Source organism: Carica papaya, chromosome 7 (genome assembly GCF_054855325.1).
Source record: "Carica papaya isolate Zhongbai chromosome 7, ASM5485532v1, whole genome shotgun sequence".
NCBI classification, from domain to species: Eukaryota; Viridiplantae; Streptophyta; class Magnoliopsida; order Brassicales; family Caricaceae; genus Carica; species Carica papaya.
Genome location: NC_142315.1, coordinates 22,440,178 through 22,556,909, shown reverse-complemented (window position 1 = coordinate 22,556,909; position 116,732 = coordinate 22,440,178). Strand labels below are relative to the sequence as shown.

Here is a 116,732-nt window from a genome sequence, read left to right as displayed (position 1 = left end):
GTTCCTAAATATAATATATTCGTATAATATTTTTTTAGATTATATAATATAAATTTATTTATATCATAGAATTTACTTTTTATAATATTATATATTCTCTTCTTTTATTATTTTTTTATAATTTTAGGATCAAATATTACTTTCATTAAACACACAACTTTAATTTTTTTTTTAAATTACAATATTTATATCAAAAACTAAATTATTTTTGAATATTTTTAACTAATAATTACTTTTAATGTAACAGTTCCGGAAATTCAAAAGAAAATACATATAATAATTTAAGTGCGAAATTAAAATAAAAGATTAAAATTAACATCTCTTACACAATAACTTAAAAGTAGTAAACAATATTATAGAACAAATTCTTTGAAAGAAATACGAGAAATGAGAAAAATAAAGGAAACTATAAAATATTTAGCATCTACTCGCAGTTTTCTTGTGGATCGGACTCGGGAACCAGGTCCTTCTGATCTGAATTGATTAAATAAGGAATGAGTTATAATAGCCCACTAAGGATATCACACTATATCATCGTCACAGAGGTAAAGGCTTGTAGAAAATCAAAACAACAAATAGAGCAGTAGATTTAAACCAATACATTTATTTGAAATAAAACTATTTACCATTTTTCTTACCATTTGAGAACCTGTGAAAACAACCTATAAAGACAATAACATCATACATATTACAATTTCATGCATAATCAGTAACATAAAACATATCATGAATCCGTATTCATTAACAATAACTTATTATCACCGTTTCTCGTTTTCACCAGCCTGCTAGTATCCATAGAGATCCATATGGGTGTCCCCGCTACACGTGAACTATTCCCCTTAACAATCTTAATTACAGGGCCGTCCATATACCCCGTTCGGTATGAGCACCAAAACATTAAACCTCAATACCTCGTTCGGTATGTAGGGTGAAACGGGCCGTCCCCATATCTCGTCCGGTATGAGCACCAAATGACCAAGTCTCCATACCCCGTCCGGTATGAGACAACATTCACGTTAAGCTGTCACCTTATCTGTTTTCTCTTAATCTCCGTTACCAAGTTAAATATAATCACATAAACAATAAATATGCACCCAATAATACAATCATATTTTAAATTCTAAAATTATATAGTGGACAAGTAAGACAGTAATACATACATTTAAACTATATAATATATAAACAAGATATCATTATACTTTTAGACTGTATAATAAATCAACAGTAATTTACAGAAAACAATGTCCGATTTGGGCTATATTAGCAATTTGTAATAAATCAAGTACATCCATTTTATTTGTATAAAGGACTGTATTTTTATTTATTTGAACTTTAATTCGATGACAGAAAATAGAGTGAGGGGTCTTTACTTGATTCGACGCCAAAAATTAGATTGTTACTGCGCTTACGGGGCGATCTCTATGTTCCCTAAATTTTTATTCGGGGATTGAAACGCGCTTACGGTACCTACACATATCCCAAATAACCTAAAAATCACACCCAGGGCCTACTCAGCCAATTTCAAGATTCCGGCATGGTGGCTCTGCTGTGCTCCGACGACGGCGCCGTCGCTCGCAGCGATGATCTGCCTCGGGTTGGCTGTTTTTGGCCGAATTCAGCCAAACTTGCATCGATTCCTGTGAGAAAACACACTTAGTGCCCTCGATAGGCCGAAAAAACACAGAAAATCGAAACTCACCGGTGGTGGGGTTCTCCGGTGTGGCGGCTCCTCCGGCTCATGTTGCGGTTGGACGTTTTGCTCCGGTCAACTTGTAAAGGAGGAAACGATGATCACAACGGTAGAAAAATTACATCGAACGGGAATCGTGAAGGGCCTCATCGGAGGTGAAAACTAAAACACCTCGCGACGGCGCCGCTAAGCTTCGGCGGCGTTTTTCAATCAATTGGCCAGTTCTTTCACTCCAATTTGCCCATGGGTGCGTTTGAAATCAAATTCTGAGCAAATTGTAGAATTTTTACCTCGTTTGGTGGTCAAAAATTGCTCCGGTGCAGCAGCGGATGGCGGCGGTCGGCTCCCCAGCGGCTGGGCTGTCTTCTCCGGCGATGGGCTCTGGCGGCTAAGTTTTGGGTTTGGGTGCGGATGGGGTTATTTATACCCATCCGCTTTTGATCTGGGTCGTCTATCACTTTTAATCTGGATCATCCGATCGCAATTAAATAGAGAGTGAATTTGGACCGTTCATCGCAATGCAATCTGGACCGTCCGTGCGTGCGGGAACGGATCTCAGCCGTTCGATCGCGCGCACACAGATCGCCCACGTGACTCTCCTCGCATGGCCTCCCGCATCAGTGTCTCTGCCACCTAGCATGTCCTAGTTGGTCGGGACTACTGACCGGATAGCTAATGTGGTGTAACTTTTTTAAATTACGTTTTGACCATCTGTTTTTTTATTTTTCTTTTAAAAATACTTTTAGAACCCAAATTTTCATCAATTTTTCTATAAAATTGTTTTCAATTAAATCCTCAATTATTTTTTCACCTTTATTATTATTACTATTATTTTTATTTAATCAAATTAAAATAAAATAAATTAAATTCAATTCAATTAATACATATTTATATTTATATAAAAAAAATAAAAATAAAATAAAATAAAAATAATTGGGTGTTACATTTAAAGATCCTATAGCAATATTTTTAAAAGTTATTAGCTCCCAAGTCTTTTAGAGCTTATCATAAAATCGCAATACATGCTACTTGTATTTTTTTCTATTAATTATTTGACTGATTGGTTCTAGACTAGACTACTACTACTCTTCAATTAATAATTAATAATTTAAAATTTATCAAATTATTGTTACTAAATTAAATTAAATAAGTAAAAATTAACATAAGATAAATTTATTAGAATTTATCATTTTATTCTTAATTTATATCAATTTGTCTAAAAAATATATAGGTTACTAAATTTATGAGAATTTTTTATTTTTTTTGGTATTTATTAGAAATAATAAAACTTTCTTCTTTTAAATTTTTTTTTTGTTATTTGATATATTTGTCAAACTCGTAAACTATGTTTTTACCAAATATAAAAGAATAAATTAATACATCTTATTAACTCAGTATTCTCAAATACTTAAACAACTTTTATTTATAAAAAATAATTATTATTATATCTACTCATGCCTAGTTAAAAAAACTCATAAACTCTTGGCAAGATAAAAGCAAAGTCAAACATTCTTGAAGAGAATATCATATTTAAGAATGTTAGATTAAAATATTAGGTTGAATATTTAATTAAAATTAATTTCAAATTCATAGCAAACTCAACCTATGTAATAACTTAGTATATTTATATTTTCATATTCATTTTTAAATATAAATAGAGAAATTTATAAAATATCGTTTTACTTAAGCATAACTATTAAAAAAAAAAATTCTTATTTTGATTTGTTTTAGGAATATTTTGCTATATCAGAATTCCCTTAATCTTATATCATAAAATTAAGGATAAACCATTATATCAACTTAATTATTAACATTAGACTCATATTCATTTAAAAAATATATATTATTCAAGATGAAATAGTTTAATTACCACTGAATTGCTAATCACCTGTTTATAATTTATTGTTTATGAGATGATAAAAGAGAACAAGTTATAGTAAGATGTAGAAAAATGATGAAGAAGTAAAGAGTTAATACACTAAAATATGAATAATTATACCAAGTATAAAATAGAGGATTTGTTTTCATTTCACGACCATAATATTATGGCAGAAATCTATCTAATGACTCGTATCTTTTAAAGACAAGATCTCTGTAAATCTAGTAATGGCATAATCAGGCAAGCAAATGCATACCACAATTGTTCCACTAGGATCAGTATCTCCTTGTGGCAAAAATACACAAACTTGTGGGGTAGGAGTTATATCCACAGGACCAGCATAAATTGGTCTTCCCCATCCAAAATCAGCAGATTCATAGATTGAGAACCTTGTCCATTGAGTTATTGTCAATTTCCCACCAAATTCAAGCCTTCTAGGCCTGTTTCTCTCAACATAATCCACTGTAGATCTTAAGTACTCTTCCGATATGCTTAGCCTAGCTTCGCGAACTAATCGAGTGATATCTGCGAGGCCAGCAGCATTTATAAGATTATGAACAGTGGTCATTGCACATGCCACACACACCACATTGCCGTAGAATCCTTGTTCAAGAGCTGGATTCTTGAGCTTTGGCCTGGCATTGACAGAAAATGTAAGTCTAAGTTGATAGTTTGGTGGTTGGACATCAAGTGCCTTAACCCATGATCTCCATACATGAGCTGCCATGGCATCAAAAGTAGTGCATATAAATGAATTGTCTGATTGAGCAAGTGTTTTTAATTTAATTTGAAACTCACGACTGATTTGGTAACATTTTTGTACGGGCTTGGCTTCCCATAAAGACATTGTCAAGTTTGAACCTTCATCAATTGGCATAAATTCAACATGAGGATATTTCACAACTGGCGGCTTACGAGGCTTAAAGAATTCTCTATCCCAACATGGCTTCGGGTTTGTTATTAGTGTCCCTGTTTTTGCTGTGGCAGCCCATGCTCCAACAAATTGCATTGCACCAAATCCGTCACATATGCAATGGCAAAGCCTTAAGCCAAGGCTAAAGCCACCGCATCTAAAAAGAGTGACTTGTGCTATAAGTAATGGCATGTCAAGAATCTTGTATGACTCTTCATTAGGAAATCGGTAGATCAATGGTAACCATGCTGGATTTGGCACGGCCAGATCACCTAACTCATCTAAAGCCATTTTAGTGCGTGCTTGAACTATGAGTGCACCTTGGTTTGGCCCAAAAAACACTTCTAGCTTTCCATTCTCGACCTCCCTTAACCGACCAGAGAAAGGATAGTAAGGAACTAACACTTTGGCAAGTGCATCTCGCAATATTTTAACAACAAGGTCTTGATTAGAATTCAAATCTTTTGTTTGATAAAAATATACAGTTGGGGTGAACACTCGAGCTCCAATTATGTCATCAAGGTTTGAGAGATAAAGGGTGTTGCTGGGAATAGGTTTGGAAGGAGCAACTGGAAGTATTCGATCAACGGTTATAGGGATATGAAGGTTGGGTAAATGAAGCTCTTTTACCCATGAAGCCATGAGAGGAAATGTAGGGGGGAGGTCATGTCAAGAAGTGACATTTGTAGAAGATTGTTTTTTTTTTTTTTTTTTCTCTTCATTAACATGCAAAGGTGCCCGGCATTTTTATCAATATATAACAATTGGTGGAAGATTTATAGGTGTAGAGCAGTTAATGATGATATATTTCATGCTCTAAACAACAATTGAGTTTTTGTATATCCATCACGCAGAGGCTTCCTCATTGTAACTTGTTAATCCTATTCTTTCAATAACCCAAATGGAAGTTAAGTTGCATAAAAAACGCATGATAAGGGGGTTTTAAAATATAAAAAAATACAACTCTGATCCACCTATCTCCATGGGTCTTAGTTGTGTATACTCCACAGCGGAGCTCCAGCAAACCCATCCTGGGATAGGATTTGGCAAACTCCATAACCAAACACTCAATGTAATTTCAAGACAGGCTACCTTAAAAGACAGCCAGAAAATATAGGGTCAATCAACAAAATGGCACTGTCTCACCACTGTGATAGGGAAACTGGAGGCTGTTTTCTGACCACTAAAACCAAATTTGGTACTCCACAAAAATACCCCTTCCAAATTAAACTAAGAGCGCTACCTTACTGTGTTGCCTCACATATCAGACATTTCATAATGACCTAATAACTTTATAACAACACCATGTTAGGTGCTTAATACGAAATATTAGAAAATTACACATTGAATTTCCCTATACAGATAATAACACACATGATACTAAAATTGAACAGGATCTAATCGAAGTTTAAAACACGAAGATAGACAAACTTCCCATTAAGACTTAAGAAAAGACACATGAGATAGTAATGCTCTGCCTCCAATCCTAACATTTAGCTTACGAGAGTTCTGTATCTACAAGCAACTACAGCTCTTTATTCTTGAATTTAAAGAGATCACAGACAGAAGCTAGTCCTACTCTTTCATACCTCTTCACAAAGGCAAAGGTCCATTCCAAACATACTGATTCCACCATTAAGTCGCAGGCAGGGATGTTTACATATGTGATCAAATGCTCACTGTCCTCATACTTAATATACTAGTTACTAAGAGCAAGTCAGATTGATGCAACAAAACATGCAGCATATCAGCACACATATTACAAAAATTATAACCATGTAAGATCTATGTAGCAGTTATGCATCACAACACAATAATATCCAGATGGAGGCTAAGGAACTGATTATATCTCTAAGAACAAGAGCTATCCCAACAAAAATCCTTTTCACAAAATCAAAAGATTGATGTTTATTTTGGATTGACAAAACTAATAAAAAGAAAGTACAAGCTCTTATATAATAAAGGAGAAAAGAACAAAAACCTAGAGCCATAAACCTGCTGGCTTACCGCACTGGCTGCTGATTGTAGTGATTCTTCTCCTTTTTCTTGGCAGCAGCAAGCCTTGCACTCCTTGCAGCAGCCTCATTAGCAGCAGCTCGAGCAGCTGCATCCATATCTTTAGCAGATTTTTTCTTCTTCATAGAAGTCATTTTCTTCAACCTCTCCTTCACATCAATAGTAGAAGCATTATCCGTCTTCTCAGCACCAGCAGCTTCCTCTCCCTCATTCCTAACATCAGACCCATCAGGTTGCTCCTGCAATGATTCCTTTGCCTCCTTTGAGGATTTATCCTTCTTTTTCTTCTTTTTTGCACTTTTGCTCTCTCCAGGGGCACTCTCCTTTTTCTCTTCAGCATTATCCTCTGTTTTCTTATCTTTTTCAACACCTGTCAGCAAGCAAAGTAAGTTTGTGAATTAAAACCAGAAAGCTTCTTATCAAGCAACCGCATGTGATGTCCAAGGACACATAATTTGAGTAAATTCTTCTTTTATGCCTACCAGTCGAGTCGACCTGAATACTGGCTTCTTTTGTGGTATTTCCTATTCCTAACTCAGCAAGAACAGCATCAAGTTCTTCAAGCTCCTTCTTCTTTAATTCCTTCTTTGAGAGTTGCCTATCTGTTTCTTTTTGCACTGAAGAAGCCTCAGCAGGTTTCTTAACAACTAGCTCAATCTCTGCAGGAGGCTCAGGTTCAGTCTCATGATCTTCATCAACATCATCATCACCGTCAAAAAGACCTTCATCCTCACTTTCACTTTCCTGAATGCCATAATGGATTTGACATAAAATCCATAATGTAAGTCATGCCATTTCATTAAATTTACAGCATTCATAAACTCTTCTCTTAGGTGTGAATGTGTATTCATCTCAAGCAGAGGAACACTAAAACCTAATTAAAAAGAGCTACATCAACAACTTAAACACATAGAAGAGCAAACAAGTGACAATCAACCACTCCCCTCAATAAGAAAAGAAATGGAGAAAGGACACCCTTTACAAATGAAGGTTCTTGTCCTAAAATGAAAATAATAAAATTTCTTAACTATTTCATAGCTGCATAGGCTGTTTTTCCTCCTGGATAGTTCTATATGTTCCAGAAGTTACTAGCAACATCCTCGTTGCAAAATAACAAAAATAATTACTAAAAACTGAGATAAAAATAGTTCAAGATGTTGCTTTTCTTTCCATTCCTAGCTAAGTACAACTTCCCAAAACATGACAGTTTCTTGGAGCTAGGTAGATAACCAATCAGTCTTTTGCATGGCCCAGTATTAAGAGACCGTTTCCATAGTTACTTGAGAGTGTACTAAGAGGAATTTCTAGTAACAGATCATTTATTTAAAGCTAAAATGACATATGAGTAATCTTCGCAACATGGTCAAAGCTTCAAAAATCATCAATTAAAAGTAACATTAATTTTAAGAAACAAAGATGAAGTTAACCTCTCAGGAACGGGAAGAATAAATGACTAAATGACACAATCTTCTCCAATACGCTTCACCATTAATAGGGGCAAATCATGCATGATCTAGTGAACTTAACAAGCTAGACGACAATAAAACATGAAGATCCTCTAAATCAGTCAACATAACAGCAGGTTACTTGTTTGGTGCTTAAAGTCCAAGGTGAATACAGTTATTTTAACCAGACTTAGCAGCATTTCACAGAGAAGGATTACATGCAAACCAGTCATAGTAACCCATACCAAAATGCAGGACACATATACATGCAACCTTCGTCGATTTAAGATAATAATAACCTATAACTGAATGATCAAATGAAATAATAAAGCAGACTAACAGACAGTCTTAGATTTCAAACAACAAACATACAACTAGCCAAAGCAGATATTATCACTGCCACTTTATTATACTCATTAAAATCTTTTTTTTTTTTTTTACGAGAACCCACTAAACTCTTTATTTGCAGGAAGAATGAAACAATCAAAATTTTATCTTTCTTTGTAACAGAAAATATGATACTATAAGCGTGTAGAACTAATAACATATTCAATAGCAGAAGAGAATTTTCAGCTTATAACCATACCATTAAATCTCGATGAAGAAAATGCTACGAATAGCCCATTATAAATTGAAGCAAAAACAATAAGCTAGTCTCGTATTTTTCATAAAAGCCATCCTCTTAGCCAAAGTACCATTAATGAACATGTACAACACTCATCTTACGCCAACATTCATCTATTCCCAAATTTAGTGCCCTAAATTTCACTAAACAGGAAAACAAAAATTACAAAGCAGCATCTAGGACCTCACCAGAATCACCATATCCCACCGTGGCTCGCATAAACCGTATCACAAAAATATTTACACTAACAACAATAAGATAAGCAGTGAATAAACAATAAGTTAACAGACTGTATTACCTCCACTGCGGTCTCAGTCTCTTTCGGGGACTTAGAATCCGCGGGGCCCCATGCGGACGAAGGAGGTGCAGTAGTGGCATAGAAGTCGTCGTCATCATCGTCTACGTCGGCCCAGGACTCGACTTTAAGTGGCGCAGGGGTCCAGTAGACCTCCTTCTCGGGCTCCTTCACGGTCTTTTTGACGCTGGAGCTTTTGCTCTTGGAGGACCCTTGCTCTTTGTTCTTCTTCTTCTTCAAACTCCCAAGCGCCGCAAACACATTAGTGCTGTTTATCACCAGCGACTCGTCTCTCCGGCTTCCTCCTCCCACCATATCTTCTCACCGCCCAGTATACTCTCTTCCTGTTAACCAAACACCAGCCTCAAAGCAGCAAAAAACTAACGAAATAAAAAAAGGAACCAGAAAAAATAAACAAACAATCTCTTCAGTATGGATATAATAGGATTTTATTTGTCTTCGACAAAAGAAAATCCGATTAACGAAAATCTGATATAATTTGATTAACCAGACAAAACTCGGAAGCGAGATGAGCGAAAATGATATTTTATCCGAAAAGAAAAATTAGAAAATCCGATCGAGAGATTAGGGTTTGAAGGTATAGAAAGATCGGATTTGTACATACAAGAAAAATGAGACGATAAATAGGGTTTTAATAATGCTCAGAGCAAAATCTGAATCGGAGGGATAGGAGATGGGGTTTGCGACGAGGCAAAACGAAGTCGTTTTGTTTCAGGATTGAAGAGCAGAGAAAAGCAACTGAGCTTACGGGAGGTTTCAGTGCGGTAGCTTTTGCATAAGGGATTGACAAAACTCATTTATGTTTGTGTCTGCTTTCTTTCAATGGCCGTTTTCTTTTTTGTTTGTTGCGTTTTGATGTGTGTTCTGCGTGGCTTCTGGGGTGGAGTTAGACCGGGCGTTTAGGGATGTCAGAGTGCCAACCAAATGGTAACTGGTAACTTACTGAGGTGCTCCACCCGGTAATTTCTGGAAGAGGTAATGACCCGATTATGTTAAATTATTCAAATATATAAAATTTTTAACATATTTTTGGACCGACCTATAAAAATAAATATTTTTTTAGTCAAGTCAACGATACTGGACTTTGTTTTTTAATCTATTTAATATGGTAAAGATACAAATAAATTATTTTAAAAATAAATCGAAAATATTTTTAAATTGGATAGATCATATATAAATATAACATGATTGATTATATATATAAATCCATTCATAATCTCATTTTATCATATTTAAAAATCAATTATTCACAAACTGATTTAATTTTATACTCTATATTAACTTTTTGTGAATTTATGGAGAAACTTCTCACTTTTTGGTGATATAAATAGTAAAAATTTAATAAACATAACAATTAAATAGAATAATTCAGTAATTATACTAATAATATTTTGATCATTTAATGAAGAAATTTTAAAAATATATAAAATTACAATAAACTATTTTAAAATGCCAATAGATTATTAGCAAAACAAAATTTTGGTCTATAATGAATAGCTTATATTCATATAATAAACTTCGTATTTCTACTATATGCAACAAATTCTACCTTATAAAAATATCTTTAATTATATTTATTAATAAGTATAAATATGTTTTTAAAATTTTATCGTATTAAATTTTAATTATAAATTATTTTAATTATAATTCACACTTTTATGTTCTAATAAAAAATATAAGTTGCAGTGACTTAAAATAATATGATAGTTTTTTCTGTTATATAATAAGTTATATTAATTATGAAAGCATTTTAGTCATTTACTATTTATTACTGTTTTATTTTAATTTTTAATATAGTCAAATTAAACGTGACAATAAAATTATATGAGTTATAGTGACAGTAAATTAGAATAATTATTTTATTAAAATTTATTTTGTTATTTATTATTAAATAATTATTTTTTTACAAGCTTACAACTTTCTTATATTTTTATTGATTGATTATTTTATTTATTTTATATTTTATTCTATTCAGTAAACAAAAAATAATAAATTATAAAAAAAAATGTGAGAACTAAATCAAATATTATAGTTCTTGTGGATTTAGCCTATGCAAGTCCTTGATAATGACAATACAATCATTATCTAATTCTCGTAGGTACATGGACCTAAACCCATTATATCCAACCATAGGTTAGTGAAATGCTAAGTGGTTAAAAAGTAGATGAAATATTTGTTGGGTCGAAAGAATTGAAGTTGCAAACTTAGTTCTTATCATGTTATAGCTGGAGAAACAAGGGATTTGAGACTCCTCCCATTCAATTTCAATCTCTCATTTGGAAAAATAAATTCTCAAGGAAACTCAAGATACGATCTCAGTAATTTTGTTCGAAGAAAAAGCATTGTACATATCCACAATTGTGAAAAAGATAATCTAGCTTATTGATGAGTTTGTAAGTTTGGGATTGCAATTAGTCAAATGAAAAAGTAAACAAAGTCAAAGAACCGAGAAACAAAAGCACAGAAGCGGTGAGATGGGTTTTTGATGAGCTTGTGATTCTAGATATAGTAACTGTAATTAGGTAGATTCGGAGGCAAATAGGGACAAAGGACAAAGAAACGAGAGCAAGAAACATTTGGAACCCGAAATGGAGTCTTAGACGAGTTGATAGAATGATTAACAAAGATAAGAAAGTAAAGAGAGCAGTAATCAGTCCAAGTAGGTTTAACTATAGGTGAAAAAGTGAAAGAAGTAAATTATGACTCGTATAGAATGATAACAAAGAAAGATTGTTAATGGAGATATTGGTATGAGGAGATTCACTTTGAACCAATTTGAGCCGATTTCTCATTGTAAACAAATTAATTTTTTTTCTTTTAGTTTTAAACCAATTTGATCCGTTCTTCTACATATATTTTTCTAAAATATCACATAAGATATCATATAAATTAATCAAAAGACAATAAATGTGGTTGAATTTAACATATGATACCAATTCAATGACAATAGGAAATGACTAAATAAATTTTTTTTTTCATAAGTATAGAAACTAATTTAATAAAAGGAATGAACATACTTGAATAAAAATTAATAGCATAGATACTAAATTATTTTCGAGATTTTTTAAAAAATACAATTATTAATTTAATGAAAGATGTTGACAAACTTGAATAAAAGTTAATAGTACAGAGACTATATTATTATTATTTTTTTTTGCATTTATTATTCAAAAAAGAATTGTCATTTTCTAATTAAACTAAAAGTAATTCAAAGTAAAATTGACAGAAATTTCGTATCTATTCCAAACATGACCATTCTTTGACATAAAACATAAATTTCAAACCCTTTATCCTTGAATATTTTAATCCAAAGGGATCACAGAGAAAATCCAATCTTCCAGCTCCTTATGAGTAGAAAGAAAACTCCATCTCAAACATATTGACTCCCCTATCATGCAGCAGGCACAGCTCTCTGCATGTGCATTCCTCAAGAGAGATTCTAAAATGGATCTTGAAGCATTATGTTCATCAAGTAATTTTTGATATTTTATAATAATTTCATAATTTTGTGTGGTAAGCAATTATGAGTGTAATTATTTGACTATTCCGCAATATTAAACAAATATTGAAACATAATCCAAAACATTCTAAAAACACAGTAATACACCCACCATATGAACGCAATCTCCTCTGAATGAATAGTAATAATAATAACAGACTCGAAAAATTAAGCCAGATTGATGCAACAGCAGAAAGTAGCATAGCAATAAACAGATGACAAGAGATTATAACTAAGTAAGATCTCTATTGCCCTTTCCAGAAAAAAAAAAAAAAAAAAAAGAAGGTAAGAAGATCTATATTGCATTCTGCATCCACAACACAATATCGTCCCCACTGGAAGAAAGAAACAAAAACCTAAGGAAGCAATATCATCTCTAAGAACCAGAACTGTCGCACCAAACAAAATCCTCTCCACAAAACCAAATGACTGATGTTTATTTCACATAAACAGAATGAACAAAGAGAAAGTACATGCTCTTATATCATAATTGGAAAAAAGAAGAAAAAACTAGAGCACCAAGGAACTTGCCAGCTTACCGCACTGGCTGCTGATTGTAGTGATTCTTCTCCTTCTTCTTTGCAGCAGCAAGCCTTGCACTCCTTGCAGCAGCCTCATTAGCAGCAGCTCGAGCAGCTGCATCCATATCTTTGGTTGATTTTTTCTTCTTCGTAGAAGTCATTTTCTTCAATCTCTCCTTGACATCAATAGTAGAAGTATCGTCTACCTTCTCAGCAGCAGCAACTTCATCTCCCTCATTCTTAACATCAGATCCATCAGGTTGCTCCTGCAATGATTCTTTTGCCTCCTTTGAAGATTTATCCTTCTTTTTCTTCTTTTTTGCATTTTTGCTCTCTCCAGGGGCACCCTCCTTTTTCGCTTCAACATTATTCTCTGCTTTCTTCTCTTGTGCGACTCCTGCCAGGAAGTGAAAAGAGTTGTGAATGAAATCTACAGAGTCCAATCAAGTACCATGCAAGTTGTGCTCAACAATAAATATTGATTGATGCTTACCACAGGAGTCATCTTGACCACTCGTTTCCCTTCCAGACTGTCCTATTCCTAACTCAGCAAGAACAGCATCAAGTTCCTCAAGCTCCTTCTTCTTCAACTCCTTCTTTGAGAGCTGTCTATCTGTTTCTTTTTGCGCTAGAATATCAGCAGGCTTCTTAACAACAGGCTCAACCTCTACAGGGGGCTCAGGTTCAATCTCGTGCTCTTCATCAACATCATCGTCACCATCAAAAAGACCTTCATCCTCACTTTCACTTTCCTGGAATGCCATAATGGATTGATATAAAATCCATTGGGTAATTTATGAAGGAGAGTAGGGTATTCATAAACTTAATTCTTCCTGACATATTCCAGAGTCAACCAGTTTACTGTTAATCTTAAGCAGCGAAACAGTAGAACCGAGTGATAACGAGTTACAACACAATGCCTTAAACACCTAAAAGAGCAAACATGTGAACTCAACCATCCCAACCCCTAAAATGAACAAAAATAGAGAAACAAGTCATTTTTGAAATAAAGATTCTTTTCCTAAAGTGTTAATCATAAAATATGTGACTATCTATAGGCTATAGCCGCAGAATTAATTAGGCTATTTATCTGCCTTGATAATTTATAGGTTCCAAAAGTTACTTTGCATTATCCTCTTTGCACTATGAAGGCAAGTTCTTTAAACCTAGATCCAAATTGTTAAAGTTGTTGTTTTATCACTAGCTAAGACCAAAAGTACACCAAACCCTGTCCAGCCACTGTCAGTAAGGACGTGACTTTTTTTGAACTACGTGAATTACAAAGTTAGATTCTTGCACGCCCCAGTATACAGATATCATATTGTCATAACTTTGTCTGTTTCCTAGGAATTTTTGCCAACTGATCATTAATTTAAATCTTAAATAAAACGTAGTTTATCATATTGCACGTTTGCATCACAGTTAAAACTTCAAAGATCATCAATCGTGAGGAACAGATTTAAGTAACAAAGGTGAAATGACCATCTCATGGAAAATGACATGAAGAACTATGATTCAAAGATCTCCAATGAGCTTCACCATTAACACGTGTTAATAGGTGCAACTTATGAATAATTTAATGAAACCGAGAAGCTAAACAACAACAAAGTCAAGAGATCCATTAAATCAATTGAAAGAAAGTCCATTAACTTTTTGATTCTAAAAAGCTCAAGGTCATGAAAGTAATTTTAACTAGAGATACCGACATTAGCAGCATAGATCACGGGTGTGTATAAACCAGGTAGAATATGCAGCAGACTAAATGTCGTATAACATAGATATTCTAACTTAACAGAATCAACCTTTTTGCCCGACAAACTAATGATTAAATAAAAAGGCAAAGAAGACAAACAAGAAATCTCAAGTTTCAACAAAAAGTGTTCAAACATCTAGCCACAGCATAACACTATGATAATCATTTTTTGAAAGATATACACTATAATGATCATGTAACGATTATACTCATTAAACTTTTACTTAATAAGAGCAAGTGATCAATCAAAATATTTTTCTTTGATCACAGAAAATATCTATACTTATAGCACGTAGAACTATTATATCAATTAACAGCACAAATATTTCAACTTATAATAATGCTATTCAATCTCCATAAAGTAAAGAACAATAGAAGGTCAATTATTCCCGAACTGGAAACATGTATCAGATAGCTTGCTGCATTTCATAAAAGCCATTTTCCACACCAAGATATTATCAATCAACTATGACATATTGAAAACACATATTAGCATACATTCATCTGTTTCCAAGTTCACTGCCCTAACCTTCAAATAAACAGGAAAAAGAATTACCAAGTAGCATCTAAGACCTCAACAGAATCGCCAAACCCACCACGATATAGATAAACAGTGGAATAATAAGATAAGCAACGAATTAAATATTACGATACAAGCTGTATACCTCCACTGCAGCCTCATTCTCCTTCGGGGACTTGGAATCCCCAGGGGGCCCCCATGCGGATGAGGGAGGCGCGGTAGTGGCGTAGAAGTCGTCATCATCATCATCGTCCACGTCGGCCCAAGACTCCACCCTGAGCGGCGCGGGAGCCCAGAAAACCTCCTTCTCGGGTTCCTTCGCTGCCTTTTTCGCGGTGGACCCCTTGCTCTTCGAGGTGCCTTGTTCTTTGTTCTTCTTCTTCTTCAAGCTCCCAAGCGCCGCAAACACATTTGTGCTGTTTATCGCCAGCGACTCGTCTCTCCTGCTTCCACCTCCCACCATATCTTCTATGCGCCCAGTATATCCTCTTCCTGTTAACCAAACACCAGCTTCAAAGCAGCAAAAGTGTTACCAAACGAAAAAATGAAAAAGAAAACAACAATGATCTCTTCTGTATGGATAATAGGATCCGATTTCTTTAGACGAGGACGATTCCCTAAACAAAAATTGAATCTAATTTGACAAAGCAGACAATTTGGAAAAGAGACGATAGAAGGATTTTTTTTTCCCAAAACTCGATTGGGATATTCTGGTCTCAAGTTATCTAGGATCGGATTTGTACAAGAAACACAAAATGCGATGAGAAATAGGCTTCTAATGACCGGAGAAGAGAAGCATAGAAATCTGAATCGGAGAACGATGGGTAAGTAGTCTAGTAGATAGGGTTTGCTGTGGCCAAAACGGCTTCGTTTTGGTTTTGATTAGCTAAGAGAGAAATGCAGCTCAGCCAGAGACACCTCTCAGTGCGGTGGTTTTTATATCAAGCAACGCGACGAGTAACCCTCTCCCCCCTGTTACTTTCTATATGTGCGTTTTCTTTCTTCGTCGCTGCGTGTTGTGTTTTCTGCTTGGACTGGGACGGAATTAAACGCAGCGAAATAATGTCGTATTGGCTCCGAGCCTTCTTCCGTTTTTTACCGTGCTGTGGCCTAATGGGCGAGGTAAAAAACTAAAATTGATGCCAAATTATTTACAAATTTAAACTGACATCAGATTAATTATAAGAATTTAAGTTATAGGGTTGATTTTAATTAATTTTATTTTCAGCTTCTACTATAATATCAATCTTTTTATTTTATTACAAATACCATACTCATCAACCGTGGTAATTATTTATTCCGATAAAAACAATTGGGCCCCATAAACAAATGTTGACCAAATTAAAGAGAACGACAACAGTACCTTAATAAACAAAATTATTAATTAATGAATTAATTTATAAATTAAAAAGAAAAAAAACAATCTCTAATCTAAATTAGCTAACAAAAAAATAAGTTATAATTGTATAGAATTTATAAAATTTATAAAAGAAAAGAAAATATATGTTTTACTTGCTTTTAAAAAATTAAAAATTTTACTTACGATCAAAAACTAAAAAGTAAAATCAAACCAAACTACTTACGTTAAAAGTTTTTTTTTTAAAAAAAAAAGAAAAAAAGAAATAATTTCTACTTACGTTTCTACTGCAGTAAAAGGGGTGATAATAATAATAATAATAATGATAATGAATTTTATTTTAATTTGAAGATTGTTATTATCGATGTAACGGATAAGTTGTAAAATTTTGGATTCGTGTGTGGATTACTAAATATGAGCCGTTCGATGTTATTACAGTATCAAAGATTTGGTCGGAGAGTCTTTTAGCGCGTCATGTGGGTCCCACGCGGGAAGCCATTTTTACACGCTGTTATTGGGAGTTTTATTAGAGGCATGTAAAATGTGAGCGAGAGGAATCGGAGGCGTCTCTCCCTGTGAGCGAGAACATTTGGTTCCACAAGGGACACGCTAATTTTTAAAATATTTTTTTACCAATAATTTTATGATATAAATATATATTTTAATAACACTAAAGATATAAATTAATATATATATATATATACTGAGATAAAATAATGTTTAATCTCCTGTAAAAAAAAAATTAAAAATTTGAGTTAAAAAAAATAATAAAGATGACTATTTCAATCATTTTAAAAGAAAATGTGAAAAATAACATACCAGATTTTTTTCAACTCTGAGTATCTTTTAGCATATATAGATGCTGAGTGAAATTAATTTAATTTAATTTTTTTTAAAAAAATAAATATAATATTTAAACTAATTTTATTTATTATATTTTCATAAATTTACTGACTGACCTAATTTTTTACATTTAACTCCTCAGCTACTTAGGTTTTGATTATTTCTTATCATTTTTATAAACATTCGTCGAAGCAAACTGTTAAAGATATTCTACTCACAAAAAAGTTACAGTGAGTTTATCTAATACAAAATAATCATAACCTGTGCAATATATTTCTGTGTCTCTAACGCAAGAAACAACTATATATATAGTTGACTATATATTTGCCGTATTGAAATGTTGATTCGAATCTCAGTTGCATTAATTGTAAAAAAAGAAAAGATAATGCATACAAGGGTTGAATAGAATTGATGCTGTACGTATAGATATATAAGCCAATTAGTGGCAGTGCCACCCAAAAAGCTCCTGGTAAGAAAAGAAAACCAATGAATTCATTCTGGCACTGGAAAAGGTAATGTCATTTCTGTAATGACATCAACACGCATGCATTCTTAAATCACATTAAAGCCTTTTCTTCTTTACAAGATAATCACCCTTAAAGGGTTTATTATCAACACTTCAATTCCAATAGCAACAAAGAGGAAAGTAACTTCAGCACCAAGAAGCTAATTATCTTCCACCATATATTACTATCAATACTTCAATTCCAATAGATAATAAAGGGATTATTATCAACACTTCAATTCCAATAGCAACAAAGAGGAAAGTAACTTCAGCACCAAGAAGTTAATTATCTTCCACCATATATTACTATCAATACTTCAATTCCAATAGATTCACCCATCTTCTGAAAAGCAGCAAAGAGGAGTAACTTACAGCACCAAGATGGTAACTTTCTTCCACCCAAAAAAATAAAAAAAAGACTGACTTACAGGAATCAAGATGAAGCAAGTGTTGCAGAATTATCAAAAGTGGTACCCACATGGTGAATAACAAAGCCAAAAATCTTCTTCTTTAATGACTCAATCTTTTCTGTCAATGGTTCATCTCTGCTGCTTGCAACTCCTACACGGTCCAACCACTCATTGACCCTTTTCAGCTGTGACAAAACTGCTGCAACAGAGCCACAGTCCATAGGCAACACTGTTTTATCTCCATTAGTACTACGTTCCCCTAGTGCCCGGAAACCTGCATCTAAGGATTCCTCCACAAACTTTACAAACCACATCTGCATATCAGACTTCAATATTTTTCCAAGCTCAGCGGTCTCCTTCATGCCATGACCCTTTGTCCATGTCCCTAATACGGGATCTACGGATGATACTGATACTGAATTTGCCTTGATTTGGGTTTTAGAATTTGCATTAATGGACTGTCGTTTTGAGAAGCTTTTCTGCAATGTTGTTGGAGGCTCATTTTTCTGGGTTGTCAGAAGAGATACTATACCAAGATCTGTGGCCAGTGCAGCTTCAACCCAAAGAGAAGCTGAGTTTGATTGCTCTAGGGGGATATTATCACGAGAATGAGAACAATGGCTAGTTGCAATAGACTCAGAGACTGTAGTATATGTCACAACATCATCATAGATTGATAAAAACTGGTTGATGGTGGGTAATGGGTTCTGAGCCTTGGACATGGAAGAAAGCTCTGAGAATTTGCTGAAATAGATAATGAATCTCAAAGTTATACTCTTATTTTGGCCATTAGGATGCATATTATATTTCAAAATGCATGTCATATTACATACGAAGTTTTAAATTATGCTTCATTTGTCTGTCATGTGACGGTAGCTTGATAAACAGAATAACCACAACATATAATTTGATAGACTCCTTAAACTCCTTATGATACCTTAAACTCCTTATGATAGATTCAGTTGCATTTGCCTCTTCTAATGCTTCAGCTGCAGCCCTCGAAGCCAGAACTCTCCTTTGCGTAGCCTCCTGAATTCAATCCAACGTTAGCATCGGTAACCATAAGTCAGCCTTTTGGTATAAAAATTTAATCGATTTTTCTTAAGATGCGGGAGTTGGTTAATTCAGTCGTAGGAAGTCACCTACTCGTTAGGGGTAGTTTCATCCTAGTATCTTTGCCTAGAATGCACTTATTTATAGCCAGTTCTGGAAAAAATAAAATAAAATGGTAGGCATAATTTTAATAAAAATCTTACTCTTTTACTCAACAAAATCGTTGAATTCTCTCTTAAGAAGCACAAACTTTTCTGAGCAAAATAGATCATAAATGGAGAAAGTTGCGGAAGCATTCTGCAACTTCCTTTTTTTTTTTAAAAAAAAATTCTGTTTCAAGTCCTATAACCAATCCAGGGCTAGGAACACATCAACCACCCATGAATAGAAGCACGTACAACTCAGTCTTACTAACTGATATCTACTGTATCATTTCGCTTAACTGTCTTAAGGTGATTCTAAGAGAATTACTCCAGTTTCGAGGGATTTGATCTATTTTCAGTTCATCTAAGGCCAGAAAATTTTGAAGGCAACTGCCTTCGATGCATGTTAGAAGTGCCCAACTTTCAAAAGCCATTGACCAACTACATATATAGTCTTTTGAAGAAGGAAAGTTCAACGCTTTCATATCATATTATAAATACCAACTTTCCTTCATACCTTCCCAAGCCTTGCAAGGTCAGGAGAGATAGTCTGCCATGGCACACTGCCGTCAGTCCATTTCTTTTCATGAACTGTTATTCCTAGAGCTTCAAAGGCGGGAGTCTCTTGAACAGAATGACTTTCTGGTGAACTGGGTTTTGTTTTGTCTCCGGCTGAAGAATCGTCAGAGTGATTTTTACGGCTGCCCGCATCACTTAGACGCCTTGAAATGGCAGCCTATAAAACACAAAGCATTAGTCCTGAAACTAAACAGAGCATAGGTTCAAATTGTTCTCTGCAACAGGAGGCTATTGTTTCTATTGAATAATTAAACAAAACCGATAAAAACAATACATCAGCGTATATCGGAAAGAAAATACGTTATAAACAAAACCGTTAGAAGAAAAGCGTTAATTACTTTTTTGGCTGTGGGTTAAAGCCTGCAATACCCTGTGCAGATTTAAGTTTCATAGAAATGCAGCAGCCAATCGAACAATAGATCTTTGTCTAATATGCCGTGAAATAACAGAATTGACATGATGTTAACAAAGTTTCAGATATATGAAAGCTTCAGATATGTTATTTTTACTCTAATGTGGTACAATCCGGATAAAATCCAAACCAATAGATTATACGTATTTAAATTTTCAGAGTTTTGGTTTCAACAAATTACAAATTTAAGTGTTAATCACATTACATGATTGAAGAAGATTAATGAATTGATTAGTTCTTAACAAGGAAGGCGCACTACTTTGTGTTCTGACAATTTCGGTTTAAAACTTCAACAGAACCATAGTCAAGTGTATTTCATATATGAAATAAAATTAAGAAACAAAAAGAAGCAACATCGTATAAAATGTTGAAAATTCTAAGAAGTGCATTACCTGAGTCCGCAAAATTGCTTGCAGATCTGGTTTGTTCTTACTAACAATCTTCTCCCTCTGCTCCTCAGGAGCCGGCATAGCCGGTGGCTCATCCCAACTCTTCCTGTTACTCTTTGCGGATCCGACGAGCGCCTCCGAGACCTTGGAAATGCCGGCGGCTATGGTGGCCATCTTCTTCTTAGTTGCAGAATCACCCACAACGGGAGACACTTTAACACCCCCAGATAATCTCCTCCCAGGAGAAAGCGAAGCCCTTCTCGCAATAGGCGAGGCCTGTTTCCTAGCGTTGGGTGAAGGCTGTCTATACCTCGACGGAACGATGATAGCTGGCTCCTTCGAAACCCTCCTGTTCTCTTCTTTTGCAGCAACCAGACTTGGTACCACACATTTTGACGGAACAGGGGATGCTGATCTCTTCCCCTTCGTGGCGGGAGACGGATCCCTCTCCACCACAGCGGCTGCAATCTTCCTACCGGTCGAAACAGGCCTCTTGGAGGTAGCCGGAGACGAAAACCTCTGCGGGAGTTTGTCCTTACCCAAAACTTTGACATCGTCATTCGAATTCGAATCGGCAACCATCAAGTTATCTCTAGGGGCAAGAGCCTGCCTAGTCTTCGGCTTGTCAATTTTAGTATCCTTGTTATCGCTTCGAGGAAGAATGTTGTCAGGAGCTTTGTTGTTGGACAAGTAAACGGCTATTGGATCGACAGAGTACTCAGAGTCAGAGACGGGTTGAATAACGAAGTCCCTGGAAGAGGCCGAGATGCGGGCAATGAGAGGATCTGGGGAGCCGACAAAAGAGTGACGGCCGGCGATGGGGCGAATGCCGGAAACGCGGGGTACCGGGGAGTCAAGTTCGAAACGGTCGACGTAGACAAACTGACCGAGCTGCAGCCTATTGGTGAGGATGAGATCGATGTCACGTTCGGAGAGGGAGACGTAGGTGGAGTTGAGGGAATCGGAAAGCTGGACATAGAACCCATGATTCGGCCAGAGATCGGAGCCGGCCAGTGCCGGGACTATGCCAATAACTTGCAGGAGGGCAGAGCGGTGTTCTCCGGTGACGCGGGTGCTGGAGTTCATGGATTGCAACAGCTTGAGCAAGATTCCCGGATTGAGCGAGGCCATTGTCTCTGCGTGCGCGAGTGTGACTGAGTGAGTGAGAGAGAGAGAGAGGGAGAGAGAGGAGAGTGCGTTGGGTGTTGTGGTGCGTAGGAGTAAAGAAAAAAGGAGGAGAAGGGGGATTCGGCCGTTACTCAGATTCAAATTCAAAATTTCCACTAATTATTATTATACGGAATTTTTCTTTTCTCTGGTAGGGACAGCTTTGGAACCTTGTGCAAGTGTTAACCGTCTGGTGAAACCATTTTAACAATATGATTATTTTAAATATTTTATTGTATTTTTCTTTTGAAATAAATAAAAGTTTATAAGGTAAGTTTATTTTCTGTAATGTTAGTGTTGTTTTTTAGATACTAACAATGTGATAAATTTAGTTAAAAAATATCTAAAATTATTTTAAAATGCTATATATATATATATTTTCTTTACAAATAGCAAAAGATCTTTCTATTTATTTAGGGACAAAAATGATTTAAAAGCTACATATAATTTTTATTAAACTTAAATAAGATTCTAAATTTAAAAAAAAAAAAAAACAATTTAAGAATAAATCCTGCATACATCTAATTTTTGTTTATTACTATAATCTATATAATTAAGCAAACGTAATTGTTTTATTAAGTTTGTTAATATAATCCTAAAATCTAAAATATAAATGAGTCAGACAGAAGGAGTTTTTATAATTTTTTTTTTTTAAAAGTAAAAAATCTAAAATGTAATTGAAATATAACGCTATTATAACTAACCCAGTCCAAATGATAGTTTATATACATGCACATACAGTGAGGTTCAATAGATTTCCATTTTCTATTAAAAAAACTTTTGAAATGTGGAATGAGACTCCTGATCCAATATTATTTCCAATTACTTTTCACAGGACCACCTAAACATATATCTGAAGTGGTTGATTGTATGAGTCAAACACAAAAAGAAAATGTAATATTTTTTTAAAGAAACATTAACTTTTTATTTTTACCTTTTGAAATCGGATTCAAATTCAGAAAACTCCTTGAATTCAAAACATTCTAATTTTCACACACAAGTAATATTAAAACCCCATGAACTTTTTGAGATTAAACATCCCAATAATCACATATGCTTCAAAAATTTTGATATAAAACAAGAGAGAATTTCCATAAATGAAAGATATTTTTATTATACATCAAAGTCAAAAATTTTTCATAACACTTTCCATTGGATTTTCATATGAATACACAATACATACCGTCCCTACAATTTTGTCCCAAGAAGAGCACCTCTAAATTTTATACTCGTAGTAAAGAATAAACTTGTTGTAGAAACCAAATAAAGAGGACAAAATGCTTCCCTTTTGTTTTCTTCTCTATTCCTCTCTATTTTGTTTACATTGTTATTATGCCACAAAAAATAAGAAAATCATGAGAAATACAATCAGAACCAAGAATATCTTAATCATCAACCATCTGTTGGATGAAATGCTGTTAAGGTATCTCACCAGTTGGGTCTGTGCACCCTCAACATTTGCGAGTGACTCATCCATGTTCTCATCAATCCTGTCAACAAAAGCAAATATTTGTTTCGCTGAGTTTTGAAGCGTAGATCAAATAAATCTCTATCATTATCATGAAAATTTACTTGTAATCCATTTGGCTAACTTCCCATCCAATTCTGAGCCATACCTACACTTTCTGTATCAGTTATATTTATCATTACAACATAATTTTACATGTTTTGAGATTCCCATGCTCACCTTAAATTCTGGGGAGTGAAAATTCAATTCCTACTTCTAAGTTAACTGGCAATGAAATAGATAAAGATCATTACTATCTCTATATCCAGTTGCACCTACAGTCGTGCAGTCCAGCCGCACCTGTCTCCTGTCGTGCGTCTGCCCCCAGCCTATTGCAAGTCACACAGACTGACCATCTCCACTACAAGCCCACCTTCATACCCACCCCTAACCACCAGAATCTCACGGCCAGAAGCAACCAGAAGGAACTGCTCAACCGCTAAGCTGCCAGAACCGCACACCTGTACTTGCGTAGCCCTTATATGGCTACCCTGCCACAGCCTTGCCCTAGCTTCTTCTGCTGCACGCCAGCCTCCTTGGTCGCACACCGCTACCCACATGCAAGACCGAGCCATGGCCCATTCTGCCTTATGCATTTCTATCCAAGTTCTATTCTACTCAGCCGCTCCAAGTGGTGATTCTGCCTAGGATACACAATGGCATTATCTAGTAGTAACATCCTTCCTGTGACCTTTTATTTGGTCTTAATTGCCCCACGACTCTTAAAATATGCCGGAGGTTACATCCAGAAGTACATTAACAAATTCCCACATGGAAAACCCTAACCAAAACAATATCAAACTGTAGCCAATCTAGCCTACTTATCGCTTGACCAGCAACAATCACTTCAGCTGGTCGCAGTAAAATTAGGATCACTTTCAAGGGAAAATGAAAGCTTAACCACCTCTCAGGCACTGGACCAAAACCAGGGGACTCCACTTTTGACACATGGGATGAGGAAGACTCAATAATCATGGTGTGACTCTGGAACTCTATGTCACCAGAAATAAGTAAAATAGTTATGTTCTGTACACAGCCAAAGAAGTGTGAGAAGCAATCAGAGAAATCTATTCTAAAGTCAAAGATGTAATTCAAATTTATGACTTGAAAGTCAAGAAATGGTCTACGAAACAAGAAGACAGGTCAGTCATTGAATATTTTAACATGTTGAAAGGTTGTTGACTGGAATTGGATCAGTACTGGAGTTTTACAATGGGCTGCAGCAAGGATGCAACCCGCTTCAAACAGTTTGTAAAATAAAACTCAGGGCAATCAGTTTCTAGCGGGACTCAACCAGGATTTTGGTCAAGTAAGAGTCAAAATCTTACGCAAAAACGAAATATCATCACTGATGAAGTGGTTGATATTGTATCAGCAGAAGAGAGCAAGAGAAGGATCATGTTTGAATCTCGATCCAGTGATAGCTCAACACTAATTTCCAAATGCCCTAATCCAAGCCAATAGGGAAAAGAACTAAGTCAAGTAAGAAATTTCATGTCTAATTGCTGAAAACATGGACAATCTTTGATGTACTTTTTACAAGAAGCTTAGACACACCAAAGATAAATATTGGAAACTCTATAGTAAGCCCAATACCTCAAGCAAGAATTGGAGTTACAAGAAGACTCCACAAAAGTCCCACAGACAGGCCCGTGCGGTCCAGCAGGAGGAGGAAGAGAAAACTACTGATCTAAATGAATTTACAGCTGAAATATAACAATTTGAAAGCATATTAGAAAACTTGGAGAAACCCACATATACAACTCTGATGAAAAATTAGGTATGCTTTCTTTCTCAAACAATTTTCATGCATTGGATAGACTATTTGAAAATTCATGGATAATGGACTCAAGGATTACCGATCATATGATCAATATTTATAAGTATTTTCACAATTATGTGTCATGCCCCAGTAGTAGGAAAATTATCATGGCAGATGGTTCTTTAAACACTATTGTTAGGATGGGCAAGATCAAGCTGAGTTCTACTCTGATTCTTGAAAATGGGTTGCATGTTTCTAAACTATGTATACACCTGATGTCACCAAATTATCACAAAATTTATACTGCAAATTTCCACTGTTTTATTTTCATTGAGATTTTCAGGATTAGAACTTAGGGAAGATGATTGTGCGTATCAAGGATAGAAATGAATTATACTACTTGGACACTTCTAGTGGATCTCTCTCCGTTATTTCCATCAATCCTAACCACAAGATTTGGTGCTACCACAAGAGACTTGGTCATCTATCCTTTTCCACTTTAAAGGTTATGCTTCCTCTATCATTTAAAACTTTTGATAACGGGAATTTATATCGCGATATATGCTTGTTAAGCAAACATTGCGTGTAAAATCTTCTATTAGCGATAAACGAAAGATGTTTCTATTCTCTTTAATCCATAGTAATGTTTAGCGGCCATTCCACATTTTTAACATTTATGCTGCTCGATAATTTGTGTTTTTTATTGATGATTGCATTATCCTTACATGACTTTTCTTAATCAAATCCAAATAAGATATTAGCCACATAATAACTTAGTTTTGCAAAATGATAAAAACCCAATTTAGAACCCACATAAAATGATTACGCACTAATAACGCAAAAGACTTTTTTAACTACACAATCTACTCATTTTTCCACCAAGAAGGGATTATTCATTAATCATCATGCATCCACACTCCACCATAAAACGGAGTGGTGGAACATAAGAATGGTAACCTTCTTACGACCACTAGAGCCTTTCTATTCTAGAACTACACCCAAAAACAAGATTGTGGTGAAACCATCCTTGCTGCCATGTTAGTATTAAACACTTACCCTCGAATGCACTAGTACTCAAAAAAAGTCCTCTATAAACCATTTCCAAATTCTATTTAGAAATAATAGTCACAAACAGTTTGGTCCTATGAATATTTAGGCGTGTTACCTATATTCATGTTCATTCACATCAACAAAGGAAACTTAATCATAGAGCTTTAAAATGTGTATTTGTAGGAAATTTTTTTTTTTAAAAATAGGTATATATGTTACTATCCACTTATCCAAAATTCTAAGTGGATGTCACCTTTATTAAACAAAAGTCATATTTTTCTCAACCTTATCTTAAATGAGAATATATGTTGGAAAATAAGGATACTGAGTTCTTTATGCTACCATCGTCGCCACATACCCAACCACCACCATAAGAACACCCATAGAAATCATCAAAGAACCCACCCACTTAAAAAACTATAATTGATCTCACATTCACAGATGTATACAAGGAGAAAGAATCTGAGTTGTGAACCCAAGCAGAGTCAAGACATGAATTTTGAGGTTGAGATAAACCTTGAAGACCTTATAAAGTCTGATAATGATAATACCCAATGTAGTACATAAAAGAACCAGGGCATGCATTTAACATCCATTTTATTCTATTTACAGCTTATATCATCTAATAAGTTTTCATAGTTCCTTAAATATTTCCTCACAAGTTTAAATATCGAGTTTATCATTAACATTGTCTCTGAGACACTGTCTTGTGAGAAATAAAAAAATGTCGTAAATATTGAAATACATGCACTAAAGAAAAACCAAACATGACAATTGATGGATTTTCCTAAATAGAAGAAGTCTGTGGATTAACAAGTGAATATTCACAATAAAATACAAAGCATATAAAACAATCATAAAACTGGTGGCAAAAAGAAATATCTAGATTTATGAGATACATTATCAAGAGACATTTGCACCAATAATTAAGATAAATACGACGCGAATTTTTTATCCTTAACTACTCATTTTGATTGCCAAGTGCAACAATTCAAGATGAAGGATCTAGTCCTACATGGACATCTGCAAAAAGAAATCTATATGGAGATTCCATCAGCATTTAACGGAGGGACAGGACCACACAAAGTTTGGTAAATTGGATGCACTCTATGGACTAAAGTAATCACCTACAGCATGATTTGATAGATCTGCAAGTGTGATGACAAGCTTGGGATGTAAGTAAGCTTAAAGACATCACACACTGCTTATTAAGCATTATGAGACAAGAAGAGTTACTACTATCCTAGTTTATGTGACATTATTGTAATAGAGGATGATGAAACGAAAAATTAATACTCAAGCAATATTTAGCTAGAGAATTTGAAATAAAAGGAGCTAAATTGAAGTACTTTCTAGGAATAGAAGTTGTTGGCCCAAAATCAAGGATTTTCATCTCTCACCAGAACTGTATTTATGGCTGTTAATAGATATGGACAAACTAGCATGTAAGTCAGCTAGTGCTTCTATCTATCTCAATCATAGACTAAGACTGGCAGAAGAGGATACACAAGTAGATAGACGTATCAAAAATTAGTTGAGAAACTGATACACCTGTCACATACAAGACCTAACATTATTTATGCAACAAGTGTTATAAGTTAATTCATGCATAACTTTAAAAAAGTATACTTATAGGTAGCATACAGAGTGTTGTATTACCTAAAAGGGTTATCTGGAAAAGAAATCATGTTTAGAAAGAATGACAAGTTGCTTTATAAAACTATACAAATGTAGACTATGCAGAGCTATGGTGGACATATGAGTGGTTATTATACATTCCTAGGGGATAACTTGATTACTTAGAGGAGTAAGAAACAAAATGTAGTTATAAGATTGAGTGCAGAATTGAATTTCGGACAATGGTACAAACAGCATATGAATTGCTATGGCTAAATAGAATTTTAGATTATCTAAAAATCACGTGGGACAGTCCCATGTGACTATATTGTGACAGTAAATCAATCAGAAACACTACCTATAATTTACTTCAACATGACAGAACCAAAATATATTGAAATTGATAGGTGTTTCATAAAAAAAAAAAAGCTAGATAGTGGCTCGATATGTATCCTATACGTGCCAACCAGCTCTCAGCTTGTAAGTATGTTGACTAAAGGCCTCAGTAATCCAACATTCTAGACTAACATAGGCAAGTTGATGATAGACAATATCTAACCCGACTTAGGGGAGAGTGTTAAAGAATATGCAATTAAGCTAAAGGGCATTAGGATAAAATACACTATATGTAATTAATGGTCTCTTTCCTTATCTATTCTAGAAAATTTGTATATTTACAGCTGTAATATTAAATAAAACACACATTCAACCATTCTTCACATTATCATTTCAGCAAAATAAAGCAAAAGCTTTTGCTATATTGTCTTATTCATTCTTCAAAATGGTGTGGCATCTTCATATATGAATACCCTTCGCCACGAGAAAGGAGCAAAAGTTATACCTCTAACATAAGCAAAATTTTGAATAAATTTTTATCCATAGTGTTTGATCTAATATTTAATTCGACTCAGAAAATGACATGCAAAATGTCAGGCCAAGAAGAACTGCCTCAATAGGAATTGAAGTTCAATTAGGAAACATTTTTAAAAAGGATTACGTTGATAAGATCTAGAAAAAGATCTATTCAATGAGATGAAGTACAATTATTGAAATGATAACAATTGACGAACCTGATTGCAATTTCTCCTTGCTGTGAAACCATAGTTGCGAGTTGTGTGAAGATGTTGCCTAACTCATGAATGGTTGATTCTACATTATGAAGGGCTTCAGCTCGACTCTGCATGTAACTGTCTTGTAGCGGCACCATCTGTTGCTGCTGTTGTCGCTGCTGCTGCAACAGTGGTTGAGCTTCAGTATCTCCTTGTTTGCTATCAAGCAAAAGGAGGAAAAGTTTATCAGGGACAAGGGGCTAATTGGAAAATCTCCTACCAGCCTCAACACCAGGCCAAATTCCACCAAAAGAAAAAGAAAATGGTACCTCATTCATTTTATTCATAACTCAATATCCAGAAATTTTTCACCATAAAAAATTAGGAACTGAATTCATTAAATTATCATATGTCAGAAAGAGGGATGTCTAAAACTTAACAGAGAAAGAAGATTCACACCAAATGAATTTGAAAACTGTGACATTTCCTAGTGGTAACTGAATCTGACAATCAGACAAACTGAAGTTTTACCTTGGAATTAACTGGGATGATGATGCAGAACCATTAGCCCATGGAGGAGGTGAAGGTGTAGATACACTAGCAGCTGATCTGGCTGCAAGAGGACGCTGACGAACAAAAGGATTTGAAGATTCCTTTGAAGCAGTGGAAGAAAATATCTGCCTTCTATTCTCATGAACTTTCAAATTCTGCATCACCCCAGATACAAAGCATTTAATTATTACTGAAATGACAATAACAAAGCTTGCGAAAGGTTTAAGGCCTTCCAAGCTGCAATCAAGGAACAAAAACACAAAGATACCTCTGTCCGCATGGTGAGGACTTCTTTGAACTCCTTTGTAGCACTCATTAAGCGATTCTTTAGGTTATCTACAACAGTTGTTGAATGGGATGTGGTGTCACTTGAGATACTCCCGCTGTCATTTTGAGTATTGCAAAGAAGTTGAAGATCTACTACAGCTGAATTAAGTGCAGTGATATCTTGCTTTATCACTGCTGTCAGCTCTTGAATCTCTTGAGTGGGATCATCAAACACTGATGTCCTCTTTGCCACTGATACCACAGCAGAAAAATAATGATTTTTCTATATTTTTTGCTTCAAATAGCAGATTTTTGAATTTCTATGGACATCACAAGTATATTTCATCCCTGTTATGATAATTATTACAGAACCATTCTTTTAAGGCACTGGTCGCTCATGTCTAGTGATTTTAGTTGTGTTCTAAATACTCCAACAGAGCAGTAGATTGCTAAAAGATAAAAGACAGATATTCCAAGACCAGAAAAAGAAAGCATCTCAATGTGAATCAAATAGAAAAAGGGACTCTATATAAAGCATTATCAACAACAATGAGAATTAATGAAACAACATTTTTTTCATTAGATGTTTATCTTCTCAAATTTTAGAAGTACAATTTTTTTATAAGAAAGAGATGTCTAGATGTAACAATTATTCAACCCAAAAGGCTTACCTTAAACCATGCAAGCAGAAGATTAAAATAGAAAAGATGACATAAAGCAACCAAGGCAACCTGGCAGTAAATCCAGTCATTTACCTTAAAAAATGAGTTATATCAGGAGATACTACATGCAAAGAGTTTAACTTACAATCAATATGATAGCCTACACAGTTTCGAAATCATTTCAAGGCAACCAGCATAATGAATGTTAATATTAGTACAAGTATTACATTAACGTGATATCTTCAGATATGTTTCTATTAGTTTCTGCAGACAAAATAAGAGAAAAAAAAGATAGTATACTTCAACAATTTTTGAGCATCACTTTATAAATGAAGTTTGCATGCATTTCACAAAACAACAGTGAAGACTCAAATTGATCCCAAGCAATGAGCTCCCACTCTTGCAATGCCAGCAAAAAACCTGATATTTGTTAGTCTTTCAAGGCGATTTTGTTATTTAAAATTTAAATAAATATAGCATCAAGACAACTGAAAAACAGTATTGGATTTAGCTCATTTAAATCCATAAGACCCAATCAAGACTACAAGGTTGCAACAAAATGAAATCCCCTAGATAAAATTTGTCTAACATAATTATACTTTACTATTCAGTAATTTAATTGTCTTGCACTAAGGACCAAAATCCTATAATCTTCATTTTTCTTTCAACCTCTAAATGTTTACAAAGGCAGAAAAGATATATGTGGTCACAGCGAATTGCAGGAAGCATTCTACCAAACATCTAAAGCTAATGCCAATTTAGTAGAAACTATTGCCATCTCATCAACTACATAAAACTGACTACCACCACAGCCCCCTCACAGTTGGTGCAGACATACTATCAACCTAATTATACCAGGAGGAATTCCAGAAAAAAAAGGAAGTCCAGTACCGACACATCAAGACCGTGCCATAAAGACAGTGCTCCGAATTTTTATGTCATCAACTAGTGAACTCTGAACTCCAGCAAAAATGGACATCATCACACACCTTGACTTTATAATATATGAACTGATCCAGCTAGTTCTCCTCTGAGGATTCCGAAACTAAATCCACCATCGATTATCACAAGATATTAGTGAATTCTATTGCATCCTCATCAATACAGGCAACAAATTCAAATAATTAACCCAAAATCGCCCAATTAACGTAACAAAACTTGACATACACCAAACGGGTCGGAATTGCAAAGACAAAATTCAAACCACTTACATTTCGCTAGCTTTGCCAGTTTCTGCGACGTCTGATGGATTCCATACCCGATCTTCGATGCCCTCTTGTTGAACTCTGATTGAATCGCCAAGGCAGATCGCCGATCCTCAGGTTTGGCGGGGCTAGTACTAATTCTACTCGATGCCGCATTGTCGGCCGATGAGAAGGACTTCTTTAGCCTCTCCGCTATGCTAAAAAATTCTTGCGTGCGATCGCGATACGACGATTGCCCCGGTTTCACTGGCATTTTCTTCCTCCCTCGCTCTTCGTAAAACAATATAGCAAACGAATTCTTGCAATTAACTCGATATGAACTTCTTTCTTTCTACGAGGAATAATTCGACGACGCTACAATTCAAAACTCGGGTTCATGGACAAATCTTAATCTGGAATCGGGAGGAAGAAGGAGAAGGGAGGGTTTGGGTGATGAAACGCAGGCGTTTTACGGGACAGGAAGGTGAAATAGCAAAAAGAATAATAAAGTACTGTGAAGCTTAGCGCTAGAGGAACAAGCTTTGGTAGATCTACGTTGAACTATGGTGAGAATGTGTCACCGCATTCTGGTTCAGGTTAAAAAAATGTTTTTGTGACGTGAAAATAATATTAATATTGGCACCCCAAAATTTACTGCATTTATATCAAATATTTAATCCAATCTTCAGAATAAATTAAAAAAATTATTGTTTATTATCGTAAAATTTATTAAAAAAAAATAATATTTCATTTAATTATAAGAATAGAAACTCTATACTAAATTAGCAAAAAATAATTATGAATTTGAAATAATTCAATATAAATTTAATCAAAATTATTATTTTAAATAATTTTTTTAATTAACAAAATTTAATCAATTTTTTTTTTTTTTTTTTTAGAAAAAAAGTTTAATAACAAACAAATCATTTATTTCTTGAAAGGGTAATACTTCTACTAACATTTTAAGAGTATGGATTGAAAATACTGAGTTGTAAAAGAAATTCAAAGAGGAGAATTTTTTTCTTTTTGTTCTTTGCTGCAAAATTATAGATTTTATTACATAAATTGATTGAAAATGTAACAACAAAGATTGAAAGAAAAATAAGAATACTGCAACATACACATATGATCTCCATGAATTCTCAGTGTTTTCTGTTTGTATTAAGTTTCAACGATCTATTAATCATAATATAAGCAAGAAAACCATCAATCCCTCAATTACTCTCAGTAGAACAATTAAGAATCCTCTCAGCAGCAGAGTTGACGAACCAAAAGCTATCATGATCGGAAACAAGCACTTCTCATCTGAAGGATCATCATCTGTGATCATAGCCAAACCAGAGAAATCACAATCCCAACTCTTTTGGTTATTCACTTGATAATACATGTTGAAAGCGTAGGAAGCATTCCCTTGCATACTTAAATGATTACAAGATGACCCATAACCCAGAGCTGTACAATCTGAAAGGGTGCACGCATAGTCAATACTCTTTGGCAACTCATCAAGCTCGTCGTCTACATGTGGATTCAATACACACCATCGTCTCGTCATGTAGTTTACCCCTTCCACTGGAACAAGAAACTTCCCTTGCTGCAAACCAGCCAAGTCTAATTCATATTTTGGCTTCCCGTCATAATCAAAGATCCCCCAATGCCTTTCAAAGCTCCCTGGTGCTACACTTTTTGCGATCTCATCAATGAGACTGAAGATATAGACATCAATGGTGCCTTTTCTTGCTGGGGTGCCAACTCCACTTAGAACATGTCTAAGTAATCCTTGGTTGAATCTTTGTGCATTTTGGATATTAGCATGTTTGTCACCATCAGTTGGCCATCCAACTTCTCCGACTACGATCTTCATGTCAGGGTATCCAGCCTTGTCTAGGGCCCAAACAAGAGTGTCAAGATTTGCATCAAACACATTGGTGTAGAGCAAATCACCATCTCTAACAGGCTTGCTTGTGCCATCGAAGAAGGCAAAATTGATGGGGAAATTATCATTGCTGTAAAGACTAAGGAATGGATAGATGTTTACGGTAAAAGGTGCATCATTAGAGTATAGGTATTGGATTATTTGGATTGAGAGTTCTCTGATTTCTGGGCGGAAATCTCCAGCAGAAGGGACTGGGTTTGAGGCTGGGGAGTTGTAGATGTCTGCATTGAAGGGAACTGTGGCCTTGACCTTGGAACCAAGGCCTGCATCAATAAGGGCTTGCTGAATGTTTTTGAGAGCAGGTAGTGTGAGGTGGATGAAACTGCCATTATAGGCTTGGAGGAAAGGTTCATTTCCTACAGCAACATACCTGCAAAATCAGTATTGAAAGTAACTGAATTGACAAGGAGAGAAGACACGATGACGAGAACAAGTTAACGATATAACTTTTGGAATCTGAGCAACAGAGTTATCTACCAATTAAGCAGAGCAAACAAGTAGTGAAAGGATAGATGTTTCTTCCTAGCTTATTCAAAGATTAAAGCTTAATTAAAAGCAGTTGCACGAAGTGCTTTAACTTGACAAAAAGGTGTCTTTTAATGATTAGGAAAAAGAATTAGCAGGGGATAACTAAACATATCATAATAACATCTACTTACAATACTACTTTCATGCAGTCCCTAAACCACAATTTTTATATTCCTTCAATTGTTTTACTAATATTTACCTATTTCATTTCCTTTCCTCTCCTCTCTATTCCTTATTTACACAAACACATTGTGAGATTCAAGTGCCCGGGCTCAAGGGCACACCAGGATTGATATTTTTGATAGTTGATATATTTTTTTAAAGAAAAGTTTTTTAAAAAACCATGACTTATTATTATTATTATTTTTTTTTTTGTCTTTTATTCACCAAATAAAGAACAATGTAACATTGCTTTTTATACTGTTATATTATTACATTGTAGCTTTTGTCAAGTGCTGGCTACAATGTAAAGAAATATTATCTAATAATATAAAGTTAATACTAAGAATGACTTAAATTGAATGAGGAAACTAAGTGTAATCATTAATGAGAAAACGTATCTAACTAAAGATGCAGAAAATAATATTCACATTTCTGAAATCAAATCTCAACAGTTAATAATACTCATCTGATCGTCACTTTGATTTAAAATCAAGTCAAATCACCATAACTTTTTTTCTGAACAAAGAAAAATGCAATAAAATCCATGACAGGGAAAATCACACTCAAATTCATGACAGAAATTAGGAAAGAACAAATTAACTCAATCAACATGGACAAAAATTTTGCCAGAAAGCAAACAGAATATCAGCAGAAAACACATTAAGAGATTACCCAACTTGATATTAACACCTCCGGGATAACAGTAACTGGTGACATTAGCATCCACCCAAGAAATAGCAGCTCGTGGATCATGACTGAACTGCTTCAACATTAAATTCGGTATCGCCACCATCACCTCAATACTAGTCCCAATAAGAGCCTCCATGATCCTCTCGTCCGCTTCGAAAAGTTTTAACTTACCAATCCCGTTCTCTACCAGCATATTGACCACCTTATCTGGTGGCAGCTGGTGCGATGCCATGGTGCCCCAGTTCACTCCGACACTACTTCCTTGCGAGAGTGCAGCCATGGATGCAAGACACAGAATCATTTTACAGAACTCTAGTACTCCATTTCCCGTTATCATTTGGTTTCGTTTCTGTTTCTAATTTAATGGATACTTAAACGGATGGACTCCTTTGAGTATGATCTTTCTGGAGATTGAGAAAGAATTGAGAGTGGCGATGGAAAAAAACAACGATAACAATCAGAATGACGATAGATAGAAAGAGGGAATATTTTCGGTTGCTTGTTTCAATATTTATGAAGTGAGTGTGAAGACTGAGAGTGAAGCTTTTGAATGTTGGCAGTTGGGATTCTTCTTCACGTAGAAGGTGTGAATATTTTCTCTTCTATTTTTCCTTTTTTTAATAAAATATTTTTTTTTTGCCTCTTTTAAAAAATTAATTCGGATGACTGGTTGTACAATATTATATTTTTGTACGATATTGCAATATATTGTCCTTCCTCTATATATATATATATATACATGTCCTCCCCTTCTCTATATGGTTTTTATGCATATATAATATGCATGCATGTATGTTCATATATATGTAATGAAATAGAGTCTAAATTTTAATAAAATATGAAATCTTAAATTTTTATAGTAAAAAACTTATGTATATAAAAATGTTATATGTAATGAAATACAGTCTCAATTTTAATAAAATATTGAAAAGAAAATAATAGAAAAACTTATTTGTAAAAATTGTATGTTAGACGTGTGCAAGTATAAAACAAAAATAAAAAAGATATTTGTGGAAAAATATTAAAGAAACACCAAAAAAATAAGAATTTATTTTTATATTCAACCTAAATATTTATACATTCTGACATAATTTTTCCTCATAAATACAAAAATAATAGAATAGTTATATAATAAATGAATAAAAATATATCTATAATTTACATAATCAGTTAAAAGGAAAAACAAATAAAGTAAAATAAGCTTAGAAAAATATAAAAAGGTAATGTAGAATAATTAGTATTATAAATTAAAATTTTGTATTTATAAGTATAATTTTATATAATACTATAAATTTTGTATGTAGAGTATATATAAATATATGAATATAAATAATGTGAACCCCACCCACACCCAGCCCATATTTTTTGACAAATTTTTTTCGCCCCTAACTGGCAACCAACTAGCAAATTGGGAATATAAAATGTAAAAGCTCAAAATTTAATTGAAATAGAAACATTAAATTAATGAAATAATAGCGAAAATAATTAAGAGTTTAAAAAATTTATATTACTTACATAGTAAATTAGAATGTTTAATAGAATTATAAGAATGTCTATTTAAAAAAATTTAAATAATAGAAATAGAAATATAATTAAAATCTTATAGGGTCAATCTACGCTGGACAACTCTGATGGAATGCGGGAGACAAGTCGCTAACTTTCCTGTTGTTCAGGATCCGGATCTTAGTTTTCATGATCTAAAATAGTTAAATAAAGGGATGAGTTACATTAATTCAGTAAAAATGTCAATATTTAACACCGATACAGAAAACCAAATATTGGAAAAAAAATCATAAAACAACTAATAAAACTATTTTTCTTTTTAAGTAAATTCATTTAATTAAAAAAATATAAATTTCATATTCACATTTTAAGTTCTCAAATTCGATTTGTTAAGACAGTAATCAAGATAATAATTCACAATTATATTCTAAGAAATAATAATAGTCAATTTTATCTTTTAACCTACCTACCGGTACCTCTAGCGGTCTATAGAGGTTTTCCCTACACGTGAACCTAACATCCAATTTATTAATTAACTGTTGTTCTCATACCCGGTCTGGTAATGGACGCTAAACATACCACCGCCTCAATACCCCGTCCGGTATGACGGTAAACAATACTTCCACACCCCTTCCAAAATGAGACTTCTTAGTCCCGTTCGAGTGAGGTAATGTCCACGGTAGGGTTTACCCTATGTATAGGATCCGTACACCATTTCCCATGATACCTGGTAAACCATTTATACATATGTTCACATTATCAAACAGCCACTATTTACACACAAATATCTTATTTCATATTTACAGATCAATAGAACAATGTTTTAACAGACAATAAATGTAACACCCATAAAATAATAATAATAATAAAATAAAATAAATAAAAATTTGTGTATAATTAAATAATTAATAAATATAATTTTTTATTAATTTATTTTATTTTGTTATATTTTATTTTATTTTATTTGGGATAAAAATGAAGTAAAAATTAAATGAGGATGAAATTGGAAACAATTTTGGAGAAAATGGGTAAAAATTTAGGTTTTGAAGGTATTTTTAAAAGAAAATTCGAAAACCATGGGTCAAAGTGTAATTTGGAGAAATTCTGCCATGCGAGACGTCCGGTCAGTTGTCCCGATGAACTAGGACACTCCACGTGGCAACAGGAGCTGACGCGATACCACGCGGGAAGCCATGCGGGTCCTGTTAAAGAGGAATCGAATTATGCTAGAGAGGGACCGAGTGGCCCTGTGGCGTTACTTGGTTGTATGGTGGGGGCATTAGATCATACTGTAGCAGTGTCGAATGATACGGTGGAGGAACAGGGTTGTACCAATATGGCATTAAGTCTTCTCGTTATAGGGATGGCTCATAATATGGCAGTAATAGAGGGTCAGAAAGCTCTCTCATCTCTTCCTTACCCTGCTAGGTAAAGATAAGTCTCTTTAGCATCTCGAAGAGCCAATTGACATCCTCCCAAAGAGACCCATCCCAGACTGCTCTATTTAGTGGGGGTCTTCATCTCCTCATATATTTGTACTTGCATTTTACAACGAAAGGTTGAGTGTCGGATTGTATTGAATGATTCTAACATTTGTGTAAAGAATGATTCCGAGTAACGCGACTCTGATATCAACTGTAAAGCTCAAAATTTAATTAAAATGGAAACGATGAATTAATGAAATTATAGCAGACGTAATTGAGAGCTTAGGGTTTACATTCCTTACACAGTAAATTAAAATGCCCAATAGAGATACAAGAATGTCCGTTTAAGAAAATTTAAATAACAAAAATAGAAATGTAACTAAAATCCTATAGGGTCAACCTCTATTGGGCAACTCTGATGGGATGCAGGAGACAACCTTTAGTCGCTAACTTTCCTACTGTTCAGGATCTAGATCTTGGTCTTTCTGATCTGAAATGGTTAAATAAGAAAAATGAGTTACACTAACCTAGTAGGAATGTCAATACTTAACACCAATACAAAAAAAATCAAAGGTTGGTAAAAAAATCATAAAACAACCAATAAAACCATTTTTTTAAGTAAATTCATTTAATTAAAAAAAATGTAAGTTTTATACTCACTTTTTAAGTTTTAAAATTCTACTTGTGAAGATAATAATCAAGATAACAATTTACAATACATTCTAAGGAATAATAATAACCAACTTTACCTTTTTACTTACCTATCGGTACCTCTGGGGCTCTATAAGGGTTTTCTTTACACATGGACCTAATATATAATTTATTAATTTACTGGTCGTCCTCATAGGGCGTCTGGTACTGGGCGTCAAACGTACCACCGCCTCAATACCCTATCCGGTATGAGGGTGAACAATACTTCCCAACCTTTTCTGGTATGGGACTTCTCAGCTCCGATCGACTAAAGTAATGTCCACGATAGAGTTTGCCTATGTATTGAGTCCGTACACTCTTTCCCATGATACTTGGTAAGCCTTTTATACATATGTTCACATCATCAACCAGCCACCATTTATACACAAACATCTAATTTCATATTCACATATCAATGGACAACATTTTAATAGACAATAAAAATCGATACTTTAACAAATAAGAAAAACGCGATTAATGCATTTATTTCAAATCAAACACAGATAGGGATAAACGATTATGTAAATCAATAAACGAGAAGGCAAATAAATCAGTGAATTAAAGTGTATGTGATAAACAAACAAATACAGTATAGCAATAGATAAACAATATAGATAAAATAAGCAGCTTCGTACAGACAAGTTACTGGCTCCACTGGTGACATATATTTAGCTAATTAGGGGTTTCTAACATTCAAAAATTACAATGTTCTTATTTACTAGACTTCAATTAACCGTATCGAGAGAAAAAATTGAGGGATTCTTACCTCAGGGGTCGGTGTTTGAAATATCACCTTTTTCACTATACATCCTAGCGATTCCTGAATTTTTTAGATTTTTTCTGCGAAAATAAAAAATACTTGATATGTATTCTGAAATACCCAAAAAGGCCCAAAATAAGGGTTTTAAATTTTTTTTGACTATTTTAGGGTTCTGGCCTAGCGGTTGCGTCGTGCTCCAGTGCCGGCTCCGCCACCTACGGTGGCATCTCCTCTTGGTCTGGCCAATTTTGATTGGTTTCGGCTGGTTTCATGCGAAAACTTATAAAAATCGAGGTTATGTGGCTTCATAGGCTAGAAAAGGAAAAAAAATAAAAGCATTACCGGTAGGGGAGAAGGGGTTTCCGATGCAATGACTTTACTGTTCCTCTCTTGCGGCTGAGGATTTTCTTTGATTGACTTGCACCATAAAGGATTAGAGACACAACGGTCAAAATATTGGAGGGAACGAGATATAGGATCGAGCTCATCAAAGTGATTTTTGGGTCGCAGCCACGGCGGCTCTGCCGAGCTCTGCTCTCAGTTTTCGGCTTCCCTTTTAGCTTTTTGGTTCTGATATGAGTGTGGGGAGGCTTACAATCAAATTTCGAAATGAAAGGGGAAAAAACTTACCTCCCCGGTGTCAGCGGCGGCCCCGGTACGGTAGCAACGTCGATCGGCTTTCCTTACAGCCACCCTTCTTGTTTTTCTCCAGCGGGTCAGGTGCGACTAGGGTTAAGGTTTCTGGGAAGAGATGCTTAAATATCCTCTCCGTATCGATCTAGATCATCCGTGCAGGGACACGTGACTCACTCCCAGCTATTAGATCGTTCTTATTTGGAGAATTAATCTTGGCCGTATGATCGAATTAAATCTAATCGTTCGATCGCGCCTGAATAGAAAATGGATTTGGGTCGTCTGTGAGTGTGGGAGGAAATTTGAGTTGTTTGATATGCTAGCACGCAAATCGCCTGCATGGCTTTCCGCGTGAACGTGTGTCTGCCACACGGCGCACGACGACCAACCATGCTGCTGACGTGGTCCTCGTGGCCAACTTTTAGTTATTTTCACTTTTACACCAGTTTTTTATATATTTTTTTTCAAATAGATCATTCTTTATTTGTAATTCGATCTTGATTTTTGAAAATATTTTTAAATATATACAAAACACAATTTTTTTTTTCAAAAATTCAATTAAAATTTAAAATTAAATTTTTTTAATTTATATCATTATTATGATTTAATTATTCCGAATTTAAATTCTGGGAGTGGGTGTTACGTAAAAACCATAAGTGCAAAATGTCAAACTTAGAAATTAGCATGAAGAGAGGAAGTAGGAAACATCTTCGGCATGAACAGAATCGTCCATACCAATATGATTTTCATTAGGTAACTTTTTATTTACTTTTGTTCGATTTAATTCATAATTTAATTCTATAAAAAATTAATCTTTATATTTTAAAAAAATATTTAAATTAATCCCTTCTTCTAATTAATCTTTAATACTATTAATATATGATAATACATATAATTAATTGTAATATGTAAATTTTTTTGGTTAATTACTAATTCATATAATATACGTCACATGACATATAACATTAAAAAAATGTATATAAATAAACATAAATTGTCATTGATTTTAACAGTATTTAGAGGTTAATAACAAAGAGAGATTAGTTCAAACATTTTTAATAGTTATATAGACGAATTTGATATAAAATCAAAATAGATATTAAATCTAACAAACATAAGTAGTACAGAAATTAAATTGATATTTTAGTCTTTTAATAACTATGGCTGCGAAGTAAATATGACAAAAATAGAATTGCAAGTGATTGGTAAATCATTCCGTACATGCCTCACTCTCATAAAATCATAAATTAGAATTTAGAATATTTCATTACAATTTTCAATTGTGAAGGAACAAAAAAAAGAAAAAAAAGGAACAAAGATTTACCACATGTAAATTTCTCAAAATGAATATATAGGTCAGTCCAAAAACACCTCTAATCTCCCGTTTGTTGAGTGTTAGAATATTAGCAAAATGGCATTGAGAGGAATTGAAAGGGCCCCCATCAAAATCTGGGTTCATAACTACACTGCAGAATGAGAGGAAGCATCGTCTTTCCGGAAGCATGCTTCTGGCAACCTAAAGCTTAAGCAAAACATTGCCTGAACCATAGCCATGGTTAATAAGAAATTATATTACTAAGAAAAAGATGAGTTTAATTAATGTGGTGAAAAAACCTAAAATAGTAAGAGTGCAAGTAAAGCATAGCACGTATAGAGGAACTCGGTTATTTGTCAAATGCTTTGTGATAGTAAAATGAATAAAAAATTATATTATTACTCTGAAAATAATATACCCAGTTGTAAGTGTACACAAGTACCAAATACCCATCTATAGTTAAACAAAAAACAAAGGAAAATAGCTGCTCCAAATATAATAGAAACATCAGGAAGTCGTGCTGCTTAAAACTGTAAAAAATACAATATCACTTCCATTAATATGATGGTGTGGAATATTTACTTTTCATTCTTTGGCATATTTTGGTCAGCAGGAACCATCTACTATTTTTGTAGACAAAGAAGAAAGATAGATCTCCAAAGAAGTTTTTTAAGTTAGTTCGTTCATACCTTGTTCGGAGCAACATCCCTGACCCTATGAAATATTGGGTTTTCTACCCGGGCATTTAGCCTTGATTCTGCCTCCTAGAGGATTTAGAATAGCAAGTTAGATTAGACCAAAGAAAACAGGAAAATTGAGGGTAACTTTTCTTTTGCGGAGCAAGACCTACCAATATTATATATTCTTCGGATTCATTAGCCCGGATAAAGCAGTAGCAATGAATCCAAGGAAGAGGGCCCTTCCAATATTTCCTCTGAGCAAGGCCACTGAATGCATCTGATGAAAATTTTCAAAATTAATACTTCCTCGACTAAATTTTCTCAGCGAGAAACAGAAGTCGAACAAAAGAGGCTACTCCACGTAAACAAAATTTAGAGGGTCATCATTGCATAACAGAATTACACTGCTACCAAGAAAGGGCATCAATCTTGAAGCAGAAAGGTGCAAATATCCCCAGATGAATAAATAAGACCAATGAGGCCAGCTTCTCTAATGAAAGAAGCACCTAAAAGAACATTTACAAGAGAGAATGACATTAAAACAGAACTAACATGATGGAGGAAAAATTATTTGCGGAGACACATCAAACTGGTGTTTTGTTTATATCATATTTAACAAATCTTCAGCATCATTCTAGAGGAGTTGATACAAAATTGAGAAACTCTCGCAATATTCGATTGAATAACTAAATGATAATATCAAAGAGGTTGCAAAGGTACTTTAGACTGCTAAGTAAACCTAGACTAAAAAATATTAAGACTAATAAGATCACAAATAGTACTTTCAATGGGGTCAAAAATTCTAATACTAACAAAATTGGAAATAACACTACTAGTACAAATAGAAAAACTAAATACTAACAAAAATAAAACCCAAAGTTATTAAAACTATAATAGTAGCCTCCTAAATAATACAATAGTTTTATATAATAGAATTATGATTTCTAGTCTATTTAGGAAATTTATAGCTAATCCATCCTGCATCATAACAAATTGCAGCAAATCAATGAATTTTAAATCATATCCAAAAAGAGTGTGGAAATGATACAACCAACTTTACAAGTTAGTGAAAACTTATATTTAGTACTTTGAAGGAGATAGCAATCAGTAAAGTTCTCCAATCTCCATGAAGAAAATCCGCTGAAATAAGAAAGCGATAGAAAATGTGTATGGTCATCTAAGAACGATAAATTCCAAAACAATGCAAACATGCATATGATTGGTAATCATCAGCAAGCAGAAATTCGGGACAGAGATACAGAACATTTCATCTAGCAACCATACCAAGAAATTGCAGAGCAGAAGCAGGGAGGTTCATTATAACATGATCAACATGCTCCCAGGGCTTAGCTTTTGACAACTCAGAGGCTCTCATCCTCTTGGTAGTGCTTCCCCTCCTCTTAATACCAGTTTTAGCATTTCCATTTTCTTCAAGGAAAAGTCAAAGAAGAATTAACTCCAGCAGTGAAATAATGATCCTCTTCATTTAAGAAGACAGACTGAAATATACCTTCCAGACAACTATGTGATGGCCTTTTCATTGCAGCAGATGCATCTGTCTCACTACAGGAATTCTGCAAGCACTCCGCATCATTTGCAGCTTCACCATCTATTATCTTTTCCTTAACTGAATGAACATAGAAATTAAAGAAAGAACAATACAGCACAAAAATGAAAAACAAATATTATCTGAGTTAAGACAAGTCAGTTACCACTGACTCTCGTGTTCTCTCCCCTTGTTTCACCATTTATTAACATACTGCAATCTTCAGAAGCTTTGACCATGGAAATATCTGCCTCTGAATTAATTTCACAAATTGGCACTGCCAGCAACTGAGAAATGAATTTCCTAGCATCCATATTATATGAACAAACAAGATCATCGACCTTATTTATTTTTGCATTGATCTTCAAATAATGGATGCTGTCTGGATTTAGATCATTTGCATAAACTAAGCATCCTTTCTGTGCTGCTGGAATAGCAAAAGGCCCAATACCAGCAAACAAATCACAAATAGTTTCCCCTGGATGGAACTGAGATATAAGCCGTATGTGTTCATGCTCCAATCTTGAATTCCAGTAAACCAAGCTGTAGTCAAGCTTAAATGTTGCCCCATATTGCTTCACTTCTGTAACCATGTTATTTTCTCCAGCTAAAACTTCAAACTTTGGCACTCGAAACTCATTTGTAATTGTCCCAACTTTATTGACGACAGTTCTGATTCTAGGATAATTTTTCTGCCAACATATAGCATAGAAAATATTTAAATAATTTCCATGGCATAAATAAGATAGCAAACATTGCAGCAGTAGTAGGATTCTAGATTCAAAAAGATGGCAAACACAATTTTGGGTCCAGAATAAATATCAATTGAGAACAAACAGAAAAGAGTCACCCAAATACAAAGAGATCTCATTATTTGGTCCTGAAAGCATTCACCAAAGTGGGGAAAGAAAATAATATGGAACAGAATAAAAGATAATCAAGAAAGAGTTATGCATTATTCTACCACAAGTCAGCAATGTTAATGCTAACTACCATTTCAATCCAACAACTTCACCATTATTCCATGTTTTCAATCCGACAATTTTTCTTAGCTATTTTACCTTAGGAGGGAGGAAGCAAGAACCATGTTTTCAGAGAAGTGGAGGTCTGAATCTTATCTGAACTGTGGAAATAACTGACTAAGCCATGCCATAAGGGTTGTTCTCCAAACAGGACAGGGCCAAGCCTGACGGTTGTTTAATTAGGTTGGTGACAGATTGGCCATAGGAACACTCCAGGACATAAACCAAGACAACAAATGTCGAGCCAACTTTTGGTTATTTCAGCATCAGAAAAACTTTTTTTGTTCACACTGGAAAGCTATGAATAATATTTATATCATAAAAAAGTACCAAAAAGAACGGGGCCATCATAGTATTTTTCTCAACTCCTCCAAGAAAGAAGGTTGGTAATTGGATCATTTATTGATCTAGGCCTAATAGACACTATTTTCTCTATCGTCAATGAAAGGTAAGAACGTGAATTCAATTATAGAACCGTATATAATGCACAAGAAATGCCTGTACGGTTATTCAATCCTTTCTCTCTTTTCTTTTTTTTTCTCATTGTTTGTTACCTTGCCTCCTCGCTAATTGGGTGAGATAGGAGAACCATACTATCATCAGGGTAATGATCCATCAAACCGTTAGTTCTTTTTAGGTAGCACAAGTTGGGAGCAAACTTGAAAGATGAAATGATTTTTTTCATAAAAAAGAAGTATCATTAGTGACGAATAGACAGATATAACAGAGGACAACTACATGTCCTCCCAAAAAAGGCAAAAAAAAAAGGACAGAAAAGCAAACAAGCCAGGACAAGAAAGAGTCATATAATTGAGAGCTAACTTCTCAAAGGTCTCTTGTAAGAAATAACCATTTAACCAGTAGGCATAGGTTTTGAACACGAGGTTCATAATGCCTATAGCCCTGTCCTTAGGATGACAATACAATTCCCATGTCACCAAGTGATCTTTTAGAGAGGAAAATACTCATCACTCTTCAATATTCTTTTGCCCACACCACTAAGAAACGTAAATTAGAGAGGTCCAATGAAAAATTTATGGTACAATCAATAGTCATACATCATTCTACATTAGATAATATCCTGTGTATTAACATAGCAACAGGTTAGAAAGAATGAATTTGTGCACAAGCAATCAAAACTTACATCATAAATAACCTTTGCAATAACATCCTTGAAGGGAAGTAGTTCATCATGTATATTTAGATGGGCAACACGACCTGTAAATATAAAGATACAATCATTGGTCTATATTCTCATAAGGATGGTTCTCATGTTGATACTACAAATTATCAAAAAGAATAACTGAAGAACTGCAGAGTATCTTGACCATAAAACTGACCGAAATAAAGCAACTAATCCTAGCCAACTTAACAGAATAATATATATAATTCAAAGAATGAATAAGATAAAAACTGGAAGTTATTAAACAAGAGAACATAAATTTAATACTCAACTATCGTTTCAAAGGATGAAGGTATCTCCACTCCAAAAGGCAGAATTTGCTTCAATATGTGATCTGCAGTCAAGAATAGCAATCAGAATGTCAGCCAGCAGCACAAACATGATAAATAACTGAAAGCATCATAAATATCATTATTGAGAATGTCTGCCACATACTTTTAAAACCTAGCATAAAAAGTTTGTGCCTTATGTCCAATTATTCTATGGATACAACTGAGGATACTTTCTGACACACAAGCAGTTGCCAAACACCAATAGCACATTACAACGTGTCTGACTTTTGTCAAACATTGTTCATGTAGACATGAAAGTTTACTATCTTTATTGTTAAATAAATCCAGTTACGCTTCAGTAAGGAAGAAAGAAACAACACAAAGACATCTAAATATCGTTCATAGAGAAACCACATGAAGTTATTGACCTCATCTCAAATCATCTATTTGCTCTAACAAAGCCGGGTTAATATTCATTCGGGAAACAAAATTCCAAGTTTCTTGACAATCTTGAAGTTCTCTGTTCTTCCAAGAAAAGCCAGGTTAAATGATAGAAGATTTTTGCAATACACATAAGAGGAGCGATGCAACTAACCTGCAGTCCAGTAGGAATATCCGAGTGTCAAGGAGTAAGGAACCACTTCAATCTTGCATAACTTCCTCAGCTCATCAAGTTTCTGTTCTGGAATTTCTGATAAATCTGTTCTATATCGAGAAAAATATATTGAGATGAAAAGGAATAATCACAAATGGGATACATAGCTTATGCCAGCACAAGCAAACTGCATCCATGCTCGCCATATGTTTCACATTGTGCTCATCCAAATTATCTCAACACAAACAGTAAACATGTAACTTAAAGCCGTAAGATGTTATCCTTCTTCTTTCTAATATAGAAAATAAAAGTATTATCCTTCATTCAAAACAATTTGTAATCTTTTTCCTCTATGTATTTGTATCATAAATAGAAACAACATGATGTTTCTTACCAGGATCTCCAACCCTTTCAGATAATATCATGTAACGATTTTTTTCACATGTTGGATCTTCAGTAATAGGTTTAACACGGGGCTTATCAAGCAAGTATCTGAAAAGGACAAAAGAGTAAACAACAAGAGTAACAACACACATCCATAAATAAGACAAAGGAAAGAAAGAGTCAATGCTGGAATATTTCAGTAAAATCTACTAGCATAGTTCCAGTAAAGTTCCTTCCTCTGTACTATCACTACTATGTAACTAAAGCAACAAATTTAAGAATATTACAACTATCCATGACTATAGCTAGCTGATGACAATTTCAGAAATGTCTCAAACAGATTTGAAACTTAACAATCTAAGAAGCCATCGAGAATTAAAAAAACTAAAACCTTCAAAAAGTTTGGCTGTTTCATTAGTTCAAATGTTGGTTTCTTTTCCCTGAAACATATCAGGGTTGACTGAATCTTAAGTTATGTTTGGAAGAGATCTTTTTTTTTTAAAAAAAAAAATTCATTTGGAAATCTGCACGCACTTAATGGATAAAATTTTATTATAAGATGATAAAAAAATGCCCATAGAAAATTTCAAGTGAAATTAAAAGGAAATATTCAATTTCATAATCATTGATGAAATATAGATTGCAATATTCTAATTTCAAAAACTCCCTATAACCTCAACTTTAATCATTTAAAATGGTATCTTCACTACTACAAATTAATGATATACAAAAATTCTTGGTTTGTTCCAAACATAACTTACACTTCATCGAATTTTGGGAGACAGAAGGAAAAGAAATGAAATGAGGGAAATGTTCACCATTCTTTAACTTGTTTAGATAAAAGATAATAACAAAGGAAATGGAGGGATAATTAACACTCTTATTGTAAAGCTAACCACTCAAGTTCAAGCGCTATCTCCTTCCTCTCATCTCAAAAAAAAAAAAGAAAAAAGAAAAGTTTTCTATTTTGTTGTTACTACCTAACTTATCACTATATTGACAAATATATAATTTACTATTTTCTTATAACCAATCTTTTATTTTTCCTTTATGAAGCTAAATTAAGCAACATATTATGACAATACCTTTTTTCTTTTTTACTTCTTCAATTTTTATTTATCCAGGGAAACAATGTTTTCCCTTAAAAACCAGTCTTTTCATTTTCTTTCCTCTCCTCTGTACTCTTTTAAATATTTTACTCAAACATGATGTTAATGAATTCAGTAAACACCAGTTGGACTATCACCGTTGTGCAGCAGGCCTGATCGAAACACGTGCATATTGCAAAGAAAAAGAATCCCAAAAAATTCAACTCGCTTCCACATTGAGTGAACTAAACAAACACTTGGAGTGCATTCTCCATTGCAAGCAATATATTGTAAGACAAGAAGAAACCAAAGATTATATAACTAAGATCGTACCCGTTGAGTATACGAGTGACGAGCTTGCATAGTTCACGCGGGATTCTAAGTGCCAACAACTTGAGATGAACATCAAACTTACTTTCGTCCAACATTGGAAACTTTTTTTCCAGAGAATCAAATCCTCTATCCTGTAATGGTTTCAATTAACTTCCATAAATAAGTTCCAGACAAGAAATTGCAATTGCACTAACGTTAATAAGTAAGTGATAAGCAGTTTGAAACTACAACTTCGACATGTAATATGAAGAAAATATAACTGGCTCAAGTGCTATGAGGAAACAGAACCTAGAGTCAAAGAGATATACCTCGATAAACTCTTTAGCAGTAACTGATGAAGCAAATGAAATATGAACAGCGACCTAAGAGAATTAAGCACTGGAAGTAGGGTTTCGAGAACAGTTTTTTTTTTTTTTCTCAGTAATCGAACTACAGGAACTCGGAACTCCTGAATTCTACTCAGTACGGCGTCGTTTGAGATGCAGCAGACATAAATGGAGAGCGCTCGTTCCCTTCATACAGTGAACTTAACCAAAATGAAGGGTGCAATATATTCCAAATGCTGCACCCATTTCAGTTGACCCGAACCAACGTAGTTCGGGTTTCGGGTCGTGTGTTTGGGCCTGCATAAGTAATGGGCCTCGTAAAGTGGAGTTTCTGTGGATGCAAAAGTTGGAAAATGTAGGTTATTATAAAATTAGTTTAGAATGTAAAAACTATTTATTCTGGTTAATATTTAATATTTGTTTGTTTCAGAAAAATTTGTGAATTTAAGTTAAGTTGTTAAAAATTATGATAATTGAAAAAAAAAATTATAGATAATTAATAAGTGGGATATAATTTAGAAAACAAAAAGTATGATAAATTAGTGTTATACGTGGTAATAAAGTATTATTAAATACTAAATGCTGAATACGGTGCGTATAACATCAAAATATACAATGGCGTTCAATTTGGAATTAGGAAAATCCTTACAGTGACGATATATATATATATATATATATATATCTTTAAAATATAAATTTATTAAAAATAACTTTTTAAAAGTTGATTTGTCGCTGTAATGGGTGGAAAAATGTCAATCTCAATTAGCCAAAAAAAAAAAAAAAAAAAAAAAGTAAGATATGACAAAATATTAACTTGGGAAGAAATCAAATTCTATTGTTATTCCTCTTTTATGGATAGGGATGATGACCATTAACGATTCCATCATTTTTTTCATTGTCACTGACCCAATTTGATACACACACACACAGAAATAAATAGATGGCTGATCGAAGGCTGTATAAGATAACTCATCTCCTGTCTGACTAATTTCTTCTGGGGAAAATTTTGTTTCTTGAGTTCACATTATTACATTACTCAACAACATGATGAAGAAAGCAGAATAACCAACCAGACCGAAGGCTTTTTCTTTTTCTTTTTCTTTTCTATTTACAGATACAAAATTTCCCACTTCCATTTCCATTTCCAACCCCAAAATCCCCTTGCTAATTTCTATAGTCTATGTACATAGCCCCCCGGTAGTAGCAAAACTCTTCCAAATCACGATCTGGAGATAGCCAAAACGCACCGGATTGCCGATTGCCGATTATTGATTTTTAACGACGACGAAAAACGCTGCCGTTCCAGCGCCTCCGGTTGAGGTACTCCACGTGGACCAATCAGCCTGCTTCTTTGGTGAGAATCGAAAGTCAGTCGGGAATACTGTGGTCGTGCCAGCAAAGGAGCATAGAGATGCAGCGGCCGAGGATGTAGAATCGGGTTTTCTGCTGTTTGACCATGAGCAAACAGCGTTTCCGGAAACCGGTTTTCCGGGCGATTTTGGGTTGCTGAGAGGAGAGGAAGTAAGGGAGAGTGGTTGCAGCCATGTATATTTATGGGCCGGGTATTTTCTTCCCGAAGATTAAATGAAACAGAAGGGGGGTTATTTATACCGAATAAGTTGAGCTTCCCGAGGAAGATGACATTGGTTTTGGTTGGTCCCACGCTTTAGTTTTGACTAGTTTCCTCGAAACTACCACCCCTTTTTATGTTTTTACGATTTTGCCCCTGCACCTGCACTTTCTCTGTTTTTGAACTTTTTCAATATTCTAAAGAGGAAATGCCAAAATTTTTCACACACAATTTTTAATTGACGCTAAAAGATACGCGCGCGTGTGTGTGTAGAGGGGATAACTGGCAATTGCAGAAGAGCAGTAATGCGGTCAAAGCCTACGTGGGGACTATGTTGACCAACTTGCTTCTGTCCGACATCAACAGTCACACGTGGCAATTTTGTCTGTATTCACCCACGTTTTTCTTTTTCCAAGTTTCTAGATAGAGATGGTTTGGCGGGCGGCCCAAGTTCAATTAATGTCGTCAATACTCATCTCGGGAGAATATCAAAACAAATGGCGCCCAAGGACGTGGCCATACTGCCGTGCATGTGCCAGCCAAAGCTTTAAATAAAATATCATATCGTGATATACTGGAAAACAGAATTTTATCGCCGACTTTTATACATTCGGTTTTATATGTTCTTGAAAATTTGGAGTATTTATTCTACGGTTGGCTGCCGCTGCCACTGCCACTGCCACTGCCACTGCCACGTCAGACACACATCTAAATCATTATTCCGGGGGGCCCACGTTATCCTCCAATAGCGTAGAGAAGACAACAAACAGGCTTTACTTTTCTTTTTTGTGTAAATTATATTAATTACATAAAATCTCCTGAATTTTAAGCCTGACTGCAATAGAAGACACCAATAATAATTTACTTTTGAAAACCTAATAAATTACTCTATTAATATCTTCCTAGAGGCACGAAGTAATATTTACAATATATTGTTAACATTAGAAAAACAACGTATTGTTTTAATTAACTTCTTTAATTACTCTATTAGTACCTTTTTAAAAAATTAAAAATAATAGTTATGATAAATATATATTTTTTATTCCTTACTAAAATACCTCATTTATTTTTTACATTAGTACTTTTATCTAAATTCCTAATATCTTATTTTTTTTAATATATATTTTATTTGGTTTAAATGGTTTAAAATATTCTAATGTCTTAAAGACATCTTTCAGCAATAACTTCCAAAGGATATTTTTCCTTAAAAAGGTAGTTTTGTTTATGCTACGAGTCAAAATTTTTGGGCTGCTTGGATAACTTTTCCACGCCAAGCCATATAAATTTAGACAAACATCTGAATCACGGCAGTAAGACCCATCACAATATTTCAACAAATGACTCGTGCAAACAAAAGAAATTGAGGCTTTTTTCAAGGATGAATTACTCACGTCTTTTTATCCATTACAGTTACTTTGATCCAACCATTAATAATTTTTTATTAAAAATATCATAATTTATTAATATAAAACATTATTTAATCACCATAATATTACAAACACAGTAATAAAAAATAAATTTTAAATTATACTAAATTAAACATAAAGAACTAACTACCGGGTGGGACGTATATTACACTTACAAAATAATAAATTTCAATTTTTACTAAAATTTACACTCTTAACATATACAGCTGTTAGTGTAAGAAATTAAGGCTTTCCATTGCCTGTACACGCTCAATACATTGGTATTTGATTGTTGAAATAAATATTGAGTATTTTTTTTCAGAATAAATCAAGAATATTTACAAGATTCATCTCAAAATTTAACTTAAATATGCTTGTGTTATTATTTAAAAACTTATACCTGGTTTAATAAAAAAATTATTTAATGAAATAGAAATAAATTAATAATTTTTCAAGTGAGATTAAAACAACGTATTTCAAATTCCATCTAAAACTAATAAAATGTAAAACACATTTTTCAGTCACCCTTGAAATTCTTTATTAACTCAATATTTTCTAATAAACTTTCATCCAACAAAAGTAAATTATACATGAATTTTTTTTTTAAAAAAATAATGCATCCAAAAAATTTCTATTTTATTCCAAACTTAGCCATAAAGCACTGACAACAAAAACTAATAAATTTTAAAAGGAAAAGAGCTTCTAGACTTGTGCACATGTTTATAACACAATGTGCTTATAGAACTATTTAAAGGTATCAGCTCCACATCTTTGAAAAAGCACACGGACATTTCCACATCATGCAAAGGAATGTTCTTTACGGCACATCTCTGCAGCCTTATTTAAACTAACTTAAATTACATTGAAAATGCAACATACTCTTTTCATTGTTTTCTTACCGCAATGAGTATGATGATGCTTATGATTTTTATGTTTTCTTGTGATAATATTTGTCAAGTAGCTTCTCAGAGTACTCTCCGAATGTCAGAACACCATTAGACAGTATCATCTGAAGAGCAACAGAAAACAGACAAATCAAATTTCAATTAGCCGACGACCATAGCATGCATACATGCTGAATTAGCTACCAAAGCCTAAAGCAAGAATAAGAGGGCATGACAAGGCAAAAAGAGTGACATATAACTGTAGTATGAAAAGTGAATGCTGAGGGTGAATTCTTAACACTTTCCTTCTCTGAACTATGTTAGATAAGGGTGTCTATAATTTGATCAATTTGAAGTGGAAAACAGAGTGCCTTGAAACAAAAAAATAATTACGCCAAACCAAACAAAATCTGTATCACTCTTGCTCCCAAATTGAGAACAAAAGTGAATGCTGGTTCCATTCAAAGGATTTCCTTGTTTACAAAAAATGCCTATTCATAATCTCTATTTCCTTCTCTTTTATAGCAATGTTTTCTCCAATCTCATAATCAATGTAACAGAAAATATAACTAATCTCCAACTAACTTCCACTAATTAAACAAACCAACTAATTATTTCTAACAAATCCTAACCAATATTAAATTCAGATCCCGCCATGATCTTATTTCCATGTTCTAGCAAAATTTTACCATTTCTCTTCCTTCTTGACCAAAAAAATCCAATCAATAACAAGCCAAGCAGTGACCTCTAATTACCGATTCACTTTGCACACCATTACCAACTCATTAATCCCCCAGAACCTTTTAGACTATAAATTTCCCAAGTAACTTATTGTCAATCAATGTTTATGTACAGAATAAATCATGACCTTGTAAAATATTTTATGAAATTCAATGCATTTTTCGTAATGCTTTTATAGTTTTGTCGCATTTTGGTAGTCTTTTTTGTGTATATCGAGGTTTATTTTTATGGGTCACTTCTGTTTTCAGTAAAGGCAATTTATTTCCAAATTACATTAATTTAATTTGAGATAGTGTATTATTTCACTTCTACTTTTGATGCCTTTATGTTCAGAATAACTCTAATCATAAAAGCTAAGATTTACAAATGAATGCCATTAGAGTTTCTTCTTTGAGAACCAGTGTAACGCTTCAGACACATACCTCTTTATGAATATGCACATCATTTGGAAAATTAAGCTTCTCATTCCTACGAAAAAAAAGAAGGGCCTTAGTTAGCAATGACCTTTTTGGTTGGCTTTTTTCTTTTGGTGGGGGGAGACATTTAAGCAGGATCCCCACTGAGCAGATATTTATCAACATCCTCAAAAAACAGAAAGATATTTGTCAACATGGCTCCAGTAGCAATATTGATATTTTCTACCATCAGAAAAATTATCCAGGGACAAAATGATCAATGAGAAAAGTTTACAAGTACCAGTCAGGTTGCATAAAGAGTGCAAAAGTCGATCGCTCAATACCACGAGCTCCTTCTCCTTTCGGTGCCTAACAAAAATCAGTGAATCAACATAGATGATATCTTGTACTATTAGAGTAGCAATAGAAGAAAAGAAGAGCAAAAAGAAAAATAAAGGCAATTACATCCAATGGGAATGAATGGCTTAGATTAAATAAGCAGCCATGTTGTCCCCATTTTCCTAGAGGGGTGCTGTAACTAAATTGCACTCTTCAAGACAATTTTGATATCTCAACTCCAAATCAAAAACATAACCAAATCCTCATTTGAAATTGACCAGGAATGTAGTTGGAAAAGAAATCCTTAATGCCACCCGACCAAAACCTCAAAGGGAATTTTGTCAATGGACGTAGAAGGTATTAGCAAAACCAAATGCCAAACAGCAGCCATCTGACATACAAAGACTAAAAGCCCCTTCAATTCCACAAATCACTTGTTGGAAACCTATCCTTATGAAATTATTCTAGCTTACATTTCTGCTAACAAAGTAGCCCAGAATTAGCCATAAAAAGAGCTTTTAGTTCATGATACCACCCCCTTATCATATAAGAGCATTTGGCATCATTACTTATTTATTTATGTGCTACATATTTTATTATCTACATACCGGGATCAGAATCATCAAAATAGAAAAATGAATTATGTACTCGAGACATGATTAATGCATTAAACATCAAAGGACTTGAATTCATGGTGCTCTTATTATGATAAAGATATACAATATTTACTGGAAATATTCAAAGTTATTAGAAGAGTGTAATAACCAGGCCCAAGGGAGAGGAGAAAATCCAGGCCCAGGCCAGAAGAGAAAAAAAAAAGAAGCCCTAGAAGAAAGAGGGACAGGGCTGGGGAAGCAAAGGAGAGAGGAAGATTCGGCTGACAGCAGCAGCAGCAGAAGAAGAAGAAGAAGAAGAAGAAGAAGAAGAAGAAGGAGAAGGAGAAGGAGAACGAGGGAAGTGTGGTGCGCGGCGTTCCAGATCCACTAGAGATCCGTGCAAAGCCGAAAATCAGGGGACCGGAGAGAGAAGACCGAAACCTGACCGCCGGAGAAGATGACCGGAGTGCAGCGGATAGTCGCGTGATTTTGCGAATCCTGGCGCTTTTCAACACAATTTCACCATATCCATCCCGGATCCGAATGCGTGAGCGGTTCTGTGGAGACTTCCGGTTAGTTTGCGGTGGTGAGTGGGGACGGTGGCGCATGGTGGTGTGTGTTAGGCGCGTGTGGTAGTGCACAATAACCCCGGCGATCGGAATCACATGTCCAAGGTTAAAATCGATCTGCTTTTGTGCTATATTTAATTTCAAAAGTGCTCGTCGTTTAACGTACGTATTTTTTGTTGTAAACGAGGAAACAATCGAGTGGTAGGCAAGATTTAGAGGAGACCGTAAACCCAAATCAATAAGAATTTTAACACTTTTTTCGACCAGACTATAAGTAAGGGATTGAGTTAGTCTCATTTTAAAGGATCTCATATTTTATAAAATTTTACTTTATTTAAAATGAATTATATACAGACTTTACAAATTGTTTAAAATGTCTAATATGTTTCCCATAAACTCATCATGTTTATGAATGTTATCTTGTGTGCATGTTGAATGGATGAATATTGCTAAATTGTATGTATGCCTGATATACTTATATAAGCATTGTATAGATAATTTAACGTTTATAATATAAAATGAGAACATGTATGCACTTAAACTATGCATATATAGATCACAGCGGAAATAATACGGTGTGTGGTTTGGATATATGATCACATACAAAATATTGTATAGGCGTTGATTATTAGTATTTATAGTGTTTGCTTAATATGTTGAACGTGTGCTTGATATATATATATATATGTATGTATGTTGTTGCGTATACATGGATATAGGTGATGAATTGTATGAATATATGTATGAACTATATGAAAGGTCTGTGTGCAAACAGAGTATTTAAATAAATTTTTATGGCAATGCATATGTATGGGAGTCGGTAGGTAAATGTGATGATTATTTTTTGATGATTATGTACGATGAACTCTATTGTGGATATGACAAATATTTAAGGGCGCTCACCTAGGTTGAGTGGTGAGAACGACCGATATTTTATGGCGCCATATAGGTTGAGTTATGGAACCGACTGATATTTATAATAGAGTAATCAAATAAATGTACATGACAATACGCATGTATGTGAGTTGAGAGTTAAATGTGATGATTATTTTTTGATAATTATTTACGGTGGACCCTACTATAGGTACAACAAATATTTACGACGCTTATCTAGCTTGAGGGGTGAGAACGGCTGATGTTTATGGCGCCAATATAAGTTGAGATATGGGGATGATCAATATTTATGGCGCTCATCTAGGTTGAAGGGTGAGGACGGTCAATGTTTATGGCGCCTATATAGGTTGAGAGGTGAGGACGACTGATATTTATGGCGCTCACCTAGGTTGAGAGGTGAGGACGGCCGATGTTTTGTTATGAAATATTTTGAGTATCCACATGTAAAAAGAATCCTTATATGATACTGGTAAAAAGAAGCATCACGTAATGAAATTATTAAGTAAAACGAAAGAAAGTGATAAGTGAATATTATCTTTCGAAAAGATTAGAAGAATCTATGATAAATTGAATATGACTGTGATGTGATATTAATATGTGATATATGTATGTAGTAATCACTGAGTGGTACTACTGTTAAATTAGTAGTTATGTGAATGTGATTTTAAAATATTTGTGATGTTAAGAAACCATATATGCATGAGAAGTCATTGGGATATGTGAAGATAAAGTTAGTAGTTTATCAGACTATAAAATACTGTGCGATATGTGAAATTATTGTTATGTTTGGGTCTTCATTTTAAATAAATCTGAATCTGTTTTATAAATTTGGTGTGATAAGTGTATACATGTTTTTATTATGAGCATTGCCTATTTTCTTACTGAGCACGTGAAACTCACCTCAAGTTACACCTCCTCCAGTATAGTTATGATCAGGAGCACATTCAAGGTCGGAAGAAAACTCTGGATGAACCTTTAGCGATTTTGGGAGTATTGTTTTATAAAATAGATTTAATTATATTATAACAATGCAATGTAAAGAGTTTTTGTTAGTTTCATGATCTGTAACTCCGTACAGGAAATATATGATTGAATTTTAAAATTTAAAATATTGTCATGCAGATTTATCAGATTATATGCATAGATTAGCACTCATTTCTTTATAGAGAAAACGAGTCGTTACAAAGAGTATATTTCCCACTTAAGAGTTTGATGTGGAAACTAGAAAACTCAAATAAGTTTCTTCCTCTCTTTTGCTAGATAATGGCTAGCCTTTATTAGGTTAGGTTAGTACCAATACTAGTTGCATCTAAAAAGAATCCAGATTGAAGTACCTTATATAGAAGCCTTTTTCCTTTTTACGTTTTTAATGGCTTCAATTAAGACAATATTTTTATTTTTATTTCTTGTAAAGTATTCTTGTGAGGTGCAGCGTGACCTAGCAAAAGGTTAGCCATTATCTGCACTTGTCAATAAATTCTACAGATGGAACCGGTAAATGATTTAGCAGGAGGGAAGGTTAGGCATATTTGACTCAGCTAGCAGTATTTTCATTCTTATTTCTTGTTTATTTCCATTTGGCCAGCTGGAACTAGAATTCTGTTAGTCTGTTATGTATTCCTTGTCTGATATTGTACCACTCACCAGAAGCTAGTGGAAGAAACGGAGGATGTAATGGGGTGGTAGTAACGCATATCGGAAAATTCATCAAAAAATATTATCTAACGATAAATCACTAAATTATCATTGAATATCCTTCTCCTCATTCTCTCATCTTCCTTCTCAGTCCGCTTTTTTCTTATCTTCCTCTTCTTCTCTCAATCGAAACCCTAAATTCCTACTTCTGATCTCAGTCAAACAGACAACACACTACAGTCAACGTGTACGTCTAAGGCTCCTGATAGAAACATAAGAGAAAAATGACTGAAATGACCAAAATTGAATAATTTTAGGACCAGATTACAGGTGAACACTATCTGAATCGAGAATTACAGTTAAACACACCGCTTATGATGATGAAAAACTGGGCACAAAATTTTTGAAACAAAGACAAGATAGAAGGAAGAAGGTTACCTGGACACAATGAGGTGTTGCACACAGATAACCTCTTGACAGTATTTCAGTGGTCTCGCCAATTTGATATGCTATTTCATCATGTCCAAAGACAACCTAATGCATAGAGGCAAATACAGATGTTACCATGAGAAGCACTATAATATCCTCATTAATCCTATCAAACACAAAAGAAGTTATGTCCTTCAAGTGATTTATAAACTGTGTGCAGTGCAAATTGAATCCTTAGTTGTGACATCCAATTTATTTGAGCAGTCAGTCAACAGATCTGGAAAAGAGGAAGATGTTTAACCGAATGAACTCATTGTGTAAAGTCAACATTCAAATGAATGGTATGCACTTCAATACCACACACGGGACTGAACACTAATTTCCCACATCCTGTGTGTTCCATGCTGAAGCACTATTTTCTACACAATCTCACTATGCAGATCTTGTCTGTTCTAATCATGTATGGTTTCCATGTTCAAGAGACCTAATCATACAAGTGCTTCCATGGTCTACAAGTAGAACTTCCCACAAGAACTTTTATTCTATTTTTCTACTCTTCCAAGGAAAAATCTGGAAACTCATCCTCAAAGATCACTAAATAGATAAAATCATTTCAGTTCCAAATCATAGCTTCATATCCTGTCAAGCTTTACAAGTATATATATTCTTTCTAGATTTGTGTTTTCGAGAGCTATCAATATGTTAAGAATGAGATCTCAGCATTTGTTCAAAATCAATCTATCCCAAGAAACAAGCCCGATTCTCAAAGAATAACATATATCATGAAAGTCAAAAGGATAACAAATATAAAGGAAAGCTACCACTAACATAATACAATATGTCAAGGAAACATTACCAACAATTTTTTTTTAAATATATATTTTTTTTAAATAACCAACATTAATTATGTCATTTCTTGCATTTATGCATTCCTCAAATATCAAGACCAAGAAGATGTACTTTAACTATTTGATTGGCACGTGTTCTTATGTACAAGCCGGCAGCACTGTCAGGGCAAGGTATTTCCGCTGAGTCCCTTGTAAACATAGCACAGGTCAGGCCTGCATATTAAATGAATCAGAGTAAGCCATAAAATATAGCTATATCTTAGGAAAAAGAAACTTCTTATTATCTATATGATTATCCAAACAATCAAATGTGTCTTGGCATAGAGAACAAGATGCAAATATTTGATAGGAAATCACACACTAAATATAAAGGGCATAATAATGTACAGTACTCTTCAAACCACGTTAAGGAAATTATGCAAAAAGTGGAAAGAACTTGCTAGAAAAATTTCAAACATAAATAAAAAGATTGCCAGCCTGCTTATGCAATAGAAACAAATATATTTTAACATCATATCAGAAGCTACTAAATGAAATAACTTTCATTAGATGTCACTTGGAATAACAGCTGGCCGAAAAAGTAAACAAGTTGAATAGATAGACTGTTCCAAAAGTCAACCGCCGAGAGAGAATAACATCAGAACTATATAGAACGCTGGCAAAGCACTAGAAAGTATAAGATATCAATTACTTCCACTAGACTTAGGAAAGACAGAAAACTTGTGGCAGTAATTTTGTGAACTGAATACTTAGGTTAGTTCTTGAAATTCTTATTTTGATTGCAAAAACATGGAAATCATTTAATATAGATGGCAAAAGAAATGATAATATGCATCAATCTAGATCAATACAATCTTAGAATTACTTTCAACCAGCCATTGGTATATCTAGAATTTGTAGCAAATTTCTGCACTCAGGAGGCCAGGAGCACAGGAAATAGATGCTGCAGTTTGAACATTTAGATTCTGATTCACCAAATTTGCTAAATATATTATAAACAAACTCCAGTATGTCACCAAAGCAAAAGCTTCTTTTCTTTCAAATTTCATAAACATGCATGGTTTTTAATTAAATTATGAAAAATGGGCAAAGACGGTAAGCAGAAAAAAAATCTGGGAAGAAGAATTGCTCTCCCATATTTCTCTGAGATTACCATAAGCAGAATGAGAAAATGGACCAATCACCTGTCAGTGAACCATGGTCTGTGTGCCATCCACACCAAGATGAAATGGAACCACTAACCTGGTTATGATCACTGCAAGAAAAAATCATCCTCTATTTTTTCAATAATCACCTCCAAGAGCAAAATAGCAAAAATAACTTGAAGTGTCTACAACAAACACGTCCTTTTGCCTAAAAGAAACTGTCAATTTAAGAGTGATTAAGATTCCAGTTGGAACCAGTCACCACTACCACTATCTGCCTTGGGATTTAAAAGCCAAACATTTTATCTATCAATTCCGGTCACAGGGACAATGGTTAGTAATCAGTGCTTGAAAGCCAGAAACTCTACCTATCATTGCTGTCCAGAGGCACAATGATTACCTTCAACCATTCCACTCCATGTCATATTTCAAAATAGGCACACAGCTTATCAATAAATTGCGAAAGAAGAAAATAGAACTGAATACTGCAAAGAGTAAAGCTACTTAGGCAGAAAGGCTAGGATAAGAATGCGAATTTTACTACCTGCATTCCACTGGAAAATAGTAAAGCAGACGGCCTTTATGACACCGAGAGTGTAGCAATATCTTTTCAAGGCCTTCACTTTCCGGCATTTTCATCCCTTTAGACACTGCTCAAGTGTACATGAAAAATTCAAGGGTCAAAAAACAACTGTACAAATCAGAAGAACATTGTTATATAGCTAAAGAACACATGGAAATTTATTACAAAACGGAGGACCAAAAGCAAAAGGGAAACAGTAATACAGTATTTGTTCAACATTTACTAAGGGGCACATGTACGATGCTTTAGGCTAAGCAACCAAGTGCAGTTGTGGACTTTCAAGACCCAATTGCATGACTATCAGTCATATCAACATAAAAAATCCACTTTTCAGTTGAAGAGGTGAAGGAAAAAAAAAATCCACTTTTCAGTTGAAGAGGTGAAGGAAAAAAAAAATCCACTTTTCAGTTGTAAGGTTGGGCATAGTGCATGACACAATAGTCACTGAGAACTCCCATTAAACTTGCATCAAACCAATTGGGAAAACTGCTCCAACTTTCACTTAACTTCTTTGGTGTTTCTTTTGGAAGAACGAAAACATGTTATTCACAAGGCACAGCTGCACAGGGTTACTAGGAAGGAATATATTAGCAGTTAGAAGATCTATAAGATCCCCCAAGTAATAAAAATCAGAAATAGATAGAGATTATGAAGCCAAAAATCCCTAGTCCTATGCAAAATGGATTTCACGCCTTCTAAAGTTCCCATGTTTCCTTCTTTCCAAGAAAAAGGATCAACAAAAAGAAAGAGCAGTAACAACCTTCTTATGGCTCTTTTTTAAAAATAAAAAAATAAAAAATGTAAATTATATTAAGAGGCATTAAAGGAATGTCAACGTGTCTACAGATTATATACATATTTACTAAGATGTCAACAAAGTCCCCCAATTCTTCCATAAAATATAGACAGTAACCCAAAATAAAAAATTTAAGGGTTTAAAACCATCTGTTCTTAATTCTATCAAAATCTCCCATATTATCGACCCCCTCAAAAACTCTTCATTCTTCTCCTTGTATATCACCCAGAAAATGCTGAGTGGTATGAGGTCCACAAATTTCCTCCGCTGACTGATACTGTTGCATGCCGCCCAGATTTCATTTTTGGCCGAACCCGCCATCACCCAATTGACACCCAATAAGGCATAAACTATTGACCATAGCTTGTGCACTACAAGACACCATAGAAGAACATGATTATAGATCTCCGCAACACTTTTACACAAGTAACAACCGTTCATCATAGCCATTCCCCTTCTCATCAGTTCATCAATGGTCAGGATGCAACCCCTTCCTGCCTCCCATAAAAGAATACAACGAAAGCAACCATGAGAGGCACCTTCCATATTTGTCTTAAAGAAAACTTGGTACCAGACTTTTCCTGCTTAGCCAGATGCTTGTATAAGGAACTGACTGAAAAGGGTCCTGTATTAGTAAGACTCCGCAAAAATTGATTGTTGCGGTCATCCAAAGAAGCGAGAGACAGAATACTCAAGAGATTCTCAAATTCATTGATCTCTGAATCATTAAGGTCTCTCAGCAAATTTACCTAACACTCTTTTTCCCCCTTTTTATTTGTTTGAATGAGTCACTGACCAAAAGTATCTTTCTGTTGTGCTAAATTGGCGAAAATCTGAGGGTACTGATCTATAAGAACTCCACCATCCAGCCATGGGTCTGGCCAAAAATTGATTCAGTCACCCTTGACAGTGCTTCATTTAACACAGGCCTGGAATCTGTCCCTACTTATACAAATTTTGTTCCACATCCCTTTTCGTGTGGTCTTAACAACATTTTGGTGTACCCCTCCTACAACCTTCTTGTGGCTCTGGTCAGACCAACTACATTCCAAGCCCACAACTTAGCTACTATGGATCCCCCGACCACCCAACTAAGATTCAGCAAGATTAAGATAAACTCCCACAGCTAGAAAGATTACAAACACAATTTCTTTTCCAAATCCTTAATAAAATCTCCACAAGGAAAGAAAAGAACATAAAAGCATTAGAGGCTTATTGCTCTTCTTTTGCTAAACTTTGATATCTTTGGTTGTAGACCCTCTATGTTATGTTCAAAGGTCACACCTTTGTTCTACTAAGGATCTAGGGAACATGATTTGCTACTTTGCTTAGCTTGTAAAGATTCTTACTTTTTCGTATGTGAGTGGCATCTCTTTGGTAATCTTTTTTTTGAAATAAAAGAAGATTAGCATTAAAAGGTACCAAGGGGGTACCACCAAAGAGATTGACTTGATTTTTTTTTTGGTGGTCTTAAATTAATCCAACACTATTTTTCACAACAAAAATTACATAAAAAACAATATTTTTTAGATAAATAAAAAACAAATATTCATTCATCAAGATATTATGCAAGAGCCATGATGTCATAAACAAAGTACCAACCATATTGATCACAGTGATATGCCACCAATAATCCAACATCAAAAATAAGCTTCCCCAGGGTTTTGAAAGCTGTAACATTAAAGTAATATTTTCAGATTTCTCATGAAAATAATATATGGATAAAAAATACTAACAGCTAAAATCAAGTCAATTTGAAACAAACACATTGGTAAGTCATTCATAGATCGTTTAAAGGTCCATAAAGCATTAAAACAAGGATACTGCAAAAAAACCAGAAGAACAATAAATATTCTTCAGACTAATGATAATTTTATTTCAACAGAAGCCCATAATTGAGTTTCTAAATACCAATATGAAAACTTGTAATTAAATTTTCTGTTTATTAAATTTTTATTCATAATACTTAATTTATAATATATAGATATATATATATATATAAATTAGAGAGAGTTTTAGTAAAAAACTAAATACAAATCGGTTCCATAAAAGGCAAAAATCTTCTAGTTATGGAAGCCAATTATGATTCTACTTTATAATGAGATTTCCCTAAAAATATCAATCTGTATAGAAATCAGACTTTTACAAGGAGTTGGATTCCTATATGTTGAGGAAACTTAATCCCTGAAACATGCACAATCACATTAAAGTAAAAGTAGAAAAAAAGAAAACAAGAATTTTACGTGGTTCGGCAGTGTACCTATATCCACGGACAAAACTAGTAAAAAAGAATTCCATTATGTAATATGAGAGTACATCACCAATAAATTACCAAACCTATTTTTAGAGAGATTAGCAGAGTTTTTCACAAATTAAAACTCTCTAAAATATACATCAAATATTCTCCATGATATATACAAAGAAAACTCATATAAATTATCCCTCAGAATATAGATAAATATTACTAAAATTCAACACACATCAACACTACACAATAAGGGTATACTATACCTTTCCCTTGATACACGTATACAGGCAGTAAAATGTAACTTTGACACAACAGATTTTCCTTGAAAGTGAATGCAAGAAGAATCTCCCAGGAAAGGGTTAATATGCTTAAGAGAAACTTGCAACCAAAAACAATCTTTCTTTATCAGTGAATCTACCTTCTTCAAATTCTGGCAGTGCACCTCCTGGCCATATATTTGATCCACAATATGATGGATACCTGTAAAAAAGGTCGAAAAAGAAAATATGCCAATTAGGAACAATAAAAAGAAAAGGTTAGATAACAAATAGATATCATTCTACATACAGAGATCAAATCAAACCAAACTGTCAACCAAATGAACTGGATAATACATATATTGGCTTCGACAATGAGCAATACCCACCAGCATTTAGATACTCCCTTCTTGGTAACTTACCTTTCGATTTCATAAGCTTCCGTTGTAGGCACATCTAATAATGGATTAGCATAAAAAGAGCCTTTCAACATGTCTGCACAGAAAAAACAGAATAAAAGTATAAATGCTCCACTTGAAGAAATGATGAACACATTCCAAGCTTGTGCACTTAAAATATATGACCAATGGCAATTATATATATCATGTTTTGTATTGCACACATGTTAAACACTCTCAAGCAAACACCTCAAAGGATTAAACTATGTTAACAATGAAAAAGATGACAAGAAAGTTATAGTTTACCAGGCTTCCCAGATTCGAGGTTCTCTTTCCCATGGCTCCATCCAAAGTTGTACCTATTATTGGACAATGATTAAAAAGCACAAAAATATAACACACCCTTGCATTTGAACTCAGCACACTATGAAGACCAAATACTGTACTTATCATGCAAAAAAATATTCAGAAATAATAATAGTTAATGGAACATATAAGTTAAGGTTGATATAAATGAGAATGAACAACTTAGAAATCACTTTGTTTAGACCAAGGTATTTACGCCAGATAGCATGTCCTTTTTCCCTTCTGAGAGAGGAACCAGCAGCCTACATTAATGATGACCCTGTTAACTACAAATCTAGAGGTGCCTAAAAAATGCCTTGAGAGAGATGAAACTCGTAAGTGCCTGGAAAAGAAATGGCTTATCTGAAACTATCTTACATGAAACAGGCGGCAATTTGTTGATTCATCTTCTAAGTCATCATTTCACAAGTAAAACTGAGAGTGAAGGGATAAAAAAAAATATACTCGTAATAAATAGGTTGGGCAAGAAAGACGATGTGGTAGTTACCTGCTATGAGGATCTTCCAGTTGTCTCTTCACCTCTTCTGGCAAGCTGGCTAGCCTGCAACAAGCAATTATATTGTGAACATTAGAATTTACAGTAACCTTTTGCTCTGTTTTTGTTTCTTTATATCAAAAGCAGAAAGAATGAACAGATGCTAAAACTTATACCTAGGTGCAAGTTGCAGAAGATTTTGACGCAACAAAGAAAATCCTGGAACCTGTATTGATAAGAAGTTAAACTTAAACAAGCAGCTCTGAACTTATCATAAACTAGGAAGTAAAAAATTCTAAATTTAAGAGAAATATTTGATAGGGAAAAATAAGATACAGAGAACACTGGTTTGTGGATAAAGAACAATAATGACTGCATAAAAGAAACATAAACTTCAGTAAATACCATTAATCCTGCTCAAATTTGTGGATTACAGAAACAAAAGTGATTTTCATTATTTTCCTCTTCGTAACTAGCTATACAATTATCTGAATAATTTTCCATTAAAAACATAAGATGCTTGCAATTAACAAGTGTTAAACGCACAACCAATTGTATTGACTATAAAAAGAGGTAACCAATCACGCATTATATAAGTGTCTCCAACAGGCTTGATGAAATTCAACATGCTGCCAAATGTGCTTCTTCATGACAATTTGTAACCATCAGATTTTATGATTCTCCAAAAGTGAAGCCTATGCAACCAGGTCCCTCTTTCCAGTATATGTGGTAGACAGCATGGGTAAAGTGTTCAAAAAAACATGAACATCTTGGGGTTTCAAGTCTTCTACATTTTTATCTTCTACTTTCAAGATCACAGATACCGACTTGTTAAAAAGGGGCCAATCAACATATTTCACATTAAATGGAAAATCTCTCATCATCAGATTCAAGAATAGCAGGTCAACTAATATAAACCAGTACATCATAATTGGAAGGTTCAGAGGCTGTCTTGAACATATTTGACGTACTACCACTATATATAACACAGAATAGCAAGAAAATGCTAAGTACAAAATCCTGATATAGAAATAAATATTATTTAACAGGGGAGAAAAACCAGACCTGTGAGCACCATAGCCCACATTAGAAAATAATCATAAGAAGGTCAAGAAATGGATATAAAGGAAAAATAGAGCATGAATAGGAAACTATTGCCTGAAAAAAAATTGTTACTCCTGACAAAAAAATGTTACTTACACCTGTAATTGATAGAATTCCCAGACCATTGGGTCCGAAGCCATCTTCAATCTTTATGGACAGGTCAGTGCTCTTGTCCTATTTCAATCAGTATCACTGAGTTAAGAAAATGTTTATCTTCATTATTATCTCAGTAATCAGATATATCACCAAGGCTAATGATAAGGGTGCACTAATTAACAACTAATTTTAATTAACTAATTGACAAAAGAAGAAAAGATAACAACCAATTAATTTACACCTTTAATACTCTCCCTCAAGATGGAGCAAATATATTTTTTACCGTCGTTTTGGATAGCAGAGGAAGTCTATCATGAGAAGATAAGGCTTAAGTGAAGATATCTGTAAGTTGGTGGTGAGACCAGATAGAAAGAAGTTTGATGTGCATTGTGGGAATCTGATTTCGAACAAGGTAAAAAACAATTTCGATGTGTTTAGTGCGTTCGTGAGATGCTGGATTAGAAGCTATATATATGGTTGCTTGACTATCAAAAAAAAATAATGCAGGATGTGAAACATCAACAAGAAAATCGTGAAGCAATTATTTAATCTTGAGAACTGTCAAAGCTAAGGCACAATACTCAACTTCTGAAGAAGATCTACAAACTGTAGCCTGCATTTTGGCTCTCTAGGAGATCATAAAATCTCCAAGAAATATACAATACCCAGAGATATACTTTCTGGAGCAGGCACAAGACCCCTAATCAGCATCACAAAATGCATTTAATTGCAATGAACTTGATGAAGAAAAGAAAATGCCTTGTCCAAGTGTTGCTTTTAGGTAGCGAAGCAATTTGTGTGCTGCTTGCAGATGAGGAAGGTGTGGCTGGAGACAAATTGGCTTGAAGCAATCTGTATGCTACTTGCAGAGGAGGAAATGGTGGGACACAAATTGTTTAAGTTTTTGTATTGCAAAAGAAATGCCAGGCCTGGAGACTACTAGATATAGAAGTATGCCAATAAGTTTACAATAAGAAGGAACATCAGATAATACTTCACCCTCACGAAGATTCAATTGAGATTTAGGATCCATAAGACTAAATGGTGGTTTAGAGGAAAAAAATCCAATATCTTCCAATAATTGTAAAGAATAGAGTCTTTGAGATAAAAGTGCACTGATGGAAGATCTGGTAATCTCTAAACCTAAAAAATATTTCAAAACCCTTAAATCTTTTAACTTGAACTATGCATGCGCAAATTGTTTGATGGAATTAATGACATCAATAGAGGGACCAACAATTATTTTTTGTCATCAATATAAACCAGTAAAGCAATGAATAAGGAGCCGGTACCTTTGGTGAACAAGGAGCAACCGAGATTAGATTGATCAAATCCAAATTGAAGCAATACATCAGTAAATTTTGAATATCATTACCTTGATGCATGTTTAAGCCCATAAATCAACTAATGAAACTTGCAAACATGTGAACTAGAAACTAAATAGTCCCTCTTGCTATGATAGCCGAGGGGAAGTTTCATGTTAACCTCCTCATGTAAGTGTCTATACAAAAAAAGCATATTATTAATGTTTAGTTTGGCTAAATGCCAATGTTGGGTTATTGCCAATGCTAGTACTAATTTGACAATTACTAACTCAGCAATCAGAAAAAATGTCTTGTTGAAATCAACTCTCTCTTGTTGTGTAGTGTTGTGCAACGAGACAAGCTTTGTAATGCTCTATAGAGCCATCAGATTTGTACTTGATCTTGTACACCCATCTGCATCCAATGGCATGCTTTCCAAGCGTTAGTTGAACAATAAACTAAGTATAATTCTATCCTATAGCCTCCAGTTCAGCTACCATAGCTTCTCTCCAATGTTGATGCTTGAGAGTTTCATGATAAAAAATGGTTTCATAGGAGAAGAGAGAGCCATCACAAACGTTTCACAAGATGGAGGCAGTTTTCTATCAAACAGGGATCTGGCTCATGGATGTGCAACTATTGAGGATGAAGTAATATGTAAAGGATTATTGCAGTAAAAGTCTTTGATATATAATGGAGGTTTAGTTGTTATTGACGATCTCCGAGGAATAGCATTGTGATGTAAAGAATGAGATTGTTGCTGTTGAGGATGATCAAACATTGTTTGAGAAAAATTGATGAGTATATGATATATTAGATTCTGGGAAAACTAAAGATAATGACAAAACAATATTTAGGAATAAATCCAAAACTTCAACTTCTGAATTAAAATTATGAAAGAGAAATTGACTTTCATGAAACATAACATTCCAAGAAAGAAATATTTACCAATTCTGCAGATCAAACAACTTGTATCTCTTGACTCCTACCAAATAACCAAGAAACACAACAAGTGTGGCTCGAGGATCAAATTTACATCTATAGCAGTTAATGTAGAGGCAAAAGCAAGACATCCAAATACTTGGAAAAACGAGTAATCAAAACTTTTCTTGTAAAATAATTCATAAGGAGATTTATTGTGAAGCGAGAAGATATTCTATTGATTAGAAATGTTAGAAGTTATACACTTACTCCAAAAATGCAGAGGTATTTTGGACTAAAAGCAGAGAGCTCTAGCAAAATTCAATAAATGTTGATGTTTCCTCTCTATTATAGAATTCTGTTATAGAGATTGCACACAGGAAAATTGATGCAAGACCTCATTTTCATCAAGAAAATTAGTAATGAGTAATTCTCGTGCATTATCCGATCTCAAAGTTTTGATATGACTATTAAGTTGTTTTGTAACCATTTTAAAGAAAAGTGGAATTGCAGCAGTAGCATCAGACTTATTCTTGAGAAAAGTAAAACGTGTGCAATCATCAACAATTATAATAAAGTACTTATATCCATTATATGATGAAACAGAAAATGGTCTCCATATGTCATAGTGTATAAGATCAAATGACTTTTGTGGCATTCAAATGGTAAATGTTTTTGTTTGGCTAGAGGACAAACATGACAAATATCTTTACCCATACACTTAGAATTGAGGAATTGTAATTTGAATTCCAACAATTCAAGTATAGGAAAAGATAAATATTCTTACCTCTTGTGTCATGTTTGAATAGTGACTTTATTACCAAAGATAGGATCCAGTGCATCTGGTGAGTGCCTTTCATATTGTGAAACATGGAGGTTATTCCACTTATTAGCCCTGCCAATCATCTTTTTGTTGCAGGGCTCCTAGATCATTTAATGATCAGAAGAAAAATTAACGGTGAGATCTAAATCACTTGTAATTGCTCCACCAAATATTAAATTGACTTTAGACAATGGTACATAAAGTACTTCTTTGAAGATCAATATGAATTTATTTTGACATCTCCATACAAATTTACTGGAAGAATTGTATTATTTGGTAATATAATCATAAAATCCTGAACAGGTTTGAAAGAACTAAATCTAGTTACACCAAAACAAATATGTTTTGATGCTCCAAAGTCAATATCCAATCTCTTCTCAAAACAGCATCTAAACATAAGGAAGCAGATAAACAGATACCTGTACGGTGTGAAGTAGAAGGATTGTCTTGAAACTCGTAAAACTTTAACAGAATTCATCATATGACTGGATAGAAACGTTATCAATTGCTGAGACTGAAAAGTATTGAGGTTCTGAACAAATTTATCAGCTCCAGCTTGATTTGATTTATCTGTAACTTGTGTCGTAACCTGGTTGACAGTAGTTGAATTCTTTTATTTCTATCTATAGCCAGAGGATAACCATGAGCTTTATAACAGCATTCGACTGTATGGCCATGAATATTACAATTAATGCAGAAAGACCTGTCTCTTCTCAAATTCTTATTCCATTCTTATTCCCACCAGGCCTTTTAAAGTTTTCACTTTTAGTCATGAAAGTCACTCCTGCAAATGGTTCAACTAACTTCAAAGTAGAGCTAGAGTTAATAGCTCGTTGTCGTTCCTGCCGGGAAACTAGGGAAAAGACTTCATTAATGAAAGGAAGAGGGTCCACAAGCAGGATTTGTCCTCTTATCTTAGAGAAATTATCATTCAATCCCATGAGAAAAGATGAAGCATACACCCGTTAAAAATAACTATCGAGTCCACCAATACCTCCATACATACATTTCCCACAATATACCCTTATAGAGTTTTGATTACATATGTGGTTGATAAGATCTTGTCTGAGTTGAAAAATTCTTGGGCTGTTGCTTTATTGGAATCAGTCACAAAGATATTAAATTTCGGACGTAGACTCATAAAATATAAACCTGCCCAAATTTCTTTTGATATTGAGTTTCAAATCTAAGAATTACCATATTGTGAATCCATGAATTGAGAAGACTTTGATCATAATCATCAGACATTGCAATATATCCATCAATGAACCTTAACTTATTTTTCACCAAAAGTGCGGTCATCCTTACTCTACTCCAAAAGGCATAGTTATCACCGGTGAGTTGCTGAGACACTAGCATTAGGCTAGAACTATCTGAATGAAGTAAAAAGAAAGCACTGGTTGGATCAAAGTTTATTTTCCTCGAAGCTAAGAGAGAAGATTTCCATTTCTTTGAAGAAAGAAGATTCAAGAAACAAGAATCATAGTTCTTTAACCTGAATTCTTTAACCAGATTATTGAGAAAGGACATCAGAGGAAGTGATTGAGTGGAAGATTATTGGGTGGAAGATTATTGGGTAGAGAAAGAGAACAAGTGGAGAATATCGGGAAGGGAAATCATAAAAGAAGACAAAAGAGAACTAGTGGAAAATTATCGAGGAGTGAGCAAAAAAGAAAAAAATCTTGCTTGCTACCATATTTCCGAGTTAAAGAAAATGTTTATCTTCGTTATTATCTCACTAATCAAATACATAGGTATTTATAGATACATCACCAAAACTAATGATAAGAGTAAACTAATTAACAACTAATTAATAACTAATTTACGAAAAATGAAAAGATAAAAACTAATTAACTTACACATTTAATAATCAGCTCAAACCAGAAACAACAGTTAAAAGACATGCCTCATACATATGTATATATATATATATGAACATGCGCATACTAAACGGGTTAACGTTCAAAATCACAGAACACAATCAAACAAACATGAACCACCAAAGAGAACGCAAAAGCTCAATAGAAAGAAAAGAAATCAAAGGCAGATACACCAACTTCCTATGCTATTTTTCGTTCTCCTTTACGTGAACAAGTAATTTCCCCTCTCTTTCACTCAGTTTTCTCAGGAACCAAACAGACAGGAGCATGAAACCAACCTTAAGTTCCGAGTACGATATGGCGACTGTCCTGACAGCAGGAACAGCAGATTCTGACGAGCAAGACATCATCTGAACGCACGTACTCCGGCGAGAAAAGCTCTAAGTTCGACCGAAAGGGAGATGAAAAACACAGGAATCCGATAGGAGGAAAGAGATATATAATGTGCTGTTGTTGAAGAGGGAGGGGCAGCTCAAAATGGAGGCGATTAATCAGCATGAATTGGCATATTTGAAATCCCTCTTCAGTACATATATTCCTCGGGTATAAATGCTCTTGAAGAACGCAATAAAAGCATTGATTCCATCGGATGAATGATTTGATTTGCTTTGTGCAATTTCAAGCGACAAATCGTTTGAAGGGTTGAGACTCATATTACTACCTTGGAGTTGGAGCTTAGACTGTTCCAAATGACGTCTGACCCGAGGAAACTGGGTTTTTTTTTTGGCCTTTTTCAGGAAACATTTCTTTTAAAAAGTAAATATCTTAGCTGGAAAATTAATTTCTAAAATTTATTTTAATTGAAAACTATACAATTTAAATATCAAAATTATGTCTTCTGAAAAACACTGTGCTGTAGGCGACGCCTTAGTTATAACAAAGACGGACGATATTACTGTTTCAATAATTGATAGTTTTATATCTATTATTAATTATGTAAATTTTATTATTTTAAAATTAAATAAAATAATTTCAAATTAATGTTCATATTGAATAAAATAGATAAATTAATTATATAAAAATAAACAGTTTTAAAACATTTTAACTTGTTACAATAATTTTAAAAAACTATGTATTATTTAAATAATAATAATTTATTTTTTAGTATTTAATTTTTTTATACAAAATTAAAAACAAATGACATCAGTTACTTAAATGAACATGATTTTTTTGTTGAAATAGTATATACAATTGTGCTAATTTATATATTATCAGTAATATATAAAATAAAATATTTATATTTTTAAATATTTATATTTATCAATTTTTTTAGTCAAAAATCTAATATTTCAAGTATATTATTATCAATTACGTTACCTAGTTTATAAAAATGTGACATAGAAAATATTGAATACAATAAATATTTAAAATTAATTAAATACAATAAGTATCAAAATTAATTAAATAAAATAAAAATTTGAATTTTTCATTTTAAATACAAAATAAAATAAAAATTAAATTCAATAATAATTTTCAAAATAAATAGTATTTAGTTTAATGTTTATGCTATTTGCAAAATTAAATATTAAAGAAAGAGTTATAAGCCTCTTAAAAAGTTGGAAAGACAACACAAATGACGCCGTTGATCGACGTAAACGACTCCGCAGCAGATTAGCCTCCCTCCTTGTCTTTCTCCTTCAGGCAGAATCTTGCGATGTTCTGTAACCTTCAGAATATCTCACTGATCCACTGCTCACTTTCATGTCTCCGCATCTCCAAAGTCTCTCATAAGTTTCCAAAGAGATTATCAACCGCATTTTCGTTTCCGTCTTCTCATTTTTCTTCGACGAGGTTATGCAATCCCCGTGCAATATCAGCTGCAGCTATTACTACAAGCAGCAGCAGCTTCACTTGGGACGATGTCATTGCAGTCTCTCGACCCGAATATGCGCCACATGATTATTCTAATCTCAAAGGCTTCTTTGACAAGATCAAATTCTGCAATCGCGGAGCAGTAAGCCTCTTCTTGTACCGCCATTAATTGGCCGAGAAAGTGCAAGAAACAAGGAAACTTCTCGGCTCTATTGTCTTATTGGTTTAATATTTTCGTATTTTCTCCTAATGGCTGTCTCCGGCTGCTGCGGAGATTGCCGAAAATTAGAAGAACATCCTAAATTGTTTCGCTTTCTTGTTGTTGGGAAGTTTTCTCTCATTTTTTTGGCACTTCTATTAGCTACCAAGAGCAGCGGCAATTCATTCCTCGTGATTGAGAATCTCGTGTTAATTTCAGGAACTACAACCGGAGTTCATTCGGTTCGTCGTTGACGGCCAAACTGTTGGTTATATCCATAAAAGGTAATTGCATTGTTACAGTCAATTGTTAATGAATGATAGAAATACTAGGTGCTTCATGGAATTACTTATCAATTTGCTTATCTGAAGTTCCTAGTTGCCATCCTGCTGTGCTTGTGGTTTATGAATTCACTTCCAATTTTCTTCTTTCATATACGAATATATTGCTTTGTGATTTTGCATCAAATGCGATTCATATTCAAATATGTGCAGTTTTGCTGACCACTTAAGGGGGTTTCGTAATGTGTTTACCTTTCCTCAAGATAATTCTTACGGAAACCAGTTTGGTTGTTATGTAACTTTGCATACAATGTTGAAGACACCCGAGGAAAAGACCAGAGCAGTGGGAGAGGTGATCAAATGCTTAAGTGAGAAAGAACTGATTCCAGGTATACGGAATGAGGTACTAATTGACAATAAAAATGAGGCATTGATTCTCATTCTTGCTTTTGATTTTGATTGCAGTTTTCAGAATGTTAGAGCCCCTTATTAATTCTTAAGAAAGTTCATTCTAATTCCAGTTTGTTTTATTTGTGAGAGAAGTTCTTTGGTTTGTAAAGTAAGAACTATAATTTATTCTTGAGTGACTGGATTCCTTTGGTTTAAATCAGCTGTACCCTGTGAGCTCATCATTTGGTGCATCGGTCTTCTTTTCATTAGAACGAGCAGCTGCTCCTTATTTTGGAATTAAGGTAAGTCTTACACCCTAAAGATTTTGTTTACTTTGTAGTAAGCATATAAACATATGATAGAAAAAGTAACCCTCTGTGAGTTATGAAGCAGTTGTGCAAGATGATTTCCTAAAGTCAATTACATGTATTAATGTGCATCTTTTTAATCAAATATACAAACTTCTTAAGTAATTTTTAACATCAACTAAGTTCTTTTTTATTTCAGTTGATGTCCATCTTTCATTAGGAGGGAAGGGTTCTTACCCAATTGCAAGAAGGGGTCAGTCCAGTTGATTGTTCATGAAATCCTATATGCAATACTCCTATCATTGTTAGCCTGTTCATAGTTCTCGGAATAATGCTTTGTTGATATGAGAACTTTTTTCTTTTATTGGATAAAATTGCTGAATTTCTTTAAATTCTCCAAGCTATGGCAACCATCAGATCTTTTGCTACATAATTAACACTTGAGAACTTAGAATATTGTTCCATTTTGCAGTATTTTTCTAAATGGTTATCAGTCTTGTTCTAAAATTCTTGAATTGTCATATGATTAGTAGAAAGAAAACTGAATGATTATAAGTTCAGTTCTTAGCGATTAAGCAGTTTTGTTCCCCTCCTGAAGCTTGAAGATTTAAGTGGCTATTCTATGACAGTACTTCTGATTCAGATGTCTTTGTTTCCTCTTTCACAATGGTTTTTCTGAGATTAGGCTTATGGAGTTCACATGAATGGTTATGTTGAAAAAGATGGCCAGAAATTTTTATGGATAGGAAAGAGAAGTCAAGTGAAGCCTACATATCCAGGAATGCTCGATCATCTTGTTGCAGGAGGACTGGTTTGTAACAAGTTGTTGTTTATTGTGTATGACTTATGGAACTAAATATTGAATATTACATTTAAAAAAAAAAGGAAAGAAAACGAAAAAATTTTATTTAAATTCTGTGCAATAACTGCATAAACATAAAAATTCAGAGGATCCATTGGTTAAGATAAATTAATGATTAAGGGAAAAAAAAAAGGATTATTTGACCACTGTATTACAAGTCTGTCTTATAATTTGGGGTATCTGTGTGTAATTTTGATAATAATGGCAGCCTCATGGAATGGCTTGTGGGGAGAATCTTATAAAGGAATGCGAAGAGGAAGCAGGGATTCCGAGATCCATAGCTGTTGAGTAAGCTTTTCACCTCAGCCGTTGGATCATTAAATTTTTTTTGTTTATCTAAGCGGCAAGTTTTCAATTTGCTTGAATGTTCTTCAAAGTTGCACTCTGTTATCATCAGCTTCTAATATAATTATCCTGTCCCTCCCTTCTTCCCCCTGACACTCTTGTCTGTGGGAGTATTTACTTTTTGTATCTGTGATGGTATTGATACATTGAGATTGTTTCCCTGGCAGAGCCATATCAGTTGGTGCTGTTTCCTATCTGGACATTAATGGGCCAAGATACAAGCGAGATGTTTTATTTTGTTATGATTTAAAACTCCCTGCAAGTTTTGTTCCTAAAAATCAAGGTTAGCTGGCACAGTAAAGCACAAATTTCTTTTTGCTGTAAGAAAAAGCTACAAATGCTGGTTTCCCTGAACTGCCAATTAATCGGAGAAGTTTATGTTGGCACCATTCATTTATCCCCATACCTTTTACGTAGTTAAAGAATCTTCTATGATAAAAAGTAAGTGGAATTATCAAACAGTAAGTATCAAAAACCAGTGTCTTTGTCAAAAAACAGTATGGAGTCAATTTATCAATTTGCTTTGCTCAAAACATGGAAAGAAAAGTTTACTTATGAAAATTAAGTTAAAATTATTTAAGGACATATTATTTTAGAGTTGATTATATTATGCATGAGTGATATTGTGCCACTAGAGGTTCAAATGCATGGAATTGCATTATCATCACAACCAGTCACTTCATTAAAATGCCTTACTGATGTTTAAAATATTTGACAGACGGAGAAGTGGAGAGCTTCAGGTTGGTACCTGTTATGCATGTTGCAAATGTAATAAAGAGGACAGAGTTTTTCAAACCAAATTGCTCCCTTGTCATTATTGATTTCTTGTTTCGCCATGGGTATGAGCGATCCACTTCTGTTTCCTTTTTATCTTCTTTCAGTATTTGCAGGAATTGAAAGGATAAATTTCTTTATGAACACAAACATTATCTTCATCAAACTTGTGAACTCTTATGCATAGTATACTTTTCTTCATCTTTCACCTGCAACTACATGCTTTCTTTAATCACTCCAAGAAACCTTTGCTGTCTTGCCCATAACCAACTACCTTACTGCACTACTTCTGATTTCTCTGATGGCTTTCGTTTGTTTTCATAAATTATGACTCGTTCAAGACTGAATTTGGTCTAATGTGAGCAAATATAAGATGACTTTATATGCACTCTCAGAATATATGACAAGTATGTGCCTCATTTACTACCTAATTCTCCCTGTTTTTGCTTGTTAGATTCAGGTTTGCTCCTCGTTCACTGCTAAAGAAGCCTTTGACAATAGATATGATGATTGATTGCCCAAAAATATGATATTCTTTGTTGGTAATTGCAGGTTCATCGATCCTGAATGTTTTGGTTACTTGGATCTATTACAAAAATTGAAGAATGGAGATTGCTCTTAGGCACCGGATTTTCAGAATTTGGGAAGCTCTCCTTCTGGGGTTAGAAATTCACTAGTTATGGGCACATGTAATGGAACAAATTACCTTCACTTGGTTGAGGCCAAGTTTCTTGTGCAGGATTTAGTGGCTGCACTCTATCAGCTTTTGATTCTGTCATTACTTGTAACGGCAACCTCAAAAGTGTGAGAAAACTTTTTGCTTACTTTCCTTTCCAAGTGGCCTAGCCACTTTCTCATTTATATTTTATTAGGTTGAGTTTGATTTGAGTTCTACTTATAGGGAATATCCATTGAAATATTACATATAAATTTGAACAAAAAATAATGTTTTAATTCTATATTTATTTTAATTTATTTTATAATTTATTTCTCAGACATGTGATAATACAAATCCATGGTTGTAGATATATCCATTATGTTGTTTGTTCAAATAAAAACTGGAATAAAATAATTATTAGTTTTATTCTCTCTTAAAATTTATTTATTTTTAATCCAAATGGTAAGGAAAAAGGAAAGTGAGACCACTTCAAACGTCTAATGGTTAATGTTTTATTTTGCCCTTAATGATCTAATTTATCATTTTACTAATAAGAAATATTTTGACCAGTTTTTTTATAGAAATCCAAACCAAATTTATTATTTTATAAATCAAATCAAACAAAATATTTTTTTTAAAAATGTTGTTAGTTTCTAACTTTTTTTTTTTTTTTTTTAAAAAAAGAATCACATTTCATTTCCTTTATAAAATTCAGCGTGAATTCGGGATCTCACTCTCAAACTCAAACAGGCCGAAAGCAAGAAAACCACAAAACCTCGACTAATTCAGGGTTTCCCTTTGGATTTGGCAGAGCTTAATGATCCCAGCGAAAGTTTCTTCGCTAACAACTTCAAATAGGTATCTGGATTTTGAGTTTGTTTTGAATATATGGGAGAAAATGGATTTGCAGCTGAGATTGATTGGTGTAGTAATGGAGAAAGATTGGATTTTTTTTTATGGGCTCATTTAGTTTTATTAAAGAAGCCCATCAATTAATTTTTTCGAAAAGGGTAAATCACATGTAATGTATAATCATAAAGAAATTTATTATTATTTTAAAAATAAATTAACCTTTGTATAACAAATATTTGGTAATTCAGCCCGGCCTAAATATGTATTACGTGACAATTATATGACTGAAAAATAATTAAAAAAATCAGGTAAACAAGTGATTTTAATCAAGAAAATCCACTAAAATAAAGTTGGAATTGGGATAGTATCCAAGATAATAAAAGATTATAATAGTTAAGAAAAAGTAAATGTTTAGGAAGAATAAAGAGTCTTTACGAGAAACTATTACATACATATTTTCACTTTTACAGCCGTAATGTAAATAGATTAAATTACAAATACACAGGAACAGAAAATTAAAAGAAAGTCATGTAAAACTAATATAAATAGTTAATTTCTCCTTGGTTCTTTTACAGAAAGTGTAAAACATAAATTTTGTAATGCCAAGCAAATAAAAGAAATACGTGCTCAATAAAACACATAGTTAATGCACTAAAATATCTCACTATTTGGCTTTTGAACTTTATCTTATTTGTTAGACCAATCCTATTACTACATTCAACTCTCTTCTCTATATAATGAAGTGTTAAACAATATGCATAACTATTCTTTCCTAGACTATATTTATAATTTATTTAGCATTAATGTCGTTATCTAAATTCTATGACAACATTCCATTCTCATCTCTATGGTTCGTGGCGGTAAATAAAATTTTACTAGAAGCTTAATCTGAAACATAAGACCAGGTACTGGCAAGCCTCTGACACCTATCAACTTTTTTCGTAACCGGTGAAATAATAAATGTCCTATAAATAAGAGCTACTTCAATGAGTCTAAAATATAAACATACTTTGTAATAGCTTAAATCATATAATACCTTTATTTAGAATTGATAACTCAGCATTCCAATCCTATCTCATCTCGTCTCAAGAAAAGGTTTGAAAAAAAAAAAAGATACAAACAACATGTTTTATTAGCCTCTCCGAAGCTCTATACCTTCACAACCACATTCAACTCCTAAAATTCCTAGTAGTTGAATTCAAGAAATTCACCATGCGGCTATAGTTCAACTGATGAAGCAAAAAACTAAATTTCGACTAGAATGGTTTCTGAAACTATAATCGCTTAAAAATTTATTTATGAAAAACTTCACGTGAACATTTGCAGCAAAGAGACTTTATTAAGGTCAGAGCCAAAAATGTTTCAGAATTCAAACTGGAAGGCTACGAACCACTTGTGATTTCCAAGTCCAGAATGATAATTGGAATTACAATTTGAATAGAAAATGTCGTCCTGATAAACTTGCTGTGGAATTTTCCTGATGCCAGACTTTACTTTCTTTAATTGAGCCTAGAATCCTTACATTATTAATAGCAGCAAATAGCTATGAGAACTTAAGATGCAAACCTCACACTTTCAACTCCTCAACCTCTGGACCTAAAGGTTTGAAGAGAGATTCCACTTCACTCTGATCAACTTCATCCAGACTTGGAGGGTTCCACTTAGGCTTCTGCAAAATCATGACCATGTACAGTCCATTAAAATATAAGAAAAGATATATACCAGGATCATGTTTGGAACAAATTCAGAGTTTTTGTGAGATTCATTTGTAAATTTAAACTAATTTAAACTAGAAGATGAAAACTTTCCTAGAATGCTAAAATTTGACCTCATATGAAATTCCATGCTCAATTAGACACTGTATTTTAAATTCAAACAATTAATTAAATCCAAAATACATTGTAAAAAAATCCAACCGGGTGTAGATAAGATTTTAATGCTTTTAATTTTCTATCTTGTAAATTGCGTGAAAGCCATTGAGAATATTTATACATGTAGGAGAGTAAAAGGAAAAATGAAAAGGCAGTCTCTAGATGAAAAGGCGGTCTCTGGAATCTACCGAAACCACCAGCTATCCTCAACAACATAATCGATTTCAAAACAGAAAAAATTTTGGCCATTCATTTAGGATTTTGATATGGGTGGTCCACCTGTCCATCTCCTCTCGATTTCTTGATTTTTTTTCACTCTCAATTTTTCACCCACTCCTCAAGAAGCCGTTTACTTTCAATTCTTCGAGCTCCTCACCACTTCTTTAAGTCTTTGTGTTTTCTTGTTGTAGATGTTTCATCTTGAACAGAAATCAGTTATGTGCTGAGGTCCCTAAAGGTTTCGTGAGCAAATCAACGAGTTGTTCTCTCGAGGTGACGTGCTTTGTTTTGACGAAGCTCTTTTGTACCTGGTTGCAGACTATGTGGCAATCGATGTCGAGGTGCTTCATTCGTTTGTGAAAGATTGGGTTTGCTGCAATGTGCTCGGTGATTTTATTGTTGCAGTTTAGTATTACGGGTAAGTGAGGTACTATTTGGAAATCTCGAAGGAGGTAGATTATCCACTGAACTTCACACACTGTGGATGACATATTTCTGTACTCAGCTTCTGCAAAAAACTTGCTCACCGTAGTTTGTTTCTTTATTTTCTAGGAGATTAGCGCTGGCCCGATGAAGATGCAGAAATTTGTGAGGGATTTGTGGGTCATCAGGCACGATGCCCAGTCCGCGTCACAAAAAGCTTGGACTTTGAGGTCATTCCTTCTCGGGAAGAAGATGCCTTGTTCTAGATATTGCTTTAGGTACCTAACAACATGTAGTATAGCGTCGAGATGCGGCCTTCTGGGCTGTTGTATGAACTGGCTAAGATGTTGGGTGGAGTATGTTATGTTGGGTCTGGTAAAATTGAAGTAGAGCAAGCAGCTAATTAGACGTTGTATCTCTTCAGATCTGATAAGATTTCTCCTTCTACATTTAGTTTTAGTCCGGAAGGCAAAGGAAAGTGGCTTCCTTTTGCATCTTCCATACTTATATCTTGTAAAATATCTTTGACATATTTCCTTTGGTTGATGTAAATCCCTTTTTTGACCTGACTATCTCAACTCCAAGAAACTATCTCGTTTGCCCGAAGTCCTTGACCGTGAAGGCTTCATCCATGGCGCTTTTGACTTTATGAATTTCTTTGTCATTAGGGCCTGTAACAAGTAAGTCATCCACATATACTACAACTGTGACATGGGTTTCTTTTGTTCCTGTTGTGAATAGACAGTAGTCAACTTCTGACTTTGTGAAGCCGATGGATTGGAGCTTTGAAGTAAACTCCTTGTTCCATTGGCGACCCGCTTGTTTCAAGCCATACAGACTCTTAGTTAAACGGCAGACTTGCCATTCACTGGCCTCAGAGTAGCCCTCTGGAGGTTTTAGGTATAACTCCTCTTCTACAAACCCATATAGATATGCATTATTGATGTCTAACTAGTCCACTGGCCAGTCGTTTGCAACTGCCACAGCTAGAAGTAGTCGGACCGTGACCATCTTGGTCACTAGTTAGAAGCTGTCATGATAGTCTATGCCAAACTCTTAATCGTAACCCTTATCAATGAGTCTTGCTTTGTATTTGTCGACTGATCCATCAGCATTGTATTTTATTTTATAAACCCATTTTGAGTCAATTGCTTTCTTCCTTTTGGTAGTGTAGTTAATTCCCAAGTGTTATTATCTTCTAGTGCAGACAGCTCGGCTTACATGGCTTCAACCCACTTGCTGTCTTCTTTAGCATCCCTATATGACATTGGTTTCTTTGTAATAGACACTTGTGCAATAAAATTAATATAGTCATGATTGTATACAGGTGAGGTGGACATAAGGAAGGGAGGTTTGGGCACAGGTTGTTTGGTGACATGGTCAACAAAGTTTTCCATCCAAGCGAGTCTGCTTCTCACCCTGGTGCTCCTCCTCGATTCAGGTTCTTGGGGGATGATGTTTGGTAAGGGAATTTCTTCTCTGCTTCGTAATTGATTTTCGAGTATGTTTGGTGTGTCGATGCTTAGTATTGACAGTGGTGTGTCATGATAATCTGGTTTAAGATATTGTGTTTGGTATGGGTGAACATGTTTACGGAATATGAGATCCCTTGACAAAACCATTTTTCTGTTTATTATATCATATAATTTGTAGACCTTAGCATCAGGTGCATACTTTAAGAAAACATATTTCAAAGTCTTGAGTTCAAACTTGTCTTTTTGGGGGTTAACATTTGTAACAAAACATAGGCAACCGAAAATTTTTAAATTTGAATAATCTGTCTGTTTTTTGTATAGAATTTCATAAGGAGTTTTTCACTTTAAAACAGAGTTTGGTAAAACGTTTATTATGTGTGTGCCTGTGAGTATGGCTTCGTCCCAAAACCTTTTTGGTAATTTTGATTTAAACATCAATGCCCTAACAACTTACAGTAGGTGTTTATGTTTCCTTTCCACCACATCATTCCGTTGTAGTGTGTATGTACAGGTTTTTTGATGCATGATTCCCTTTTCTTGAAAAACATTTTTGTATAAGGTGTTCATGAATTCAGTGCCATTATCTGTCCTAACTGTCTTGATTGTTTTTTGAAATTGGTTTTGTATTAAATTGCAAAACTATTTTAAGATATTTGATACACTTGTTTTTTCTCTTAATAAATAAGTCCAAGTGGCTCGTGAAAAATCATCAACTATGGTTAAAAAGTAGAATGCACCAGAAATACAGTTAATGGGGTATGGTCTCCAAATGTCAACATGTATCAAACTAAAAATGTCATTAGTATTAATGAAACTTTTAGGAAAAGACAAGTGTTGCTGTTTTATCAAGGGACATACTTCACAATCATGTGAAGCTATACTGTTTGATAACTTTAGGCTAGGAATGTGAATCAACTTTTTTGTGGATGTGTGGCCAAATCTTTTGTACTATAGTTGTAGGTTATTTTCTTGGGTATGGCTGATGCATGCTTTGTTAGAATCTGTGTTTTTACTCAGGGTGTACAAGCCCTCCACTATTGTTCCCTTCCTCAATATTTTGTTAATTGTCAAATCCTACACAAAATAATAGTTGGGATAAAAGGAGATATAGGTATTTAAAGGTTCGATTAGCTTTCTAACAGAAATAAGATTCCAAGTAAATTTTGGTATATAAAAGACATCCTGCATAATTAGATTATTACACAGTTTTATGGTTCTTTTGTAGGTTGAATGGCTTGTCGTTCCATCTGGTAGCGAGATAGGTACTATAGGTTCTAGTTTTACGGGTTCTGAAAGTATTTTAAAATCATGACATATATGTGATGTGACACCTGTGTCTATTACCCAAATTCCTATATCATTAAAGGCATGTAAAAAATAATATTTAGATTGCTTACTAGTGGAGCCAGAGTAGCCCACGCATCCTGCCGATTCTGCCGTGTTTGCTCCTTGGTTCTTCATATACTTGCTGATCTCTTACTATATGAGTGTGGCTATTTCTGCGCCCCAATTTGTGTTGGATACTTCTATTTTGGTGCCATAGGGGCATTATTTGCCACTGCGTTGGCTTTTTCTTTGTTCTTTTTCCCTTTGAGTTCTACAAACCATTCTGAGTAGCCATGGAGCTTGAAGCATGTGTCCTTTGTGTGCCTGGTGTTTCTACAGTAAGTGCATGTTCTACTATCTTTTTCCTTTTTATGGTTTGAAAATTTTGGATTGTCTTTCAGGTTGGCGTAAAATCCAGCGGGCGTCCCTTCAGATGAGTTGATATTGTGTACTTCCCTTTATTTTTCAACACTAATTACCATGGAATAAACTCTATCCACAGCAGGTAAAGGTTCCATGATCAATATTTGGTTTCTGACATGGTCAAATGAGTCATTAAGATCCATTAAAAATTGGATCAAGTTGTCGGTGTTGTCAATTTCATTGTGTCGTGTTGCAGCATGACAAGTGCAAGCAGGTGAGGACCCTAGGTGAGTTAACTTATCCCATAGCCTTTTAAATTTTGTATAATAGGCTGTAACAAAAATGTTAGACTGCGTGATGGAACTTATTTCATGGTTTAATTGATATAGCAAAGGCCTGTTACTTTCACCATACCTTTCTTTTATTTCATCCCACAGGTTTTTTTACTGATGTTGTAAACAAGAAAGCTTACCAAGCTCTTTGTTTATCGAGCTTAGGATCTAGGACACCACTATGCTGTCTGTTTTTTGTCCTTGTTTATATTATGCTGCATCAGGTTCGGGCTTCTTGCATCTACCATCAATGAGAGTGAGCTTGTCCTTAGCTCTCAACGCAATCACCATGACTCGACTCCAAGACAAATAGTTGGAGCCATCAAGGGTGGTTGTGACAAGTTGCATTTCAGGTTGATTTGAGTTTAGGAGTGTCCACACATCTGTATTAAGGTTTGTTATTGAGTAGTAGATTAATAGTGTAGTGTAAAAATAAGAGAAATCAGTGCTTATCACAGGCACTGCTCTGATACTATGTAAAAAATCCAACCGAATGTAGATAAGATTTTAATGCTTTTAATTTTCTATCTTGTAAATTGCGTGAAAGTCATTGAGAATATTATACATGCAGGAGAGTAAAAGGAAAAATGAAAAGGTAGTATCTGAAATCTACTGAGACCACCAGTTCTCAACAACCTAACAGATTTTAAAATAAAAAAAATTTGACCTTTCATTTTAGGGTTTTGATCTGGGTTGTCCACCTGTCCATCTCCTCTCGGTTTTTTGATTTTTTTCACTCTCAATTTTTCATACATTGTTCCAGCTTCACATGAAGTTTCAAATGATTTCAATTTTTATCAACTTCTAATAGAATTTACGTCATTTCTTAGTTAAACTAAATGCAAATATTTTTTAAAATAATAAACTAAATGCAAATTTACAAATTAATTTTATTAAATTTCTGGATTTGTTCCTAACAGCCTAAAAGATCTCAGGTCTTTATCAAGCTTCAACAAGGGGAAGAGAAACCAAGAAACTGTGAGATACATGATCCAGAGCCAGAGTACAAAGCTGCGCAAAAATTGAAATATTCTTCTAACAGGGGAAGGAAGGGAGTACGATGATGAGAAAGAGGAAATGAACCTGATCCTTGTCCACCAACACTGCCCGAACACCTTCAGCAAAATCACTTCGCAAAGAAGACCTTACTGCAATGCGATATTCAGTTTTCATCACACCACTTAGCTGGGTAGAACCAAGAGCAGCAGGAACAAACATGTTACTCAAAATTGTGCTGAGGTAACTAACAATACAAAACTAAATTACAACACCAAACTCACTGTTGATAATTCATTTTCCTTGTTGCCCTGTCCCGATGCCACTCTGGAGAAGTACGTTTGTGTTAAACAAAGAGAAAAAGGTGCACCTTTTCCAAGACCTTGAAGAGCCTCATTAGCCCATTCTACAACTGCAGAGTGGAAAAACAGAGATGAGAGACATGAGGAGAACTGATGGAAGTCACAAATGCTAAATTGGAAAAATACAACAATCAATTAGTCCTCTAGAGGACAGTCTAACAGTGAACTTCATTGCTTACCCACAGCATCACTACTCTGCTGATGTTTCTTCAGTTCTTCAACTGTCTCCTTGGCAGATTTACGAACACCGAAGGACGACGTGATCTGTGGTAGAAGCAACTTCAACGAGGGCTCAGAGTCAGGGATACTGCTATATTTCGATAAAACTGCTTTGATGTCCTGATGTGGATCCTCAGTACTGTATTCATATTGCGGAAATGATTAAGTCCATGCATTCGAAGAAACACCAAGTACATACTTCACTTGCTGTTAAACAAAAGCATATAGAATGGGTAGATAACTGGAAACGTACAAGTTAGTGGACAGCAGGGCCTCCCTCATTGAAACTAAATTGCCAGATGGTACATAATGTGTCCCAAGACCAACAAATAGGGCATCAGAAGGAGTAGAAATCCTTTTCCCTGTCATCCCTAAGTATGCACCTGCAGAAATTTATAGTTGATAAACAGAAGGCAAGAGGATACTGACAAACTAAAAGGAACACAAAAGAATTATAAATCTCTTCTGGGATTTAATACATCCTCTCCCCTAAATTAAATAGACGGCACGAAAGAGACTCTTTTGAACTAGTAGTGAATGTTTCATAAATGAAATCAGTCTCCAAAAGTATTATTGAATAAAAAAAGACAAATATTATAAGAAAAAAAGTAAAAGTTTTCTTTTATTGTTCTGGTTATTGCAAAGGTGGCTAGAAAAAGCGCACTCTGTAAAAGTCTAGGCTAACAGAACAATGTCTTGATTTTTCCTTGACAATATGCAACATGTTTATTCTGATGCAATATTAGAAAATATGTGTTTTATGTCAAAATGATTTAGATAAAAGATGCTTTCTACTTCCTCTTCAGCCTAAGTATCATTTATGGCAAGAACTATGCCCATCCTGCTTTTCTTGATATATCCAATGAATACAATTCGAGAGATCACTTAGGGTAATGAAAACTGTACCTACAGATCCTCCTCCTGGGCTCCGTGCTGCTATGTATGAAAACCCAACATCAGGGAACAAACCAATTCCATTTTCTGGCATAGCAAGAAGAGTCCTCTAAAAACAATTACACAGGGCGTGAAAAAGGGTAATTAGAAATTAACTGATTTGTAGAAACTTCTGATTATGGTCCAAATTGCTTTTGCAAGATAAAGTATTCACAATTATACCTCTGTTATGACACGATAGTTACCATGTCCTGACAGGCCTATGCCAAAGCCCATAGTAATTCCATCCATTAAAGATATATATGGCTTCTTGTACTCAGAAATTTTGCATATTAGTGTATACTCAGCAGTGAACACCTGGCAGATATGCCCACATACTAGCATGCATTAACTCCAGGTAACAGAATACAAATGCACAGTTACAGAAGGTCATGAACGGCGAAGAACCAAATTTAACCATTGTGACCAAAAAAAAGAAAACTGTCCAAAAATAATAAAAATGGCTCCATAGATTTAATGCTCACATGAAAATCAAGTTACCATACTAAATCCAGACGAGAAGAAAACTGGCTAAAAGAGTTCAATCTGAAGCTCCCATGAAATAGAAAACATAACCACGCAAAACGTAAATATTCTACATGAATCTTCAAAGGCACAAAATAATACGTGCCAGGAAATGTAAGTGAACAACATCATGGTTATTTAATAATTTTTTTCTTATTTCTTTATTCACACTTATAACCTACCAATAGTTTACCCATAGAGTAAAACTTACCAAATATTATAAATCTCTCAAAAAAGCTCCTCATTGAAACTTCAAAAAGTATTGCCAATACCAATCTTCAAATCAAAATAGTTCTTCTCCTCTTTTTTTTTTCAAGCCAAACTATGTTATTTAGTGTGTTGATGTGGATAGGACCTGATACTGATGTTGTCTTCCTTCTTTCTATTTAAATCTAAATATATTGGATAAGGAAGCAAGCAGACTTAGGAGAAAACTTACTCCAAACATCAATACAATATAGTTTGGGTATATTGTATATATAAACCTAGTCACAGTTGCATCTCTAAATTATGACAATAGTACCATTGAATTGATTATGTTAAGAATTTCTAGTGGTCATGTGTTGACACTTATCAACCAGATCTGGTTTTGGATTGGATGATGGACGTTATTAGAAATATACGACCAAACCTCAATTATATCTGACAATTGATTTTTGATTGCTATCTGCTTCACATCACCACCTGCAGATAAACTAAGATCTGAATTATCAATTACACAAGCACTGTGCTGATTAAATCATGCGCAACTTCACATGTACATAATGATGCAGTGTTCATCCCTGGCCCAACAAACAGATAGAAAAAGCCAGAAGAAGAGAAAAGGGCAAAAAATCTTGCATAGTGGTACAAGATGTATCATAAAGAAACCTTTTGGACAAGTGGTGTGTTTTTGTCCTTTTGAATTTCTGCAACAACCCCTTTAATATCCATTCCTGCATAGGCCATGAATGGTTGAAATCTCAAAACGTTCAATAACACTTGAAACAAGTTATTTTTAGAAAAAAAATACAAGGACCACAAATGTGTATATGTTTCATAAGAAAGAAAATATAGTTGATTAAGTTTAGATAAGTCCCCTAATAAATGAAATTATTTATTTACAAAAAGTGTTAAATAAGTTATCAAGTACTAAAGAAGAAACTCCATTCCCCTCACCTGCAGAAAAGGCGCGGGGTGTGCTTCCCTCAACCAGGACGCATTTGACTCTGGGGTCCGATTCCCACTCATCAAGAAAACTTTTGTATTTGATATCCATATCTGCATCATTTTTAAACATTCAAAGTTATGCCAACAGTTTTCTAATACGTGTTCTCATTTTCAAACATTGAGCTCCCTATGAGGTACCCTCTCTCCTATCTCTCTTTTCATACTTGGCTCAAAATCTGGATTACATATTCCAAATGTTGAAGGCATGGTGGTGTTTTTGCTACTATTATTATTAGGTATTTGGTCGAGTCAAAATCTATGAATATAACAAAGGAAGTGGGTGGACCATCAACATATTCCAACAAAAAAATCCACTACCTCTATCTTGAAGTAACTATTGTATAAGCGATAAAAGCCCAAAAGAAATCAGATCTTGCTAACAGGAGATGCCATATCTGGACACCCCCGCCACAAGGGATTTATAAACTCAACTACAATGCTTCAGGAGGAGTTGGAGGATGGACAGATCTAGGCATGATATCCGAAGACAGTGAAGGTAAAGTGGTGTTCAATGGTATAAGAAAGATAACAACCCATTACGGATGGAAATTGCAGATATCCTGGCACTATTATATGAAATGAAGTTGGCGAAGAGGATGGGTGTTCAACACTTGCAACTGGAGGAGGATTTTCAGATAATTCACTATGCAATTCTCTCATATATGTCCTGCTTATTCTGTTTCCGGTCTGTTAGTAGAAGATGTCATCCCTTGTAATTTGTTTTTGTCCTTTACTTTTAATTAGAGTCCAAGATTGTGTAATCAGGTAGCTGATCTCTTTGCTAGAAAGGCAAATTACCTGCCTGATTTTTCTTTGATTGTACAAGAGTTTCCCATTTTCTTGGTTCCCTTATTTGAGCAGGATATTAACCCTCATTATTAATTTATGCTGTTGATTGTCTTCTAAAAAAAGAGTTATGCCAACAGAACCCAACAACCATGAAGGGTCGTACCCATTTTTTACACTAATTTTTCTTTAGCATGGAGACAAATATTCAGTTTGCTAGTTCCCTTCCTCACTCATTAATTGGTGCTCATTTCGATACATTTATGATATAGTCCACAGATCACAGAGACGCAAGATACCTAACCCTTGATACTTCAACCACCAAGAATTATTAAACAGTTAATAGAACAATTTTAGAAGAAGATGAGATTTGATAATTTCTAATAATTATTTATAGTTATTGTATTAGATAAGCAGTTATGTTTTGTTTCCTATTTAAAACTTGTATATCTAAGGAATTGAGATAAGAATATTCAACAACAAAATTGTGGTTGGTTTCTCACCCTTAGGAGGAATTGTTTTTAAATCTATGTTTATTCTGATTGAGACCCCATTAATTGGTATCAGAACAGGGAATGTCGACTAACAAAGAAAGAATCGAACAATTGAAAGCAAGTGTGGGGGTCTGCAGGATCGCCTCAGCCAAATGGAAATCGGTGTGGCAGATAAACTTCACGCAGTGGAAGAAACCCTTCGGCGATTGACAAAAACTTTGAGCCTCAACAAAGAAGGCTCTAACAGCAACGCGGTCTGTCGGCAAGGTCAAGCATGGCAGACCAGAGACGGTGGCACGGAGCGGATTGAAGGAAACCGATCCTTATTGAGTCCGCGACTGGGACACCTCGACTTTCCGATCTATGATGGTATAGATCCCACCAAATGGATAAGTCAGGCTGAGCAATTTTTTGATTTGGAGGATACCCCGAAAGCAAACAAGGTGCCGTTGGTGGCTTTTCATCTGGCAGGGGAGGCAAATCTCTAGTGGCAGTGGATGAAGAAGACGCACAGGGAAGAAAAGGGGAGTTGGATTGGACTGGGTTTACAAATGAACTTTGGGCTTGTTTTGGGCCAACTGAGTGTGAAAATGCTAATGAGGCCTTATCCAAATTAAGACAAACTGGCCCACTTCGAGAATTCCAAATGGAGTTTGAGTGTTTGGGCAACAGGGTTCGAGGTTGGACTCAAAAAGCTTTAGTTGTCTCTTTTATGGGTGGGCTCAAGCCTAAGATTGCAGATAGGATCTGTTTGTCTCGGCCTAAGTCACTAAAGGAGGCCATCAGCCTGGCCCGAATGAGAAAAGATCAATTAGACCGGCTAAGGTGGTCTACCCGAATCGGACAGCTCAACTCTAATAAACAGACACAAACCCTAACAATCGCGTCTTCGTCTCCAGGTGCTCCAACACCGAAATCGACCAAACAGTTGTCTTGGGAGGAGATGCAAAAACGGCGAGCCCAGGGTTTATGCTTCAACTGTGACGAGAAGTTTGTGGTCGGTCATCGGTGTTGCAAACTTCAGTTGTTGCTACTCGAAGGAGAAGAGGAAGACAAAGAAATGACCGAGGCCGAGGAACCAGAAATTTCCCTTCATGCTTTTTCAAGTTGGTCGACGGGCCGGAGCATGAAGATTGTTGCTTCCATTAACAACCAAAAAATAGTGGTTCTTGTAGATAGTGCGACCGACTCACAATTTCATCAGTGAGCGGCTCGCTAATCAGCTTCACCTTCCTGTCATTCCAACTAAATCCTTTTCAGTACGAGTTGCCAGTGGACAACCCATAAGGTGTCAGGGAAGATTTGAACGGGTTCCGGTGGAAATGCAAGTTATCAAATTTTTTCTCACTTTTTATGCACTATCATTGACTGGGTTGGATTTGGTTTTAGGCGTACAGTGGTTATCCAAATTGGGCACAGTCGTTTGTGATTGGCAAAGCATGACGATGAAATTCAAATGGGAAGGACAGATGCGGCTCTTTCAGGGTATCACTCCACCTCTTCCCCGATCAGCCTCCCTAAAAAAAGTCAGCAAAGAATGGAATCAGAAACACTCTCTGTTTGCTATTTGTGTGGCTACCCATATAGAATCTGAATCACCTACCATGAAGCTAGAATTACAGAAATTGGTTTCCAAATTTTTTGACATTTTTCGGGATCTAGATGGGTTGCCGCCTGTTAGAGAAGTTGAGCACCAGATTGTTCTTCGAGAAGGTATGAAAGAGATAAATGTCCGATCTTACCGGCATGCTCATTTTCAGAAAACAAAAATTGAAAAACAAGTTAATAAGATGTTGGATTCTGGTTTAATTAGACTCAGTACTAGTCCTTTTTCATCACCAGTATTATTGGTACGCAAGAAGGATGAAACATGACGTTTTTGTATTGACTACCGAGCTCTTAATTTGGCAACTGTGAAAGACAGGCTTCCGATACCCACTGTAGACGACATACTCGATGAATTACATGGCACTCAATTCTTCACTAAATTGGATTTAACGGTCGGATATCACCAAGTACGAGTTCATCCTGCAGATATTCACAAAACAACATTTCGAACACACAATGGGCATTATGAATACCTAGTAACGTCATTTGGGCTATGCAATGCTTCATCCACTTTTCAAGTTATCATGAACTCAATTTTTCGTCCCTATCTACGTAAGTTTGTGCTAATATTTTTTTATGATATCTTAATCTATAATAGCAGTTGGGTTTTGCATCTTGAACATGTTCAGCACGTATTTAATATTCTCAAGCAACATCAATTCTTTGTCAAATTAAAGAAATGTGTATTTGGTGAGCAAAAATTAGAGTATCTGGGGCATATTATCACGCCGCAAGGAGTAAAGGTAGATCATCATAAAATTTAGGCAATCGAGTCCTAACCGCATCCAACTACTATCACAGAATTTCGGAGATTTCTTAGACTCACTGTTCATTACAGAAAGTTTGTTCGCAATTATGAAATCATAATTCGGTCTTTGACCAATCTCTTAAAGAAAGGCCACTTTGGATGGTTTGACGAAGCCGAGCAAGCTTTCACTCAGCTCAAACAAGCTCTATCAACAACTCCCACTTTGGCACTACCTAACTTTCAGATTCCTTTTGTGATACAGACCGATGCTTCTAGTGACGGAGTTGGAGCAATTCTTTCTCAAAATAATCAACTAATTGCATATATAAGCAGAACTTTGGGGATTTCCAAACAAGCTTGGTCTACCTATGCAAAAGAAATGTTGACAATTATTGTTGTAATTAAAATGTGACGACTCTATCTCCTTGGTCACAAATTTTATATACAGACGGACCAGAAAAGCTTAAAATATATACTAGAGCAACGTATTATAACTCTTGAACAACAAAAATGACTTACAAAACTATTTGATTATGATTATGAGATTATCTACAAACCAGAAAAAGAGAATTCTGCTGCAAATGCTTTATCCAGAAGAGATGACGGTCCTACATTATATGTTCTATCCATTCCACATACACAATTATGGGAAGACATCCGTCAATCTTTGGTGACAAATCCATACTTGCAGACAATTGAAAAATTAGCTATGAAAAATCCTGATCAACCATATACAAAGAAAGATGGATTGATTTTTTTCAAAAATTGGATAATCATTCCTCCTCGAACTGACATCATGAATCAACTATTACAAAAATTCCATGATTCACCTATAGGAGGGCATTCGGGTATTCAACGCACATTCAAACGTCTTGCTCAACAGTTTTATTAGTCATCCATGCATAAGACTGTTCGTGAGTATGTTTTCTCTTATGATGTTTGTCAGAAATCTAAATCAAATACCCTTACTCCGGCAAGACTACTTCAACCATTGTCAATTCCCGATCACGTTTGGGAAGATATTTCGATGGATTTCATTGAAGGATTACCTTTTTCTCATGGTAAAAGTGTTATTTTTGTTGTAGTTGACCGCCTCACTAAATCCGCACAGTTTGCCACTATGAGTCATTCATATACTGCCAAAATTGTTGCAGAACTTTTTATCAACACAATAGTCAAATTACATGGCATGCCTCGGTCCATTGTTAGTGATCGTGATCCCATATTTTTTAGTAACTTTTGGCAAGAATTCTTTAAGCTGTCTGGCACCAAACTCAAGATGAGTTCAGCATATCATCCTTAGATTGATGGTCAAACCGAAGTCACTAACAGAAGTTTGGACCAATATCTTCGATGTCTTTGCCACCAACAACCCCGCAATTGGACTTCTTTATAACCTTGGGTCGAGTTCTGGTACAATACTACATATTATTCATTAATTAAAATGTCTCCGTTTCAAGCACTCTATGGACGACCACTGCCTACTATTCCCCTTTATCATACGGGTGACTCCATTGTGAATAAAGTTGGTATTCAATTGACTAACCGTGATGCCCTGCTACAACAACTTAAAATTAATTTGCAGAATGTTAACTATCGCATGCAGCAAATGGCCAACTCCAAACGACGTGATGTCGAGTTTCAAGAGGGTGACTGGGTTTTTCTTAAATTGCATTCTTATTGCCAGTACTCCATCTTCAAGTGAACCTTTCACAAACTTGCTTGTCGTTTTTATCGGCCTTTTCAGATCATTCAACGAATTGGATCAGTGGCTTATAAGCTTCAATTGCTTGCTACATCCCGCGTCCATCCAGTTTTTCATGTTTCGATGCTTCGCAAAAAGTTTGGTACTATCACTTCTACTGCAGATATTCTGCCTCCTACTATAGAGGACGGTGCTCCACTCCTACAACCGGAATCTATTATTGATCACCGATGGATTAAGCGCGGTTCCAAGCTTGTGGAAGAGAATCTTGTTAAATGGCGTCATCTACCGCTCGAAAATGCTACTTGGGAGATAACAACTGCCTTGCATGAACAAGTTCCTACACTAAACCTTGAGGTCAAAGTTCTTCTTACTGGGGGGAGTAATGATACAGTCCATAAATCACAGAGACGCAAGATACCTAACCCTCGATACTTCAATCACCAATGATGATTAAACAGTTAATAGAGCAGTTTCAGAAAAAGAAGAGATTTGATAGTTTCTAATAGTTATTTACAGTAATTGTATTAGATAAGCAATTATGTTTTCTTTCCTATTTAAAGCTTGTATGTCTAAGAAATTGAGATAAGAATATTCAGCAATAAAATTGTAGTTGGTTTCTCAACCTAAGGAGAAATTGTCTTTAAATTTATGCTTGTTCTGATTGGGAACCCATTAATTTATCCCGTAAATACTCGTAAAATGCTAAAATTATTAGCTGTATCTAACAATATTTTCTATTTGCTACCGCTATTCTATTTCTAGAAATCCAAAACAGGAAACCACGAGCCTCTTTAAATTCCTTCTCCTTTATCCTTTTTACCACCTTCAATTATCAAGCGTCTGATCGCAGCAGTAACCAAACATAAAAACCATCAACCAAATCATAATAACCCGATCACCTCATTTAAAATTTTGACGAACATCAATAGAAGCAAAAATCATTTCCTTGGTTCATCTCATTCTCAAAAATTAACACACGTAATTTGTTGTCACTATCTAGTTTCTAGTTTAATCGAGGAAAATTCAGTACAGGAAAATAGATATTGGGAACGCAGAGAGAGAGAGAAAGAAAGGGAACCTAAATTCATGGCGTTGAGAGCTTTGGGACGATCGAGAGTGATGACAGCTACGCCGTTTGGATGCACATTTCCCTTGACAAACTCATCGGTGCTGCTGCTAGCACCAGCCATTATCGAGAAATTTCGATGGTTAGCGAGGGTGACTTTGGAGAAATTATTAGCTATGAGAGAGAATCTGGGGTGTTGATTGTGAGTGTTCACTAAGAAATTTTTCTTGGAGGGGAAGAAGAAGAAGAGAGGATTTGAGGGTGATTTGGTGATGAGGCGAGTTGGCAACAGTAAATTTCTCATTTCCTTTGAAGCCTACCTGGGGGACCAAAGGAGACTGAAAAACATCAGCGGAGTGAATGATATTTTCTAGTTGACTGTTTTACCCTTGGGTTATCTTGTAATAATTCTAAAAGGCTAAATTGCAAAATTACCCATTAATTTTTACTTTTTATTCCCCCCGCCCCGAAAATTTCATTTCTTAAAATTAAGGAATTAATATTTTATTTTATTTTTAATTTAATCCTTTTATTAAATTTTCAATAAAAATAACAAAATTTAAAAATTGATCTTATAAATTAAAAACTAAACTCGAAATAAAAATTGATCTTATAAATTATAATAATTCAACCTATTATCTTTTTCATTCATTCCTATATTTTGATGTATTGCCTAATAATAAGTGGCACATAATTTAGTGATTAATTCAACGTTTTAAATAAAGTATTAATTATTTAATTAATAAATAATTTATTAATTTTTTTTTAACTCAATACAAGAAAATAGATAAAAAGAATGGTATATATCTAAGTTTGTTTTTTTTTTCTTATTCTTTCAAGACATCTTATTTACCTTTTAAAGTAATATACTTTTTGTTATTTTTCATTAATATAATTATTAATAAATTAAATAATGTGTAATTTTATAATCAACTCATAATTGGATCATAAAACTTTTCTTGTTATAATTTGTTTTTAAAATTTATAAAATCTTTTAAGATGCATCTTTTAATAAAAATTTATTTATGGAACAACATTAGTGTTTTTCTATCTTTAGTGATCAACAAAAAAATATAATTACTATATTTTCATTTAACATAAATCTCTAAAAACAACTCTTAAGATTATGGTATAAGTCTTCTTCTTTCTTATTTCTTTTTTTACTTTCTATATATTCAAACAAAATAAATTAATTATTCTTGTTAAGTTATTAAAATCAATTCTCAATTTTTTTACTTTAAATTCAATAAAATTATTAGAATATTAGATAAAATGGAATTAATATAAATAGTTAAAACTATAGGGTTATCTATAAATTGTTCCTTTGTATAAATACTACTCACCTGTATGTAAAGAATATAAAAATAATATTCTCAATTTTAGTTTTTCGACACTACGTTTCTCTTTCATAAAATTTCTTGAGCAACATCCATTTTGCTCAGATTTTCTTATCAAATTTCTTCTTCATTTGATCATTCACCTGTTCATAGATTCTTTACAAAATCTAATATAATATTAAAGCAAATTATATTCATTCACATTTAAGAAAATCTAGACTCGCGGTGAGTCGTTCTAGAGATAAATCTCTAATTGTTTTGTTAGTCAAAAAATCATGGAGCTCTAATTGTTTTTGATATAGTGAAGACGGACGAGGCACTTACAAATCCCTACTTTGCATTCAAGCAAGAGTTATGCGTTTCTACTTACATCGATCGTCCTAACAAGTAATAATTACCATACTTAGGCACCGTCTATGAAAAATGCATTGATTTCTAATAATAAATTATAATTTATGGACAAAAGTATTCTTATCCCATCGAATGATGATCCTTCCTACTTTGTTTGGCAGCACTGTAATACTTGTGTAGTTTTATGGATAATCTGATCATTGTCTTCCTCAATTGTTCATAGTATAATCTTTATTGATTATGCCATAAACCTTTGGAAGGACTTAGATGATAGATTTACTCAAGTGACCGAGTATGAATTACAAATATACAGGATGAGATTTCCTATTTGAAATAAGATAAATAGTCGGTAACTGAGTATTTTACTTCGATTAAGGTTCTCTGGGATGAACTAGCTAATCTATGACTTTGACTTATATTTTAGTATAATATACAGAGTGTATGTGGAATAGACAATGTGTATAAAAAATATCAAGAGGAGGATAAGATTATAAAGTTTCTCAAGGGGTTTAATGGGTCTTATAATGTGGTTAAAACACAAATCCTCATGATGGAACCTTTAGCATCATTGAGCAAGGTATTTTCCTTAGTGATACCATATGAGAAAACTCTTAACATTAGACACTTGGGACCCCATATGAATCAAAACTATTTTATGTGAACTCTAACCAACAGAATAAGAATAATAATGGGCAGAATAGGAGAATCACTAGATGATAGAATAACAACAATAAGAGGCCAACCTGTACATATTATAGTTTTGTTAGTCACACTGTTGATAAGTGTTATAAGAAACATAGGTATCCTCCAGGTTGTGAGCCTCAAATGAGGGATACATTGGGTATTAATCAAATCAGTACGCAATCAGTTAAGAGTAACTTTGAGAACAATAAATCTTAAGAAAATTCCAATCTTTCGGACAACAACTCAGAAGGCTTGTCTCTCTCTTCCATGAAAGACTAATACCAAAACCTTCTGGAATAGTATCAAAAACTCTTGACCCCGATGCAATCTATTGCTTTTGCTTTTCCCAATGTAATAATAAAAAATGTTATGCTATAAGTAAACACACTTACTACCACTTCCAACCTAGATGCACACAAGGTATAAACTCTTTCTTATCTTTACATATTATATCAAATGAATAGATTATTGACTCAGGTACTACAAATCATGTAGTTAATTTATTTGAGATGTTTAGTCTATATAAACCGATCATAAATATGCATATAAATTTACCTAACTCATAATCAGTCCAAATTACCCACATTGGGAAAGTTTGTCTTTCACCTACATGGTCCTTCATAATACCATATATACACCTTATTTTACCTTGAATTTAATATATGTGAGTAACTTGTTAAAAGATTCTCCCTGTTGTTTGACCTTTCATAATACCTTTTATATCATTAAGGATATTCACACTCAAATGAGAATTGGTTTAGCTAAAAAGAGGCAAGGGCTGTGTTATTTTGAGGCAAGAAAAATACCCACTGTAAATGTTGTTAAGTCAAAGTCCTTTAGTTTGTTTTATTTCTTCTCAATGTAATGTCTTTGTCAATAACCACAATTTATGGCACTTTTGTCTTGGCTACCATTCCACGTGAAGACTACATGTAATAAGTCAAATAGATGAGTATGTTATTCCTTGTAATTCTTTCAATTGTGATGTTTGTCATCTTTTAAAAGAAAAATGATTGTCATTTTCTATCAGTACTTCAATCAGTAAAGCTTGTTTTGCTTTAGTTCATATTAACATCTGAGGTCCTTTGTCCATTTCCTCTATTTATGGCCATCATTATTTTCTTACTATTGTTGATGACAAAAGTCGGTATACTTAGTTGTATCTAATAAAAAGTAAAAAAAAGTAAGAAATTTGGTTATTAATTTCTTTGCACATGTAAAAACTCAACATAGAGCAAAGATAAAATGCATTCATACTGATAATGGACCAAAATTTAAAATGCCAGAATTTCTTGCCACTAAAGGAGTTATACATCAATGTTCATTTCCATACACACCATAACAAAATGATGTAGTGGAACAGAAGCATCAACATATTTTAAATGTGGCACGATCTTTGATGTTTTAATCCAATCTACCTAAAAAGTTATGGGTAGACTGTGATACACATGCAATTTACTTAATCAACCGGTTACCTTCTCCAGTCATTAACAATAGGACTCCCTTTAAGCTGTTATTTCTTTCTCTTCCAGAATATAAACATCTAAAAATTTTTGGATGCTTATGTTATTCATTTAATCTTTTGTCCAGTAAATCTAAATTTGATTACCGGGTAACTAAATATCTTTTTTTGGGATATCTTCCTCACATAAAAGGGTTTAAGGTATATGATTAGGCATCTTAAAGGGTGTTTGTCTCATGAGATGTTCAGTTTATGGAATATGTCTTTCCCTTTAATTTCTCTCTGTATAATGGTTCTAATTCCTATGCTTTCCCTCAAAACATTAACTTAATGACAGAATACAGTGGTTCACGACCATCTTTACAGCCTCAAGATGCTATAGTTCCTAATATTTTTACTAAATCACCTCAACCTGATGATGTTCCTCATCCTTCTTACACTGATATATCTCAGTTTCTTTTTCTTTACATACTAATGAAGCTGTTATACATGATCCACAATTATCTCATACTCTTAAACATGTTAATCAAAATAATATACCTTTTAGAAAGTCCACAAGGTCTACACGACAACTATCTCATTTAAAAGATTATTATCTATATGGTTTGAAGTCTTGTATCAATTTTGCATCTACATCACACTGCATTTCCCAGTTTCTCTCATGAACATATTGATCCTAAGCGCATACATTTTATTTATATCATTTCACGAGACACTGAAGCCAAAACCTATCATCAAGCCATAAATTTTTATTGTTGGAAAGAGGCAATATCTGATGAGATTAGAGCATTGAAAGAAAATAAAACTTGGAAGTTGATTGATATGCCTCTTGAAAAAAAACTTATGGGATATAAATAAGTGTATAGAATAAAGAGAAAAACATATGGTTCTATAGAGTGGTGTAAAGCTCGATTTGTGATTAAAAGATTTACTCAATAATCCGAAATTGATTTGTTGGAAACTATTTATCCAATTGCTAAACTGACTATAATCCGCACACTGTTGGCAATAGCTACTATCAAAGAATGAAATTTACACCAACTTGAAATTAATAATACATGTCTCCATGGTGATTTAAAGGAAGAATTGTACATGACTCTCCTCCCGAATTTAAGACTGCTAGTAACCAGGTATACAAACTTATTAAGAGCTTGTATGGTCTAAAACAAACTAATAGATAATAGTATTTTCGATTAACTGATGCATTAAAATGTTATGGGTTTATTCAAGCCACCTTACACTCTTCTTTATTCCTCAAATACTCAGCATCTTCCTTTATTGCACTCTTAATATATGTGGATGATATTTTACTTACAAGTGACAGTTTAGATGAAATTCAATATGTCAAGGATTTCCTTTATGCTGAGTTCAAAATTAAAGATATTGGTGAATTGAAATTCATCTTGTATCTTGAGATTCTTCAATCACCTAAATGGATTAATATTTTCCAAAAAAAATTTATTTTAGATCTCTTGATAGATACTGATTTTTTGGGCTGTAAGGCAGCGTCCCCACCAATGACTTTCTCTATAAAATTGGTTTAAACAGGATGGTTATCTTTTTGTGGATGTTTCTTTGTATTGACGACTTGTTGATAAATTTTTATATCTTATTAACATTCATACAGATATTAGTTATTTTGTCCAACAACTTTATTAATTTTTGGATGCTCTTACAACAATGTACTTACAAGTAGTACATCCAATTTTGAGGTATCTCAAAGGTACTCCTGGTCAAGAACTTTTCTATGTTGCTATAAACTTTTTATATCTTGAGGCGTTTAGTGACTCTGATTGGGCATTTTGTTCTGATTCTTGTAAGTCCCTCACTTATTTTTGTGTTTTCCTCGGTGATTCCCTTATTTCTTAGAAGACCAAGAAATAGTCGTTTCTCGATCTTTTTCTAAAGGCAAGTATCGTGCTTTCGCCATGGACTCTTGTGAGTTGCAATGGTTACATTTTTTGCTTCTTGATCTGCATATTGATTCTCCTACTACAACTTTATATTGTAATAATTTGTCTGCTATCAAGATTTCAAAAAATCCTTTTTTTACCAACGCGAAGCACGTAAAAATTGATTGTCATTTGGTCAGACAAAAGCTTTCAGATTGTCATTTTTGCTTGCTACCTGCTTCATTTTCACATCAGCTTGCTGATTACTTTACCAAGACATTTCCACCTTCTCAGTTTCAAACTACCATTGTCAAGTTAGATATCTAAAATCTGTATACTAACTTGAGGGGGGTGGGAGGAGGGGGGGGGGAGAAGGGGGTTATTAGAATATTAGATAGACTGATATTAATGTAAATACTTGAAACTATAAGAATATTTTTGTAAATTGCTCTCTTGTATATATACTGTTTAATTGTAAAGAATACATAAAATAATTTTTCCAATTTTAATTTTTCGACACTCTGTTTCTCTCTCACAAAATTTCTTGAGCAGCATTCATTTTGCTCAGATTTTCTTATCAATTTTCTTCTTCATTTGATCATTCATCTACTCATAGATTCTTTATTGAATCTAATAAAAACACAAAATATGATAACATAAATGAAATTGAGTTCAATGTCGTTTTTATCCTTCTACTCAATTATATTCCAATTGGAACTCATGCAAGTGTTTTTTTTTATTTTTTCATTTACTAAAAATTAGCAAGTTTAATTAACTATATAATTAAAATAACATTTTTTTTACTTTTCATTGTTGATTTTAATTTTATTTATATTCTAGTTATTAACTGAGTTAAATTTAATATTATGCATCGGAAGTAATTTTACAAGTTAAAATAATTAATTTAAAAGTAATTTAATTCAATATTTTATTTAAATGTTTGAAAATTTAATTCAAAATTAACAAATGCAGTCAAATGATATACCATATTAATATTAAATACCCATAGATTAAAAATAATTTAGTAAAAGAATAACTCAAAAGAATGTGTACGCTGGGCCTGAACTTAGCTTTGTTCCCGTGGCCCATTTGTGGAATTTGGGATTATCGTAGTACAAGCTTAAATCATTTCAATTTCTTTTTCTTTTTGGTGAAATATAAATTATAAATTTAATTTCCTAGTTATCATTAGTGTTTATTTTCATAAAACGTGGAATTTTCATCACACGTATTTCAATTATCAAATTATTTTCGGAAATTCAGAATTAATTAATTGATAATATTAATTAATAGAAAATGACTCAATTGATTGGTAATAATTAATATTTCACATTAATTAATTAATATGAAATAAAATTTTTATCTTAATTATATATATAACTTTACGCCCATAATAACCTCATAAAAAGGAAACATCTCAAAAAAATAATTAGAAGGAAAAAATCTAAATGGTCCCATGATGGATGTGCATTATTTAATCTCTGTCAAACTAATTAATATTATATAAAAACATATAATTAAGATAATTTATTGAAAAACAAAACTTTAAAATATCAAATACTAATATGGTAAGGCAAAAAAGACCACTATGGTCTATAGACACATAAAGTATTCGATGCACGCCATCATCAAATATTGTTCATCGCATTATATAAACCATGATGAACCCTAAAAAATATATATATAAATACATACCCAACAAGACCCCATATATATATATATATATATGCTGCATTTATTTGTTAACTTTTTTATCTTATCTTACCAATCCGAACAAACATTTTTTTTTTTTTTTTTTTTTTTTTTCACAAAAAAGAGAAAAACCCATCATCATGATCTTACTACTCTTCCAAATCATCATACAAAAGTAAACATAAAATCAAAATCAAAACGCACGTCCTAATACGCCACCAATCACGTCGAGAAGCTGGAGGTGAGCAGTTAACTGTGGGAAATGCCCACACGTATCCACCATCTCCACCGTCGATTTCCCCCTGATATTCTCGTCCATGTAGTAGGCAACTGAGATGGGAACGATGACGTCGTTGGTGGTCTGGATGATGGTGCATGGGACGAAGACCTCGGGGAGGATGTGTCTGTGGTCGCTGTGGAAGACGGTGTTGGCCAAGGAGAGAGCGACGTCGTTTCGCATTCGTCTGAGGCAGTTTCGGAATTTATCGGCGGAAAGAGGGTCTTGGGGATCGACGACCAGAGAGGCAAAGGCTGTAGCCCACTCCTCGTAGTTGGTTTCTACGTTGGAGATCATGTTATCCACTATTCTGCTCTCAAATCCCCCTTCGTAACCCTCTGCGTTGATATACCTGCAAATATATATGTCATGTATCTATTATATACGAGTTGATTTAACTTAAAAATAAGTAAAATTAAAAAATTATTTGGACGATGAATAAAACTAGTTAGGCTAAGAAAAATGTTAAATATATGGATGGCATGCCTATAATAGTTATCACACTAGTTTATATATAACTTAAAAATAAATTATGTTGTGGTATCCTGTCCTTGATCTTGAAGTAAGAAGAAAATTAATGATAATTTTTTGGATAACATAAACGAATTTCAAAAATATATATTTTAAAATTTCAACCATTTGAAGAAAGAAGCATATATATGTAAGTGTAAGTGTAAGTGTATAATGATTTGACTAGCAAAGTGAAATGATAGAGAGGCTTTTTTAAGTGGCTAGGAGTTAAGAGATAGAATTTGATAAACTGTATGTCGTATAAAATTGGTAATGAAAGAATGGCCTTATGCAAATGCAAACAGCAGCCATGACATTATTGAAGATGGTATGGGTCCTATTTAACCATCTGGTAACCACAAACACAAAAATACAACACAAACAACAAACCGTCACGCCCAACTTCTCATGTCCATCACATATGTCTATTTATATATATACACACACATAGATTTCAATTTCTCTGCTAAAAAATAAATTTATTAGCATATCAAATCACTACCCTACGCATTAATTTTAGAAAAAAAATTTGACCAATAAATTCGGTTTTATGAAATTCTAAACTTAACTCGTTCATAAATTTATCCAAAAAAAAAAATGCAACTAAATATATATTTATTTAACACAGCAATACTGAATTTATGTAAAAATTAATTATTTTTGTTAGTGTATAAATAATAAAATGTATAATTTTCTACTATTTTAAGTTTTTGGAATATTAATTTTGCATGATATTAACGACAAAATTGACTATTAATCTGATTTTTTTTGTTAAATTACTATAATATTTTGATGATTCATTTGGATTATAATCTGCTATTTCTATTTAACAATAAAATTAACTTACCCAGTTATATTTTGATTGTCCCCTAATTTTACAGAATTATACGTGTGTGTGTGTGTGTGTGTGTGTTATTTCTTATATGAGTGGGTAGATCGAGTAGCTAACATCACATCTATGCCCTCTCATAATAAAAGAAAGCTGTTAAGCAGTCTTATATTAATTATAATACTGATCCTTTCATGAAAATGTATAATAGTGTCATGAATATGATGCAAAAGAAAAACACAAACAAAAACATGAAAACAAACATTAAAAGGAAATTCAATCGGGAAGATAAAAACATTAATGGACTAAAAATCACCGATGGCGACGAGATCAGTTTTTGAAACCCATCTTTTCTTATAAAAGCAAAAAGAAGAAAAGAATTGCATAGAATATGTAGTTCTGAAAAATAAGAAATGCATAATACATATGTGCATGCGTGTGTGTGTGTGTCTGTATACCTAGGAGAAGCTCCAACGAGTATGAGTCTGTTAAAGAGGTCAGGTCTTTTGATGGAAGCAATGCATCCGATCATGGCGGACATGGAGTGGCCGACGAAGACTGAAGATTTGAAGCTGAGTTCATCAAGAAGAAGGATTAGATCATCGGCAAAGGCGTCGTAGGAAGAGTACTTGACGGGATCGAAGAGAGTCGTGTCCTTCACAGTCACAGCTCCTGAAAAGGCCCAATCAAAGACCAAAACCTTGCAATGTTGAGCCAGGATGGGCACGATTTTGTCCCACACAGACTGGTCTGCTCCAAACCCATGAGCCAGAACCATATGTTCTTCGCTGTCGGAGCACCCGATGATTCTCGCGTTCATGGCCGCCGAGATGCTGCCCTTCACTGGCACCATCTTCTTTGGACCAGAAGAGAAAAACGATAGCTATAGATATATATATATATAGATAGAGAGAGAGAGAGAGAGAGAGAGAGAGAGAGAGATGGTCTTAGTCTTCTTTGCTTCTGGGGTTTAGCATGCATTCATATATATATATATAGAAGGAAATTTAAGGGGGATTAATTATTTGTCGAATTATATATTTGGGGCATTTGTCAGACAATTAATCGTGAAAGATTAATCCAAAACCTTTAGGTTTTTTTTCTTTTCTTAAAAGTAAAATTGGTCCATCTTTAGTCTTGAATTAACATGGTATTTACATATTAGCTTATATTTTTAGAAAAATCAGTAGACTAATTATGCACGTAGGGAAGTTTGTTAAATAAATGAAAAGAAAATAACTCTGCAGGAGATTATTATATTATATTCTTCATAATTATCTATGGAAGGAAGCTGCAGCAATGGCCCAAACCAAAACTATCCTTTCCTTTGTTCACATGCAACTGGAGGTGGAGATAAATAGCATTCCATTATCTACCTTTCTCTTTATAATAATAATAATAATAATAACAATAAATACTCCGCTTGTGTTGAAGTGGGCTCGATCCCACTACCACCCAGTATTATAAAAATATATATATATATATATATATATATTGGTTTCATTTACAAAATTAATGATTTTAATTATCAAATCTCTAATTAATCTCATAAAAAAAAATAATGATCTCCCTGAAAAATAAAATCATAATTAAGATCACCAAAAAGAAAAGCTTTATATTTTTGGCTGGAGAGCACTGTAGCCTCTCTTAATTATATATATCCTTTGAATACTTAAGAAATTAAAATTAAAAGCAAATCACCACAAAAAAATAATAATAATAATAATAATAATAATGAAAAGAGGTTTCCATGCCTAAAAATAATAAATTATGATATTATTAATAATTTCAGTTTTTATCCCCGCAATAGTTGACCCTTTGGAGATATATTTATACAACCATATTATTATTTAAAAATTAATGCATGCATGTAACGCTCTTCTTTCATTCTGATTTAAAAATAATTGAATTAATTCAACTACTCCAAAACGGTGTTCTTCTGGACATTACGATGAAATTGTATTTATTTCATAACTAAAGCTACTTTATTATAATACAAAGAGTTTAATTTATTGATAAGTAAATCTCAATTTGTAAATTAAGTACATAATTTGATTTTTTTTTGAAAAAAAAAATTAGGCTAAGAATAAGAAGTTTTTGTTTATAATGAATTAAATATATATATTTATGTATGAAAATTCAAATGGGTAGGGATTTATATTAAAGATTAACAATTATACATAGTAATAAAAATAAAAGTATATATACTAATTAAAATGCTATAAAAAATAAATAAATAATTGGAATTATATAAAAAAATAAATTAAGCATGGAAAAAAGCAGAATTTCCCCATTCAGTACCTTTAACAAAAAAAAAAAAAAAAAAAAGGAATGAGGTGAATTTCAAAGGAAAGTTTGAATTCAACATTACCTACCGCTAATTAATTGCCATTTGATTTCAACGTAATAGTAGAGAGTCTCTTTCCCCATTTTAATCAGAAAAAAATAATTTTTTCTTACAACAAATTGGAATAAACTGTTTAGAATTAATTTATACGTAATTTATTCAATATTTATTTTGAAAGAAATGATCAAATTAGACATATATTATTAATTATAAGTTAAACAAATTAAAAAAAAAATGTTATTGAATTTATTTATAAATAAGGATAAGGAAGCGTGTTGAGTGAAGCTTCTGTATTTGTATGACACAACAGTTGAGAATTTGAATGCAATTATTATTATTATGTTTAATTTAGTTTCCAAGATTTGGACCCGAGAGGATATGACAATTCACTCTCTACCATTTAATTAAATATACAAATCTCTTTTCTGGGTTCCTCAAGTAACCACAAATATATACATATACACCCACATAATTAGGGAAAAAACTAATCTAAATTATTATATGTTAAAATAAGATTTGATCGGATAAGATGGTATTGTTGTTGTGAAGAAAATGATTTAATTTAATTTTTAATTTCTGAGGTATGTGTGGTGGGGGGGGGGGGGGGGTCCAGACTAAGGAAAAAAAAAAAAAAAAGGTAGAATGAAAAGAGAGATGTCCGCACACGTAATTTGGAAAAAGCTTTCTTTTGTCGTTTTGTTTATTTGTGGTTTTTTAAATACTAAATTGCTTACGGAACCATGACGTTAGGATAATTCCAAGATCAACCTTTTTTCTCAACTTAATTTCTTGCGCCCCACCACGTTCTCCTTCTCATTATTTGTTTTTTTTTTTTTTTTTCTCTCTAAAGTACCACCAATTTAACTATTTTATTCTATTTTTATAACTCTTTAAATATAAATTAACTATAAAAATATTTTTTTACTAAAATATTCACTTTTCTACTTTAATTAAAAATATAATTTATTAATATCAAGTTTTAAATTAAATGTTATGATTAGTCATACTAAATCTAGTTATTTGTAAAGTTTTAATTTTAATTTTAATTATTAAATAATAAATATAAAATACTTTTACAAATATATTTATATACAAACCCAATATATTTACAAAATTTGTTTCCATCAGAATTTAAATTTTATATTCTTTTAGTAACAATTCTAATTAACTTTGAAAGAAGCCACTTTAGAATTATTCAACTTAGTAATCAAATGCTCAAATTAAGCCAACTAAACCGCAATTAGAAAAACACAGACGAGTTAGGCCAACTAAACTAATTGTAATTGGAGGGTTCAATTACGTAGGTTAAAGATAACGGAAGATAAGTGATATGTACACTTTAAATTTTATTATTAGCTCTTCCCCTTTCTCTTTTAAATAAAAAAGTGGGACGTCAATATCTATTAAGGAAGTGCTAACGGGAGCACCATTGTCAACAAGATTAAGCAAATTTAGGAAGAAGAAAAAAAAAAAAAAAGATTTTATATCACCCTCAAAGTTAGCACTTAACTACAAAATTAAGGTCAAAATCAGATTTTAAGTTTTGATAACTAATATTTACTCTAAATATTTAGTGTATTAGAATTATTAATTAAAATATTAATACTAGTTATGTAACGGTCCCGGAAATAAAAACAAAATGTATGTATTAAAAAGTTCTAAGTGCGGAAGCGAAATAAAAATTCTTATTAACATCCCTTACACAATAACCAAAAACGTATTCAACGTATGAAAGAATAAACTAATTAAGTTAAATATTAGTAATGAATGCTATAAATAAAACTATGAAATCCTTAGACGTCTACTCGCCGTCTTCCTGCGGGATAGGTTCGGGAATCAAATCCTCCTGATCTGAAATAGTTAAATAAAGAATAAGCTACACTAGCCCAGTAAAGACATCACACTATCTCACTGTCACAGAAGTAAAGGTTGATAGAAAACAAAAACGATAAATGGAGCATAATTTATGATAAATTCATTTATCAATAATAAAACCATTTACTGTCCACTTACCTCAGTGAGCTTCATGAAAACAACATAAGAAAACAATAACATTATAATATCACAAAATCATACACACTTTATAACATAACACATATCATACCTTTGCATTTCAATCATCAGACAACAGATTTTTCTTTTTTATTAGCCTACTAGTATCCATGGGGATCCATAAGGGTCCCCGCTACACGTGAACCATTCACATTGATAACTTGATTCAGGGCCGTCCCCATATCCCGTCCGGTATGGGCGCCAAAAATCATAAACCTCAATACCCTGTCAGTTATGAGGGTGAAACGACCAAAACACATAAGGTCTCCATACCCCCTCCGATATGAGAGACTACGTTCCCGGTAGGGTTCCCTACGGACCCAGTCCGTCCACCATCTCCTAGGATACCTAGTTAGGCTGTCGACATCATCCATTTATCAATTCACATACCTTTTTTCATTTTTCTTGGTCTCAATTATCCAATCAAACATAAACACGTAAACCAGTAATGAACACCAAACAAGACAACACAACATCGAATTCACAATAATTTAAACCATAATGAATGAAATCGTGATTCATGCATACGAAACTACAGAATAAACACATCAGATACCATACTACATTTTAAACTGTAAAATAGATCAAACAACAACTGACTGAAAAATACATCAGATTCGGGCTCCATTAGCAACCTTAATTAATTATACACAATTCATGAAACACCGTTTTATCATTTATTGAGCTTTAATAGCATGATAGAAAATAGGGTGAAAAATCCTTACTTGTTTCAGAGTCTGAAATTGGCTTTACATTGCGCCTACGGGCAGTCCCTAAATTCTCTAAATTTTTCTCCGGGAACTGAAACACATTTCCGGTACTTACATGTGTCCCGAAAAAACTCAAAATCAGACCCAGGGCCTACTCAACCAATTTCATAATTCCAGCACGGCAGCTCCGCTGTGCTCCGGCGACGGCACTGCCGCCCAGGACGGTGATCCACCTCGGGTTGGCCGTTTTCAGCCGTTTTCGGTCGAATTCGGCCAAACTTGCATTGGTTCTTGCGATAAAACAACCCTAGGGCCCTCGGTGGGCCAAAAAATACGAAAAATTGAGACTTACTGGCAGCGGAGCTCTCGGGTGCGGCTGCTTCTCCGGCGCGAGTCGCGATTTGATGTTTTCTCCGGTCAACCTGTAGAGAAAATGACGGTGATCACAGTGGTATAAAAATTGCATCGAATGGGAACCGAGAAGATCCTCATCAGAGGCAAAAATTGAGGGAAGCCGCGGCGGCGTCACTGGACTTCGACGGTATTTTTCGGCCGATTGGCTGGTGGTTTGGCTCCGATTTAGCCATAGGCGGATTCAACATCGAAAAACGAGCCAATGGGAGAAAATTTACCTCGTTTGGGGGTCGGTAAATCCTCTGGTGCGGCGGCGAGTGGCGGCGGTCGGCTCCTCCAGTGACTGGGTCTTCTTCTCCAATGAGGGTACTGGCGGCTAGGGTTTGAGGTTGGGTGTGGGTGAGGTTATTTATAACATTTCCCTTTTAATCTCAGCCGTCCATTATAATTTAATCTAGGCCGTCCGATCGCGATTAAAATGAAAATAAATCTAAGGGGTCCATCGTGATGCGATCTAGGCCGTCCGTGTGTGATTCAATCTGGGCCGTCCGCACGCGTGAGATCTGGGCCGTCCGCACGCGTGAGATCTGGGCCATCCGTGCTCACGAGATATGGGTGGTCCACACGCGTGAGATCTGGACCGTTCAATCGCGTGCACGCGGATCGCCCACATGGCTCCATCCCGCGTGGCCTCCCGCGTAAGCATCCTTGCCACGCGGCGTGTCCTGGTTGACCAGGGCTGTTGACTGGGCTGCTAACGTGGCTGCTGACGTGACACAACTTTTCTAAATTGCGTTTTGACCCCCGATTTTTGATTTTCTTTTCAAAAACACCCACAGAATTTAAATTTTCACCCCTTTTTCCTAAAATCATTTTCAATTAATTTCCAAAAATAATTTTACCCATTTTTATCATTATTATTATTTTTATTTCTCATAAATTAAATTAAATTAAATTAAATTACAACCTTATAAATTAATTAATAAATAAAATCAAATCAAATAAAATTCCTTACTAAAATAAAAATAAAGTTTTTGGGGTGTTACAAGTTGGACATATACTTGTTACATGTTTAGTTAGATTTGTTAATGTAATTGGTTACATAGATGAGAGACTGTAAACATGATTAATTATAATTATGGATATGAAAATTTGATTGCATAATTACATAATAGAAACAATCAATATTGATGAAATTAGTCTACTTAGGAAGAATTATAATACTTGAGTTTGAAAATTTGGTTTAGGCTAATTTAAAATTAATGAAAAAATATATTAAAAATAATTTAATTTTAATTTTTATGAAATTTTACATAAAATTGAATTTTGGGATCCATTTGAAAATATTTTTAAAGATAAGAGCCAAAGTAGAAATAAGAGAAGATCTATTTGTAAAGAAATATAAAAAACTCGGGTAAAAATATAATTTTTAAAAATACAGCCGCATGAGACGGCCATGTCAGCAGCACGACAAGTCAGAGCGTGTTGCATGGCGGATGGTACTAGTTCCACACGGGAGCCACGCGAGCGATCCACGTGTCTGGGTGATCCAATGACCCATATCGCATCCCGCGGGCACGAACGGTTTAGATATGTTTCTTCTTCAGATGCGATCGAACGACTGAATTCAATCACGATGGACAGTTCAGATTTGCACATCTTCACTAGTACTTGAAAGGAGTCTGGGAGGTAAACTGCTCACAACTCTCTTACTGATCGGAATCTGAATCTTAATCTTCTTAATTTAAAATGTTTAATAGAAGGGTGAGCTACACTAGCCAGTAAGAATATCACACTAATCAGTGATATGAAAAATCAAAGATTGGTAAAAATTACAAAACAACTAATAGAACCTTTAATTTAAGTAAATTCGTTTAACATTAAAATATTTACTTCATACTTATCGTTACAAGTTTTCCAAAAATCAACCTATGAAGACCAATATCCATATAACATTTCAATTTCATGTACAAGTGAATAAGATCAATAATTCTCATTTTTAACCTACTTACTGAAACCTCTGAGGGTCCATAGGGATATCCTCCTATTCGTGAACCCAATCTCTACATTTGTCAATTAACCCGGTCGTCCCCATACACTGTCTGGTAATGTATGCCAAACACACCATCGCCTCGATACCCCGTACGGTATGATGGTGAATCATATCTTCCAAACCCTTACAGTATTGGAACTTTTCAGTCCCGTCCGACTGAGGTAATATCCATAGTAGTATTCTCTATGTATCGGGTCTGTTCACCTTTTCCCATGGTACCCAGTAAGTCTTTTATATGTAGATCCCCATCAACAAAATAACCACCAATCATATACCAAAATCTCATTTCATATTCACAGATTAATTAAACGACATTTAAACAAACAATATAATTTTGTACCTTAATAATCAAGAAAAGTAATTAAGGCCTTTATTTTTAATTAGTCAATAAGATTAAAAAAATAACGATTAAACAATCAATAAACGAGAAAATAATTAAAAGCAATAATTTAAAGCATAGGGCGGAACAATAAGTAATTTAGGCAATATAAGAAAATAAATAGATAATACAGACAAACTAGGGCAATATGAACTGACCGGTTCCGGCTCTATTAGTGATCTGTAATTATTTTTAAAATTTTTCTAGCTTTTTACGAAACACAAGATATTCGATTATTAAGGCTCAATTTACCATAACAGGGAATAGGGTGATGGATTCTTACCTGAATTGGTGTTTCGAAATGTCGTACTGTCTATTACGCCTCCTGATGGTCCCCAAATTTCTTGATTTTCTTACAAAAATTAAAATACTTGTCACGTACCCAAATATACCCTAAAAATCCAAAATCGGTGTTGAAAAAACTTTTTGGCAAATTTTAAGGTTCCGACATAGCAGCGCCACCATACTCTGGCCCTGGCTACGTCGCTCACGACAGTAATTCGCTTTCGCCTGGCCGGTTTTATATGTATTTTTGCAAAAAAAAAAACATGTTAGGAAGCCTCAGTTTGCTAAAAAAATCAAAAAGTCGAAACCTATCGACGGGAGGGGAGTTGTCGCCGGGTGCAGCGATTTCACCTGTCCTCCTTCGTGGCTTGGGGTTCTTCTTCAACTGACCTATATCAAAAAGAGATGGTGAATACGATGGATAAAAAATTAAGTAAAACGAGAAACGGAAGGGGCTCATCACAGAGGGTTTTGGGTTTTGGCCACGACGGCTTCGCCGGGCTTTGCTCGTGATTTTTGACTCACTCGCCATCTCTTTTGCTCTAATATGACCACATGGAGACTTGGAATTGAATTCCGAGCAAAAACAAAAATTTTTTATCTTTTTCAGCTAACGATGATGACTCTAGTGCGGCGGCGGCCGATGGTTAGCCTCTTTTTCTAGTTTTAGCCAGTTTTGGCCTATTTTCGCTGGTTTTACACGTATCTTAGCGGAAAAATATGTTAGAAAGTTTCGATTGGCCAAAAAAATAAAAGAAAACCAAAACCTACCAATGGGGGTTGTCTCCGGGTGCGGCGGCTCCGCCAGTCCCCCTTTGTGGCTGGGGTTATTCTTTGGCTGACCTGCACTAGAAAGAAACAGTGAACACGATGGATAAAGAATCACATGAAACAAAAATGGGGAAGGGGACAAAGTCGGCTATCTTTCTTTTCATTCTGCTCCACCAAAAATAGGGTCGTATGTTTTGATACATTTTAGTACTTTCGGGATGTATAACAAACTTTGAGCTATGAGTCTTTGTTATGATGTCCTTTTTTAGTTCACTGTCAGCTGAAACACACACAATATCTTGAAATCTGAGCAACATGTCGGCAAAGACCCGAAATTCTGTATCTACCTCCTGTCCTGCATCTTTCTTGAGAGTTGTTAAGGTGGAATCAGTCGATTGGGCTTCCTTTATTCTTTGAATCAGTTCGAGTTGGCCTGTCAGATAGGATAGATATGTAACATTTTTCAAGTCCTGAAGTCGTATTTGCTGTACAGCCCCTATTACCCTACATTTAGAAATCATTAGGTGAGCTAGCATATCTACTCTTTTTCTGCTGAGCGCATCAGCTACCACATTTATTTTTTTTGGATGATATAAAATCTTATAATCGTAGTCCTTGAGGAGCTTTATCAGACCTCTAACGCATGTTGAGATCCTTTGGAGTGAATATATGTTTTAAACTCTTATGGTTTGTATAAATCTCCAAAGTCTCCAAGTCTTCAAAAATTAGATAATGGCAGCAAGTTCCAAGTCGTGAGTGTGGAAATTCTTCTCATGACTCTTCAACTGCCTGAACCCATAGGTTATGACATTTCCATGCTGCATCAGAATACAATCTAATCTTAGAGAAGATACATCAGTATACACTGTGTATCCACTTATCCCACTTGATAGAGCCAAAATAGGTGCAGTAGTCAATCGTGTAGTAACTGAAAAAAAAAGAAAACGACGCCGTTTTGAGAGGCAGGTGAGGTATAAATAGGAGAAGGGAAAGGAAAAAAAAAGAGAAAAAGAAAAGAAAAGAGAAAATAGAAAAAAGGGAGGGAAGAAAAAGAAAAGAGAAAACAAAGAAGAGAGAGAGCGGGGAGGGAAAAGAAGGTTCGAGAAAGAGAAAGAGAGGAGCCAGAGCGGAGAGGAATGAGAAGGGAGAGAGAAGAAGAAAGTGGACGGTGACGGTTCGATCAGTGGGAGGAAGGAAGATGGAAATAAGAGGTACGGTAATTTTAAGTTTTCTGTTAGTTGATGTGGATTTAAAAATTTACCGTAGGTGGAGGAGTTTGTGTGAGTGTGAGTGGAGGTGTGTGGAGGAGACCGCAGAAGGAGAGAGAAGAAGAAATATGGCGTGGGAGAGAGGTCTGTAAGGGAGAGGTGATGTCGAGTATGAGCGAGGCGTAAGGAGGAGGCTAGGTCGCGGGAGGAGAGAAAGGAATGAGTGCGGTGTATGAGTGCGGTCTGTGAGGGAGAGGAGATGTTGTGTGTGAGCGGGGGCATATGGAGGAGGCTAGGCCACGGGAGGAGAGAAAGGAAGGATTGTGGTGTGTGTGAGTGTGGTCTGTGAGGGAGATGAGATGTTGTGTGTGAGGGGGGGCGTATGGATGAGGCTAGGCCGCATGAGGAGAGAAAGGAAAGAATCTGGTGTATGTGTGTGCGGTCAATGAGGGAGAGGAGATGTTATTTGTGAACAGAGGCGTATGGAGGAGGCTAGGCCGCGAGAGGAGAGAAAAGAAGGAGTGTGTGGTGTGAGTGAGGTTCGTGAGGGGGAGAAGATCTTGTGTGAGCATGAATGGAGGCGTATGAAGGGGGTCACGGGAGGAGATAAAGGAATATATGCAGTGTGTGAGTGAGGTTCGTGAGAGGGAAGAGATGTTGTGTGAGTACGAATGGAGGTTTACGGAGGGGACCACGTGAGAAGAGAGAGGTGATTTTGGGATTTGAGAGTGGAGTATTTAGAGTAGGCCGTGGAGGGAGAAAGAAGAAGGGATTTGATGAGTGAGGTGGATATGTGTAAGGGAGGAAGTAGTGTGTGTGGATGTAAAAAATTTGGGAGGAGGAAAGAGAGGTCGTAGATTGTGGGAATGAAGTGTCGGAATAGAGGTGTGGGGGTGTTTCTCTGTAGGGCGAGGGGATGAGTGGTGTAGCTGTGTGGTGTGAGGGTATGGGTTGTATATAGGTTGGTATAGCTACTGTAAATTTAGTAGTTGGCAAGGGAACGTTACAGGTATGAGTGTGTTAAGTGTTAGTGCGTGTCTAATGGGGAGATGCATGTAGTTTAGGTATACAGGTTAAAGGTATAAGAAAGCTTTAAGATAAGATGGAGGAGTAAGGACAGGATGATATTGTGTTTGAGTTGGTAGTATTGGAGGACGTTGATATTAGTTGTTGCTACCTAGAAAAAGTAAGTTGATCGCCGATAGTGGTGATGGTCGGGAGACTCCGACGGGAAGGGGTTTGATTGCCGATAGTGGTGATGGTCGGGAGACTCCGACGGGAAGGGGTTTGATTGCCGATATTGGTGACAGGAAAAAATGGTATCTGTGTGTGTGTGTAGCCTATTAGGGGTCGAGAGATAGGCGGTTTATTGGTAGTCGCCGATACTGGTGATAGGTGAGAATATTTATACGCTTGGGGTGACGTTGGGAGACGGTCACACACATGGTATGCATGATATTTAAGATACTGGGGTACGTTTTAGTCCTACGTAGTCCTATAGTGATAACAAGGTAGGACTTAGGTTGGGTGATGGGGTACATATGGAAATATTGGGTTTCATATTTGTGCATATCATATTTGTAACTTAATTTTTACTGTACTGAGTTATATGAACTCACTCTCTATTATTCACAAATAATGTAAGAATGGAGTCGGGATCAAAGTTGCTGATTTCCGAGCCTAGTGTATAGAACAACAGAATAAGGATCTTTATTGACAGAATTGAATGTGTAAAAATTAGTAGTAGAATAGATAGTACGTCTGTTGATAGTGTATACGGTTGTATTTCACGTGATGTTACATGTATGATTGCAGGTCTATCTTAACTCTGAACAATAGATTGTGATAGTGTTTCTATGTGCATGACTGATTTGAAACGAAATTTTTATATTTGATCATGGATTTGTTGTAAACTAAACCATTAGAAATAAAGAAAAAAATGGGGCGTTACAAACTGCTTCTTGAGTTCTGTAAAACTCCTTTCACAATCATCGTTCAACTCGAACTTAGTGTTCATCTTTGTGAGTCAGGTTAAGGAAGTGGTTAGGCTAAAAAACTCTTTCACAAACTTACATTAATAACCTATCATTCTTAGAAAACTACAGATATCCTTAACCGAAGTCAATTTCTTCCAACCGAGTACTGTCTCAACTTTTTTGGGATTCACTGATACTTCATCATTTGATATGATATGCCCCAAGAAGGTAGTTTGGTCGAGATAGAACCCATACTTACTCAATTTTGCATACAATTTTTTTTCCTGAAAATCTGTAAAACCTTAGTCAGGTGATGAGCGTATTCCTCTCAGCTCTTTGAATAAATTAGGATATCATCAATAAATATAATGACGAACTGATCCAAGAATTGACTAAAAAACCTGTTCATCAAGTCCATAAATATGGACAGTTCATTGGTTAGCCCGAAAGACATAATCAGGAGCTCATAGTGTCCATACCAGGTTCTGAAGGCTGTCTTGGGAATGTCATCTGCCCTGATCTTTACCTAATGGAAACGTGAACGCAAGTCTATCTTGGAGAAAACCTGTGCACCCTGTAACTGGTCAAAAAGGTCATCAATTCTGGGGAAGGAATACTTATTCTTGATTATGACTTTGTTCAATTCCCTATAGTCGATACATAATGTCAAAGTCTCATCTTCTTTCTTTGCAAACATGACTCCAGTACTCCAAGGAGATACACTATGTCAGATGAACCCATTATCCTGCAATTCCTTGATCTGTTTCTTCAGCTCTTTCATCTTTACACGACTCATGCGATAAGTGACAACTGAGATAGACTGGGTGCCAGACTATAGGTTTATAGTGAACTTAACTTACTTATCTATTGGCAATTCAGGTAGTTCATCAGGGAACACATCTGAAAATTCTCAGACCATGAGAATCTGTTAATTGCAAACTTCTTTCTTAAATTTACCTATTGTA

General features: G+C 34.3%; 11 protein-coding genes across 26 annotated transcripts; 1 reads left to right on the top strand and 10 right to left on the bottom strand.

Annotated features, from left to right (window-relative positions):
* Nucleotides 1–3,660: 3,660 nt before the first annotated feature.
* On the bottom strand, nucleotides 3,661–6,164 carry LOC110818621 (HXXXD-type acyl-transferase family protein). The gene has a single exon (XM_022047553.2). It carries the CDS (start codon nucleotides 5,122–5,124, stop codon nucleotides 3,751–3,753), a length of 1,374 nt encoding a protein of 457 aa, XP_021903245.1. The 5' UTR covers nucleotides 5,125–6,164; the 3' UTR covers nucleotides 3,661–3,750.
* A 145-nt stretch (nucleotides 6,165–6,309) lies between these two features.
* Nucleotides 6,310–16,190, bottom strand: LOC110818588 (uncharacterized). 3 transcript variants are annotated; one of them, XM_088206914.1, is made up of 3 exons: nucleotides 15,323–16,190; nucleotides 6,981–7,242; nucleotides 6,310–6,868 (listed from the first exon to the last, which is right to left on the bottom strand). In XM_088206914.1, exons 1-3 carry the CDS (start codon nucleotides 15,638–15,640, stop codon nucleotides 6,486–6,488), a joined length of 963 nt encoding a protein of 320 aa, XP_088063040.1. In that variant the 5' UTR covers nucleotides 15,641–16,190; the 3' UTR covers nucleotides 6,310–6,485. The 3 variants fall into 3 exon arrangements, with proteins under 3 accessions (XP_088063040.1, XP_088063041.1, XP_021903196.1); XM_088206915.1 differs by lacking the exon at nucleotides 15,323–16,190 and adding an exon at nucleotides 8,867–9,780; XM_022047504.2 differs by lacking the exons at nucleotides 6,310–6,868; nucleotides 6,981–7,242 and adding exons at nucleotides 12,665–13,301; nucleotides 13,398–13,656 and having other exon boundaries at nucleotides 15,323–16,183.
* A 1,838-nt stretch (nucleotides 16,191–18,028) lies between these two features.
* LOC110818518 (serine/arginine repetitive matrix protein, putative (DUF936)) lies at nucleotides 18,029–22,102 on the bottom strand. The gene is made up of 4 exons (XM_022047425.2): nucleotides 20,872–22,102; nucleotides 20,006–20,224; nucleotides 19,230–19,321; nucleotides 18,029–19,036 (listed from the first exon to the last, which is right to left on the bottom strand). Exons 1-4 carry the CDS (start codon nucleotides 21,997–21,999, stop codon nucleotides 18,316–18,318), a joined length of 2,160 nt encoding a protein of 719 aa, XP_021903117.1. The 5' UTR covers nucleotides 22,000–22,102; the 3' UTR covers nucleotides 18,029–18,315.
* Nucleotides 22,103–23,123: 1,021 nt separating this feature from the next.
* On the bottom strand, nucleotides 23,124–32,276 carry SYP32 (syntaxin of plants 32). 2 transcript variants are annotated; one of them, XR_002540448.2, is made up of 6 exons: nucleotides 31,713–32,276; nucleotides 29,841–30,091; nucleotides 29,552–29,727; nucleotides 29,042–29,239; nucleotides 25,139–25,248; nucleotides 23,300–23,525 (listed from the first exon to the last, which is right to left on the bottom strand). XR_002540448.2 is itself a non-coding variant. In XM_022047484.2 (5 exons), the coding sequence occupies exons 1-5, from the start codon at nucleotides 31,957–31,959 to the stop codon at nucleotides 23,366–23,368; spliced, it is 1,032 nt and encodes a 343-aa protein (XP_021903176.1). In that variant the 5' UTR covers nucleotides 31,960–32,274; the 3' UTR covers nucleotides 23,124–23,365. The 2 variants fall into 2 exon arrangements, 1 of the variants encoding a protein (XP_021903176.1); XM_022047484.2 differs by lacking the exon at nucleotides 25,139–25,248 and having other exon boundaries at nucleotides 23,124–23,525; nucleotides 31,713–32,274.
* A 426-nt stretch (nucleotides 32,277–32,702) lies between these two features.
* LOC110818544 (O-Glycosyl hydrolases family 17 protein) lies at nucleotides 32,703–35,551 on the bottom strand. Of its 2 annotated transcripts, none has more exons than XM_088208261.1 (2): nucleotides 34,986–35,551; nucleotides 32,703–33,974 (listed from the first exon to the last, which is right to left on the bottom strand). In XM_088208261.1, exons 1-2 carry the CDS (start codon nucleotides 35,059–35,061, stop codon nucleotides 32,869–32,871), a joined length of 1,182 nt encoding a protein of 393 aa, XP_088064387.1. In that variant the 5' UTR covers nucleotides 35,062–35,551; the 3' UTR covers nucleotides 32,703–32,868. The 2 variants fall into 2 exon arrangements, with proteins under 2 accessions (XP_088064387.1, XP_021903141.2); XM_022047449.2 differs by having other exon boundaries at nucleotides 32,704–33,988; nucleotides 34,986–35,550.
* Nucleotides 35,552–41,186: 5,635 nt separating this feature from the next.
* LOC110818578 (S-adenosyl-L-methionine-dependent methyltransferases superfamily protein) lies at nucleotides 41,187–48,962 on the bottom strand. 4 transcript variants are annotated; one of them, XM_088207258.1, is made up of 12 exons: nucleotides 48,735–48,960; nucleotides 48,427–48,557; nucleotides 47,016–47,113; nucleotides 46,622–46,726; nucleotides 46,028–46,088; nucleotides 45,716–45,791; nucleotides 43,716–44,241; nucleotides 43,514–43,630; nucleotides 43,288–43,431; nucleotides 42,174–42,280; nucleotides 42,013–42,087; nucleotides 41,187–41,547 (listed from the first exon to the last, which is right to left on the bottom strand). In XM_088207258.1, the coding sequence occupies exons 2-12, from the start codon at nucleotides 48,519–48,521 to the stop codon at nucleotides 41,470–41,472; spliced, it is 1,482 nt and encodes a 493-aa protein (XP_088063384.1). In that variant the 5' UTR covers nucleotides 48,522–48,557; nucleotides 48,735–48,960; the 3' UTR covers nucleotides 41,187–41,469. The 4 variants fall into 4 exon arrangements, 2 of the variants coding, with proteins under 2 accessions (XP_088063384.1, XP_088063385.1); XM_088207259.1 differs by lacking the exon at nucleotides 41,187–41,547 and adding an exon at nucleotides 41,703–41,853; XR_015813242.1 differs by lacking the exon at nucleotides 41,187–41,547 and adding an exon at nucleotides 43,091–43,143 and having other exon boundaries at nucleotides 42,046–42,087; nucleotides 42,174–42,509; nucleotides 48,735–48,962.
* A 750-nt stretch (nucleotides 48,963–49,712) lies between these two features.
* On the bottom strand, nucleotides 49,713–50,346 carry RTFL12 (ROTUNDIFOLIA like 12). The gene has a single exon (XM_022047421.2). It carries the CDS (start codon nucleotides 50,295–50,297, stop codon nucleotides 50,121–50,123), a length of 177 nt encoding a protein of 58 aa, XP_021903113.1. The 5' UTR covers nucleotides 50,298–50,346; the 3' UTR covers nucleotides 49,713–50,120.
* Nucleotides 50,347–52,343: 1,997 nt separating this feature from the next.
* LOC110818558 (2-oxoglutarate (2OG) and Fe(II)-dependent oxygenase superfamily protein) lies at nucleotides 52,344–72,179 on the bottom strand. Of its 5 annotated transcripts, none has more exons than XM_088206900.1 (15): nucleotides 71,733–72,179; nucleotides 66,527–66,604; nucleotides 65,503–65,552; nucleotides 65,339–65,392; nucleotides 64,792–64,844; nucleotides 64,510–64,582; nucleotides 64,249–64,310; nucleotides 63,185–63,253; nucleotides 60,748–60,853; nucleotides 60,243–60,313; nucleotides 59,171–59,271; nucleotides 58,220–58,315; nucleotides 54,050–54,117; nucleotides 53,858–53,935; nucleotides 52,344–52,737 (listed from the first exon to the last, which is right to left on the bottom strand). In XM_088206900.1, the coding sequence occupies exons 1-15, from the start codon at nucleotides 71,802–71,804 to the stop codon at nucleotides 52,734–52,736; spliced, it is 1,035 nt and encodes a 344-aa protein (XP_088063026.1). In that variant the 5' UTR covers nucleotides 71,805–72,179; the 3' UTR covers nucleotides 52,344–52,733. The 5 variants fall into 5 exon arrangements, with proteins under 5 accessions (XP_088063026.1, XP_088063029.1, XP_021903168.2 ...); XM_088206903.1 differs by lacking the exon at nucleotides 53,858–53,935 and adding an exon at nucleotides 53,776–53,821 and having other exon boundaries at nucleotides 66,529–66,622; nucleotides 71,733–72,178; XM_022047476.2 differs by lacking the exon at nucleotides 53,858–53,935 and adding an exon at nucleotides 53,776–53,821 and having other exon boundaries at nucleotides 71,733–72,178.
* Nucleotides 72,180–72,999: 820 nt separating this feature from the next.
* On the top strand, nucleotides 73,000–77,308 carry LOC110818640 (nudix hydrolase 20, chloroplastic-like). Of its 3 annotated transcripts, XM_022047584.2 has the most exons (9): nucleotides 73,002–73,408; nucleotides 73,685–73,749; nucleotides 73,960–74,149; nucleotides 74,358–74,438; nucleotides 75,130–75,255; nucleotides 75,515–75,594; nucleotides 75,819–75,934; nucleotides 76,370–76,490; nucleotides 76,978–77,308. In XM_022047584.2, exons 1-9 carry the CDS (start codon nucleotides 73,109–73,111, stop codon nucleotides 77,045–77,047), a joined length of 1,149 nt encoding a protein of 382 aa, XP_021903276.1. In that variant the 5' UTR covers nucleotides 73,002–73,108; the 3' UTR covers nucleotides 77,048–77,308. The 3 variants fall into 3 exon arrangements, with proteins under 3 accessions (XP_021903277.1, XP_088064192.1, XP_021903276.1); XM_022047585.2 differs by lacking the exon at nucleotides 75,819–75,934 and having other exon boundaries at nucleotides 73,000–73,408; XM_088208066.1 differs by lacking the exon at nucleotides 75,130–75,255 and having other exon boundaries at nucleotides 73,001–73,408.
* A 1,946-nt stretch (nucleotides 77,309–79,254) lies between these two features.
* On the bottom strand, nucleotides 79,255–94,946 carry LOC110818517 (3-hydroxyisobutyryl-CoA hydrolase-like protein 3, mitochondrial). Of its 3 annotated transcripts, none has more exons than XM_022047423.2 (10): nucleotides 94,611–94,946; nucleotides 88,138–88,239; nucleotides 87,611–87,663; nucleotides 86,638–86,772; nucleotides 86,428–86,524; nucleotides 85,775–85,904; nucleotides 85,482–85,660; nucleotides 85,225–85,352; nucleotides 85,028–85,129; nucleotides 79,255–79,604 (listed from the first exon to the last, which is right to left on the bottom strand). In XM_022047423.2, the coding sequence occupies exons 1-10, from the start codon at nucleotides 94,900–94,902 to the stop codon at nucleotides 79,503–79,505; spliced, it is 1,320 nt and encodes a 439-aa protein (XP_021903115.1). In that variant the 5' UTR covers nucleotides 94,903–94,946; the 3' UTR covers nucleotides 79,255–79,502. The 3 variants fall into 3 exon arrangements, with proteins under 3 accessions (XP_021903115.1, XP_021903114.1, XP_088063060.1); XM_022047422.2 differs by lacking the exon at nucleotides 87,611–87,663 and adding an exon at nucleotides 87,850–87,914 and having other exon boundaries at nucleotides 94,611–94,944; XM_088206934.1 differs by lacking the exon at nucleotides 87,611–87,663 and having other exon boundaries at nucleotides 94,611–94,751.
* Nucleotides 94,947–101,949: 7,003 nt separating this feature from the next.
* LOC110818515 (alpha/beta-Hydrolases superfamily protein) lies at nucleotides 101,950–104,612 on the bottom strand. The gene is made up of 2 exons (XM_022047420.2): nucleotides 104,091–104,612; nucleotides 101,950–102,645 (listed from the first exon to the last, which is right to left on the bottom strand). Exons 1-2 carry the CDS (start codon nucleotides 104,483–104,485, stop codon nucleotides 102,210–102,212), a joined length of 831 nt encoding a protein of 276 aa, XP_021903112.1. The 5' UTR covers nucleotides 104,486–104,612; the 3' UTR covers nucleotides 101,950–102,209.
* Nucleotides 104,613–116,732: the final 12,120 nt, after the last annotated feature.

Bases quoted from the DNA above. Each gene is read 5' to 3' on its own strand.
- LOC110818518 (XM_022047425.2), bottom strand. From the start codon at position 21,999: ATGGCCTCGCTCAATCCGGGAATCTTGCTCAAGCTGTTGCAATCCATG. The intron at 20,225-20,871 runs GTAATGCACTTC...TGTGTTTTATAG, and splicing joins AAGCAATTTTGCGGACTCAG to GCTGCCATTTCAAGGCGTCT. The intron at 19,322-20,005 runs GTATGAAGGAAA...GATTGAATTCAG, and splicing joins ACCTTGCAAGGCTTGGGAAG to GAGGCTACGCAAAGGAGAGT.
- LOC110818578 (XM_088207258.1), bottom strand. From the start codon at position 48,521: ATGTTGGACGAAAGTAAGTTTGATGTTCATCTCAAGTTGTTGGCACTT. The intron at 47,114-48,426 runs GTACGATCTTAG...TGTCCTTTTCAG, and splicing joins GTCACTCGTATACTCAACGG to ATACTTGCTTGATAAGCCCC. The intron at 41,548-42,012 runs GTATGAACGAAC...GCTATGGTTCAG, and splicing joins GGGATGTTGCTCCGAACAAG to GCAATGTTTTGCTTAAGCTT.
- LOC110818517 (XM_022047422.2), bottom strand. From the start codon at position 94,902: ATGAGAAATTTACTGTTGCCAACTCGCCTCATCACCAAATCACCCTCA. The intron at 86,773-87,849 runs GTTTCTTTATGA...CATATCTGCCAG, and splicing joins ACACACCACTTGTCCAAAAG to GTGTTCACTGCTGAGTATAC. The intron at 85,661-85,774 runs GTACGTTTCCAG...ATATGAATACAG, and splicing joins GCCCTGCTGTCCACTAACTT to TACTGAGGATCCACATCAGG.
- LOC110818558 (XM_022047476.2), bottom strand. From the start codon at position 71,804: ATGATGTCTTGCTCGTCAGAATCTGCTGTTCCTGCTGTCAGGACAGTC. The intron at 60,854-63,184 runs GTTGGTACTTTG...ACACTTGAGCAG, and splicing joins ATATCACTGTGATCAATATG to TGTCTAAAGGGATGAAAATG. The intron at 58,316-59,170 runs GTACATCTTCTT...TCTATGCATTAG, and splicing joins GTGCCAATCAAATAGTTAAA to GTTGTCTTTGGACATGATGA.
- LOC110818544 (XM_022047449.2), bottom strand. From the start codon at position 35,335: ATGATAACGGGAAATGGAGTACTAGAGTTCTGTAAAATGATTCTGTGT. The intron at 33,989-34,985 runs GTTGGGTAATCT...CTGATTTTGCAG, and splicing joins CCCGGAGGTGTTAATATCAA to GTATGTTGCTGTAGGAAATG.
- LOC110818621 (XM_022047553.2), bottom strand. From the start codon at position 5,124: ATGGCTTCATGGGTAAAAGAGCTTCATTTACCCAACCTTCATATCCCT.
- LOC110818640 (XM_022047584.2), top strand. From the start codon at position 73,109: ATGTTCTGTAACCTTCAGAATATCTCACTGATCCACTGCTCACTTTCA. The intron at 75,256-75,514 runs GTTTGTAACAAG...TAATAATGGCAG, and splicing joins ATCTTGTTGCAGGAGGACTG to CCTCATGGAATGGCTTGTGG. The intron at 76,491-76,977 runs GTATGAGCGATC...TGGTAATTGCAG, and splicing joins GATTTCTTGTTTCGCCATGG to GTTCATCGATCCTGAATGTT.
- SYP32 (XM_022047484.2), bottom strand. From the start codon at position 31,959: ATGCCAGTGAAACCGGGGCAATCGTCGTATCGCGATCGCACGCAAGAA. The intron at 30,092-31,712 runs GTAAGTGGTTTG...CTGTGGTATCAG, and splicing joins ACTGGCAAAGCTAGCGAAAT to TGGCAAAGAGGACATCAGTG. The intron at 29,240-29,551 runs GTAAAACTTCAG...TTTGCTTGATAG, and splicing joins TCATCCCAGTTAATTCCAAG to CAAACAAGGAGATACTGAAG.
- LOC110818515 (XM_022047420.2), bottom strand. From the start codon at position 104,485: ATGGTGCCAGTGAAGGGCAGCATCTCGGCGGCCATGAACGCGAGAATC. The intron at 102,646-104,090 runs GTATACAGACAC...ATATATTTGCAG, and splicing joins CTCGTTGGAGCTTCTCCTAG to GTATATCAACGCAGAGGGTT.
- RTFL12 (XM_022047421.2), bottom strand. From the start codon at position 50,297: ATGGCTGCAACCACTCTCCCTTACTTCCTCTCCTCTCAGCAACCCAAA.
- LOC110818588 (XM_088206914.1), bottom strand. From the start codon at position 15,640: ATGGTGGGAGGTGGAAGCAGGAGAGACGAGTCGCTGGCGATAAACAGC. The intron at 7,243-15,322 runs GTATACAGCTTG...TATGGCATTCAG, and splicing joins AGAATGAGGCTGCAGTGGAG to GAAAGTGAAAGTGAGGATGA. The intron at 6,869-6,980 runs GTAGGCATAAAA...GCTTGCTGACAG, and splicing joins TATTCAGGTCGACTCGACTG to GTGTTGAAAAAGATAAGAAA.